Raw genomic sequence first — 126,225 nt, 5'->3', positions numbered from 1 at the left:
TGTTTAGGGTAACGTGGCACTGGTGAAACCCGCCATTACTGCTTCGCAGTTCTAGTTTATATATGATTTCGTTCATCCGTGACCAATACCCTCTATGACGGAGACGATTCCATTGTTGAACCAGTCAGGCAGGGGTGGAGGGTAGTATAACTCAGCTGATCAGAGGACGGGGATCAACAAAACAGATTTCAGAAGCTGAAGATGCTTTGTAGGTATAAAATGGCGCATAATGACACAAGGACATGACAGAACACAAGGACCGCCGACTTATGACGGGGTTCACTACCATTTTTAAGTATTTTTGTTCTCCTTTCCCGCGAGAATATATAGGGCAAAACATAGCCCCCCCCCCCCCGGATCCGCGCCTGCGGGATGGCTTAGAATATACAGTATTTTGCGCTTGTGCTGTCACGGTTTGCAGCCAGAAACACGACTAAAGGATTAAACTGGATATTACCTAGTTTGTGGAGGTTATGTTCGTGTTTTGCGGGTAGAATTTGTTTTTTTAAATGTTTAACAAATAGCTTGTGCCCCCTTTTCAGGATCGACCAATGTGGCCCTGGAGCCCCTGATAGTGATGTATGTGGTGTTATTGTATCACTTATACGCTCCTATGTCCAGAAATATATAGTTTGTCTCTAGATAAAGTTTGGTTCGGTGGAATAATCGCCCCCAACTGCCGCTAACGAGTTGAAGGTCCATCTGGCATGTTTGATTTTACTATCAGCTAATCACCCCACAACATAATGAACGCTTACAGTGTATTCCTTGACCCCCAAAACATACGTTTAAACACCCAAAATTATCATTCTAGACTAAATACTATGGGAGTTATTGGGGATTATTTGAAATGGCGGCCGCCTTAGACTACATCTCGAATTTCTCAAAACATTCAAGGGTGACGGAGGTTAACGTGGCAGATTCTAAAAGAGGACACTCTAGACTTCTAAAATCAGTCATAAAAAAACTTTGTATACAATTTCCATGTTTAGCCATAGTTCTGTTGGACTATACTGTTATGCTCCGACAGCATGGGTTAATGAGGACAGCGGCGCTACGACCTTATACTCTTATATCGAATTCCAACAGCCATTGGATCATTTACGTGCACGTCAATGTGTACAAGGGGACTGGGTTTTTCGTCCTATTCGAACGACTATACATTGTTTCTTACCAGGCCCGCTGTTTCACTGACAAGGCGGAACCACGCCGGGGAATCCCGATGAACTTTCATGACCAACGCAGGTTCGAACACGGGACCTCAAGGTTAGCGCCTTACTCACTGAGCCACCGTGGCACAAAATGTTCCAAACCGTTATAGCTTGATATACTAGCTTATTATTTATATAAACAAGCAGTTTTCATACAAGATACGCCGACATTTTGCAACAGATGGACGGAAAACAAGGAAAATCAATAAGGCTCCTCATCTCATTGCCCCAATATACTTCACATTAAATTAGAAAAAAACAAAAATCGGTTTAAAACCGTAGCTCTCGAGTTCTTATGATTTTCAGAAATAGGAGCAGGCCCGTAACTAGGGAGGAGGGCAAAGCCCTCTGCAAAAAGTTTCTCCCCCCCCCCCCCCGGGAAAAAATTGTCGACCCGACCATCAGGAGGTTTTTGGTAAATGGGGTTATCCCCGAAACGGATGGTTGTGGAACGCTGATTATCGATAGGATTTGTTCTCTCATGAACCCAATGTTTAAAGATCGTTAAAAACTTTAGCCTCTGTCCCATCCACAAAGTTTTCGGCTAAGGGGGCATATCTATAGGGTTCATCAAACAAGATTCGGAAAAAAAATCAGTCAAAATATATAGCCTTTATTGCGTTCACATGTTTTCGGAAATGCTGGCAATTGGCATAACTATGAAAATGAGAGTCCGATGCACACCGAAATCAAACTCATCGGAGATCATTTGATGCTTTACCTACAGTATATATTAAGTTGCATCCTTGATGGAAGTTGACATAAAACTCCAGGAACGAACGAACGAACCAGACAGAAATTATGGGCTCTAGCGGGTCCACAAACTTTGTACATATTTCACATTTCTCATAAAAGGCAGGGGGCATAACTCCAGAACGAAAGGTGAGGTGCGCACCAAACTCATCTAAGGTCTTTTGATTGTAAACACATATTTTAAGTGTTATTTAAATTGTGGACAAAAATTGTGGCCAATAGAGGATCAACAACATTAGTAATACATGCTTTGTCACTATTTGTGTAATGGAAATGGGCCGTTTTTCACGGGAAGTTTCTATCCGATTTTCACGAAATCTGTGTTTATGGTGTCACCAAAAAATGGTGTAGCGGTTTTTAAAATTATGACCTCGTGAGCTCTAGAGAGTCCACAAGCTAACAACGCGATTTCTCGTTGTACATCCAGGGGCAATAATCCAGGGAGTTACGGTCCGATACGTGCCAAACCCGAATTCATCAGAGATTTTTGGGATATAAACATACAATATATATTGAATTAGATGGTCCACAAGCTAAAAACGCGATCAGACATATATTTTTTAAAATATTAAAAGTTTCATCAAAATCGGATAAGAATTGTGACCTGGCAGGACGAACCCTATCGATAATCAGCATTCCGCGACATCCATACCAGAGTTATGTCTCCTTTTTATACGCCCACATTTTCGTCGCCCCTATTTGTCCGTCCGTCCACAATTTGTTTGTGGACACTCTACAGGTCACAATTTTTATCCGATTTCAACGAAACTTGAAATATAGCTTTATCTCCCTAATATCTCGGTTCCTTTCGATATTGGCATGTATCGGACCATAACTTCATGGATTATGGCCCCTGATTGTACGAAAAATTGCGTTTTTAGCTTGTGGACACTCTAGAGGTCACAATTTTGATCCGATTTTGACGAAACTTGAAATGCATGTTTATAACCCAAGGATCTTGGTTACTTTCGATATTCGGGCATATCGGATCGTAACTTCCTGAATTATCGTAACTTGAAATGAATTATGGCCCCTGATTGTACGAAAAATCGCGTTTTTGGCTTGTAGTCCCTCCAGAGGTCATAATGTTTATCCAATTTAAAAAAACGTTTTAGTATATCACCGTTACACCGTAATAAAGGTTGAATTCGAATTTCGTGAAAATCGGACCAAAACTGACGGACAAAATGGCCGCCGCTTGTACGCGAATAGTGTAAAAAAATATGGTATATCAAGGTTGTGGACTCTGTAGAGGTCACAATTTTAATCCGATTTTGATGAAACTTGAAATGAATTATGGCCCTTGATTGTAGGAAAAATCGCGTTTTTAGCTTGTGGACCCGATAGAGGTCATAATTTTTATCCGATTTAAAAAAACGTTTTAGTGTATCACCGTTACACCCTAAGGACGGCTGAGTTCGAATTTTGTGAAAATCGGCCCAAAACTGACTGGCTAAATTGCCGCCCCTCGTTCTCAAATAGCGTAAAAATATGGTATATCAAGGTTGTGGACCCTATAGAGGTCACAATTTTTATCCGATTTTGTTGAAACTTGAAATGTAAGTTTATAACCCAAAGATCTCGGCTCCTTTCGATATTTGCGCATATCAAATTGTAATTTCCTGAATTATGGCCCTTGATTGTAGGAAAAATCACTTTCTTTTTAGCTTGTTCTCTATCCATCTCTCGAAAGTCGCTGGATCGAAAACGTTGTGCACGCGATACAGGCCATAGTTTTTAACGGATTTTTTCAAAGTTTGGGGTCATGACAGGACTTTATCCAGTGTTATGTGATCTTCCATTCTGTAGTTAACCAACTTCTCAATACCTTGCGAACGAATTTTTTCAAGCTTGGGTGCCCCGTATTGTGGCAATTGTATAGTGTTGATTTCTCACCAAAAGGCGATGGGTGGAAATATCTAAAATGTCGAGAAGAGATATGCAAGAAACGAAAGACAGCCGAGCAGAGAGCCAATTAGCTCAGTGATGTGAATTGTATAATATTATGTCTTGGGTCTTAATTAGTATAAAAGACAAGAAGAAGATTAAGTCATATTTTCTAAGAAAGTCAAAACATAATTATTTTTATGTCTTTTGCTCAATAGGTTGTCAACTCACACTTAAAAATCATTCACCCGGAAATAATAACACAATTACCTCCCTTGTTTTTTTTCTACCCCCCCCCCTTCCCCCATGGAATAGCTATCTTCAAACGTTTGAATTTGAAGTTGAAAAAGCTATTTTTGCCAATTTCTCAACTGGCAATAGTGAATTATAGGATTAATAGGATTATTCTTTAACAAGGTAGGACTGTTTATAGATACCATCAATATTTTTTTAATGCCGGAAAAAAATATAAGCTCCGTCCCTTTTTCGTATAATGAGGGCTTGATATAATATAGTCTCGGTCACCCAAAACCTCGTATATATAGTCTTCAACGTACGGATTTTTGTGGATGATAGAGACTAGATATAATAGCATCCCACACACGGCAAACCTCGGCAGATTCCGTTACTCCACATCTAGCTAGGTACTGGAATCGGCTGAGGTTTGCCGAGTGAGCATCCCACCCTGATCAGCAGTAAATGTTCCAGAGGAATGACATCGGTGCGGGTGAATTTTTTCCCTCATCAAATTAAATTCTACAACATTTTTTTTTAAGTATTAGAAAAATAAATAAAGGTGTTTGAAATATATCTGGATAAAAAATATTTCCTATTTAGTGTAAATGGGTATGTAAAATGAGTAAAAGGCACCAGTTCGCATTTGTAAACATTGCAAGCGCTACCGAGCCATTGATCGACACCGTGTGATGTGACGTCATACTAGAATACATTAGAATAATATTATGAACTTTATAAAGGTCAGTCATCTTACCCAGAGTTATACGATTGATAGCACCCACCAAGAAATGCCAGATTCACGTGACACTGTGGCTGTCACTCCAGCGGTGTTGTTCATTTTCAAACGATTATAAAATTTTGATCAATAAAAAATCCAATCCTATAAATATAAATTTACGTTTTAAATTAAATTCTAATTTTGATAGCTTACTAGTCACTAACCAGAATCAATTATTTTTTGTAACGTCAATGTTGCCCTAGAAAAAATTGTGTTTTGTCATTAACAAGGTGTGTCGAAAATAACTGTACATATTTACCGGCATAAAATTATCCTAATTAGACCATTTACACATTGAGCTTTAAAATATGGTTTGAATTTAAGGTATTCGGAAATTATGTCGAATATTCAAGACGTTGCAAGCAGTGGCGTAATAGGAGCGTCCGGGGCTCTTAGCTTTTTTATTTTTGTGATATTTATTTTATATTAAATTATTTTTTTTTGTTTAGTTTTTCATTCACAATATTATTCATTAACATTGCGATGCAGGCCCGCAGCTAGCCCCCCCCCCCCCCGGGTGAAATAGGCGCCCTTTCCATTGGACGCAATACGAAGCCAACGACCAACGTGCCCATATCAGTATCGGCGCCCCATAAAGCCGAGTGACATTGGTTGGGTGCCCATCATGTCGTTATGAATCACACGATTAACACCACAACTTGATTGATGGGGCGCCCATGATGACACGATTGGCGGGGCGCACATAATGCATAATGCCGAGTGAGATTGGTTGGACGACCACAACTTGATTGATGGGGCGCCCAAAACGGCGTGATCTGTGGGGTGCCTTATCCTGGAGGGGCGCCCATGATGACATGATTGTCGGGCCGCACATAATGCATAATGCCGAGTGAGATTGGTTGGGCGGCCACGACTGGATGAATGTGGCGCCCAAAACGGCATGATTGTGGGGTGCCTCATTCCGCGGGGGCGCCCATAATAACGAGATTGGTGGGCCGCCCACGACGAAATCTACCATAAGAAAGCCAATTGGAGATTATAAGAAATTTTCCAGGTCAAATTCACGACGGGGATGGGATTGATTCAAGCCCGCGCCAGGCGTGATAATCTTCAAAATTCAAACAAGTCGCACTCTCATAAATTATTATCTAAAGTCGTATTTTTATAATGCTCATATCAAAATATCATAATACGCCAATATCGCAAATTTAGCCTCAAAATTAAAATTTTCCGTCATTTTCACAGTTCCCTCAGGTGCAAACCCTGTTTTCCAAAATTTTCTGGGGAAGGGCACCTTAGACCACGGTGCTGTCCGACGTGGGCCGTCAAGTGCAGGTAGACTGACGCCCCCAGAAGCCCTTGCCCCCCCCCCCCAACATTTTTGGGCTAGCTACCGTAAACTTTTCAAATGCCTTATTAACTATATTAGTATTAACTGTATTAGAATTTCTCACTATACGAGCTTTAGCTTTGTCAAAGATATCAATAATATTATTTATATCCATCGCTTTGGCGTCTGCATTTTCAATTAGGCACGACAACAAACTTGAAGACAATAAAACATCATTTGCTTGATAAAGACGGAGTAATCTCGTCGAAACGTCGCTTAGTTAAACTCACTAATTGTGTATCCATAAAATTGTACCTTGTGTTAATATGTTCAATTACTAAATGCCAATCAAACAAGATCTAGTACGGTGTTCTTATATTCTCGGCGAAAAGACCGCAATTCGGAAATAAAATCATTGTTAATGCTTAATTCTTCGTCTGGTAGCTTTGGGAGATTCGCTGAATATAAAACCTTAAACACATCAGTTACCACCTTTTGTCCCTCAAATCTTGTTTCAATTATGTTATTGCAGTTTCAACGATTGGATACAAATACAGAACTGGGAACCCCCTTTAACTAGATCCTTAATTCGTTGGTCACTAGTTAGTTCTCCAAAGAATTGTTTTGTTCGTGTTTGTCTTTTTATACTGAAGCCTATCTGTTATCTTCCACTCAGAAACTAAAGCGCTCGATTTTAAAATTGTTTTGGACCATGAGTATCGCAGATATCCATGGATAGATAAGTGGTCGATGACGACAAATCAATCCCTATCGTTTGTAATCGTACAGATGACTTATGAATGGCCATTAAAAGTTGTTCCCAAATGATAATGAAGACCAAAAATTTATAGTTTCCCCATTTGCTTTTGCAGTGCAATCGCATCAGATCTTTCATTTTTAGATTTTTGCTCTCCAATAATATTCCAGTCAATACCTTAAGAATGTCAGCATATCTATTCTTTACTGCAGAACAGCATCCACGCATATTTTTATTTTTATTTTTTTTTTTTAATTCAAGGGTTTTTTTTAAAAGTCCCTTCGATGACAGCCGATTCGTCCCATCGTTTAAGACTACTTCCAAAAAAGCTAACAATTTCGGCCAATGTTCCAAAAAGGGTTACACCTTGGTCGTTTATGTAAGATTACGGGAAGCACAGTGGAGAAAGGGAACTGGGGCAGTTACTCCATGACCAAATAAAGCATCGCTAAAAAGCTTTTGTACGCCACCTTTTGATCCACTCATTACACCACCCATAAGTCACCAACTGTGTATAATAACGTTGCCTTCCGAACTATTGTAAATAATAAACATGGTATGAACAAATGATTACGAGAAAAATATAATTCATACGAATTCATACTTTTTATTCCAATGAAGGTCAAATGCGTTGCCGAATTTGGGGTAAAATACTTTTTTTTATTTCTTATGATAATACATGGAAGAATAATATATCTATTGAAATTATTTTCATCAATTAAACAGCCATTAAAATTATCTCAAAACATACAAGGGGTTTAAAGTAGCTAAGTCTCTAACTCAGTGATCCTCAACCAGGTGTGCCGCTATTTTTTCATGTGTTCCAAGGTGTGCCGATGGCAAAAAAGGGTTGAGAACCACTGCCTAACTCAATATCATCAAAAATCTTCGACATTGAAAACACGAATTATTTGTCAATTCAAACCAACATTGGTCTTGTGATCTTACAGGGAAAAGATGGGCTTCTGATATTCAATATTCAAGACAAAATAAACATTTTACCATTGGTACACGAATCGTGTACCATAATGCGTTTCAACGCCATTTGGAACAAGGGACTCAAAGAACAGGGCTAGACATATTCCACAAGTCACGTCAAATGGTGACGCTATATTCTTATCTGGAGAGCATGCGCAATAAATACCATCGGTGTAGACTGGAAAAACCAGACGCTAAAGATTGCCATTCACATGAGACTTCTGGCGTATTTCGCCGAACACAACTGATTAGAAATTACAGTAAAAACAGAAACGATTGAATGTAAATCAGTTTATATACATTCATATTACATTATTATATGCGTTGCGACCCATTTTTGTCAATTTCTAGGTCCCAAATATTAGCGATTTAGCTCCTTTAAAAGTTTATTTAAATGATTAAATAGAAAATCTTGGTTAAATAATCTTTCGACAATAAATCAAATATAGACACGTATAACAGATTGTGGTGGAAATTTAATGGAAACTAATTTGAACTTGTAATGGCGTTTAGCCCATAATTAGTAAGTTTAACAAATGAAAATTCCTACGTCTGTCGTCATACAAATGTGTAAATAAATGAAGTAAATATTACTACCCTCGGTGACCACATCCAGTAGAAAAAAGCAATGAAATGATCTTATTCGCCAAATTTTCTATTTAAACCAAGGAGTTTTGGTAACCGGGGAGTAAAAGCGTTTTGAAAACCCCTAATTTAAAGTTTTCCCAGCATATACCCTTCAAAAACAACACCCCAAATATCTTACCCATAAAAATGAAAACACAAAACATCGAACAAAACATGAAACAAAACATCAAATTCATTTTTTCAAAAATTTGATTCTGATTTCTGGGTGGAAAGTGAATATATATATAGATTTTTTTTCATAAAATAACATGCATAATTTGGCGTTAAGTAATCCCAGTGGGGTAACCGGACAACTTGGAGCAAAGAACAATCGGACAAAGACCAACAGGAGTCCACTCGGACCAAGATATACACTACTCGGACCAAGATTGAAGACCACTCGGACCAAGGGGTGTGGTATTTATTTCCCTTTTCAGATATTGAAAATTGTATCATAATAAAACTGTACAGAATTATGTATTAATTTAGCGTCTCACATGTATTACAGCCAAAAAAGAAACTACTTTATTCCCGGACTTTATGTTTTATTTACAATTTCGTCTGCTATATTACTGTATCTCATACTAATTGTCTGAGTGGGCGTGGAATTCAGTGTGCTCTATCGCATGTGATGACGTTTGCCTCAACACCGATTAGCTGTTGGGGTCAAGTTAAAAATGGCGGATAAAGGTTTATCATAGAAAAGGTTTGTCTCATTTGTCACCTGCTATCATTTCTTTGTCAAGCTTTTTTAATAATTAATGTTTTTCATATTGAACTGATACGTCCTTGTTAAAATTTCTGCAAATTTCTACGTCATTTATCATTGATGATTATTTTAACGGTGATCATAATTGTCACCAAAAAATGAAATGTTCGACGAACAGACGGGAGCCGTCAATCGCAATCGGAGTGTCAGTTGAATTCAATTCAAGCGATGATTGAGGATGTGGCCACTACTGCTGTCACTGAAATGATCCTAACAATTTTCGGGGATTTAAATGCCATTCTTTCTTGGACTGCATACATGAAATAGATTTGATAAGTTTCAATCAACTAGTACTACAAGATTTTCTGTTTTTAGGCCGAGGCCTATCGGTATATCACTAGTGTGACAGTCATCATTTATTGTAATTTTACCGGCTGGGACAAGGATGAGTGAATAGCCAAATAATTTGTCACTGTCAACCATATTATATTAATCTGACACTGTCCTTGGTTAAGACCAATTTTAGAGTTCTGATCAAGCTATTCAAGGGTGACATAAATGGGTATTGTCCAGACATAACTTAAACTAGCCTACTTCGAGAATAACATAGACTGTATGACTGTAAGTGTAACTTCAGGATGGATTACATCTTATCGTAAATGTTTTGGTAAGCTGGGTGCAAGTTGTTTCATGCTTAGTTCATTCGTACCTCACTTTGATTTGTACCTAACTTGAAATAAGTTGAAAGAAATTGAAATAAAGGTGAAACATAATTAAACGATTTGATAAAATCTGATTGCTACGCGAAATCTATGAAAATGACAGCCAAACCAGAATTAGAACACGTACATGATTTGTACCTCAGATTGATTCGTACTTTTTCCTCTATCTATGTTGTTGAAATAATTTGAATTAAACATAATTTAACGATTCGATAAAATCCAATTGCTATGTGAAATTTATGAAAATGGCTGCCAATTCAGAATTAAAACTATATGTTGTTGAAATAAATTGAAATAATAAACGATTGAAAATAAAATTAAGCACTGCTACATTTACAGTCCTATATAATACTAGACACACCATGTATAACTGCCTTTTGTTGTTTCTAATATGGTGTTGATTATTGAACCCATTCTGCTGAGTGAGTTGTGATTATTTCAAGACAATAATTGATCACCGAATGTTAAAGCGGTTAAAAAAACGTATTTAAAAATATTTATTCTGGTGTTGATTATTGAACCAACTGCTACTTCTGCATGTAAATGTTCTCTTGTTCTCTTGAAATTAACTAAGGTATGAAACGGTTCATGTGAGGTACGAATGAACTAAGTACGAAACAGCCAGGTTACTTATAAGCTCGCATTCAAGCAGGTCATCCTAAATGATAATAACATAAGCTAAATACCAGTTCTCAATTAAAAAGTATTTAATAAGAATATTACCTCATTATAAATAAACCCCCTGCGTTGGGTAGGCCTGTTTGATTATTTATTGAAAGAGGTTACATGTATTCTTTCTAAGTCTAGATAAATGATTTGTGGGATTATCATCATACATGTATGCAATTATGTACATGTATCCCTTACATCATATTATAATGTGTAAGTATACATGTACATGAACATAATAATAAGAACACTGAAAGTAAAATGCATTTTCCATTGTATGGGTTAAATTATATTTATAAGCTTTTTGAATTCATATTTTAAAGATATTTCCTTCTTGACTTTTATAAATTGATAGGCTAAGAAATAGGAATCAAGAATACAATACGTACTGTAATACAAAATTGTGCAAGGTTTTAGTAAGGTATGAAGTAAGGTTAGAATAAACATTTTACATTCCTTGATAATACATGTACCTGTATGATGAAAGTTTAATCTAAAGTTATGTTTTGGGGATAAGCAAACTTAGTTGACAATATGGTAAAACAAAAGCACCAGTGAGTAAGGGGTGCCTACATGAAAGGACATGTATGTTACCAGTATGAAAAAGTGACACTATGACTTTGTTTATTGGCACTAATCAAACACAAAATTGATTTGAAATAAAATGTTCTGTACCCTTTTTATACGCCCACATGGAAATATGGTGGTATATTGCAGACGCGTCCGTCTGTCCGTCGTCCACAATTTCTTGTGAACACTCTACAGACTACATTTATCATCTGATTTTTTTAAAATTGATATATGTTGTTTGCATTAGTGAGATGAAAAAGTCTATTTAAATTCAAGAACTTCCGTTAATTTCTTCTGGAGTTATGGCCCTTGTTTCACCTTTTTGCACCTTGTGAACGCTCCAACAACAAAAGTTGTCAACCGATCTATATGAAATTTATATGCATCATTTAAATTAGTAAAACAAAGAAGCCTATTGAATTTCAGCAATTTCCATTAATTACATCTAGAGTTATGGCCCTTGTTTCATTTTGTTGAATCTTGTGAACGCTCTTATGACAACATTTATCATCCGATCTGTTTGAAATTGATATGCATCTTTTAAATTAGTTCAACGAAGAATCCTATTGAATTTCAGCAATTTCCGTTAATTACGCCATGAGTTATGACCCTTGTTTCACTTTGTTGGACCTTGTGAATGCTCTAACGACAAAAGTTAATATCCGATCTGTATGAAATTTATATGTATCGTTTAAATTAGTAAAATGAACGAGTCTATTGAGTTTCAGCAATTTTCCGTTAATTACATCTAGAGTTATTGCCCTTGTTTCACGGTGGCTAGGTGGGTAAGGCGCTGGCTCGCTAGCCTGGAGGTCGGGTGTTCGATCCCTGCATTGGCCGAGAAAGTTCATCCCGATTTTCCGACGTGGTTTCCCCTTGTCAGTGATGCAGGGCGGAGGGGCTGACAAGGACAGCTGTCTAGTCCTTCGGATGAGACGAAAAACCGAGGTCCCGTGTAAAATTGGAATGCACGTAAAAGATCCCTTGGCAGTTGGAATTCGATATAAGAGTAGGCGATAGTGCCGCTGCCCGGGCAAAATTTCCCTCATAGCACACTGTATGGCGTATGCCCGTCTTCATTAGCCCAGTATAGGAGCAGAACAGTAGGACGTTAAACCCCCATTTCATTTCATTTCCCTTGTTTCACTTTGTTGAATCTTGTGAACGCTTCAACGACAAAAGTTATCACCTTATCTGTATGAAATTCATATGCATCATTTAAATAAGTGAAATAAAGAAGCCTATTGAATGTCAACAATTTCTGTCAATTACTTCTAGAGTTCTGGCCCTTGTTTTACTTTATTGAACCTTGTGAACATTCAAGCGACAAAAGTTATCATCCGATCTGTATGAAATTTATATGCATTATTTATATGAATTTCAACAATTTCTCTAGATTACTTCCAGAGTTACGGCTCGTGTATTAGTTTTTAGAACCTTGTGAACTCTCAAACAACGAAAATTATAATGTCATCTCACTCATCTGTATGAAATTGTCTATTAAATTCCCCTAATTACTTACAAAAGAATAAATATGCGACAACCCTTGTCGACCGCTTGGACGATTTAGCTGCTGTGGGCGTATGTTTTGTTGCCTGGCAACCTATCTTTTATTTCCCTATTGATCAGTTCTTGATTTTTAAAACTTTTTTACTAAGGGAAGGAGTTCTGTACAACTTAAAAATTTGTTGCTCAGAGTTAGTGTGGGTCAGTGCTCAGATTTTTGATAAATCAAAGTATTTAAAGTTTAATTTGAATATCTATTTAAAGCTTAATGTGTAATTTTACCATATTTTGGGTGAAAGTAATGACATTGATTGTTGATATAATATTTTAATAACGTAATGTGAAACTTATTATGAATGATTTAATTGTTTTAAATAATACATGTACAGTAGATCATAATGTGTTAAATACGTACATAAGTGATAGATTATATTATTCAGTGAGATACTGATAATATTCTTTCAGTATTTTAAATATGAAACCCAAGTTGTTTATGTTGATTATAATGTTATAATTAGCTAAAATCTTCTTTTGTTATACTTGATACCAGCTTTATCAGACATTGATTAAATTACCCTTATGACATACATTATTAACTATCATTAGCCCTATCATTGGCTATTTTATTTCCTATATATATACTATTCAAAAAAAGTAGGGGATATTTGATTTTTAAGTGTTATTAAAGTCACCTAATGAAACTGACGAAGAAACAAATGACAAAATGAAATGAAGTTCACATTCATCGATTTATTCCAAATGATCGTTAGACTAAGTAAGGCACAGACTGATCATTATAAGGGTAAAATGATACCCGGGGTCAAACAGCAAAGTTACCACAGCATCACAACCAAGTCAGTAACGGGTAAATCCTCCTCTGTTTGCCAAACAAGCATTGATCCGACGTGGCATACTCCTAATGAGACGTCTAAGGTCATTTTGTTCCAGATTGTCCCATTCCTGTTGCAACGCAGCAGCAAGTTCTTGGACATTGGCAGGACGTTGTTGACGTTGACGTAACCTCTGTCCAAGCATGTCCCAGACATGCTCGATGGGGGAGAGGTCGGGACTCAGTGCTGGCCAAGGTAATGTGGTGATGTTCTGTTGTTGGAGGTAACCTGTAACGATCCTGGCCCTGTGACATCTTGCGTTGTCATCCTGGAAGATGAAACGGCGGCCATGACGTCGTGCGAACGGCACAACATGGACTGCCAAGATGTTGTCCCGGTCGTACTGGCCTGTAACACGCCCTGCAACAACATGTAAAGCCGTTCTTCCAGCAACAGTGATGCCTCCCCACACCATAACAGAACCACCCCCAAATCGATCATGTCTGATGACGTTAACGTCTTGGAAGCGCTCGTTTCGACGACGCCACACCCTCCTACGTCTGTCCAAAAAATCAACAGTGAACCTTGACTCATCTGAAAACATCACATTGCTCCAGCGTCGATTATCCCAGTGTTGACGATCCCTACACCAACGACGTCTTGCCTGAATGTGATGATCTCTCAAACAAGGGATCACGCGAGGACGTCGGGCGCGAAGGTGACCCCTATGTAGTCGATTCCGAATCGTCTGGCCACTCACTCTCACACCAGTGTCTGTTTGAAGACGAGCGCTGATCTGATTTGCTGTGATGACACGATTTCTCAAGGCCAAGGAACGGATAAATCGATCCTGGGCTTGAGTTGTCGCCCTTGGTCGACCTGAGCGTGGTCTGTCCTGTACAGATTGTGTATCACGGTATCTGGACCATAGCCTGCTTATGACAGACTGAGAAACATTCATCGTCCGCGCCACAACCGCCTGTGTTGTGCCGATCTGTAGCATGCCAAGGGCACGTAACCTTTCATTTTGGGTAAGCCGACGCATATCAAAATTTGTTTTCTGGTCACTAAAACAATTAAACTGATGTTTCCACCCTGGAATTCAATGCCACAATGACTGTAACATTCAAAGTCAGAGTCGTGCAAATCTTGGGTTGGACCCCCATGATGATCCCAAGCATCACCTGCATTCCATGCAGTAGCTATTGGTGCGTTTGGGCGTCACATGTAACTGGAAATGTTTCTTCTGTTAGGTTCTATAGTGACTTTTTTCGTAGTCATTTGCATATTTTAGTATTATGCCCCCAAAATCAAATATCCCCTACTTTTTTTGAATAGTATATATTATAAAGTAAAGTGGGGTAACTTTGACACATCTTTGATCTTACTGAAGATAAAAGTTACAAAATTTTGGTACCTAATATTTCTGATTATTAAATGTACATTGTATGGAATAGATACCTGTAAACTACTCCCATGCATTTAATCTATTTATTTCACTGCATTAACGAAAAAAAATGTCATTCATCATTTGATGCTTACATGTCAAAGTTACCCCATGGTCGGGGTAACTTTGACAGTTTTTGTTTTAAATGTCAAAATTCAGGGAGTGATCTGTTCTATGACTGGAACAATTAGGAATTATGAATTTCACCCATTTCTGCATCAATGTACATTGGCATTCTTCATTATTGGCTATGACCTTGATAAAATGATACAACAAACTCATATCATCGACTGATTCAGAATCATCCATTATTACAACAATATGATTATCTCTTTTACACCCATCCATCATGCACTTTATTCATTCCTCAACCTTTTTTATTTTATTATTTAGAGAACTCCATTCTTTGTAAAGCAGAATGTAGAATAAATGCTTTTAATTCATAAAAAAATTTGACGTAGTTGCCTTTGCAATCTCACTAGCACGAGTTTGGGGTAACTTTGACACCATGTCAAAGTTACCCCAATATCAATCTTCTTGATAATTAATCAAATGTGTTTAATTCTCTGGCTAATAAACTGATGGATCAAAGAAAGCTACACTCATTTAGTATCTATTTTTGTATTAGTTGACTTTTGATTTCATAAATAAACTAACAGTCTAGAAAGAATACGTAATTCAGACTACTTCAGCTGTACAGTGGCAGCTTCTACTCTTGCAGCTGCGGAACTAGATAACATCACAGAAGCAGTGATATCGTAGGTGATTGTTAAGCACCAATTAATGGGTGATCATACCTTACCAACATATTACTACTTGGTGCTGACTATTTTTCCAAATGACATTAAAACAAAAACATGTCAAAGTTACCCCATGTGTCAAAGTTACCCCATTTTACCTTATACTCTTCAAAAAAAGTAGGGGATATTCAGAAACAATACAAAACTGCGGAAATGCACTGCTGTTTTTATTAGAGGTAACCAGTGTATGTTAATAACAGGCCAATTGCCTACACATGAACATAAACAGTTCATCTGGGTGGCTTATCTAATGACCCCATTTCACTCGCAAAGAGATGCCCCGTCAAAAGTGAAAATGGACGTTTTTGATTTTTGTCCTAATAATGAGTAATGCTCCACCAATCCTCAGACATTCAGCAATTCGTTGTGGCATGCTCCTAATCAACCGTCCAATCACGATTTGGGGCAATCTGACCCACTCCTCTTTTAGTGTCACGGCCAATTCTTGCAGTGTTGTCGGCTGACGCTGACGAACACATCTCCGGATCAAATTAAATGTAACACACTAAAGCAAAGATACGCTAAACAGTAAATCTTATGCAAGAACCGATAGGAAAGTAAACATAGATAGATAAACCAGCATGCGTCAGTTTTCATCAACCCTTCCTTGAAGTGTCAAATTTGACAATGAACCCCTCCCACGTGTATGGCGCTATTGCGTGTCGCACGTGCAGCTCAGTGTTTCTATTGGGGCGATAAGTTCTTCATCTGTGAACATACTCTCAAAGCATGTCAAGTGTTCATGACTATTTATCATATCACAACCTGCATAGGTATTTGCATTTCAATATCCCCTACTTTTTTGAAGAGTATATACATGTATTAAAAAAAAAAACTACATAGTTTACATGTAATATACACTGAGATTTTTGTGTCAGTTTGTACCAGTATTAGGGAAACGTGCCGATTTAAGCATCTGTGATAGTGAATATGATCTGTCAGTGGTCCAACCTGTTTGGGTTGTTTATTAATGTTATTTGAACATTATTCCCTATCACTGATATTAAGAATATCTAAAACCGTTTTATTTTCCTACTATATTCATGTAGAGGCTTAGTTTTCAATGCCCAATGACTGTACTGTATATTTGTGATTGCCTGTTTGAAGGGTTCTGTCGAAAAGTTATAAACGGTTTTCTGCATAATAACTGTACACATGTATGTGGAACCACAATGAGTTTGCTTATCATCCAGTCACAAGAACTAACAATAATATTTTAAAAATGCAAAGTTACTAGTTAAAAATAGGCAACAAATGTGTGTCTTATTCATGTACATGTATCTTTATGGTAAGCTTAAAATATTTAATTTTGTTTCGATAAACTTATTTGACTCATTGTTTTTTTTTTTATATTCTATTTTTAGATGTTCAGCACAGAAGATTTAAGAAAAAGATGATTGTTCTATCAAGCTGTCTCATTCCAACTTTCTATCATTCCTCAACCTGTCAAAACATCTTTTATAAAATAAACTCTGACATTTTTGTCACCAGTGCATCAAAATGGCTGGAAAGTAATCAACAAAGTTCTTAGTTTTATCCACATTTTTCCTTCAAACATGGATAAACGAGATATTTTACATGGCAGTAGACATCGAAGTGGGGCTACAAACTTGGAAAATATTGAAAACCAGCCCCCCCATACTCAAAATAGACTTAAGGGTATTGATAAGCCTGGGAATGTTGAGGGGGGTCAAAAGTCGCTAAACTTTGGATCAAATGTCAGTAAAATAAAGGAAATGTTTCAAGCCGGACAATCTACAGCAGGTAAACCTAAAATGGCAGAGTTACCTCCCCCTGTTTCTGGTGTTAATGAAGCTGATCGTTGTCCAGCATCAAAGAAACAGAAGATGAATGATTCTCCCGAACACCGGCATACTTTAGAGTCAAAACCAGACGTTGAAGTGCCTGAGCCAATTGACCCTAAGCTTCTGGAAGCGACCAATCATGTACAGAGATTTAATTATACTCGCGCCTTGTTTGCCAGAATGGAAGCTGAAACAATAAAATCTCAGGACAGTCCAGAAAAATCTAAATCAAAACCTGTTTCAACTCGGAAATCTTCTCCTATTCGTGTTATTCCTAGATCACCTGTATTGACCCCTTCTTCAAGTTCACCCACAAGTCCAGATGCACGATCTTTCCATGTAGCAGACACATATGGGGCCTCATCTCAGCGCATGTCGAGAAAAGATTCTAGTTCAAGTAGTCGTAGCCATGGTCCTCCAGTTTACTCACCACGTGAACGCTCAAACAGTGACCAATCGCGTCGTAGAAGTGATAAGGACTATCAGAGACGCACTCGTACAAATAGCGATTCCACAAGTGAAAGCACAGAAACACAAAGTATAGAAAGTCCAAGATATGGTAGTTCAACTAGCTCTGATATGAGTAATCACGGCAGCCCAAGATCAAAACATTTAGACACAAGTAGCACTAATGATAATTCAGCAAATTTACGAAGACGAACATTAGATGTTGAACACGTTGAAGATGGTAGCCGTGATCGAACTGGAAAATTTTATGGAAATTTGGGTGTTAACAATAATGCCTCTTCATCTGAGACTACTACATGCACGTCATCTATCAAATTTGTGCCAAAATTGACAAAACCCGATCCTGCTCCTTTAGGGGCTGAGCGAATCAACAAGCTTAATTTGCGAACAAACCTAAATCAGAATCAAAATGAGGCATCCAATAAAAGTGGTGTACGTACTCGTCAATATCCTGATTCCATTTCTAAACATTCCAAAGACAATGATCAAAAAGAGGGCAATAACTCTGATAGATTACGCAATACAAAAACACAAGATGGTGAAACTAATCGTAGACTGAGTCGTGATGATATAAAAGCAGCCATGGCTAAGGCTGATGCATATTTGGCTCATTTGACAGATTCCCCTAAAAAGAAAGAAACAGGCTCTGAATATAAACGTCGTTCGTGGGATCCACGGGATTCGAGCGAAGATAAATATAATCACAAGAGAAGGTCCTGGGATGCTCGCGATTCTCAAGAAAGAAAGAGTTTGACCGAAGACAATTTAGAAAATGGTTGTAATAATTCATGCACTGAGGATGTGATTGACAAAATGGATGCAACTGTGTCAATGAAGCTTAAGGCAGATCTTGGTTCTCCACGAAAAGAATTTATAGTGGAAAAAATTGACACTAAGACGCTTGTTTCAACTCTCACAAAACCGACTCCACTCCCGAAACGATCTGCTCCTGCTCTTCCTCTTAAACCACCATATCCCGGAAACACAAACTCATCGTCTGTCGTGCGACCCCTTGCACCACCCCCGCCTGCCCCTAAACCTGGATTAAGAGAAGCTAAGAAGTCCGAAGTAAGTTCAGTACCTAGTGAATCACAAAGCTGGCCTCCATTATTAAATGGTAATGAGGACTGGAGGAATACTGATCCCCCTGCCTATGAAAGGAGCAGAGATCCGCCTGCATATGAGGATAGTTTACGAGATACTGCCAGAGAAAATGAAACCGCTTTACTGGCAGAAAATACAGAATTACAAAACTCAACACCAAGGTTAGTCAATTTGACTTATTTAAATTTTTGTTTTACTTCTTTTTTGCAGATTTTCCAAATCTTATTTGGCTACTGGACACACTGGTGGATAGAGCAATTGAAACTACATATACATGTACATTGTACATGTATGAGTACATATATTACATGTACACATACATGTATGTACAAGATTAATACCTTGATTAAACTTGAAATAATAAACATTGATAGCTGACACCTTCATTACATGTACATCTTGAAATGTCCATGATGCAGTCAACTCTTTTATTATTGATTTGCAAGAACCCCTGCATCACAGCTTAATTGAATTTGTTCCATTTAACAATTACTAATGTCCACTCTATTCAACTTTGAAGGTTAAACTTATCTAAAGTTTACATTTTCTCATACAATGTATGTAATTGCATTCGGTGACCACAGCATAAATTCTACATATTGATATTGGGCCTGTTTACATCAAAGCATATGCTAGCATGTGCTATGGTGATGAGATTTCGGGATTGAGGGACAAAAGATCAGTTTGTTTGCCCACTCAACTCATCCAGACGTTACATATGTATCATGTACATGTACATCTACAAGGTATAGAAAATGCTTGTTCAGGGCTACAAGCGTAGACAGACCTTGAAATAATGATTTTAAACCAAATGTCAGCCTCTTTGGAAGTTGTACATGGCATTTATTTTTAAAACAACCTCCAAAGCACAGAAAAATGAGAAATGTGTGCAAACACTAAATTTAAGGAATTGTAATGGTTCATCTACATGTATGTACATGTACCTGACAACCCATTGATTGTGCCTAACATTGACTATGATCTGTGGCTTCCAATTGGTTTAGAATCCACTAATAAATAAATACCTTTTCTTCCGTAAAGCTCCATACTGTACTAACTGTAGGTTTGCTCATCAACAATTCAAAAGACCGAAATGTCTTAAATGTACATTTACGTAAACTTGCATGTACATATTTTACGGTTAGACTACACCCCATAATTTCAAAAAATAAATTAAATGCTAAGAGTAAGATGGTGATGCTCTCTAGTATCTGGACAGCAAGCAAATCGAAATCAGCTTTTATAGTAAACTTTGGTCGAGTTGAGTTGTTGCTGAATTCATCAGATCGTGCCTATTTTTGCACTAGTACTTGCTTCAGGAAAGAATAGTGCAAGAACCCTCAAAACCCTTGGATTTTGGTTTCATTACCAAACGACAAATGGGTCTCCTCCATTGTTTTGTTATTGATTTATTAAAAGGTTAATTCGAAGTTGTACATGTGCATACATGTACTGTATATATGCTTTATTTGTAGGTGAAATATCTGATCATTGATGGGATATTAATGAACTGTATCAAGTTTTTGAATTGAATGGAAAGTATTTTTACTCTCTGCTTCTTTGTTTTAGTTCAGAAATTTTAAATTAAAAACAAAAACTTTGCTCACTCGCTTCTTTTTATTAGATAAAAATCTTGACGAACGTAGATGATCAGATTGGTGTGGACTGATGTACAATGTACATGTGTAGTCTTCTACCATTGAACAGGTACATGTGCATACCGTATGTATATGATTTGCACTACATGTACCTGTACACATGTGATACAATAATCCACCCGGAGTTGCTTATACAGCAGAGTGGCTTAATCCATCCAGAGTGGCTTAACACTTATTGATTGGTTATTATGTCAGCATCTTAAATCTGCAAAAATGGCACTGCAGTAACTTGAGTCTGGGAACAATATACGTTATGATTCAATCAGACCCAGTGATACATGTAGCACTGTATGTGTTCTACTCAAAGTATCTTGTTAACAGTTTTCTATGGAGATTGGTTAATTAGAGTACAATTTGTAGATAATTATCACAATGTTTATTGTTTGTTTATAAAACAATGGCTTGTTATCATCACTCTAAGTGGTGATGGGTATGTTTACTTTCAAAATGGAAGTGCCACTGGATTATATGTATTTGCCTTGAACATAATTTTCACAAAAAAGAGGCAGAATTAAATTATCCAAGAGTCAACAGTTTAAAAAAGGGTCCATTTCAGCATAATCAAAATGTAAAATATTGTTTTAATTAAACATATTGATTAAAAAAGAAAATTGTATTGGGAGAAAAGTAGAAGATCAAATTCATGTTTCATCCAATTTTCTACTGAATTATTGCCCTTTTGTGGGTGGGTGGATATAAACTTTGGTGTAGACCTACAAGTATTTGATTGAACCAGGATTGTATTAGTACACTGATGTACATGTATGTAGTAGAGATAGTTACAGATCAAGTTCACATTAATTTTATAATTAATTACTTACATGTACTTGTATGGCCCTTTTGCCTTTTAGGGTCCATAGGGGACATGTATTACTTCAGCAAAACTCTCAGAATGCTTTGTTCTGTGATGGGTTTTTTGCAGGCACATTGTTATGTTTTTCTGTAAAAAAAGTATTTGTTTTGTAGTGTGTAGCCCATGGATGCTGTACGTTATTTAAACATCAAGTTATAAAGATTTACGTCTGAAATGTTTTGTCTATTACCTGACTTTTTTGTGTGTGTTTTTCCTCCATTAATTATTAGCACATGAGGTAAAAACCAAGCTTGTATTTCTTACACACATTTAGTTATTTAATATTTGTACATTACATGTGCATTTGTTTACCAAGATTGTTGACATGTATTTCAAAAACTTGTATTTTTTGTGGCTAGGCCTAAGGTAAGGTTGGGAATTACATTAAGCAAGAAATTAGTGCATTAGATATGAACTTGAAATTAACATTCTACATTTCTTTACCAACCAGGCTAATTCCAACTGCCAAGAGTTCTTTAATGTGACTGTGAGCATGAACATGTACAAACTAATATACATGTACGCTACTCCTTATCAGGCCCTGTGTCCTGCACAACTTACATACAATTTAAGGGGAAACAGGGGGGATGATTGTAAAGTCTTGCTATGTAAATTCAGGAAGTTTCTGGATGAATAATTAATTAATGGTCATTTTATCAAGGCTGATACAGCAGGTCACATTTATCCTCTTTTCAGATCGTATTAATTTTGCAATGAATTTCTTCTTTTGATGCATTTGGTTTGTTTATTGAAAATCATGTTTGATTCACTTTCTTAGAAAGTTTCTTATCAAGTTTTTCACATTTTCACTTTCTTAGAAATTTTCACATGTTTTAGAAGCCATCTGAAAGATTCATCTTTTCAGCATTTTGAAAGACAGAATGTTCTAGTTGTTGAAAACATTAGGTACTTTTAATAATTTATATTAACTGTCCTAAATTTGGCAGCTTAACTGTAAAAGGCACCCAAAACATGCTTTTATCACTTATTTAAAATATGTCCCAAGATACACTTCTTCACCTGTACTACTAAATGTACCCTTAATTTAATTACTTAAGACAACTGGAAGACAAAGACTTATTAGTCTGGTTTAACCAGCGGGAGAACTAAATTTAGCAGAATAAAGCTTTGTCTATCTTTCTGTTTGATAAAACATCTGTTCAAATCTGTAAAATTTTTATACAGTCTGAGTCTGCAAGCTGAAGTCTGTCTGCTACTGCCAGTGGAAGAAGAGAAGGCAGAGGTATCAAATTACCCAGGAGGTTTAATGGAGGATTGAAGGGATTGATTGAAGGCAGTGCAACCAGTTTTAGTTTACCTACTAACAACAGATGTAGTAAAATTCTGAGTTCTTGTACGTTGTTTGAAATTTTAGTTGTAAAACTGGCTTTTCTTGTAGTAAATTAGCAGAAGTAGAAATGGAGGTCGTTGATATTGTTATTCAGCTGTTTTTGTGAATTTGTTATATTATTTCTTTGCTTCATGGATTTTGTCTTCAAGAAAAAAATTCTTAGTTTCAACCTTATTTTGTGCTTAAAGAAAGATGCTTATATTTGTGTTTGTATGGATTAAATTTGTATCATAAAAAGGTAGGTGCTACCTACTGTTTATTATGTACTTGCATTTCTTTCAATTATTTTATTTTTAAACACTACAGTATGTTATATTTATATTTTGATCAACTTCTTTTACTCTTTTGATAATTCTGTGGTTTTCTTGGATTAGATTTGTGTGAAGAAGTTACTTGTATTACATGTACATAATCATTTAAGAAAAAATGGATTATACATCTATATTGTACCATATCAACTTTTCTTGTATGTTGCATTTTGGTGGCGGGCATAGTGGCCTACTATAAAGCAATTTTTCTGGGTAGAATTTAAAATTGTTTTCTTTTGAAGGAAAAATTACATAATAGTGCTAAATATGTACTTCAATAATGGTAATACAAAAAGTTCAAACAAAGAGTGAGATCAGTTCTTATTTATGCATATAGCAAACCTCACCTGATGTAACTGATGAAATTATAGATTGCGTTCATAACAGTCACTCTGATGATGAAATGAAATGGGAATTTTGTTCATACAGCTGTGTTTCATCATATTCTACTTGTCACAGGTTCCTTTGCATGTATTAAACCCCATTTCATTTCATTTCATTTTCTTTGCATGCACATTAATGAGTACACGACTGAACTTTGTTTTTTTGACCCATCAAAACGACTAGATATTTGTTCCCTTCACAATAATCCTTCCTGTACTATGGACAAGAGGATACCAGAGAAACTTTCTTGGCCAACACTGAGGTGGAACCCTGGGACCTCCTGGTTTTTGAAGCAGCACCACATGCCCTGAAACACTGTGGCTCGGGAACAAGGGTAGAAACAGGACAAACATGATTTCAACCTACAAAGGTACCACTTGAATTTTGGGGTCACCTAATTTTTTTCTATAATTTGTCATCATTATTTATCATTTGTTAGAATAAAGAGGCAGATGAACAATTTCCGTTGATGTCTTATTTGTTATCATTCACTAAATTTTAACAGTTAAAAACTTGGTAAGGTTTTGTAAACCCTTTTTTAAAGTAGCTAAGTCTCTAACTCAATATCATCCAAAGTCTTACATGTTGAAAACACGAATTATTTGTCAATTCAAATCAACATTGATGTTGTAAAGGTAGGCTTCTGAAATCCAATATTTAAGACAAAATAAACATTTTACCATTGGTATATGAATCGTGTACCATAGTGCATTTCAGCATCATTTGTAACAAGTGACCAGAAAGAACAAGGCTAGACATATTCAACAACTCATGTCAAACGGTGACGCCATATCTTATCTGGAGAGCATGCGCAATAGACTGAAATAACCAGACGCTAGAAATTGGCATTTGGTTGAGACTCATGCCGTATTTCACTGGACATAACTACCCATTTATGTCAATTTCTAGGTCCCACATATTAGAGATTTAGCTCCTTTAAGGTGCATGTACTAAGCATATTACACTTGTCAGAGAGATTGTGAAAGTCATCACTTTAACTTTAAAACTGAAAAATACAATTTTTAATTAATTTTCTTAACAGCTGCAGTTTTAAGGAGATATTTACTGAAGTCAGAAACACTTCTGTTGAAGGAAATTCTTGTCCCTTATAAAACACATAAAGATGAGAATAAAAAATTACAATCTTTAAAGGCATTTTTGTCCAAGATGGGTCATACTTCGTCTTCTTGTACATTCACCCCCAGAGTACATGTAGGCTTCAAACTATTAAACTATGTACATGTACATACACCCACATTGTAATACCTTGCATGAATAAATGACAATGCCATCATGTGTTAATATTTCCAACAATGCAGGTTAATTGAATAAATATATACATGTAAATACAGTTAACGGGTACATGTAAAATACTTCCTGAACTTAATTTAGTCTGTTTATTTCGCAATTCAAGAATTTCAACTATTTTTATAAGGTGTTTTGTGACTCAATCAGCTTTGTATCAGTATAGAAGAATGCATAATATGTGTGACATACATTGTAATATAGGCCACTACTCACCAGATGATAATAATAATAATAAAAAAAAAACTTACACATACACCCATTGTTTATTGTTTGTGTAAATATTTAATGATAAATCATTAAGAGTCCCCTTTTATTTGCAATATTGGATTAGCCCTTCAAAACAAAAAGGCTTATGTATGTATGTGACCTCTTTGGTTTGTGTCCAAAATAAATGTATCAGTTTTTATGATGTGTTGATTCTCTTTTTGAGATGAATATATTGGTTCAGACCATATAAATAGTTCAACATTAGATGATCATAATTTCGGCATGGAATCACTTACAAAATACCAAAACAGAAGAAATATTTAAGACCACTTAAAAGTACTTTTGAAATCTCTTTTTTTCCTGAAATAATCTGTTTCAAAGTTAAAATATTAAAATTATAGACAAATCAATACAACATGTACATGTATATCAGAAAAGTAAAATATGTTTTATTTAGATGTAAAAACATCTGTTAGTACCATATTAAAAAGTTTTATGAAAAATGGCAGAGTAAAATCAATAGAAATCAATGTAAACTTCAAATGATTATATCTGTGCGGTATGTACATGTAACTTACATTGCAATTGATATATTTGAATAATTGTTTAACTAGTAAAAGTACTTTTGGTAGTGTATGGTCTTAAACTCTATACATGTATGTAAGTTAGGAGATGAAACTTTTGAAAATAGGCTACAGCAGGAAAATTATACATGTATGCTAGGTAGGAGAAGATAGCCCAGACAACAGCATTTTCCCATACCATTATTCATTTTCCAACTGTCAAGGGTTTTTTTTTTCTTTTTTCGGTTTTTTTTTTCCCATACATATAATTGCTAACACTCTGTACCACACTGTACATGTATATGTACATGGGTGGACCCCCACCCCCCACCCACATCCAACCAACTTTTAAACAACTGGTCTATAATTGAGAATTATGATCCATAACCACTCGACTACAAATGTGCATCCACATTTTAGAAAGAAATTATATTATTAGAACATAAATAATTCTTACACCAGTGGCTTTTTCCTTTGATGTTTAAATTTACAATATTTTTAGGTCAGCCCAAACAGAATTATAAATCTTATAGACATACATGTATACATTGTGTAAGCTTTATTTAAGTATTTTATTATCAGTTTGATAAATATTCTACTGGGGGAACTGATAAACTATTGTTCACCCCCAGACAATAAGATACTCTCTTAATCTTATGGAGAGATTTAGCCTTTAGTAGAATACTATAAATTTGACCATACATGTAATTTAATACAAAGAAATGATTGTACTAAGGTTCGGAATGCAGTGCAGTAAAATGTTGTTAGCTATATGACCTCTTTAAATAAGAAGTGGTATTAATTGTTCTAGAAAGGGTAATCATACCCTGACATGTTTTCATAATTTGTAGTTATACGAGGGCCGGCTGAAAAGTTCTAAGCCTATCTGTGAAAGACCTGTACAAAGTCGATGGTTTCCTTTTATTTTTTCTGAATAGTTCCATAGGCCTGGATGCCAATTAGGCTCTCTCAGCCATGCATAAATTTTGCAGCCAAGGAAGGGGCATCATCCCTAAAGTGGAGATCATGTCAGCATGTATCTGCACTGTGGTTAGTCCTTTAGTTGTAGGTACTTGCTGACTGCCCTATAGACAGTTTTATCCTTTTCTGGTGATTTCAATGGGTAGGTTCACAAAATGGTCTGGTACGAAGACAATGATAACACTACAGTTGCAGTTCTTACATGTATGTCTACGATTTATTGAATGATTGGTGGCAGAAGTTGGTATAAACCTAACTGATAAATCCTTTTCAGGCTTAGAACTTTTCAGTCAGCTCTCATACCATTGACAATATCAGTGTATATTTGTAGACAATCTGTTTTCCTTGTACATGTAAATGATGAACATTATTTTCAGTTGATTAGAAATTAAACTACATGTATGTATACACACACACATGTACTGACCAAAACATTATGTCAACTTTTAAAGAGACATTATACCTACTAACTCAGGATATATATGGATGCCATTACAAAGGTCTAACATCATGAGGATGTACATGTAAGTTGTGTGTCAGGCAAAATCAACAGAAAAATGGACATAAAGAAGAGGGTGGAGGAGATTTTAGAAAGCTTTGCACTTTTTACAAATTCACTGTCTAGGTGATGACCATATGTAATTTTAAAGCCATACCATGAACAGTTGTTTTAGCACAAGGTTAAGCAAATTAAAATTCAGATAATCTATCAATATGGTGGGATACTTTTGTGCAAACATCCATTTTGCTCTCAGTCTATCCTGAACTGATTTAGCTCAAATAAATGTTAATTTCGTTAGAAGTTTTATACATGATTAAATCATAAGAAATTAGCATGGTTATACATGGAGCTCTTGAAATGGTAAAAATAATACTGGTCACATTAAACTAATCGACACTCATTTTGACCAATAATAGAATTTAAGATTTTTTTTTACTGGGTAAAGTTTGATGTGTCTTTAACTTTCAACTTGAATTATAACGGAAGGAAGTATACTATTTTAGAGCAATTAAAACTAAGTAGTTACTAGTACATTTTAGTTCTATTCTTATACATCAATTAAATTTTTCGGTGATTTGGTCACATCCGAACCCCAAACGTTATTTTTCTCTGAATGTATTATGTATTGAACAACCAGGAAAAATACTATGACAGAGCTGAGATGTTTAATTCAGCCTGTAGTAATGAATAAAATAACAATAATATTTCTATTTGTCAAACAGTAAAATGAAAGCCATTTAAAAAATTGCTCCTAAGGAAATACATGTCTCTTTTCATTGGTTTGGTGAATAAGGACCCATTTTGTTTCTTAAACCACACTCTTTATCGTTCTTGGGCAAATATAGTAATAATAATTGAACTACCTTTCATAGAATCGGATCATTGTACATGAAGGTCTTTTTATATGCAGTTGTGTAGCATAACAACAGCCATCTTTACATTGTGTTGTTGTGCCTTTAAAACAGATAGCATCATTATTACAATCTAGACCATCATCAATTTATCTTTAAAAAAAATGTTTTGTGTTTTCGTAATGTACAGGTACTGAGTACATGTACATTATGAAGTAGTACTAAGAATTTTTTTTACAAATTTTAAAAACTTTAATGCCCATATGATGAAATTTTTTTTATCTTTTGTTGTTTGAGAAAAATTGAAAAAAAAAAGAGTTATTTAGTAGTTTTATAGGTAAGGATATGAGTGCATTATTTGATATCTGTTTTTATACGCCCACATTTTCATGTGGACGTATTATGCTGTCGCCCCTGTCCGTCCGTCCGTCCACAATTTGTTTGTGGACACTCTAGAGGTCACAATTCTTATCCGATTTTGACGAAACTTGAAATATAGGTTTATCTCCAAAAGATCTGGGCTGCTTTCGATGTTGGCATGTATCGGATCGAAACTTCATGGATTATGGCCCCTGTTTGTACGAAAAATCATGTTTTTAGCTTATGGACCCTATACAGGTCACAATTTTATCCGATTTTGTTGAAACTTGAAATGTAAGTTTATAACCCAAAGATCTCGATTCCTTTCGATATTCGCGCATATCGGACCATAACTTCCTGTATTATGACCCCTGATTGTAGGAAAAATTGCGTTTTTAGCTTGTGGACCCTATAGAAGTCATAATTTCTATCCGATTTAAAAACCTGTAATATTGTATCAAAATTCACAGACAAAATGGCCGCCGTTCGGTCTCGAATAGCGTAAGAATATGGTATATCAAGGTTGTGGACCCTATAGAGGTCACAATTTTTATCCGATTTTGTTGAAACTTGAAATGTAAGTTTATAACCCAAAGATTTCGGTTCCTTTTGATATTTGCTCATATCGAATTGTAATTTCCTGAATTATGGCCCTTGATTGTAGGAAAAATCACTTTCTTTTTAGCTTGTTCTCTATCCATCTCTCGAAAATGTGGGCGTATCCTGCCTGGCAGCCGCTGGTTAACGTAAAACAATTAGAGGTCACAATTTTTATCCGATTTTGTTGAAACTTGAAATGTAAGTTTATAACCCAAAGATATCGGTTCCTTTTGATATTTGCGCATATCGAATTGTAATTTCCTGAATTATGGCCCTTGATTGTAGAAAAAATCACTTTCTTTTTAGCTTGTTCTCTATCCATCTCTCGAAAATGTGGGCGTATCCTGCCTGGCAGCCGCTGGTTAACGTAAAACAATTAGAGGTCACAATTTTTATCCGATTTTGTTGAAACTTGAAATGTAAGTTTATAACCCAAAGATATCGGTTCCTTTTGATATTTGCGCATATCGAATTGTAATTTCCTGAATTATGGCCCTTGATTGTAGGAAAAATCACTTTCTTTTTAGCTTGTTCTCTATCCATCTCTCAAAAATGTGGGCGTATCCTGCCTGGCAGCCGCTGGTTAACGTAAAACAATTAAAACAAAGAACATACATGTACTCTTCTTAAGTTGTTGTGTAGGTTATTATGTACACGAAAATTACACAGGCTGCTCAGTCTATACATGTATGTATTTTTGTAAACCTGACAAAATAGGAGTAAAACATTTATATTGACGACACTGAAATATAAATAAAATACAGTAAGAGGAATTCTGAAAAGAGATCTCATCAGTGGGAATACATTTGTTGAAATTAATTTAATTTACGCGACAGGTTTCTCAAATTTAGATTTGTTTTATAGAATTGTATATAAAAATTGTATCATTTCAAAGTACATGTATTAACAAGTAACAGGTGTTGTGCAAAAGACAAGGTGTGCATAATGTTTGTTGAACAAACTCATACATGTGCCATTCTTGTTTATTCTGGAATTTCAATTGTTCTATTATTGTATTGAACTAACATGTAAATTCTCAGTCCTCATTATTTAGTCACATTTTGTTAAAAACTACGTTATGAACAGATTAATATTTTGTAGATTAGTAGAGGCAGCTATTGATTGCTGTTAATTTCAATCAATCAATATACATGTATCATGTTCTTTACACAATGAAATTTCCCCAATGAAATCAACAGTCATTCTGCTGGATTTCCATGAGAAGTTATTTAAATTTAAATAAGGTTTTTGTTATGCAAATGATATTGGGATGACAACAGGTGGGGAAATAGAAAGGGACCTGATCACAAACAAGGGACTTGGAACAAAGACATGATATAATAACAGAACATGTTTATTATAATTAACTGTATTACATATGTTTAAGCCAGTTCTTTGTGTTGTCTTGTATGTATTTTGTAATTTTTCATGTTTATATTTTGACTTACATGTACATTGTACAAGGATTATCCAAACGTGTGATTCTTTATTTATAGGAAACCAATGAGTCAGGATTTTTCATTGGATATTTTTTAAATTATGGCATGATTTTGTAATAACAGTCATTACCTGTAGGTCTGAAAGCTTTTGGACATCTAGGAAGAGTATTTTCTGCTAAGCATAGATACATTGTAAATAATATGATTATTTTGATGCCAGGCTTGGAAAATAGTGATTCAGATTTCTAATTGGGTGAAAGAATAAAACAGAGTGTGTAGTTTCATTACATCTATACCTTGACTAAGTTTGATAATGAACATATACTGCTCAGTCAGATTAAGCAGGTTTGTAAGCTATTCAGTGTGGTTGATGCTTTATAAAAAAAAATATAAATTTGCAATTTATTAATGAGTGTAATCTATTTATTTTTCGATTGCGTCGCAGGACATCAGCCTTATAGGTCGCTTGTTTATCATTTAACACCTTTCTCCTTTATGATGAGGGGGAGTGGATCGAATGGTTGAAGTGTGCAGGTTGCATCAAAAGGTCTGTCATTGAATTGAGTGGCGTGGATTTAGTTCCCCACTTGTACATGTATGTAACAAGGAGTAGGTGAATTATTGAAATAAATTTGAACCATGTTTTAGACCCAAAATGACCTTTCTCTCCTTTATATATTATGATAGTATTTATTGGAATATAAATTGAGTTGTTTAGTTTAGTAGCAAATATTGTAGAGTAATATCATGATAGATCAGATCAGAATGTTTAGCACTTATTGCTGTTAATTATATGACCAGATCAATCAAATATGGTCATGATTCATGTCAGTATACATGAAATATACATCATGACAGAGAGTAGAAATAGTTATGATTATATCTTATATTTATATGGTCTATATTTATAAGATGATTGACATATCTCTACATGTTTATATATACTGTAAATAACCATTTATAACAGTTAGTCATTTATACTGTTGTCTCACATGTACTTCCTTATTTTGTAACAATCAAAATCCTTTACAGATTCAGTCGTTTCCCCTTGTCAGTGGTACAGAACAGTGTCTAGTTTAGTCATTCGGATGGGACAGCAACTGAGGTCCTGTGTACACTTTGGCATTCATGTAAAAGAATCCTTGACAGTTGGAATTCAAAATAAGAATGGATCGTAGTTCTGCTGTTTAGGCAAAGTTTTCCCATAGCACACTTGTCAGTGAAGAAAAGTAGGATGTTAAACCCCATTTCATTTCAGTCACAAAAATATCAAAAATTTAAAATATTTGTATATATTTCTTATAGGTAAATTTGGGAATGAATAGAAGTACTAACATTACATTATGACAATATTTGTGAATTATGTATTTCAGATATTGTATCTTACTTAGATAGGTTACATGTTTCAAAATGTTTAGGCTTAAAACAGCGTTATGGAAAATTAGATAAAGAGCTGACCTTTCTCACTATAATAGTAAAAAACTATACTGAAAATTTCAGTCAAATTGCCTCACTCTAAGCCGAGAAAACCTTATTTTAAAATCACTGTAGCCTCGATTGTGATTCTTACCGCTGTCACAATAATTAACAAAGTTTTACAAAGCCTCGATTATCCATTTTTGCATTTAATCATCAACAGGCTTTGAACAGCAGATCAAATTGAAATCCAATGAAAATCAGATGCATAAGATGGCATCGAAAGTTGATTATGGTCTTTTCATGTTAATAAATGTCTAATGAATAGTGTATATAACATTTCAATTCTAAAGAAATAGGCAGATTTAGCTCTTGCATAATGTATGTTTAAATTGGGAATAAATGAATTATAACTTGTAACTTCATTCTGAATTTGTAATCTCTGATATTTTTAATTTGAAAATACTGAGCGTCTTTAAAATTTATACTACATTTAGCGTTTTTTTGTAAGTTTTTTAAGGATAAAATCGTCAGCCTCCACCTCAATGATACATGTACATTGTTTAATGGTTTCGAGTGCTATCTAAAAAAAAAAACCCAAAACCATTGCGGATTCTTAAGCCATATTTTAATTCCAGTAGGGAAAATGGTTATTGGCTGTCTGCAGCATTGAGACTTTTTGATGACCCTTATAAGTTTTTCTGATAAAAAATAGTACTTTTCATGTGTTCTTCTTAAAGTCTGTGAAGGTTGAAGTTTAGTTTTGTTTTGTTTATTTGCTCCAGAAATCTTTCTTTAACTTAAATGTTGTATATCCTCAAGATTCAATCTAACATTCTTTGTACAGATGAAAGAGTTTATAATTTATGATTATATGTTAATTAGGAAGATAATTAGTCTATAAAGATCATAAAAGTAATTAATTTATGATGTAAATGACTGAAGTTTAGTAGGTTAATTTGAGTGGACAAACTGTCTATGCATGTATGTATGATCAGTGAGTCAATCTTTACTAGGCTGTACATTTAGTAAAAAGAATTCCATTTCAAAAATCATTTATGAAGAAAGAAACATTGTTGGATTAATTTGAATAGGAAATTTAATACATTTTGTGAGGAAGTTTATGATGCGCTATTGTTGTATGATATTAATGTGTCTTCAGAAATTCTGAAGAAGGATCAATTGAAATGAAGCTGTGGTAGGAAATTTTCTTTTTATATCAATATTGATTTTTGTTAAGTTCTGGATGTAAAGCAGTTTGTGGAATCTGTGATTTGGGAATAAATTGTGAGGAAGAATTTTTAAGTTCTGTTCAAATTAAAAAATCGTTGGAGATATTTTTGGAATCTAAATTAGTTGCCATGGATTGATTTCAACTTTGTGAAAATTAATGATGTGTTTTCCAAATATGATTATTATAAGTTCTTGATGACCTGATAGAGGAATGGATAAATTTGTACTTGTAACAGCTATGATACACATATGTGTCAAATTAACAGTTTAAATTTGAACTTCAAAGATTTGGTGCAAATGAAAATATTAATTGAATCATGCGTAATCTCTGCAAGAGCAACCGATGAATCAAAACTACTTAAATTCTTAAAGGAAATTTATTGGAAATGTTTTGAATAGGATTTACTTTGAACATTATGCAACAAGCTTGAAGAAATATATGTAAGGAATAAAAGCAAGTTAAGTTAATTTGATTCATGGTTACAACGAACTATCCTTTTATACTTAAACCATGAACTGTAAATGGTGAATTAACTACATATTTTAAAGTTTGTGAATTGCTAAAAGTTTTAAGTGAAATACTTTAGATTATACCTTTGTGTTTTAGTTATACTGTAGATATGTATTAACATCTGTGTTTGCATGGTTAGATATGTTAAAACAGTGATGTAAATTGTGTATATTTTATTTAAAGTGTAAATTAACAAGTTATCAAACACGATGTCTGTCAGTATGTTAGTTATTGATAAACCAACACATAAAACGGTTGCCAGTATAAAAGCTAAACTACTTCTACAGATGCAAATGTAAGTCAATTGATAAACCTGAGTTTTTGTACTTGATATAATGTTACATTTACATTTATTTCAGATAAATTTACAATGTTTACAGTTTTATACCTTCAGGAAATTTATAACTTTCAGAAAAATGTTTGTAATCATTTTGTTTCAAAATAAACATTTACTTTAATTTTAAGTAATTTCAATGTAAATGAAATTGGATTTAACGTCCTACTATTCTGCTTCGACTGGGCTAATGAAGACAGAATTTAAATGTAAACAGAGCATGTAGAATAAACCTGATAATAGAAGACACCGTCCTGTCTACTGTCTAGATGATTTCTAAAACATTATCAACATTTATCTACTTAATAAAATCAAAATAATCATATTAAAGGGGCATCATCACTCTAATGAAAAAAAGAAATATAATTAATTTTGAAATATTAAGAGTAAGAGATCAAAAGTCAGTATTGAGACTACTGCTAATACTGATTTTATTTAATCATTGACAAGATAGTTAGCCAAAAATTAAGTTAAAGTAGTAAACAAATAGACTTCACTTTAATCTTGGAAAAACAAATGTATCAAACTTGCTGAGCGAAAAACACATCAGATGAACTTAATTCAGTAATGTTGTTGGACCTAAATCAAAGAGGTTTAGCACCTTTAAATTTAGCGTTCACTATGATTCTGTACGTTGTTCAAGAAAATATTGAATCTCTCTCAAATATTATTTAAAGGGACTATCCCGATTTGAACAGAGTCTCAAAAATAAAAGTCTGAGAAAATATGAAATTTAAGCGCCCAAATATAGAGGAATGGTGTATTTACCTTGTCTCAAACTTTCAGCTCAAAATATTGAGTCGTTTGGACGTGAATGTCAAAACTGCTTACCCGGACATGTAACCCTTTTAAGATTTCGGGTCAATTGTTTCGTTGGGTGACCTGATAATCGATTCCGGGTCCTTTAGAGGTCTATACAGTGAATGACTTGTGCCATGTACTTGATAACGAAAGGTACATTTCACCTACACATTATTATTATTATAAAATAAAAGTCTGATTTTTCCAGACATCCCATAATACAACTTAGGACACCGGTCTCCATTTCCAGATGACGACTGACGGGTTTAAGTTGTTTGAAAACATATCACATACATTTAGTTAGTTGCTCGGCCCTGAGATATAGGATTTTAAGAGATTTTAATACAAAATTTAGAAGTTTTATTCTCCAAAATATTATCCGGATTGGCCCTTTAAAATGAAATTATCAAGTTTTTTGTCAAAAATACATTATGTATAATCTGGATGTGCATGTAAGTTGTATTCTACACTTTTTATGAATAATGGACCCTTCCTAAGATATTGCTTATCTAGTAATTGCACATATTACATTATATAAGGACTGGCCCATTTATTATCAAAAGAGGAATTTGCACCAGCTGCTGCATCAAATTATTAAAAATAAAGTAGTTTTAGTGATTCAAATTTTTATTGTTTTAAAACTATTGCTTTGTACTATTATTTAGATGACAATTTGTGAAAGTAATGTACCTAGACTTTTTGTTAAAAAAAAAAATTTTTGATTTTATTTTTTAGTGCTCAACCTAATTTATTTGAACGAAGAGAGGAAGGTGAAGCTGATATATTTTCTAAAAGAGAACAAGGAGATGGCCATGAGGATCCTGATTTACCTCTTCCACTTGAAGCAGACAGTAAGTTACATGTAACTTTATGTACTCCATTTGGAAACATGGCAGAAAGGTCAAGTAAGCTAAAAAAAAAAAACAAAAAAAAAACAAAACATGCAAGACCATGCAAGATTGCAAGACAAGATTACCTTTGTGCTACAAAACATATTGTGTTCAAATCTAATCAAATCGATAAATTCTGTAACTTTACGTAGGGTCATTTGAAGTTTATATTACACTGTTGATGCTACCATCTTATAAAATTGTACGCATCTTGGGTAAGATATATTGAATTATAAATGATTAAAGTATCTTTTTCATACAAGCCACCTCATTCTTTATACAGATTTTTTTTGTACGCTGACATGCCCAATTGAAATAATTATCTCCGTGTACAATAAGATAAGACATACTTTTGACATTGATATAATTGGGATATGTTCTGTTGAAATGAGAAGCTGAATAAAGTGTTTTCAGACTTCCTGGTATTGTTGTGGTAGTCCTTAGATGGAACCGTATCAGACTGTTCTAAGTTTTAAAGTCTTAAGCAGAATTATTTTAATTTGTCTCGTTTGTTTTAAGGCGATGTTATACCTTACGTAGCTCAAGATAATTTTCTAGAAATAAAAGGATTATCAAGTACAGATGAGGATAGCAGTGAAGAGGAAATAGAATATAGAAAAGCAACAAAAATACGATTCAGTCGTCATCCAATAAAGGTAGGTTGATGATAGAACAATACAGCCCAAGATAGACAGATTTAAGTTTCATTTATTTGTTTATACTTTCTGTGGCCTCAAATCCATATAGATCTGACAATTTGCGTCAGGGCTCATTGGGGTTCCACTGTCCACACAGTGAGCCAAATATTAAACAAAAATTAGTAAACAAGTAGACACAAATATTTAATTGTACAGAACTTGCCCCATCCGTGTAAAATAAGCTTTTGATATTTTGTCGTAAAAATATGTCAATAAAAATCTTGCACAACTGTCACTGTGTAAGTGTTATATTGAGCATTAATTTTTGTCTGCTTTTGTTACAAATGTGGACTTGAATTACATGTTAGACAAGTTGAGACTCTAGTGTTCTGACAGCTCCAGAACTACAGCACTCTATTATCAATAAGATTACCAGGTTCAGTGTCCTAATTATGCTGTCAGGAATGTATCTTTAAGGTTTTAGTTCAGTTATGGTTAATACTCTGTGAGGTTATAAAATCAGAAAATCGGTTTAGGTGCTGTATTTGTAGTTAAAAGTCTTGAGAGAATCAATTTAAAATGGCAATAAACAAACATACATGTGTAACTTGGTTATAAATCTTTCATTCATTCATCTGTTAAAATTGACAGAGTTATTTTTAGTACTTGTAATTTTGAAGTGCCTGTGGTGACGTATCTTCCTGCTCTACTGGTAGTTTTTAAGTAATTTAACACTTGCTTGGATAAAGAGGAATGCTTCTACAAGCTGTACTTGTTTTACTCATTTTCACCTCATTAATTGGTACTCGGCATCACAATTCATTTCTTTATTTCGTTTTAATTAGACATTAGACTACAAAAATGTCTTTCTTCGAAAATGTATTTCATATACAAATTAGGTATAAGCTTACAAGTTTTCATATACACTGAAGTTTAAAATTATGATGATGTATCTTTTTAATTGTATACAAGGACTAAAGAATTGTTTTAATTGAATGTGATTTTAAATTAAAGGAAATTAGTATGATCACCTAATTTTTAGCTATAAAAGAAAGTAAAAAAAAAAAATCTACAATTTTTTTTGTACCTTTAACAGGTTAGACTCTTTTTGATGTCAATGAATAGCATGTAGTTTTAAAAAACACTTACAATCAAATTTTTTTTAGAATAAAATTGAAAATCTAACAGTCAAATACACAATTTTTGTGATAATAAACGTTTTCTTGAAGTGTCTTAATCATGTAGAGATGTTGATAATATCGGAAACATTTTGCCTAAAGAAAAACAATCACTATCAGAGTATCCTTAATGCTTTGATAATTAAAGCTTTTACTCCCAGTTTATGTAATATTACAAGATACATGTATTTGATAAACTTTAATACATTTCTTCTGATGATGGCAACGGTCCAAGATTTCTTCTATTTTTTATGAAATATCTTGTTTTATCTTCATCAATGATGTTTTCAAGATGTTTTTTTTATATTACCATAGTATGGAAGACCTCAGATTGTAACTAAGAGTGTATCTATACCATGGATTACAAATAGCAATTCAAATCCACAGATTTAGTATAGTTCGAATGTTAATTTGTTAGAACTGAACAAAGTTAATAATACATTCATATTTTAAAAAACTGTAGGAAATAAGTTAAAGAATGGATATTGTTTTATAATGTTTTTTTATTATTATTTGTTGTATCAATTTCAGATGTTTCCCACTTACTCCACTGAAGATTATGACAGACGAAATGAGGATGTGGATCCAGTGGCTGCCTCAGCTGAATATGAACTTGAAAAGCGTGTTGAAAAAATGGACGTCTTCCCTGTAGATTTAATTAAGGGTAACTATTATTTTAAGTAGAGTTACTACCCCTGTCACCAAAACCTTGTACTCAAAATACAGATCAGAATGCTAATCAATTTTATGGGTAGTTTGTGCTCTTGACTGTTAAGATTGAAAACTACTGGAAATTGATTGCATGGTTGGGAAATGCTGACTTAATCATGCTTTGGGGGTTGCCTCCCTTGTGAGTTTCAATTTTTTTCAGACTACCATCTTGTCTTTATTATCTCTCAGGTCTTAGACACATGTAGTAATAATGATACTTATGCTATACATGTATAATCCTTTAGTGGCATTTAGCAATTGGAAACATAACAAAACTATACAGTTATATGGGACAACAATCACTGGTTTATTATACACAAGCACGACGTTTCGATAAGTATTCTCTTATCGTTATTTGTGCTTGATAACGATAAGAGAATACTTATCGAAACGTCGTGCTTGTGTATAATAAACCAGTGATTGTTGTCCCATATAACTGTATAGTTTTGCTATACATGTACTTTTGACTTGTGGTGCCTTCAATAATATTGTTATTTGATTAGAGTCATATCTGTTTCAGAACACTTGTCAGTGGGGGCTTCTTGGCTTCTTGTTCTTTGGTACATTTTCAGTTTAAATAACATTCTTCTTGATTTTATTTGACTTATCCCTAAAAATACACTAGAAAAATGAAAAAAAATAAAATAAGGATGTACTGTATGTTAATCTCGAATTTCCATGTTTGTTTTGAGTTTTGATAATAGTAATAATTTTTCTGATGTTTTGTTTTAGGACCAGAAGGTCTCGGATTAAGTATTATAGGTATGGGTGTAGGAGCAGACGCAGGGTTAGAGAAATTAGGTATATTTATAAAAACATTAACTGAGGGTGGAGCTGCACAAAAAGATGGCAGGTAAGACACAGATGTTGTCTCATGTATTAACTTGAGATAAATTATTTTGTTTCTTTATTGATCATTTTACTGACAAGGAGGGTGTTTAAACCTCCAAACTGTTGTGATGGTTCTTAATTTTATCCACAATTCAATAAAAAGATCAACTGAAAAGTTTATTTAATATCAATAGTTTACTTTGTGACTTTTATAAAAAAGATAAGGGAGTATGTCATGATTTGAATGAATATTATAAATATTAAAGACTACTAATCAGGGGCATAAAAAAAAAGTTTAAATCCACTTATCCAGAGCTAGCACTAGTAGTACACTACTGTCAGACACTAGCTTGGCATTGAGTTCCAATAGTCTGTAATTGGACAAAGTATTAGCCTACATGTAAAATAAAACTTGATAAATGGAATAATTGAAGAAGAGTAAAGATGGGATGCTATAATTTTACCCATTGGACATTTTTGGTTGGAGTTAATAGTGGCCAGAATTAGGTCGCAACAAGTCGTTTGTTAACTTCAGGAAATAACATCATCAAAAAGCTTCCATTCTCACTAATACTAATAGACAAATATTTTTATGTTACATGTATACTAATTAATATAGCATACGGTATATGCACTCTAATCTGAATACAAAAAAAAAATATGTGAACCTCGCTGTTATTCATATTTAATTCCAGTACAGTATTCAAATTGATGTCAATATTTCTATAATATTTGCCCACTTGACTAGTGTTTCCTGCTAAAAAGAACTCTTCTACATGTAGTTAGCGATGTAGAAAGCAATGAGAGGTTGTGTGCAAGTGCCATTTTAGTCGCGCAGCAGTTTGTTAAACAGAAAAATTAAACTAGTGTGTATTAGCATGGATTGGAGAAATAAAAATGGGATATTTTACACTTTATTTATCTATATCCCTAGGTGTCAGCCTAGTGGATTTTTACGACCCTGCTACTAATGATGACCAGTAGCGGATTATCAGTGAGGCTGATGAGGCTGCAGCCTCAGGCCCAAAGATTTTGTCTGACACGATTAAAAACGCATAGACAATGAATGTTAGGGGGGTGGGGTTTAGGCCCAACGGGAATCAACATAGGCCCTGACCCGAAATTAATTAGGCCCACGCCATTTTAAATAGGCCCTATTGTTTGGAGATCTGATCTTATTTTTTAAACGTAGGCCTACAATGTACTAAATGCCACTTAAAGAAGCTACAATGTACATTAAATCCTTGTAAGTTTTCGGTTATGTCTTGCTTAATATATTGTATCCACGTGACGTTATTTATGGGCATATAAAGTTACATTACGTTTATAAACTACCTTGGCTCTAACTTTAAAAACTAAATAGGCCCTCCAGCAACTGCCGCCTCAGGCCTTGGTGGAGCTTAATCCGCCACTGATGATGACATCAGTTGGAGATTACCAATGTTAGTGTATATCAATGTCTGCAACTTGAAGCTACATTATAGAGCAAAGAACTCTGGTTGATTCATAAATTTGAAAGATGACAAACTCATTTCAAGGCCTGGTCTGTACATTGACAATTTAGAATGATTGTTTCAAAGTTATTTTTCATTTTGCAGAATCGCAGTAAATGATCAAATAATAGAAGTAGATGGTAAAAGTCTAGTCGGGGTTACACAGGCCTATGCAGCATCAGTTTTACGCAACACTAACGGAACAGTCAAGTAATATTTTAGTGGTTTCACTTCATACTGCTATTATTTATTTCATTTTAACTTACAGTAGAAATTATGGTTGCAGCGATACCCCGGGAATGCCGCTTAATCGCGATTATTTTTTACATTATAATATTGTATCGGCCCAAAATCAGATAATCGCCATCCCCGGTATATCGGGAGATTTGTTCAGTTATCACGATAAATCTAATAATCGCCAGACTACTGATTATCGGGAGAATAGACGTTATTTTAAATCAATAACATTCATCGATAGTAACTTTGACAAGTTCATTTCCGGTGTGAAGGAAGATGCTAGGCAACTGTTATAACTGATCATCCAGTCTCTTTTCTCATAATATATTATAACTAATCGTACTCGGGTTCAGCTGGAATAATTTTTTATATGTTCAAGTGTTTGTTTTTTTTACAATTTTAGTTGCTTATTTTTGTAATCATACAAACCAATATCAATCAAAAGTATATTTTAGCTGATATTTTCATATTTAGACAATTACGTTTATTGGAAACACGTACAATCACACTGTCCAATAGGCTAACATATTCAAGGCTGGTCAATCTAGTCAGTGCTCAACTCCCCGGATGTTCCAATTTTCTTTCTTGTCATGCCGTCATGGATCATCATAGCTTCAATCTATGAATTAATTTTATTTTTAACCAATAACATTAACATTGTAATAAATATGTCCAACACACAAGATTCTAGGGAAGGGTTAAACATACAGGTCATTCCAATTTTTTTGGAAAATGGAGATGATGAAGTTAGTTTATCAACCAAATGTAGCTAATATTATTTCATTATTGAAATTCACAAATAATAATTTGATTCTGTGTGAATGATCGGAAATCCAAATTATAATTTGATTCTATTCTATGTAAATAATCTGATATTGAAATTCTCTGTGTGTGAATAATCGGATATTCAAATTCCCAAATCGTTTGTGAATAATACGCAATTCTGTATATATGAATAATCAGATATTTTCAAACAGTTGATTAATACATGCATCTTCATAAAGACTAAAGGTTTTAGTTTACAGTAGTGATTACTTCACTTCATTTTGATTTGTTAACACAGCTGCTGAGGTTTTTTTTGCAACAGAAAACTGAATAGATTTATATTAACATTTACCAAACGTACAGTTATATACTCAGAAAGAGTTACTATAACATTTTGTTTATAAAAACTACTACTATAACTACTTATTTGGAATTGTTAAAATAAAAGTTGAAAACAAATTGTGACTTTTATGGTGTATTGTCAGGAACATTCCATTATCATGATTATTATATAAATTAAATTATCGTGATAAAAGAGAATTATCATGATAAAATACATAATCGCAATACTGCTATTTATCGCGATAGTTCCAAAAGCTGTTATCGTGATTAATCGCGATAAAATAATTTGATATCGTTGCAACCTTAGTAGAAATTGAGTTGAATCTCAAGGAAACAGTATCCGGTCATAAGACCATATGCAAGGGACATTAACCTAGTTGATTAAGTCAATATGCAAGGACAGGAGTCTAGTCCATTAAAATGTCGGGGCTGTGGTAGTTGTGCAATCAGGGCTAGGAAGGGCTTTCAGGCTTTTTTAAAACTGTTTGGAAATTGAAGTATGCAGAAATGTTGCTGTACCTGAAAAATTGTCCTACCTCGTATAGCACACATAGGAATAATGGACCAGATGTTATTTGTTCTGCTACTGTTATACTTTTGAGTTATAGCCCAGCTAAATCTCTTACAGATCAATTACAATTTTACATTCATACTGATTCAATAGAATATAGTAAATTAACATATTACAAATTAATAATTTTCAGATTTTTAGTTGGTCGAGAACCAGACCCTAGTAAAAGTGAGGTAGCTAAATTAATACAACAATCTTTAGACCAGGATCGAAGACGTGAAGAAATACGTCGACAAGAACATGAAAGACTTCAGGAATTACGTGACGAATTCCATCCTAAAGATGAAGTATTGGAACATGAGCATCATAATCATATACATCAGTTAGAGCGAGAAGAATCAGATCGGTCTTATATGGAAGAAGAAGAGACTGAGGAGGAGAAGGTTAGTAAGGCTCCATGAAGAGTAAAGTCTCAACATTAGAGCTGTAAAGGAGATGTGACGAAATGTTTATCATTCAAACATATATATTTTATCATTCAATAAAATTAGATTATAATTTCATTAACTATGTTCCATTACCACCCATATCAGTGAGTTAATTTTTATTTTATGACCATATGCATTTTCTGCCAAAAGATCAGAAAATATCAAGAAAAATGCATACAATATTCATAATGATTGTTATCACTAAGCCAATCAGAATCACTTTTATATACACTTCAAGCCAAAATTACCATATTTTCACACAGGGAAAATTTGATTGATCAATCAGTTAAGATGCTCAGAACTCAGTTTCAAACAAAAATTATTTGTTGTGTTACATAATTAGAACCTAAATCGGATTGAAACATAAATCATTCCTTCATGTTTAGGAAAGGGTGAAGGAGTCATAAAAAAACTTGTGCCAACTTCAAAAATAAGAAAAAAAAGGTCCCGTAAAAAAAAACTCTTCTTAATTATATGGCAAGAGTAATTCTAGTATTCCAGTCAAATTATCTGCTATAGGCAACTAAGGTTGATGCAAACTTTGTCAAAATATTTTAGGACATCATATTGTGTGCATGTCACCTCATCAACATTAAATTTCTTTTATTGTGGTGAATGTAAATAATGATGCTAAGACTGGTATGTAAACTGTTTGATTGGTTCATAGAATCAACCTACGTGGCCAATGAAATCCTCATGGGCAGATCATTTGAATTTGTAATAAACCCTGTGAATGGACCAAGGGGTTAGTAGAGTAAAACGGAACAATACCACTCGAACATACCAGGGAGGACTTTAAACATTAGGACTGCGTAAATCCATTCATAAAATACCAGTAAAAACGTTATTTTGTTTGTAGGGTATGGAGGATGCTCAAGAAAAAGAAGAGGAAGAAGAAGAAGAGGAGGAGGAAGAAGAAGAAGAAGAGGTAGAAGAAACCTATATTGATGCAGGTGACGCCACACCCATGTCAGCTCCATCAGGGATGGACTCTGACAGTACACCTGCTAGTTCACCTGAAGAGATGGGTGATAAGCCAAATGTGGAGGTATTTGAATTAGCAGAAAGTAGCAGTGATACAACTTCACCTGATATGGATCCACAGGCTCTCTTTGTTAAATTAAAAGAGGTAAAGACTTGTTATAGTGAATTTCTGAAAATATGCCTATAACATTATTCCACTTTACATCCAGAGATCTAAGTCTGACTACCTTTTATATTGATGTTTACATATAGGGTCATTCCATGTCAAGTGGGTCAAATTTCAGAAATTTGGGAAATCGCCCCCCCCTTGAAAAAATATATGTTATTGTACATGTAAAAACTAGAAACTGTGTAAAATTTGTGATCTGTTGCTTGAAAATAATTGACTGAGATACAGGCATTTGAGTTTCTTAAGTTAGCGAAAAGTTTTCGAAACAAATTATGTATCAATAATTTACATATGTTTTGTATGAAGTACTACCGGCAATCACTGGATAGGCCAAAATTTGGGTCTATATCTATTACTTTGTACATGTAGCTCCTAGAGCACTACAAAATCCAGAAATATACAATTACAGCAAATGTTTTTCGGTTTCATGGCCACTCACCTGTAATTCCAGATTGCAGATTGTAATCTACACAAAAAGTTCTTTAAGACTACCGTATTTGACCTGTATACCTTCACTAGAACAAAAATAAGATATCTGAAACTCAAGTAAATTATTGCTACATATTTTGTTTTGAAAACTTATCGGTAACTCATTAAACTCAAATGCCTGTATCTCAGTCAATTTTCAAGCCACAGACCACAAACTTTGCACAGTTTCTGGGTTTTACATGTTCAATAACATATATTTTTTCCAGATTTGTTCAACGGTGGTCAATTTCCCACCCCTGGCCCACTTGACATGGAATGATCCTATAGTTGTATTTTGAGGTGTCAAATCATTGATGCTATTTCACCGGTATATTCTGGACATGTCCTACGCTATTTGCCTTTTTACAAGTGATTAAACTACCATGGTAGTTTTAGAATACTATTTTATAAAGAAGAAAACAATGTTTTGCTTTCAATTGCTCTTGTATAAACGAAGACGCATATTTTTGGAGGAATATTACTGGCGTGAATTTGAAGCAGGTACTGGGTGGCCCACTTTCATTCTATCGTATTACAAAAACATGTAATTTTGTTGAAATATTACTGACAGTCTGACATAATTTGAATACAAGATTTAAATCTGAAAAATGGCACGGTGCACTTGTATTATTATGTAAAAATTTGAATATTTGTTGTCACATGATTTGCAATTGTGGTGTGATTCTGTCTGCTTAAATAACGATAAGAGTTATTCCCCTTTATTTTTGGTAAACTGTCAGACAAGAAAAATTTTGAAATAGCAACACTGGCCTGGATCTTCTGATAACCATCTTTTCTGAGTTTCCAAGATCAAGAATTTTATTTGTATTTTTCCAGTAAATGGTTCCCTTCTTATAATTACTAGTGATAATCTGCATTGGTCCCCCATTTGCATTTGCCATGACAAAATATGAAACACTTAAGCCAATTTGTTACATGAAAATAATTTAAGTAATTTCCTTTGATAATAGACTCAAAATGGACAAAAATTCTCAGGCATTTTAGGTTGGTTAAAAAAAACTGGCATATATATATGCGAATTAAAATGAAAAATTTGTTTTACATGACAGTATTTTTGTCATCTAATGAAATCTTTTTTTTTTGTTTGATAGGCACATTATAAAAATGCTGTATCAGAAGCAGAACTTGCCAAACTTAAAGCTAAGGTAAATACTGTTTTATTTATTATTATAAAATGATTGGAACCCTGCTTTAGTGCTTATAATTCCATCCTCCTATTACAACAGCTATTTAGAATATAGTTTAGAAATAACATGAGAACATAATAACAAGATACATATTAATTCCAAAGAAGATATAGTTTTGTATTAAAAACTTGATGGGTTTATTTATTAGTATATGCTTGACTGATTTTTAAGCCAGGGGATGCCATATTGAAAGATTTGGTAGCAATTATTTAAAGATACATTATGGGAGATTAGATAACGAGTTGGCAGTTAATTAGATAATGTAAAGGCAATTTGCTGAAAGTTTCAGTCAAATTAATCCACTATGAACCGAGAAATAAGCGATCAAAAGTTCCGCATAGCCTCGGTCATCATTACTAAAGTCGGTGCGACAAAAATCATAGTCTCATTATCCATTTAATCGTTAAATCGAGAAGGAAAGTTATGCAGCAAATCGGATCATAATCCAACAAATATCGCAGGCCAGCGTTGACACCGAGAGTTGATTATGGTCTTGTTTTGTTAATAAATGTCTAATTAATGGTTTATATAACATTTCAAGCCTAAAGAAAGACCTACAATAGGCAGATTTAGCTCTTGCATAATGTATGTTAAATTAACGGTGGCTTTTGAACTGGTGCTGTTTGAATTTTTATAAAAGTTTATCCCAGTAGCTGTTAAATTATTATCCAGCATAAAAAAAAAATTAGATTTGAATATTTAAATAGGCCCCATCCTTCCTCCCATCCCCATTTTTGCAGCCCATACACTGTTTAAGTTTTTTTTATGAAACTTTCTACATACATCAACTTATTATAGTTGTGCTTTTTTATAATAAGAACATTTCTTGACTGGTAAATGTTTTCTGTTTTTGTTCAGAAAAATTTGTCATGGAATGTTAGAGTTTTATTTAATTTTTCAGATGATTTTGTTAGAAAATGTTGAAGTACAGAAAAAACAGACAGACAAAAAAGTTGATGAACAAAGTTTACGGCTTCGAGAATTGGAAAAAGCCCTGGAAAGTAGCCGTAAAGAAATCTGTCAGTACCAGGTTAGCATTTTTATATTTCATGTTTGGAGTAGGCTAGTAGTATAAAGTAAGAACATTTTGTATTAGTCTTGGAATAACCTACTTCTGGTTTTTATGAGGCTTTGAATATAATATTACCCTTGAATCCATTACTTTGTACAATTCTGGTAAGCCCGCGCTGATATGCTTATGAAAAATAACTTACTCTAAGTATTATGATTAAGCTAGTCTATGATTATTTTGAATATGATATTATGAATAGAAAATGTTAAAGAAGCAAAAGACAATATGCACAATCACTATAATTTTTTTTTTTACCTATCGGAAGTAATGACTATAGTTGAATTGTCTCTTATTACATCATCCATTTTGTCTGTATTTAGAACAGTTTTCTTGCTAACATAATCAATGTTATATTTCTGGTGTTTCAGGATTTATTAGAAGATTCTCAGGGTCAATATATTGCCTTAGAAAAACAGATGAAAAATGACTGTATATCTTTAGAAAAAAAATATTACAAAGCTAAAAAACTTATAAAAGATTTTCAACAAAGGTAAGGTCACAGTTTGCTATAATATATTCCATTGGTGTTACTATCACCCTTTGGCCAGTCTCCTGTATAGGAAGGAGATAAATTAAGCATTTTGTAAATACAAGTCTATTTAGTGTAATGGATCAAACCATTTTGAATCAAAAATTGCATACAATATCCATCAATTAGATACCAGGATGGCATTACCAAGGTCTGTGGCCAGTGTTGCACAACTGTTTCTATGTTTTATCAGGAATGTTCAACTTTGACATAGTACAAGGATTATTGTAGACCAATGGATCAGGCTAGTAACACATCGTATGCCAATTCGGGAGGTGGACAACTTGATTACACTTGTCACAAATCATGTCAATATATCTATATTAAAATCTGTGATTTAATTGTTGTATTATTTTGATTTCAGAGAAAAAGATTTTATTCAGGAGCGTGAATCGTTACTTCAACAACAATCCGAAAAAGATCAACAATATAATGCACTAGTTAAATCTTTGAAAGATAGGGTAACGTAGTTATCTATACTAATATCTGTCGTTTGTTTGTCTGTCTGTCTGTTCAGGGATAGTGGCTAGACTAGAGCTGTCCCGAGGCTGCATGTTGGTGTATAGGGGTGACTTGGACTAGGGAGTAACATAGGCCGGGTGGGGTTGGACTACCACTTTTGGTTTCAGAGTTATGCTACTTTAAGTTCATGGCCGTACCTGTGCTACACCAGGTCAACCACCAGTTAATAATAAATTATAAGAGACTTACCGTCTCTCCTCCACCTATATGCTCATTGTCCTTTATCTAAAACTTTCTGTCCTCTTTCCTTGTTGATTGTGAGATCCAGAAGATTATAATAGAGTTAGTCTTGTATTTCTTATCCTGAATCAAACATATTTGAATAAGTACATCTTTGTTAATATCTTTTATGAATTAGAGACAAGAACCTAGTAGTAAATTTCTGTAATGCAGGCCCTAGCAAATAGAACATTTGGGTAAATTAATGAAAGCACATTCACCAAAATGGGAGATCATTCTATATTCTGTGTTCTCAATTTGTGGAAGATAGTCATTAGACTGTCTGTAGGGGTGATGATTTTCCGTTTCAGAAAATAGCAAATTCCGTTTTAAGTATTTTTAATTCCGTTATTTTCCGTTTCCGAGCTGACCATATTCCGTTTTTTCGAGATAAAATGTTATTTTATGAATAAATGAATAAAACATCTTAAAATGCCTTTTATTACAAAACGGATCATTTTAAACCAATGATAACAATGTTGAATTGTGAATGACTTGTAATGTTCAATGACTAGTTATTCTTTAAACCTGTTTCCCGAATTAAATAACAGAAAATTACATCTTGTGAGCTTGTTTCATCTTTTTAGCAGACAAAGCCATTTTTCTCAGCTGCTGGTTGTCGTCACGATTTATCCAGACATCTTCGTAGTTACTACCGTTTCTTCGAGAATAAGGGCTGGATTCACAAGGCTACGGTATATTTGTGATGTCACGTGGTTAATGCGGATAAACACGAGTCACGAGCCCGGCAGTAAAATAAGAAGTAAATGAAACGATTTTTACTTTTATGAAGTGACAGAAGTTTTTTTTAAGACATATATATACATTACAATGTTTAATTCAAGTTCAACTACAGAGTAATTGTATACAGGGATACATAAAAGACGGGTTTTCATTTCGATTAAATTTATGATTCCTAAATGATGAAATGAAAGTAGCTAAATACTAAAATAGACAGTAACAAAACCACGCGATATCATTCAATATTTCCGATTTTTATGAATAAAAATATGAAATACTTGGATAACTGCAAAATTGGTTTGAGTTTGTGTTTAGTATCAGCAAATATCGGCTTTTCCATCTTTTTCCGTGTGAGATTTCAAATTCTGTTTTGAGTGGACAATTCCGCGATTTCCGCGTTTTTTCAGGATCACGGAAAATCATCACCCCTATGCCTGTGATGGTTCATGAAGTAGATATTTTGAGCATTATTTTATATTGTATTATTTATTTTAGATATTTGAATTAGAGAAAGATTTAACGACAGCTCAGACAGCTGCTGGGTTACCTGTTAATCTACAGTCAGGAAATGACAAGATAAATAAATTAGATGTAATACCTGTATCCAAGCCAGTCAAACCTCTTGTTAAAACAACATCTACAGGTAATAGACCAATCAAACATCTAATTACATCTACAAAATCTACAGGTATTAAATCAATCAGCAGTTCCTATAGGTATTAAATCAATCAAATCTATTGTTTAAAGAAATCTGTCAATACAGTGAATCGAACCAATGAAACTTAATGATATATACCTACAGGTACTAAATAGATTGTGGCAAAAGTGCAAATAAAATTTTAATCATGTTATTTTAGAAGATGCAATATCACCTGTTGGAAGTGTATCCGAGGTTTCATCTGGTTCAGAAATATTTGGTTCAGATCCAATCCTTACACCTGGTGGGTATATTATAATTTTTATCGACATATTCTTTTTCAATATTGAATATAATTTGATGTTTGCCATCTCTTTCAGCTTAATTAAAGTACTTAAAAAAATCCAAAGAAAATATTAAAAAAAACAGCAGTTTATTGTGTTGTTTCTTTTTTGAAATTCATGAAATCAATGTCATTTTTTTAGAATACATTTAACATTTTTAATTTTGTAACATGTTTCATGCATAGAAGTTTTCAACTTTTGAAATGAGAGCTGAAATGTATATCTCTGGTTTCTTGAGAGGGATCACGGTGGATAAGTTGGTAAGACGCTGGCTAGCTAGCCTGGAGGTCGGTTGTTCTATCCCTGCATTGGGTGAGAAAGTTCATCCAGATTTTCCGGCGTGGTTTCCCCTTGTCAGTGAAGCAGGACGGATGGCCTGACAAGGACAGCTGTCTAGTCGTTTGGATGGGACGAAAAACCAAGGTCCCGTGTACACATTGGCGTGCATGTAAAATATCTTCATTAGCCCAGTTCGGAGCAGAATAGTAGGACGTTAAACCCCATTTCATTTCTGGTTTCTTAAAGAGAACTTGCAGTTACATGTCCTAACCAAGTTTTATTGACGATAAAGATTTTATTTTCATTTATAGATGTTGAATCACCAAAGACTCCACCATTTGTAAATAATAAATCAAAAGAAGAGTTTGAAGAAGTACCGAGTACACCTTTATTAGATACTACAGCAAGTAAAGCTAAAGCTGCCTTGGCTAATAGTTCCAGACGACCTCCAACTAAACGCTCTAAGGTAAATAAATATTCAGACCAATATCAAATTGTTGTCTCGTTACAAATATATCAGGGTTAAAAGGAATACAGGAAGAGTGTTATTTTTGTGTCAGTTTCTATTAGTCAGTGGTTTTGAAGGTGTCACAGTGTTAATTGTTTGCGGAAGAAATCAGTTGTCAGTGGTGCTGGTTAATATATTCTAGATGTATACACCACATTGTTTCAAAATTTAGTTTTTTTATGTTTATGGGTCTATGTTTTATGATTTTATCTTTCTTTACATTATGGTTATCTTGTTTTGTGATCTTTCATGATTGTTTTTCATGATTCTATATTTTATGGTATATTTCAGTCTACTGATAGTGAGTTAGATGGAGTTAATAATACTGGTGTTATTAAAGAAGACACAGAAAGTCGACAAGAATCTGAGAGTGGCCTTGAAACCTGGATCAAACATGACAGGTAATTATCTGTTTATTTAGATCGATGTATCCATTAGGTACCAGATATTAACATTTCACAAAAAAAAGAAAATAGCAGTATTTGCTGTGGCAAGTAGAAGGGTCCTCACAATGTCATAGTATGAAAACAAAAGCTATATCTACCTTGACTGTGTTAGCTGATGTCAGATTTAAAATGACAGACCACTGTGATTTGAGAACAAAAATAAGTGTTGATTTAATTAACTTTGATATGTTGTTTTTGCATTGCAAAGTTGGTATACATCCACATTTAAATTTTTTTTAGAGCCACAGATTTTGTGTCCAACAGTCAACTTCCACTTAATCTTTGAAAACGAAAATTTTGTCAGATAGAGTTTGTCCTATCACTTATTCTTTTGAAATAAACACAATTCAATAGTTGATTTTGACACAGGTAAAGAGTTGTAGCTTCTTTAATATTATATCATATGGATAACATCAAAGATATTTTGGTCAATATCCTTTGTTGGTCAGATTCATTAATTTGTAACAAAGTCTTTGATTGGTGCATTTAGAGGGAGCACTATGTTACTGTATTCAGGTACAGCAATGTAGGCTAACACAGTCCTAGTTTCTGACTGTTTTAATTTCCTATCTTATGATATACATGTACCTAGAAACAACTAATAGTTTAGAATTTATAGTCTAGGCTAACATCTATTATTAACTCTGGAAATGTTTTAAAATAAACACACAACACAACACAAATCATAAATTCTGTTGTGTTTTGTATTGTATTGTGTGCTCAATCGCTAAATGCCACTTAAGGATTATCTGGAAATGTTATTTTTACTTTTTTTAAAAATTTGAAACTGTGATAACATTGATTAGATCAGCATATAATAAATCTGTTCTTTACGGTTTATTTCTCATTGCTGGCTCTTAGAATACCTTCTTTTATTAATATGTAAGTACAAGTAGAGTAAATTGTATCTCATCATCACCAAATTCTTGTCTTGTCAGCTTAAATCCATCTTTTGCACGAAATCAGATAGGTTGGGTGGGCAAGTGATATCAGACAGGTTTGGTGGGCAAGTGATATCTGACAGTTCTGGTGGTCATTTGAAATCAGATAGGTCGGGTGGACAAGTGATATCAGAATGTTTGGGTGGGCAAGTGATATCAGACAGTTTGGGTGGACATATCAGATAGGGTGGGTGGGCAAGTGATATCAGACAGTATGGGTTGGCAAGTGATGTCTGGATGGTTGGGTGAACAAGTGAAATTATAGAAGTTAGATAGTGTACATGACAAGGATTGTTTGTTTTCCCAGGTTCACCAGTTTTTTCTCACAGCTAATCTGTGAAAATGGAAGTTTATGCATTTTCTTGACAGACAAGATGTCACTTCTTTAATTTACCTCATACCAATCTCTCATATACCATGCTCTGTAACATAGCATTACTACCCTTGATTCAATACATTCCTTATTGAGCCAAGGATAGTAATGATATGAGAATGGGCTACATGATATGTAAAGATGATGATGTACACACACTAATTTATTGATGCCAGCTTATTATTTATTTAATCATTCTTTTGAGCTAAGTTATTCATTACTGAATATTCTGATATTCTTTCCTAGATATATTCACATATCATTCATTTGTTAATTTTACACATCAACCATTACTTCAATTCATTCATATATCCAGTTATTCATTTGTCAATCTATCATTTATTCCTTTCGTCATGATCATCATCCTTGGTATTAATATCAGGACTGAGAGCAAGTTAAAATTTCCTTTAACTGGTTAACATGTTAAAATTTTTAAGTTAACGAGTTAATGATTAAATTATCAAAGCTCCAAAATCATGGCCTGTTTCGTATTCAGCCCATTTCAGAGAGTAAAAATACCTTATTCTTGATCATTATTTTTATTCTGGATTTAGGTTGCTTTTTGACAGGAAAACATTTTTAAAATGATCAAATTTGGTGCCTTCTACCTTGACCCTTGATTCCAAGTGGGAGACGGGAATTTTTTCTATGAATGATTTTTGTCATGAATTAGGCCCTTTCACTGGTCTTCAATACTATTATTTTCCAGCCGAATATGAAGTCACAGAGTGATAACGTGTTAATTCATTTCTATTAACGTGTTAATCTCATTTATACGTTAACCAGTTAATAAGTTAACTACTCTCAGCCCTAATTAATATCTTTATGAATTATTTTTTAAGATATTTTATTTTATCCATAAAATATACGTATTTCTGACTTTGATTTATAACCAATCCACAATCTTTCTATTTATTTAATTTTTTGAGTGAATTATTCAATGTGCTAAGAATTGAGTTTGCTTAAAGAAAAATGTAATTGTTTTTTTAAGAAGAAGAAATTAAATCTTAACAGGAGCAGTTTTTTTGCTAACTTAAAAAAATAAGCAACATCTATATTCTAATCTTAGCTTAGAGTACACAAATGACAAAACTAGTTGTAAAATACAAAATGTCCATTTTAAATGTTAATTTCTGAATAAACAAATTTTATGAATAAAATCATTACCCTGGTTTGATTAGAAAATCAACAAAAAGGCAAAAATAGATAAAACATTATTTTGAACTTTTGAAGAATAATAATGAATGATTAAGAACAGCTCTGAGTCTGATAGATATAACATAATGCTTTGTGATGAATAATGAATGATTAACAACAGCCAGGAGTCTAATAGATATAACATAAGACAATACTATGTGATGAATAATGAATGATTAAAAACAGCTCTAATAGAATAAAATACTGTGTGAAGAATAATAAATGATTACAAACAGCTCTGATAGAATAAAATACTGCATGATGAATAAAATAAAATATTGTGTGATGAATAATGAATGATTAAAAATAGCTTTGATACAATAAAATACTGTGATGAATAGTTCTAGCAAGATGGTGATCTTTTATAATCAGATGATGATATGTTTGCATCAGAAAGCTTTACAAATTTTGGATATCGAAAAACTAAGTAAAATTTGTAATTTTGTTTCTTTCCAATTTAGCGACAGTACTGTTAGAAAAAGTAATAATAAAAAACGAAGAGGTCAACCTTCCTCTAGTAATATGATGCCCTCGTCCCCTCCCCCTCCTCCTCCTCCTACACAACATCCACCACCCCTTAGTGGTGAGGGTGATAATGATAGTGTTTCCACGAATAGTCACTCTAGGTAATGTTATATTTTTAGTCTTTAGCATGCTTTTTAGAATTAATATTTAATTACTAACTTATGGTTTGCTTGCAAGGTTTCTGTTCATGACAGGTTCAGTTCTACTTCATGTTGAAATAGGTTAAGGGGGGGGGGGTTGGATGGCCGAACAGTTAGCACGTGCGCGTTGTATCTCTGGCATTGAGTCAACTGGTCGGGTTTCGATTCCCCGGTTGTACACTACAAGGAGTAGGGTCACCTGTCCAACCTCATGGGTTTTCTCCGGGTCCTCCAGTTTCCTCCCACTGCTAAAGACCCCCCTACCCGCAAGCGAATTATTGAAATAAAATTGAACCATGTGTAGTCCCGAAGTGACCTAGTTTGTGTCAAGTGGACGTTAAACCCCATTTCTCTCTCTTTGAAATACGTAAGCCTACACACCCCAAAGCTGTATAAGCTTCCTGTTTTAGATATAGAATTATTATTACTTGGTTTCATTATATTTTCAATCTGACTTAATCCTACTCCGGTAAGAACTGTACCTTTTGTGCAGTGGTGGGTTTTACCATCCAGATTGGCAGGTGATGCATTTGATATATCATGGACAATTGTGGAAAATTCCACTGAAAATCTGATTTTTATTTCCTTGTTCAAGTTGTATATTGACATTGTGGGTTTTTTTTAACTTAAAAGTTATATTTTGTGAAGCGGGGGGGGGGGGGGTCTAGTTGCATTTTATATTTATTTAGTTATACTGTAGTTTATTTGTTTTGTTTATGTCTTATATATGTGTTATATATTGTGTTTTATAATGTGTTTGTTTAGTTATGTTTTATATTTTGTGTTTAGTTAGGTTTTGAATCATATCATATCTTGTCATTGAATTCATCAATCTATCAACTTTCAATCATTTCATTAGTATCATGAATGCAACATTCTCATCCATTTGAATGGTTGTTGAAACCCTCACTGAGTTTCACTTAACACCAACCCAATATACTATGTGTGAAATATCTGAATGTTTAAATATATTTTCACAACATTAAATCCACTAAGTAATGAATTAATTGAATGATACTACATGTACCTATTCATTGACAAAACTGCTGACATAGGACTGCATGAGGTATTTGCATGTGGAAAGGAAAACTTTATATAAATGATCTGGGCGGGCATTTGCTCAGTGTGATCTAATTTGTTGGCTTCCCATCCCCCACCTCCAAAGAAACATTCCTGGATCCAGGCATAAATGTATTTATATCTCAAAATACTGATAAGCATTTCATGGATTAATGGTATTTTATGAGGGTTGCAGGCTGCAACATGTTTGTTTAGAAAAAGAAATCAGTATTCACTTTAAAAATGTTAATCCTACAGGGTAATTGACATACAGTACTAAGAAATATTTAAAATACTTTGTTGTTATTTAAATCTATTGTTACAAACTAGTAAGATCTGCTTATATGATTGGCACTCTTTATATTGATGAAGGAAAGTAATTCTTATAAATTCTGTGATATTTCTTTATTTAGACAGGAAAGTCAGTCAGATACCTCCTCTTCTGTATCACAGACCTCATATGATCCACATAGACCACAATTTCGTGGTTTGGATTCAGAAATTCCTGCTTCAACAGATGTAAATGAAGATTCAGGGGCCATAACCTTGGTTTCAGCTAAACCTGCCAAAGGTATGTTTTTATACTCTGCTTATATTGTTCTTTTACAAAATGTTTGTTGCATCTAGATTTGATTAATTTTAAAGATTTTTAATATTTTGATTTATTTGCCTCTTAGTTTTAATATCTTTTTTTCATATTTTAACCAGTTCTGTATATGCATGAATTCTTTGTTTATCTATCTATTACATGTATGTGTACCATCTTAAAGTCATCCATTTTAAACACAATGTTAAAATATCTTGTAATTCTGAAAATGTAAAGTAATATGTAGCTTCACATCTAATGACCTTGAAAGAATTAATTACCAAAATTGTTATTTTAATATTACCTTTTATTAATGATACATATTTTTTTCTACAAAGAAAAAGAAAAAATGATGCATGAAAAAGATACATACCATTCCTGAACTCTTTGTTTATGGAAATATATAATTTATTGTTGGACGCTATGTTTATATTTGTATTATTCCTTATTCCTACTAATTAATTAATTTAAAAAATTTATTCTTTACTTTGACTCCTATAAATATTAATTATCATCCATATTGCCTATTGAGTTACAAATTTCATTAATTCATTTGTCAAAAGGCTTGTGTTACTTAATTTAAAATATCACATCAACTAGCTTGCAATCATAACATTTCAATATAAAAAATTGAGAAGTTTTCAATGAATAATACATCTGATATCTTGGGCAAAGGTTTCATTATATAGTCTACATATTAATCATTCTTGTTTAATTACTGTATATAACATTATTATATAATATATTCATCCCTAATATTCATCAATAAGATAGTAAAATACTAATTAGAATCAAATTCTAAATGAAGACCTTGATGTACATGTAGATCTCTGGTTTTTATATAATAGTCCTCCCAAATAAAATAGTAAAATACTAATTAGAATTATATTCTAAAAAAAACAAATGAGGTAGATTTATTATTATTATGAAATTCAGTTTTCACTTGCTCTGAATAATTCATCCATAAGATTTATATTCATTTTGGAATACTATTTTTAAATGGAAAAAAAAAAATAGGTTGGACTTTGATGTAGATCTATATAGAAATATAGAGCATGATTGATATTGATAGAGGACATTAAAGTATTAAGTGTAATTTGATAAAGCTGGAAACATATCTGACTCTTGAGTTGTTCATATCGATTTACATGACAATATGAAATCATTTTATATTTGATTTATATAGTACAAAATTCAACTTCTAAATATAACAATAAATGTATGGGATATGATTTATGTTTATTATTACATAACACTTATATTTAGGGGATTTGTATAAATAAGGATCAACAAGCCAGATTGTTCAGATTTATTGTCAAAATTAAACAATAATTAGGCTGACCTTAAAAATATCTTTGTTTCGCCTAACGCGACCGACTAACTAAAACCACCCCCGACTTAAATTATTTTATTGCACTTTTCCGCGATCTTTTTATTTTATTTTGTGTGTCAACCTGAAATATATCACGAGAGTTATTTCCCTTTATTATGGCTATGGTTTGATTCATTATTGAAACTGGTTGATCAAGACGAAAGCGTCATAGGTGTCGCTTCTCAACAAAATGGTTGCAGACGAAAGCACGTCCATTCCCACGAAATGATTCTGCCTCTATGTCTGTGGGGCGTCGTTTTAAACATGACGACGATATTTTCAATATCCGTTTTCGAGAAAAATAAAGGCACAACCCGCACGATCGTTAAAAACGTGTTGAGGGAGTTTCAAACGTGAGTTTGTCGCAATTTGTGTGCGAGTCGTGCATCAAGAAAAATCCCGATGCCGATGTCATTGATTTGTTTGCCAATAAAAGAAGACGAATGTTTGCACCCGGAAAATTATCAAGCTGTCAAATTAGCTCTTAAAAAAAAAATCTGAAAAAACCCCGACCTACCGACCCTTCTCCTCGATTGTGGGTCGGGTTTGGTGAAACAAAGATATTTTTAAGGTCAGCCTTACACATTCCAGTAGTAAATAAACAATATAGATCAGAGAATTGGTGCCTAGGGACCAGTTTCACAAAATGTATGTGTAACACATTAATTAAAAATTTTATTAGACAGCTTTACTGAACCTCAAAAATTAATTGAAATTGATTAAATTTATAGAAATTTAAATTTGCTGCAATTGAAATGATAAAGTACCCATTTGAATAATTTGAGATTGCGTGTATGTTATAAACATACCTTTAAAATAGCTAAACCTCTCAAATGTAGGTGAAAATAAAGTGTTTTATTGATTACTGATGACAGGACAATATCTATAAGCTTACCTGTTTCAAAATATTAAGCTGTAACATAACTGAATATTTACTTGATCAATGACATAAAAAATTTAATGTGGACGGATACACACTTCACAAAGGAAATCAACTAAACTTAATTTAATTTTAATTGACACTTTTATTTTTTGGTCAAATCAAAAAGGTCTTGAACAGCTGTGTAATTGAGTTTTATCCTGGCTTGTTGTCTCTTTAATCTATAGAATAATTGTTATTCACAACCCCGTCTCTATCCCCTACTTCAGATTTGCATGACAATATTTTTATCAGTTTTATTACCTATATTATGTAAACAGGTTTCGGAATACCCAAATTTAATATGAAACCAAAACAACCCGGTTCAACAAACAGCAGTACAAGTAGTATCGTACTTTTATCCAATCGACGCTTAGATTCTAATGATTCTTTAACTGACTCAGGGGGAATAACTCTTATATCACGGACACCAATTGATACAGGTTATGATGGTAAGTTTCACAACACAGCACATAAACTATGTAACAACATGTTATGTCAAGACACATTTTATTTGATTGTAACCGTATTACCCTTCTACTCAACATTCTTGTTCACATTCTCTGAATTCATAATTCAGAATTTCCTATTTAAACCTTTGATGGTCCCTTTACAAAATAAAGAAAATGTTACGAACCCGACCTTGTTGGCTTTTTCCAGATGCTAGAGTTTACCAGTTTCCACAAACTCCATATTTTAGTCCCAAATGAACTATTAAATCCCCCAGAAAAAAATGAACTCCATTTCGTCAAATCAAAGGAAATATGCTTGGGAGTTCTGTTCTATGAATAATTGTTATGGAAGTTCCACTCAATTTAATCTAGAAAATGCAACTGGCAATTTCACTTAACAAGTGAATATAATCAGCAATCACTTCCTCCTAAAGATGCATTATGTAAGATTTAGATAAAGAGCTGGTCTTTCTTGCTATAATAGTTCAAAAATAGATACCCGGTAATTCAAAATTAATATATCGAAAATTTCATTCAAATTACTTTATTCTGAGTGATGTTATCATTGTTTGAAGTATTGACATAGATAGTTTATTATCGTAGCAATGTTACTTGTTAATGAAGACTCAGCCTTGCTTCTCCATTTTTATACACCCTCATTGAAATTGCTTGTGGGCGCTCTAGAGGCTAAAGTTAATATCCTATTGACTTTAAATTTATATACAGTGTTTAAGGTCATGAGAAGCCTATTGATTTTCAACGATATCCAATAATTACTGCTAGAGTTATGGCCCTTGATCACTTTAAAAATTCTTGTGGACACTCTAGAGGCTAAAGTTAATATTCGATTGACTGTAAATTTATACACAGTGTTCAAGGTTGTGAGACAAGAAATCCTTTTGATTTTCAACGATTTCCGATAATTACTGCCAATGTTACGGCCCAGGATATTAAATTTATGTTTTGTATGATAAACTTAGGTATAGGGCAGAACTAGAAGCCAAACAAATTCTAATAATTTCGGATAATTACTGAATGGGTTGTTACTTGTAATCAGATTTTGGTGTGTTGTAAATGTTTTCGTTACTGACAAAAGAAAAAATATGCGGCAACCCTTGTTGACTGCCCAGGCGACTTAGCTGCTATTTTGAATTAAATCATTAAAAATGGCCATTGTATTTCAATCTGTTTACATCTGAGCCATCCGATGATGTAAATAGATGATTATAGGCTTGTCATGTGAATAAATCCCTAAATGATAATTTATATAACTCCTAAAGTCCAGACAAAACCTGCAAAAGGCAAATTTTGCTCTTACATAATGCATCTTTAACTAACAGATATAATTGGTAATTCAATTACACAATAACCCAGTGAATATGATTGGTAATTCAGTTGCACAATAACCCACTGAATATAATTGGTAATTACACAATAACCTCAGGAATAAATTGGGCCTACCAGTTTGCTTAACTTACGGATTTTGACGGTTCCATTTTGCTCAGCCTTCAGAATATAATTACTGGTATCAATTCCATTTCGCTTAACCCATAGAATATGATTGACAACATGGCAAAGACTTTGGTGGATTTTAAAGGGATATTTAGCTTTATTTCACCGATTGCAAAATATTCACATTCAAGTGTTCAGTAGTATTTTTGTGTTGTCCCTATTTTGCATGATTTGCTATTGTTTGTTTATGAATGATGCTATATTAATAGAATGATTACTAACTTTGCATGCTTTTGAATATAGTTTTTTATTTTGTGTTTTACATCATTGATTGCTTTTATGAAATGATTGTTTTGCTTCAATAGCTTTGAAACTTTTGCATAGATTTGAACTTGGTTGTCTGTTTTTGCACTATTGGTTGCTATGCTATATTCTATATACATACAGGACTTGAAGTATGAGTTGTTAATCCACCCAAATTTAAATCATAGATAATAAAACTTGACGAATTGATGTATCAGACTGAGTGAAGTCCTGAATTAGATTTATAGATTTATACAGGGCATATAAGATCATATAGTAAATTATTTTTTGTACACACACACATTCAGTGTCTTAAAATTTGTTACGTGTACATACTCTTCTGTTTCTCATTATTTGTTCTATTAATAATATTGTTTTCATTATCTATTAGTAACAAGTTCTACAAGTGACATCTCATCTTCTATGATGGTGTCAGAATTTGATGAAGATGGTGCCAAATCTACTTTCACTTTAAATATATCAGGAACACCTGCAGCAGAGGTAGGATTTTATTTATTTCATGGCAATGACATTGGGCATTTCTTGGAAGAAAAGGAGGGGTGAGGCATTGTACTCTCGAAAAGAATATCGTAGGTTCAAAGACTGGCGTGGGAAGAGAAAAAGCTTCAAGATCTTTAAGCTCATTCTTTGCTGTCAGGGACAGATCAGAAAAGTGTATCTTGTCATGTTCAACAGAGAGTACAAAAAAAAGGATGAGGTTGACCTTTGTACTGATTGGTGTGCATAGTTGGAAATCGAAAAAAAAAAAAGAGTAGGCTACAGCACCATTGTCACTGTCCAAACAACAATCTTCTCCCTGTCAGTGCACAAGTATCCAAAAACTCAAATTAACATTGATCTCAAAATGAGGAAAGTATTGTGTTAATGAGATATTAAATTCCATTCCATCATATTTTGTTACATCATAAAGTTACTGGTGCAATTACATAGATCAGTATAATAGAAATCAAATAATAGTGATAGTTTCATGGTGATATAGATATAAATGATATTTTTCAGGAGAATTTATCACCGAACAAAAGAAATTTGAATCAATTTCAGTCTTGTCCTATACCAGACTGGACAACAGAACATGTGTGTCACTGGTTAATTGCACTAGAATTAGAGAAATATACAACAGTTTTTCGTGATAAAAATATAACCGGCTTACAGCTACTTGCTATTGATGGTTCTAAATTAAAGGTTAGTAAATTACTGTTTATTAAAACTACAGATGATATAAAAAAGAACTGTCTAATCTGTCTTCAAATATGGTCAACATTAAATTAGACAAATATAAGTTATTCTATAATGACAACATTTATTATCTTACCCCTGCATTGGCCGAGAAAGTTCATTGGGATTTTCCGGCTTTGTTCCCCCTTGTCAATGGTGCAGGACAGAGGGCCTGGCAAGGGACAACGTATAGTCGTTTAGATGGGACGAAAAACCAAGGTCCCTGTCTACACATTGGTGTGCACGAAAAGATCCCTTGGCAGTTGAAATTCAATATAAGTAGGCCATAGTACCGCTGTCTGGGCAAAAATTTCCCTCATACATGTAGTAGACTGTATGGTGCCTGTCTTCATTAGCCCAATCAGTGCAGAACAGTAGGATTTTATAAACCCCATTACATTTCTTTAACAGTATATTGTTTAGGTTAGTGGAACGAAAAATCCTATTGAATTTCATTGATTTATGATAATAACTTCCAGAGTTAATACCCGTTAGTTATTGGTTATCATTCAATCTGTTCTGAAATTCATATGCATTGTTCAATCTTGTGAATCACAGAATCCTATTGAATTTCAATTACTTCTAAGGTTATGGCCCTTGTGCTATGAACACTCTATAGTGACAAAAGTAATTATCTATCTTGAAATTTATACACATATATTTAAAAGTAGTGACACAAAGAGCCAATTAAATTTTTTTTGTAATTACTTCTATAGTACTGAACAACTTCTCGGCTATGGGCATACCTTTTTAATGACTTTGCAGATAACATTCATCATTGATTGAAACATATATTTACAATATAATATAACATTTATCCCACAGTTACTTCAAGTGCCTTTCTGTAGATATTTTTGATAAAATTCAAAATGATATACAATTTTCATGTACCATAATATTTTGAGATATTACAATACAGCGAAAATATATTGTAATGTATCATATGATGGCGTTCTGCTGAAATCCTTATATTTTTTTTTCTTCCAGGCCTTAGGTATTATTAATGGTAAAGATAGAGAAGTATTAAAGAAGAAAGTGAAAGAAATGAAAACAGCATTAGAAAAAGAAAAGAAGCAGCAAGAAAAAGAACGAAAGGCTAGAGAGAAGGAACAAAAGAAGCAGTTAAAGAAGAAATGAAATTAAGAAAACATATTTTATACTCAATTCATCTATTTTCAAATCTTCATCAATGTTTTTCAGAAACAGAATATTCTGACTTAATTTTACAAAAATTCAAGAGTTCTATAATCAGATCAAACAAATGTTAAAAGTTTTAGATACAAAGATATTGGAAATCCATAAAAGCCAAAAGAATATTTTCAATCATCAATTTTTTAAATCATGTTATTATAGAAAGAGTTATGTTTGACTCTCTAAGGCCTTTATATATTAGGTAGCTTTCTCCGGAATAATGACAAAATAATGATCGATAGTTTATTAAAGGATCATCAAAAAAACACTGATGACATGTATATCTTAATTCATAAGATCTGCAAGATCAGATCACAAAATGTGGTAACAATAGATTTAATTTATTTTAAAAAATCAGCATATGTAGGAAGGTCTTCAGAATTGATTGTGCCTTAATGGAGCCATAAAATAAATTGGAGATTATTGGCCAGTGTGAGCAATGAATGTCTCATATTAATACTGCATTTTAGATAAACATAGATTCTTTGTTTTGGTTAAACTTGACTAGTATAGAGAAATTGATGATAATGAATGAAATGGTTCTTCTGCCTTTTTCTAGTGGCCTTGCCCTTTTCAAGCAGTGCTTAGCTTGGAAATAAAATTAAGTAAGGAAAGTGTGTAATAGATTTATGGTAGTTTGCCATTGAGAAATTATGAATAGACAGTATGGGTAGATGATTAGAATTTCTATTAAAGAAATCAAATAGAAAATTATTATATGAATATTACATGATGAACATTATCACAATACACAGGAATGTGCCTGGTTTTAGTTATAAAAATATTTTTATGGTAAATATTGAATTCATTTTGTTAAAATTCATGAGAAATTAGACTTAATTGTACAAAGAATATGAATTTAAATTGTTCATTTGTCTTGTACAAAATACAAATTCTGATCCTTTGTTCCTACAATTTATTTCTTTCAACCATTTTTGGCTTTGTAAAATTAGCATAATGGTTTATTTAATTTTGCTCTGACAGTGTCAGTTGATCATAGAAAGGTATTTTGTTAATGGTTTAATCAAATTTCTGTTTTACTGTAATTCTTTTTGTTTTTTGATTTTCTTTAGTTTTTAAACAATTGTTAGATATGCAATGATAGAAAATAACATACCATGGCACATCCCTAATTATATACATACAGGCATCACATCATTTCAAGTATTAAAATATAAGTTTATAACGTCATTAACAAGGTGTAATTTATTCTTACATTATAAATTATGTGTATGTTAAATATATATAGATAATGTTTGTTAGTTGTATGTTTGTTTAGAAATTGTATATTTTGTATATTTTTTAGATTTATGTATATTTGTTTACTAATGTGCATGCTCTTCGATATTTGTATACAGTTAAATGGTAGTACTGTAGAGACTTAGGGCTTCATTCTTTACACATATTTTTTTAATCCCGATTGCAAATAAACGTTTTAATAATAAATATTAACATTTATTCAATCATGAAGGTTTATATTTGAGACATTCAAAATTTCTGTAAAGGATGACATATTTTAACTAAAGTGTAAGCTGTATATTAGTAAATAAAATTTACTATTATCCTAGGCCATAGTTATATGGCTGGTCATCATCTCACTAGTCTCAGTATGACATTAGTAAAACAATACTGGGGTGTGCACATCAGGTAAATAGTTAGTGCTTGCCGTTACTGCGTATTATGTTGTTTCTCTATTTTGTATATTTTTATATAGTTTCACAAAATATGATTGGAGATCAAATCAATGTATCATGGTGAAGATAGTAGGACCCTGTTGAACAGAGGATACTTACATACACATAACTTTTATAGGCATGTTAAGTTAAATGTAAAGGTTTATGTGTATGTAAGTATACAAGTGCTTTGTTCAAGTGTTTTAATATTCTTACATATCGGATATTTACTAAAGCAAACATATCCTGATTTGCTTCTAGCAGCTCATAAATGCAGGGATTACAGGAATTTACACTTTCATAATCACATTGTTTTACCATAAGGCAAATTACGCTTGTATCGTATCCCCAATGGCTAATTTTAGTAAAAGATTTCTCTTGACTAAAACAGTGTTTAAGTGTGAAGGCGTATGGAACATTCGACTCAAATTTGCATTGGGGAATACAGGTTCATTATATGGTCTTTAATTGCAATCCATAATATTATATGGATTATTGTTATTGAAAGACCTACCTTATATGAGTATATATCAATATATCTTTTATAAGACTGTTCTTATTGTACATTTCATTTTACTTAAAAAAAAATCTTTACTTTTCATAAAAGTAACTGTCTCTTTGTGATTTAACTTTCAATCAGTCAAATGTGTTTCTGTGTTCTCAGATTTTTTGCAAATGTCTCAATATGAAATCTATACAATGTTTTTCCTTCTCAACAGATTTTTATTTTCTAAATTGTCATTTGTTGGATATCTTATGAAGATATTAATTAATTTGTATATATAGAATAATAAGTGCTGAATATAAATGTATGTAAACATAGTGTTCAACCTTTTCATTTTCACAAAACTTGTGGTGTATCCCTCTAAGAACATAGTATATTACAGTCATAGTTAAAAAAATAAAATGAATTGTTTCTTGTACTATGATAATGGCAAAGAATTTACAAGCATGTATAGTTGTCATAAAAATGGTCAGAATATTTATAAGGTGGGTCTTCTTTGTTTTTGGTCAAATTAAAGCATTGAACTGGGTTAATCTGGTATGTTATTTTCATTAGTGATGAGCCAAGTTCTGTATGATTCAGAGCTATAGGAAGTCAGTAGGTTTACGGAATTTTTTTTTAAACTTTGGGTTAAAGAGAGGCACTGCTCGGCAATATGCAATTTAAAATATCCCATTTCTTATAGTGCTATATTAACATCAAATGTTCAGGAATTATTGCAATAGCCAAAATAATTCTAATCAGCAGTTTTGGGGGAATTTGCTTAATATGACTGTAAAAGTATTTTAGATGTAGATCTAATGAAACAAATGATTATTTCAAATATAATACCTGTCCCTTTAGTCTACAATTGTACAAACTTTGAAATAGAAGTCTTGAGTCAATATTCTAATAGGCATTAAAGAAGCTAAACCACTTTAAATTAGATATAATTTATGATTGGGTTGATCAGCTCTAGATTAAATTTTAGTTTCAAACTATTAAGCAAAATTGGCTTGTTTTACTGAAATTATCTTTATTTTCACTGACTTTGAACATGTAGATAAACTTCCATCCCATAAACAGATGATCATATAAAATCCAGTGAAGTCAACAATTTAAGCTTTGACCCATATCAAAAACCTTTAGCCATTTTAAGTTTTCATTACTTTTTACAATGTGCATATTCATGGTTTAATATTTGTCCAGGGATTTTTTTTATTCATTTCTTTGATATATGTGTTATAAAATAGTCCATTATATTGTTTAGAGCTCAACATTGTTTTAATACTGCCTTAAATAACTCAACAATCTGCATGACATTTTTTTTTTTTTTTTAAAGTGTGCATATATGTTGTATTTTTGAATGAAATTTTTTGTACTCTTTAGTACTAAATTGAAATTTGATGTTTAACAGACGTCAAATTTTATATACAATTTTCTAAAAATTTGAATTTAGCTGTTGACTAGTGCTCAATTTTCTGATAATCATTAGTATATTTCAATAATTATTGTTACAATAAAAAAGAAGATATTTTTGAATAAATATTTTTATGCGTTACAGTTAGGGGTTCTATTTTATAATTTCTTGTTTATTAGCCTTGAAAAGTGTACAGTTACTTCTGCCAAGAAATATTAATAAGTATCATTTAAGTTATTCCATATTAGTGCCACAAAAGAAGTTGATTTTTTTTTTCTCTCACTCAAATTTTTTGAATTTGAAAATAAATTATCACCCTTTATTTTTTTAATGTCTATTTTATATTCTTAATAATTTATCACAATTTATTCATTTTGCCTCTTTTTATTTTCATTTTAATTTCTCCTGAATATTATTTGCATATTTCGATTACTATACTTCAATACACATACAAAATAGGTACTTTTTGTTTTCATTAAAATATGGATAAATGTCTTCGAAATCATGCCCAATATTCAACAGTTGATTGAAACTAACTATACTCTTGAAAGAAACCTCAGGAACTATTTTGTATGCTGTATTCATTTGTTATGATTTTTGTTGATTTGTGAAGTTTTAGTTTATTTCATTTCATTGCAAATAATTTCAGATATGGAGAACTTCCTTGTTTTATTTCCTTAAACAATGCAAACCAGTTTTTCAATGTATTACTCCTGGGTTTGTTTTGATTTTTTTTTTTTTTTTTCACTTCTAAAATAAAAATGGTGATAATTTATTTTGACATATATAATATAGGTAATTTAATGACTTAATTTCCTTTTTCTATATATCACAATTTTTAGGTCTATATATATATCACAATCTTAAGGGTTTTTTTTATACTGTTCATATTATCCTGATACGATGGACTATTCAATGAAATTTGACTTATTAAATTACCAATTATTCGAACCTGTGGTTTTGGTTGGGGTTTGTTTTGTTGTTTTTTGTTTAGATTAAATTAAGACTTGAAAATGCACTATATGTTCATAACTTTTCTTACTGATTTTAAGTGCTAGCTAACCATGATATTTATATTAACTTCAGCATTAATGTTCATATAAATTTAGTGTGATTCAAGACAATTTGTAAAATTGAAAGAAAATCATCGAATTTGTCTACTTACATACTGATTAATACTTAAACTAGTTATTTTCTTACAATATTAGAATGTGACTAAAGCATGTCGTTCCTATATTAGTATGAATTTATGGGCAATTTATGTTTTCACATTAAAATATTTTATGTTTGGAATTGTTAAAGTAATATAGAAGATGGCAAACAAGAATTAGATGGACTAGAATAACCAGGAAAGCAGAAAGATTTTAGAAATTGTTTATTAGGTAAGGTTTAGGGAGCCAAGAATTCATTTTAGTTCGAAAATGCATCTTGTCTGAATATTATCAGCAAGACTTTGTGCTAAAATTTATATTGGATACATTATTTTAAGTTTATCATTCAATAGATGTAAAAATGTTTATACTCATCAGATCATAAATTTCAACATAAAACATTTTTATTGTATATTCAAAAATTCATTTTCTTTCATATTTTTCTACGATTTTGTGAAACGATGTTGTGAGCTTCTTGTTCTGGCTAATACATACAAGTCATGTGATTACGTGTTTTATTAGTGGATGATTGATATGCTAGAACCTTAATTAAAAAAAAATTGTAATTTAAGAAAAATTGTAATTTAAGAAAAATGGTAATATTATTATTATTATTATATATAATTAATTATATTCATTATAATATAATCTGTAAAATGGAATTGGGATTTATAGTAAAAAATCATATCATACTAAAACTACATAGCAGTTTGTTTTTCTTAAAAGAGCTAAACCTTCTTTGATTTCACTTAGAAAAAGAAGTGTTTATTTGGGCATTACTGATGTGTTATTTCATATTAGTAATTGTTATATCACAAATCAACACCTAATATGTAACAAAGATGACAATTCTAGCAGATTGACAGTTCTAGCCAAATTTAAGAGATGAGTGATCAGATGGTGTAAGATCTGTTTTCACTTCAAGCTTAAGAGTAATATTTATTAGTCCCAATATGACCAAGGTGCAAACCAACGCCAAAATTAGACAGGCACATACTTTTAAATATTTGTCCCCCACCTTTTTGGAAGAAAACAGGGAACTATTTAAATGGGTCTGTCTGTCCGTACTTGAGTGATGATGTATAGTTTAATTACATCAATACCTTAACAAAGTTCGATGCTGAGTATTTTCTGCTTAGGCAAAGTAGAGACTTCAATCTGATTGGTCAAGATTTTGGAAAACAATAACTCTTCTAAATGAGGTAGAATTTTCAAAATTGGTGTAGTTGTCTATTAGGTGAATGCCTTGACAGAGTTGAATCATGCACATTTTCTACTAAGTCTAAGCAGAGATAAGCAATTTGATTGGTTGAGACTTTGGAAGAGATAACTTTCGTTCTAATCGGTGAAACTCTGAATATAGATTTAGTATATCAATACCTTAACTAAGTTCGATGATGAGAATTTTCTTCTTAGACTAAGTAGCGATAAGCAATTTGATTGGTCAAGACTTTGGAACATAACAACGCTGCTTTTAATTGAGGTAGAATGTTTAAACTTAATGTTGATGTTCATTAGGTGATTGTCTTGATAGAGTTCTATGATTAACATTTCCTACTAAAGCTAAGCAGAGCTAAGCAATTTCATTGGTCTATGATGGAGAGTGATGAAACTTAGTGTATAGTTTCACTGCAAGGTACTTCAAAACCTGACTGAGTTTGATCGTGAACATTTTATGTTTAGACTTAAGCAGAGATAAATCAGTTTGATTGATCAATACTTTTGAAAAAGATAAATGTGCAATCAATTAAAATGTGTCATCTATTTATTTTGGGATTTTGGCGGGAAAATCAGCCTTACTGTTGGCTTATTTAAACTGCCAGCTCTTCGTTATTTTCCACCTTCTGAATCAACCCAGGGCACCAGTCCAATCTGTATATTTCCTTTACTCTTGAACTTAATTTTTTCGGACGTGTCTATCTCAACTAGAAAGACAACTTACATACACTAATTTGACTTGCGAGACATAATACAGACAGGGCCTATTTGAGCGTGCCTACAGGAGACATGCCTTAGGTTGAAAAATATGTGCTTCAAAAATGTGAAATCTGTGTGAATGAGAGAATGAAGATTGTAGGCGAGTTAAAGAAGCTAAATGATATTCTTTGACAACTAGAACTGGACACAAATTGGTAGCAACGCATATAATAATGTAACACAAATGTATATAAACTGATTTACATTCAATCGACTCTGTTTTTACTGTAATTTCTTATCAGTTATGTTTGGAGAAATAAGCAAAGGGTCTGAAATGAAATTAAATGAAGTAAAATGGGGTTTAACGTCCTATTTCGAACTGGGCTACACGGGCATACGCCATACACTGTTCTATGAGGGTAATATCGCACGGACAGCGGCGCTACGGCCTACTCTTATATCGAATTCCAACTGTCAAGGGATCTTTATGTGCATGCCAATGTGTACACAGGACCTCGTTTTTTTCGTCTCATCCGAACGACTAGACAGCTGTCCTTGTCAGGCCCTCCGTCCTGCATCACTGACAAGGGGGAAACCACACCGGAAAATCTGGCCGAACTTTCTCGGCCAATGCAGGGATCGAACACCCGACCTCCAGGCTAGTGAGCCACCGTCTAACCCACTTAGCCACCGTGACCCCCCCCCCCCAATCCGTGGAGTCTCAGTCTACACCCGTAGTATTCTCCTACATGAGATAGGTTTAGCCTCGTTCATTTTAAAATTTTCATATTGGATATCAGAAGTCCAATTTTCATGGTAAGATAACAACATTAATGTTGATTTAAATTGACCAATAAATTTTCTCTAGTTTCCTCCCACATCTAAACACCTCAAGTGAATTATTGAAATATAGTTGAACAATATGTTAGCCCAGAAAGGACCTAGTCTGTGTTAGTGAACGTTGATCCCCATTCTCGCTCACTCTGAGAAGATTTACTGGAAACTGTTGGAGCGCCATCATTTATCATTATGATCAGTGATTGCGTTGGGCTTGGTACCCATTCTCATGATTTCTTTCCACCTTTGCTCACTGTTTCAAATGCTTGTATTTTGCATGCAAATGTCAGAAACCCTAGCGATGCATTGCTACCCGCCAGTCATGTTCCTGAAGCAACGACTGCGAGTTTTACAACATCTGGATAAGATGTACGGAGTGAAAGCGAGATCAAGCCTTCTATTGAAGATGCCCGTCAGTGTGCAAAAGAGAACGCCTTTGGGTTCATATCATTGTGTAGGTTCGTCGGCTTTTGGGTCGATTTTGGACGTTTCTTTGGGACTACCAATGATGCTGACACACGATTATGGTCATGACCAATTGGTCCCTATTTCAGAAGGTTCCTACTAATTTCATAGTGCTGATAAAGGGTCATGGTGGGAGCAGATGTGAAGTTCTGTCAAGAGTTGGGAAATCATTTTGTTTTTGTGTCTTTTTGAACAGTCAAATTTTGGCGAGACTGTCAGTTCCTTTTGGTCACGCTCAATTGGTCACTATTTAAGAAGGTGCTTCGTCAATAAAACCTTAAATAGGCCCTGTATGCAGTACAGATGTGATGATTAGTATGCCGGTACACTTAGACATTCGCCACATAAGACAATCAAGAACGCACAGAGGCCAAAATGATTTTACTTTATGGTGTATAGTAGGCCTGCAGCCAAAATTTTTAACTTGCTTAAAAACACAATTCCGCTATAGTCCTCCCTACAAAACAAACTACATTTTTGGAAATCTTATAACACCAGGAACACAAATCCAGATGAAAATTGTGATAATTCACCCTCGGAAGGCATCGGGTGTTTTCACCAATATTTAATGCTATGTCTACTTCACAAACGTTAGCATAAATATAGCGATTACTTGACAATTATTACAATTTTCATCTGGCCCTAAATCGAGTTAGTGCAAACATTTTGCTTGGAACTTTCTGGATTTGGGTTCCTGGTGTTATAAGCTTTTCAAAGTTTGTTTTGTAGGGAGGACCTTGTAGCGGAACTTCAGCGATAACAAACTTATATCGTAAATGTATTTATCACAAATTTAGGAACTCAACAACGATAGGAAATTTACTTTCCCTGACTCAACTACTGTAGAACAATTATTTTCCCTAGCTCAACTACTGTAGCAGAATTATTGTCCTTAAATCAACAACTGTTTATTTTCCTTAACTCAGCCAGGATACGAATATTGCTTTACGTAAATCAACAAAATCGCTTTTCTTAAAACAGCGTGATTCCTTTCAATACTTTGATGGGCGAATCTGGAAAACAATATTTTTCCGACCATGTTCTCCGCTACATACGCTATTAATTTTGAGATAAATTATATATATTACACGTCTTATCTGGAACTTAACATGTAAGTATTAACAAGCTTCATCACTATCTTTATCATACCCATCATCTTAAGTAGCATCTTTCCATCACATGGGACATTAGCCACGTGTTATATGTATATGATCACATGACTAGGTAAGTATTGGGGTATATATTACTTACATCGTGTGATATACTCCCCTACTTTGTCACCACATCCACATCAGTACCCACGCATCAAGATGAAGTTAGCTGTTGTATTGCTGAGTCTCTTGTCCCTGGCTTTTGCCCAGCTTCCATCGCCATGTATAACGCCAACAGAATTGACCGTAAGTATAAAACAAAATATTTGTTTCATTTGAACTTATTTAAAATTATCAGTTTAATATTTGATATTAATTGAATTGAAGACAAGAATTCCCAAGCTCCTTGCGCCATTTCAGAATTTCTGCTTATTGGGGACAAGTTTTATGTTTGGTAACGAGAATCTGATTGAAAAGCTGTAAATGACAAATTTTAATCTTTAATCTTATTTATTTTCCCCTTTGCGGAAAGCGCCTAAGTATTATTTATATGCGAGGAATGACGGGTACCCACGGAGTAAGATAAACATGTTTTGGATTTTTTCTTTTTTTTTAAAGATTTGTAACATTCTTCTCTAATGCAGACTTAATGAAACAAGAAAAACATAATCATAGGCCTGATGAAGAATAATCCATTTGGATTTGAGCGTATAGATAATTTTTTTCTCCATTATTGCTTAAGCCACGCTTTTGAAATCAATGAACAATGATAATGATTAAAAGATCGTTAACCTTATTGAACTAAATAACTTTTCCAGATAAAAAAAAACGAATTAAAAATTGCTGATGTATCCGTCAAAAGAGTTTTATCAATAAAGTCTATAAATAAGCTATATATATAGTCCTTGTCCGAGTAGTTTCAACTCGAGATCGTTTCAATATCACTGTCACGTCCCTTGATAACCCATTTCGTACAAGGTTTCAAATTTCCAATCAAAGTTCAATAAGACATTAATATAATGATAACATTATATCTGATAAGAGTTTGTTATATAGATATTGTCGGAAGATATATTGATCGACATTGCTAATTTAACATTATCACTTATAGAAAATGGGCACATTCCAAGACTAAATATATATCTTAAATATGTGCTCTCGAGGTCAATTATGTCATACATTGTGAAAATGTGACCATGAAAAATAAAATGCTTATAAAGCCAGTAATGTTTGAATGAGCTCATCACTAAATATGGGAGAAGCAAGAGGATGTCGAACATAAATGGTCTCATATTGTGCAAATGTTGCTGAGGGTACAGGATCACCATAGTACATGTATCATTACTTTTATGTAATGAATGCATAAACTGATGTTTAGTCCTTGATTGTGTACCGTGTCCAGCTCTTTGATATACGACTCCTGTCGATTGCACTAATCAGCAACTCTCCTTCAATGTGATCATGTCCCTAATGTATAATTACAGATGAGAGCTTCTCAATACAACCATGCTGATGATATTATCAACCGATACTACATCACCTATGATGCTGTAAATAAGAGAAAGGTTATATTTGAAGAAGAAAATGTCGTTTTCCCAGGGCGACAGTAAGTACAATGAACATGGGTTATGATAAAACAAGACCCCGTTCTACTTCTCACCCTTTTCGTTGTAGAATATTTTAAAAGAATCTGTGGCACTGGGGTCGGGCGCGAGGAAATTATGAATTTCAGCATACCTAATATGGGTTTAGAAAGTGAACCAAAAGCACGTGATTTTGACTTGACCTCATCGGTATTGCCTCACTGCTTTATAAGAAAGTGAAGAAACAGTGGAGCATTTACCCCACTACTTACTGTACTAAAAAATACCCTGTTCCGGTTTCCCCATGATAAAACATGGATCGTCAAATATTTTACCCCCGGCGATACCGTGAAATATAGTATTACCAATTTTGTCCATAAATACTAAATGGCAATTTTATGGACTAATTTAATGCGTGGACGTTGCGTTTCTAATGCAAAGATGCCTGTCACTCCTGAATTTGTCTGTAGTATACGGTTTCTGAGAAGTACATATTAATGTCATTAAAAAGGGAAACCATGCATAAGGTCTCAGTAACGTCACTTCTGTCATCAATATCAAACAGCGTATCAAGTTCAGTACATTGGAATGGCAAAAGAGCGGTAAGGAATGGTTCACCTACCAAGAGTATATCAAATGCTTTATCTAATAAATTGGTCTTGCTATCTCTGAGATCACGCGCCTGAGTAAAGTAATCTATGCAGTGCCGGATGATGACAGACGTTTAAGACTACAGCACGTGTATGAAAGGCTTATGACACTGTCAAAAAGATCATACACGTTGGCCGGAGACCTCCTAAATCTCGAGGCCTGTCAAACTTATAGCCATATCCAGCACCTAATCTATGTTTGTTGGGGTTTTTTCCAGGTTCCACGAATTTTTGATCTTGAACAACGAAAATGTTCAATACGATTACAACTTGAAAACTAAACAGTGTACTAAATCCATCCCTAGACCATGGAGAAATTATGGTATTCCACCAAATGCCACCTTTGAGAATGAGTTTTACATCGGCGGTCCTTCAGAACAAGTTTACGCCCAGGAATGGTCTGACAGAATCCCACTTAGACAACGTAAGTACTAGACCCAATTTCAACAATCCCTGGCCGTTCAACATTTTAGATTACATCCTTTGATCTTATTAGAATGCTTAGCTTCATAGCTTATACCCAGAAATTCGAGTGCAGCTTCACATTCGACAAACTATAAACTTAGCCGTGAGGCCAAAACATGAATGGTGCTTTGCTGTGTGACCAAATTAACGCCATGCTTTTGTTTTGCTTTTTCGGAAATGAAACCTGTTTAGCTTTATAACTTTATAGCTAATCAGAAGTTTTGGTTCAGCTATCCCTAGCTATGAAGCTCCAGAAGAGACATGCTAAGCTTTGATAACTCCGCTATATAACTTTGTTTATTTTAGCAATGGTGCACTGGCATGTGCGAAGCTTCGATACCTGTACCTTTGGTGCATAATATGCTTTACCTTTTTGAGACTGATCCCTGCAAAGTAAACAGAAATAAACAAATGCTATACCGTCCCGCCCCTGCAGCCCTTCCGCTAATGCTTCCGCTTTCTATATACTTACAGGTGAAATGTGGATAGGCGTTTTAAGTTTAAAAGACTGTTATCCCATCTCAGAAGTAATCGTTGGCGACTTTAATGTTACCGACTCCATTACGACCAACTTCTACGACATCGTTCAGGGAATTACCAACCCCGACGATTTTCTCCCACCTTCAGAATGTCTTAATAATGCCATATGGGCTAAATCATCACTTAAATATAATGTTTAACAAATGATTAAAATTACATATGTATGTATTTAGTGTTTGCTCTTAGTGTGGTTATTTAACAATCATTTTAAAGGGGTGTGTACAAGGACGAGCTTAATGCTAAATTCAAAGTCTATAAAGATCACGCATGTAGAACCGAATTAATTATGAATACAGGAACCGTCAGTGAAATATTAAATTGTAGGTCGATGCTCCGAAAGTCCTTATTTTCACTGCCCCACCCACACCCCTTCAAAGGAAGCCAATCAAAGGCCATAATTAAGATAATTAATCTTTCAGCTCATAATAATATATTATGGAAATTATCGCCAAAACAGATTACGTTAACTCTTTTTGAGTGCTTGCTTCCAATCTCTTTATTGTAGGCCCTAATAAACACAACTATTCGATACAGTCTATTCCTAGCTGAAAACAATATAAAACCGAAGGTATACGTTCCGGTAGTTGCTTGGGAGTAGACCCTTCGACTCAGTCTTGCTCAGTTTTATTAACTGAAATATATCTGGGATTTATCTTATGAACCACTATTCATCGGCAAGGTAAAGCGGCTACAAATCGAGTGCATGGGGGTATTTTAAAATTGCTACTGATGCTTTGCTTTTCTTCAAAGACCATACTGCCGATTTTATTGCTGCCACTTTTCACTTTATCAGGTTTTTGACCACCCTCACCCTCTTATACATATCATTCTACATACACCACTACAGAGTATAGATAACAATAATAATCTATATAGAAGGTCAACGTCCACCGCTAAAGATATGTTCCTATGAGAAACATTAGGTCACATTTTCGACCCACAAAAAAGGTATAGATGGCGAATATAAATTACAGAAATTGCATTATAACCCCCTTGTAGATTAAATGATTGAATTAAAAATACTGACTCATATAGTCATTAATTATTGAGCTAGTGAATACCTACAAGGCACCGTCAACCACATAGTAGCCAAAAGAAAGACCAAGGTATGAGCCAGACACTTCAGGCTAAGTGTTCTGATACCGGTATGTGTTCCGTTTCGATTTATACAATTATTATGGCAGCGGCTTAGAAACGGTACCCAGTGCCCGTGTCAACGACACTATTGGCACCTCAACATCTAACTAGTTTTATACGCCCACATTTTCATGTGGACGTATAATGTCGCCGCTAATGTCCGTCCGTCTACAATTTGTTTGTGGACACCCTAAAGGTTACAATTTTTATCCAATTCTGACGAAACTTGAAATGTAGGTTTATATCCCAAAGATCTCGATTCCTATCGAAATTGACATATGTATCGGACCTTGACATCATGGATTATGGCCCCTGATTGCACGAAAATCATGTTTAGCTTGTGGGCAATCTAGAGGTCTCAATTTTTATCCGATTTTGATGAAACTTAAAATATTATTATTGTTCGATTTATATAGCGCTTCATTACACGTGAAGTGTTTCTAAGCGCATATGTTTATTACCCAAAGATCGTGGTCCCTTTCGATATTTCGCGCAAATCAGACCGTAACATCCAAAATTATGGCCCCTGGTTGTATGAAAAAATCCAGTTTTGGAACCTCTGGTGGTCACAATTTTTATCCGACTTTAAAAACCATTCAAATATATCACCGTTCACTATAATGACGGTAGAGTTCGAATTTCGAGAAAATTATGGCCCCTGATTGTACGAGAAAATGCTTGTTTAGCTTGTGGACCCTGCTAGAGTCACAAATATTATACGATTTAAAAATATATTACCGTTACACCATAATGACGGTAGAGTTCGAATTTCGTAAAAATCGGACCGAAATTGTCCGACAAAATGTCCGCTCCACGTACGCAAATAGTGTAACCGTATGAGTATGTAATATCAAGGTTGTGAACCCTCTAGAGGTCACAATTTTTAACTGATTTTGATGAAACTTAAAATATATATTTATATCCCATATATCTGGGGTCCTTTATATACTTTCGTGTATCGGACCGTAACTTCCTGAATTATGGCCCCTGATTGTACGAAAAATCATTTTGTTTTTAGCTTGTTCTCTGCCCATCTCTTGCAAAATGCGGGCGTATCTTGCATAGCAACCGCTTGTTCTTGTATTGCATAACATAGGAAGAAAAAAATAAAAATTATTTGAGCAGACATATAATTCTGACAGAGTAATTAAAGGAGCATAATGTAAGATTTAGATAAAGAGCTGACCGTTTTCGTTATAATATTTCAATAATGCAAAATGAATATATATTATTGAAAATTTCATTTAAATTACTTTATTTTTAGCGAAGTTATTAATGGTTGTAGTTTCGACAAAACGTGTGCATTGATCGTAACCACCGTATTTGTCATTCGAGTCTTAGCCTTTTTTTAAAAAATAACTGTTCTAATCTACATAATATCGGGGGCATCCGATGGCATCGAGAGTTGATTATGGTCTTTTCATGTTACTAAATATCTAATTAATAATTTATATAACATTTGAGGAACAAAGAAAGACCTGTAATAGACAGATTTGGCTCTTAATGCCTGTTTAGTTATCGGATATTGTAGGCCAAGGCCAAGAAGAAAATTTTCGCCTCTTCGCACTTGCACCTGGGTGCAGTTGATCAATCCTCCACTCCATGTAATAACTAATGTTACTGCCATTTCTTTTTCAGGAGAGATGTGGATCGGAGTTTTCAGCTTGAAGGATTGCTACCCAGTAAGAGAGGTCATCGTTGGTGATTTCAACGCCACCGACTCGATAACAACTAACTTCTACGACATCGTTCAGGGAATTAGCAACCCCGATGATTTTATCCCACCTACTGAATGTCTTAATGCCGTAGAGGCTAAATCATCACTAAAATATAATGTTTAGCTAATGTATTAACTACTAAAAGTGTTCAGCAGGACTACAATTTCGAATTCGTAATCGATTACCGTTAGCGAAGGGAGATTACCTATTTTCACATAGTTTGTGTCTTTTTGGGAAAAATATCCATTATTTTTGTTATATAATCGCTTGATTTTAAATAGCACGCAGCATATGAAAGAAATGTACGTTTTTAAAAACCATTGTAATTTTCATACCGACGAAATTACATCGAAGCTGACTGGAGAAGCTCATCAATATACATGGCAGGACGTTTGGTTTTCCACATCTCACACTTGTAGTCTTTCATTTCACCATACACCCTTTTGACATCATACAATACTTTTCTTTTATTCAAATAACGTTTTGAATGCTCCTCTAGCATTAACTGTGATACTTTTGTCTGTATAAACACATTTCTTCATTTGTGTCGAAAGTTACAAGTTAAGTTTCTATGTTTCATATAAATTGGGTGGATAACGTCATGCCTTAATGGCGTCTTCGTAGGTACCTGTACAATACTCATGTAAATAAAAGGCAATAAATACGATACTTAAACAAAATATGTTTCAAATTTTTGCTTCTGATCAAAATTCTAGACATTGTATAACAATGTTTTAAGCCAAGAAGTATCTCTTCAAATTGCGTCAGTGGAAGTGAACGATATATTGGTCATTTCCATGGTTATTTCTATTAAAGATGCAGGGACAGATGCCTTTAAGTTCGACAGCCAACAATGTAAGCAAAGAAAGATCTAAAATATGAGAACAGACCGACTTCCGGATTATCTGCAGAATGGAAATGTAATCGAATTGCGTATACTCGATTATTAATCGCGACTTAACATATGACTTCAACCCCATTGCACATTTTATTTTGACCTAAAACAAAGATATTGACCCCCCCCCCCCCTTAATGTATTTTATTTTTACACAAAATCAAACCTGTAATTTCATTTGATCTAGAGGTTATAGTGTTGGTATAATAACCTAATACTGCAGAAAGGTAGTACGCTAAAACCCATTTCATTTATCCATAACCCCATACGTGGTTTGCGAGGTCTTGATTCTAAATAATAACCCTCCGACCTCTTGGGTTTTCTCTGGATCCCCCGGTTTTCTACTGCTCCTGCTAAAGACCCATTCGTGCATAGGAATTATTGAAAAAAAAATGAACCATATATTAGTCCCGAAATGACCTATTTTGTTTCAAGTGGACATTAAACCCCATTTTAAGGAAATACACAGCATCAAGTTTATCATACAGTCAATCACTATCTGATTCCGTTGCAGATGATTTAGAGAGACCGGGTGGATAGCATCTGATCAAGCTGATTGATTAGGTACTAGCTGTTTACCCGGCGACCCTTCGCTTTAGTAGTTTCGTAAAACTGGAAGTAATATAACTCCAATACTGATCGGGGTGTCCTTATACGTTCAGATCTAAATATTAAGGCCACCTGCAGATTTCGCCAAGGTTACGAGATGTAAACAGGGTTAGGCCACGTGATTGTTGATTTGGAGTTGATTTTCCTAGAGATGTCATGTTTAACTGTGTGTATAGAAACAGAAATATTATGTGAGGTGATGTTAATAGCAAGAGATAAAATACTTGGTTACCAGTTACCTAAGATAAATACGGTTACTTTTGTAAAGGGTCTGATAAAACAAGTAGCGGGTTTTAAGAAAGTGAATTTTTTTTATCAATAATACACAATTATTCAACAACAAGAACCACAAAACAAATACACAATATTCTGTCAATATATAAACTCTGCTGATCCCTCCAAAGTGTTTTTGAACCAAGAACTGGGTCCCAAGCGCTACTCATCATCTTGTTGTTCTTCTTCTTGGCATAGATGCTCTTCAAAAAAGGCTTAAAGCCTCGCCAATTCAATTACGATTGACATGGCATGCTTGTTCCTTGGGCAATTGCGCATCGATGAACAAGATGACTGCGATGACGTCATGCTGGATTCCAGTGTCATAGCACGCTCGTAATTGTCATATCCGAGAAGAGCATATTTACATTGTCCACAAACAAAAATCAAGTTAATTATTGCAAAATATCAACCCCCGACATTTTAGCGTGTCCCTTACTCGCACACTACCCGATAACACCCGCGCACGTCTTGCGTGGCACTTATCGTAAGACGCAAGGGGCATAAACTCTCAGTACGCCATTGTGTGGCATTACATATCTACACAGAAGGTGACCCCCATTTTTTCAGTGATGACTAACCTCCTGACATAAAGCAAACCGGAGGACAAACAGACAGACAAGAGAAACACACACGGTCATCATTAGATCTATTCAATTTGTAGAAATGAGACAATCAATAAATGCTAAATATAACAAAGCATTATGGTGTCTAATCTGCTTTAACATTTTGGCAGATATTTCTATCCATCCAACAATCTGAAACAAAGTTGTTTGATAACAACTATCTATCTAAAATCTGTGATTTTTTTATTTTATCGTTTTCACAGTTAACATTAACATGGGTGAGGGCAAACTATATGACAAATTTTGGAGATAAATATAGATCGACTAGTACAGGAAACAGGTGAGTGGGCTAATTCAGAATAAATGAGCCCGACTTGCACTGCAAACAGGTAAGTGGGCTAAAATTGAAGTCGGAGACAAAAATCGATCCGAAGATTAACTTATTATTTTCTTCTTTTTTTATAATTATGGTCGGCTGCCGATGAATTCAGAAGCAAATCAGATTTGCCAATGCATTAGACATTAGACACGTATATTACTATTGCTGTTTTTGTCACAAAAAGGGGCGGTGTTAGAGGAATGCGATGTTTCCTATGGAAGCATATAGCTACCATTCGTAATTTCTACTTTTCAACCCTTCAGAACGCGAAATTCAAAACGTAGAAGTTATGGCAAAATGTAAGGCGTCGACGTGTCGACTTTTCTTTGGAATTCCAACTTGATAATAAGACTATTATTACCATAGATATATCGAAGCAAAGGTCGCTGTTTACAACTACAGCATCGTGATTTAATTAAAATTTTATTACATATCGTCTTTTATTCTAGAATGAGTTCGGGTAAGTTCGGGGGTCTTGAAAAGTGTTCGAATGGTTTTGATAATCCGCTATACAACGGAACTCTATCAATCAACACCATCTACGTGCCCGAGGAGAAACCGTCAATTACAGATCAAAATATCCAGGTCGGTAGACATTATTAAAAATAGTAAACAACAAAACCTTATAATAGATATACAAGGATAACCAGCATTGCACGTCTGGCACCATTGCTATAAGAACATAACATGGAATCTGGAGACACGTCGTAAAAGTCCACATTGCTATTTTGGTTAATTAGTAACAAAACTAAAGTTGACAAATTATAATTTTAAAAGATTGTTTAACTTTCTCTAAAACGTGGGTTAAAAACTTTAATGAAGTCATAATATATATTGGTATCAAAATACCCCGAATCCATCACAGATTTTTTATAGTCTACTGACCAAACTGCATAATGATTGTATGAATTATCTTTGCAGCTTTACGCCAGACGTTGGTACATTGTATTCTTATTTTCCTTGCTGGCTGGGATCCAAGCTCTGGTCTGGATTTTTTGGGGACCCATAGCAGCTACTAGTGAACATGCCTATGGTTGGACAGACTCCGATATAGCTTTCTTTAATAATTGGGGACCAATTACTTTTATTCCTATGGCTTTACCAATAGCTTGGTTGACAGATAGAAAAGGTAAACTTGAAAATTTATAATAACCTATAGCACCTATCTATACTAATATTTGTGACTGTCGTTTGTCTGTCTGTCTGTCTGTCTGTTCGGGGTTGGCGGCTACACTAGGTCTGCCCCGAGTCTGAAATTTGGGGTATAGGGGTAGCTCGGACCGGGGAGTAACATAGGCCAGGTGGCGTTAGTCTTCTACCACTTCCGGTTTCGGAGTTATGGCCCCCGAGCGAAGCCGGTCTGTTCGGGGTTGGCGGCTACACTAGGTCTGCCCGGAGTCTGAAATTTGGGGTATAGTGGTAGCTTGGACCGGTTATCGTGCTAGTATTATTATATTTCCAATATTCTATTGCGAATTAATATCTAGATGAACTCAGTGGACTGGGTGAACGGGAACCAAATGGGGTTTAACGTCCTGCTGGGGAGCAGTTAGATGCGGCTAACTGAACTATACATAATCGTGGTCCCATAATGAAGTAAATGATATTTTATTACAGGCTTAAGATATACTGTTCTAGCTGGTATGCTATTAGTGACAGCTGGTACTGGTATAAAGTGTATTGACAAAAATACGCCAAACATTACGTGGTAACTTTCTTTCTTTAGTTTCTTTATATTTAATACAACAAAAACATAGGCATAGAACCCCCCCCCCCCCCCACCACCTCCCCGGCTGCCACGAGTTTCGGCGAATTTTTCGGGCAATGTATTTCCGTTTTTCGGGCACACACATCAGAGAATGAGACCATATATCATAGAAATATAATTGTAAAATGAAATCGCTCGCGGTTTATGGTTTGAATACTAAGACCTCACGCAATAACATTTATGAAAAACTCCTTTAGTTAATGATAGATTCATTCTGAAAATTCGGGTGACAAACAAAATTTTCGGGCAAATAGCCTCACCTTGTTCTAGTTAAGGTGTAATATCTGGCAGGAATCCTTTTTTGTGACAAGGATCAATTTTCCACTGTTTGCAAAAACCTCTAGTTCTGTTTGTCTATCATCTTAGGTTAACTCATGCTGGCCAAGGTTTGAATGGAATGGCGGGACCTATAGCTATGGGGGCTGTAACCACAATATCATCTACGTGGTTTCCGCCTAACCAGAGAGCCACTGCAACATCCATCATGTACAGTGCTCAGACTTTGTTCATAGCCTTGTCATTCATCCTTGGTAAGTACACGACAAAGCCAAGTTCTATCCAGCTTTCCACCCGTCCACCTTTACTTCCCCTTGATATTCATTATGTCGATGGGCGTATATGAAGATGGGCGTAATTGGCTTTAGACATAATACTAAGTATCAACTTAATTTTAGTTTTGAAAGATTTTCGAAGTTAAAAACGGTTGTGCTGCTATCTGCAAACCAAAGTGGTGATGAGTTTAAGGTTTCCATTGAGTTATGAAAGTAGTTTTTGGTTGTTTTTTTTATTAAAATCAAAGTTAAATAATATTGTCAAAATTCGTCTATGTGACCTTCCGACATGACCTTTCTAGCAAACCGGCCATATGTTGGGGACAAAATTTAGATCTATATTTTAATCAGATTGACTCGATTTCCAACTGTTAATTGTACAAAGAGGTTGATCTCCTTTCGGTTAAAATCCATTCAGTTCGATGTCTTGTTTGCTTTTTTTTCAAGGTCCTTTTTTGGTTCCTGAAACTTTTAAAAGATTGAATGAAACAGATCAAAATAGAAGGTAAGTATGTCAATATGTCAAGCTTTTGTAACGATGGACAGATGTTGTGAAGGCAGGGTAGGATAAGACATATAGAGGTCCCAAGCCCCAGATATATGTAATTAAAAATATAAACAGTAATCAACCATAAAATATATTTATTATTTACGTATGCACACGGTTCGAGTTAAAGTGTTTATGATATTTTATACACGTCATCATTAATTTAGATAAAGCAGGTTTATAGCAACAACAGGCAAAGACAATAAAAAACTAATTAAATGTTCTATCTTAATTGGCGCAACTGTAAAAAGAAAAAGAAAATAAAATTCTTCTAATCCTTTGAAATAGTATTTGCAAACCATATCACGTTCGATGTTATTTTCAATTTTGACACTCCGCCACACCATTCAACCTGACGAAGGTACGATACTAGATCTTTGTACAATTGGAAAATATCTTTCTGTGTTTACTCCCCGATTTCTAACCCTAATCCTTCATAATAGTTTTACCAACAATCCACCGTTTTTACAGCTTCAATTTGTACGTTTGACACGTAATTTGTAAACCTAAACGAACCCTAACCCTAGAGAAAGATATCTTCCAGATCGTACAAAGATCTAGTATTGTGCCGATTTGGAGCGAGTCGTTTGTATCAACGTACTGGTCCCGATCAGGTGCTCAATCGCCAAATTAAGCACAGGCTGGCGACACCAAACGACGTCATAATGATGGTTGCTAGGTAGAAGTATCAAAATTCTAAATTTGTTTGATGTTATAAGCTTATAAACATGTAAAGCGAAATTAAGTAGACATTTTTCGTCTTAATAATAGAAAAATAATTAAAATTTAAACTGAACAAATAAAGAAATAGGTTATTCAATGGCCATTGAATACAACTATAGGTTATTCAATGGCTGTATCCAATGGCCGTATTCAATGATATTTGCTTGTATTTGCATGTAGTTAGAATAAAAGTTAGAAATTAGACGATAGCATGTTAGAATTTAGAATCTAATATACCGCCATATATTTTAACAGATACCCGCATGTGGACAGCCAGTTAGCATTGTTGTACCTAACATAAATACTATGTTTCATTTTACAGTATTTTTGTAAACACAACGGCAGAAATAGGTAATGTATAATATATATTTTGACAATAACAGAATAGTCCTATCAATGTCGTATGTACGAATCCCTGAAGTTAGGTTTGTGAGGTACTGTGCAGGTTTGTTTATACCTCACTTTCTGGATACATTAAACTAATCTTAAATGAGAGAACAACATCAGTTGAATGGTGTTAATGTAATGGGGTTTTTTTTCGTCTATTATCATATAAAAAAAATAAATAACTTTCATAACAAAATATGATATAATATACAATTACATAATTGTAAACATCAAATATAATATTCAATTACAATTACCTAGTTTTAAAACATCGAATATTAGAATATAAAAAGGTTGGGGTGGGGGGAATTATTTATGAGTTAGACTCGTGAAGACTGTCTTGAATAACAAGTCACTCTTCAAGAACCTGGCAGTGAGAGGCACTATTTGTAGTCTCAGGAGGTAACACCATAGCCTTTAATATATAAGGCACCTTAAAACATGCGCTGTATCACTAATCGTGATTTCGCGCGTAATGGATTCAAACCGTATAGATCATAGTATATACATAATTCATCTGTAGGATCGGTTCATATAAAAGCTAAATGCATGCAATACTGCTAATAATTAGGGTACATGAATATATACTTTACGTGGCATAACGAGACGAAGTCTTAATGCATATTGTGGTCTAGTAATATTATTTAATATAAATTGTCTCCGGGTGGGCAAGGCCCGCATATCCCGCGATGATTGATTGGTTGTTTGGGATTCAGGTCAAACAACAATCAATCTCGCGGGGTATGGGGGCCTGGCTATAATGATGGACCACATTTTAAGTTACTGTATTCACGGGCTGGAATAGCAGAAAACGCGTTTGCGGCAGTTAAATTTTCTTGCGGGTTCCCTACACGGTAAGCTCCGCTCCTCCGTTTTCACAGAAGACCGGCGCCGCTGTCTGTAACCCGAAGTGTGTCTGTCAGTCCATAGATTATCATGGAATCCAGTATTTTGAGTCATATTTATAAATTTAGATTGTAAATACCGGCATTTTTGGAATTCGATTTTTGAATGTATGCAACACGGAACCCTTTACAATTAATAAAAATAAATATATCATTTACAATTTACAATTAATGGAAATAAATATATCATAGATGTGTTTATTATATACCCTTACTCTTAACATAAATGTGTTTATTATCTACTAGATGAAGTAGTGAGAATTGAAAGAGACAATATCATCTACTATTCTTACGGTGGTAAGTTGTCAGTTTTTACATTTAATATTTATGCTGTTTCATCGTTATAACTGGTTGGAAGGGAAGAAAACAAAGAATTGATTGCTTGAAACAAATTATTTTAAATAGTTTAAATTCGTTAAACGCCATATCATTCTTATTGTTATTTGTTGTGGAAGCCATACCATTGTTACTGTTAGTTGATGATGAACATATTTAATTTATTTGCTTTCAGTATTTGCATTCTGTGTTTTATTGTTGATAGCCATGTTGATTTATTTTCCTAATAAACCACCTTCTCCGCCCAGTCCCTCGGCTTCTACAGAACGATTAGATTATAAATCCGGATTAAAACAGCTGATAAGGTAAATACACTTCCTTTAGTTTTGATGTGACAATTAGAAAAATGAATAAAATTGAAATCTGATTTGAACGAATATTTGAAAGATGAATATACTTTGTAACAAAAGGTTGACAGCATGGCTCACTGCAGCATATTCATGAAATAATGGTAACATACATTATAAGCTCATACGTCATTGTAAGCTGCTCATACGTCAATGATTTACTTGGAGACTTACCAAATTAGTGGATTCAACCTATATTTAGCAGTGGTTAATTTTCAGATAACGTTCGTTTAGGGGTATGTACCGGCATCGATTAACTGAATATATATATATATTATATATGAAAAAGTTCAAACAATCATACAGAAGTTGCTAACAGTTACATAACTAATAGTTTTAGAAAATAAGTTCTAATATTAGAGCAATTTTAAAAACGGAGAATTTCTGTGGTGTTTTGGATATATTGGTCTTTCAGGCACTTTCCTATTCGTCCTCAAAATTGGGATTATGGTCATCTGGTGTGAAAGAAAGAAATATTTTGATTATGGTTATGTCTCTGGCACTCCATTAGACGTTGAAATGTGCACCAACTGAAAGTCGATTTCTGACAGTTTGACGAAACTCGTCCTCTGTATCCCCAGTGGTCTCATTCTGTTCCACTCCACTAACCTCTGGGTTAATCCATGGGGGAGATACGTATTCAGATTATCTACCCTAGACTTCATTGCGATGACATTTATCACCCATTGATTTAGTGCTTGTGGATTTTATTTTGTTTTGTTTCTTTTTCAAGGAACGGTCAGTTTTGGTTTATAGCTATTATATATGGTTTATCTACAGGAACCCGTGATTCGTGGAGCTCAATGATAGATGTTAATTTTAAAGAACATAATGTCTCACAGGTATAACCTTTTACCATTTTCGGACACAAAAGTGGCATCTCTCACATTCGTTTGTTAGTCTCAAAATGACCTAGTCTAATTAAATAGAACGAGATGTCGGTATAATTTTACTTATAACGTTTTTGATGATCTATATTTCTCGTTTTGAAATTTTATTATGTGAGAGGCTTGCTAATTCGGACACCCAAGTAAACGACTGTCGAATCCTAAGGTCAAAATCTTAAATGTTTGTAATAATTTATATACTAGATAATGAATAAAATGTATTTTAAAATTTTCGCAACGTCTTTTCTCAATGATTGATAATATTTAGGACAGGATTGTATCGTACATTACTGTTTATTCGCTTTTATTTGAGGTATCTCGCATATCGCTGTACTCGTGTTTATTATCAACGTTTAGGACAAGGTTGCTCCCCGGCGTTACGCAAGTATAACTATAGTGTACCTGTGCTTCCTAAGGTACTGATAACACCCAAGGTGTTGGTTGAAACAGTCAGTTTCATTTGGAAAATAATGTCCCCTTGGGAATAACTGGCATAACTAACTAACTATTATATATTTTGTAGGTTGAAGTTGGCTGGATTGCGTTTACATCTGCTATAGCTGCTGTAGTTGCCACCATCATTGTTGCCAGGTTAGATATAGATTCATATATATATATATATAGGACATACTCCCCAGTCTACACTCCTATGTTAAGCCATTACCCTTGTAATTGTAGTTATCTCTGAGTGAATCCGAGGCTTGCATGCAGGTAGTGTTGACGGATTCTTTCAATATGCCATCGCAGGTTTCTCCAAAAATAGATTCTGTTTACATTACAATCAAATTCCAGGGAAGGCATCTTAATGATTTTGGGTCCATTTGAATCATGATTTGTCTTTTGAAATTAATGTTGTTGTGTTGTTGTTTTTTTTTTTAGATTTGCAGATAAGTTTACAAGACGGTTGAAAATATTTTTGATATTTCTTTTCTTCTCGACGACTGTAATGTATCTTTGGTTGATCTTAACTCTACTAAATGTTATACCTTTCCATAAAGGTACACGTACGCACATTTCTTTGAAATTTAATACATAATTCAATGTATAGAATGGGAATTTGAGTATGATCTGTGTTAGTTAAATGACCTGAGGGCTATGAAACCAGCGACGGAGCAAGATTTGATGTCACCCTACGGTTCATATCTGCCATGCGCAGTCCTAGAATAACCGAAAGTATAAGCTTAAATTTGTGGATTGGCTATTCCCACGCACAATTAACAGTTGGAAATAGAATCAATTTGATTAAAATATAGATCTAAATTTTGGCAACAAAATATGGCCGTTTTGCGAAAAAGGTCATTTCCACTTGGCCGCGATACGCGTGCCTTTCTCGGCACGGTAACAGGCCGCGATCAATTTCAACAAATTGACCCGTTTACATTACTCTAAAATAACCGGTCTTGGAACCGTGCCAGGCACGCCAAATGTGGAACTCTTCACAGAAAAGTTAATTTCAGTCCCTATGCAAATTACCTAGATGAAAACAATTATGGCGATTGATTTATTTTGAGCAGTCATTTTGACAGAACCGTCAAAGTTCGCTGGAAAAAAGGTCAAGGTTCATTTGGAACATGCGCAGTAGTCCTTATTGGAACCGTTCTCAGACCGGAGAGCGTTTACAATACGAAAATTTAACCGTGTCGTGCCTGGCACCGTACCGAGACCACCTCAATTCAGTTGGCGAAATTGGCAAGGTATCCAGTACGGCACGCTTATGTTTGACCCGTTTACACGACACAAACATTAACCGTGCCCTGCCTGGTACCGTGCCTGCCACGTTTTAAATTTGTAATGTAAACGGGGTTACCGTGACGGCGAGAAGAAGTAGGTGTACTTATCAGCTTCCATATTTTTAAATCTCCCGTTTCAGATTATCTATTTATATCTGATGTTTTAGCCAGTTTATTAAATGGAGCAACATCGCCATTATTTTATGAATTATCTTGTGAGATAACTTATCCTGTAGCCGAAGGTGTAACGAATGTCGTCATTACAACACAGAATAATGTTGCAGCTCTGATTTTCCTAGGAATATTCTTTATACCTGGAATAGGTCAGTTTTTGTTTTACATTCGGGAATTCCCAGTGTCTCCGTAAACTTCTTAGTCAGTGGGTTCTTCCATCAATACAGTGCTGAACAACACTCTTTGAATATGACGATATCATATTTGTTATCTGTAACAATATTCGCAATTAACGAGAAACAGTTCACTGGGAAATTGGAATCGAGAGTAAAGTAATCCGTATCAGATGAAAAAAACCCGGATGCAATAGCATGGATACAATATAATCTTAAAGTGGCATTTAGCGATTGGGAAACCCATAACAGAACACAAATTTTTACGCCCACATTTTTATGTGGACGAATATTGTCGTCGCCCCTCTCCGCCTGGACGTCCGTCCACAATTTGTTATAAGTGAATACTCTACAGGTCACAGTTTCTAGCTTGTGGACACTCTAGAGGTCACGATTTTCATTCGATTTTGATGACACTTGACATGTTTGTTTATAACCCAAAGATCTTGGTCCCTTCCGATATTCGAGCATATCGTATCGTAACTACCTGAATTATGGCCGTTTTTAGCTTGTGGTCCCTCTAGAGGTCACAATTTTATATTACGCCCACATTTTCATGGTGACATATTATGCTGTATGCTGTCGTCCCTGTCCGTCCGTCCGTCCGGACGTCTGTCCACAGTTTTTGTTTGTGAACACTCTACAGGACACAATTTTTATCCGATTTTGACGAAACTTAGGTATATCTTCCAAAAATCTCGGTTCCTTTCGATATTGGCATGCATCGGACCATAGCTTCATGAATAATTGGCCCTGATTGTACGAAAAATCACGTTTTTAGCTTGTGAACACGCTAGAGGTCATAATTTTCATCTGATCTTGATGAAACTTGAAATGCATTTTTATAACCCGATGATCCTGGTTTCTGTCGATAGTCGCACATATCGGATCGTAACTTCCTGAAATATAGCCCCTGATTGTATCAAAAATCGCGTTTTTAGCTTGCGGTACCTCGAGAAGTCACACATTTTATCCAATTTAAAATAACGTTTGAATATAACACCCTAATGGTGGTTGAGTTCAAATTTCGTGCCAGACTAAATGACCGCCCCTCGTACGCAAATAGTGAAAATATATGGTACATCAAGGTTGTCATGTACGGAAGCGTAATAGGGCCACATATTTTTTTATTATTCTATTTTCAATTTTTCAAGTTACTAACTTCAATTTTCAAGATACTAACTTCAATTTTCAAGATACTAACTTCAATTTTCAAGTTACTAACTTGAATTTTCAAGTTACTAACTTGAATTTTCAAGTTACTAACTTCAATTTACAAGATACTAACTTTAATTTTCAAGATACTAACTTGAATTTTCAAGATACTAACTTGAATTTTCAAGATACTAAATTGGACAATTACACTCTCGCTGGTTCAAAAAAGGCCTTATTCTAAGTTCTAAATGTGTTAGTGTTCTGCCTTTAGTTTAAATCATCTCATTAAATTCTATTTTACTAGTTTAACAGTTTTGAGGGTGGTCGGGTGGTTGGTCTGTCATCAATGGGGTCGAGGTACGAATCCCGTTCTCGCCGACCTCAATGACAAGGTGCGGGAGTATCCTATTCGATCACGCAGGTTTCCTCCGGGTACTCCGGTTTCCACCTGCAGCGAATTTACTCCCCGCGCATTAGGCAAATCATCTCCGATAGCACATAGATTGGCGCAAATTGACCAGATTATTACGGTGTCGACGTGCCATAAAACACCATTCATTCATTCATTCATTCATCCATTTTAACAGTTTTGAGCCCTATAGAAAACCTTTTTGAAGTACAAAAAAAAATTAAATGTGGTGCGTAATGACGAATCAAACGTCCCAGTTCCCAGTTCTAAAAATAGTCTTTATTGACGTAATACACGACATTCCCCCCCACCCCACCTGGATATCTGCCCCGCCGGACATCTGCCCCCGGATACCCCCCCCCCCCCTTTTAGGACTTCTACCCCGAGGACTTTTCCTCCTGAAGACATCTTTCCTCCTAGGACATCTCACGTTCCTGAAGCAACGACTGCGAGTTTCACAACAGCTGGCCGTTGCTTGTTTACTTCACAATTCTCGAACTTATAGCTATGTTTTCTATCGACACGTGAGCAGTAGTGTCCAATCAGAGGTTGTGACATCGCGTCTTCACGGAAACCTTGACATTGAATGAACCTTGAACTTTGCAACTCGATTATCACAGGTAGATATTTTAGCTTGAAAGCACGAGCCTGGGTATTCGCGACGATCGAGGAATCTGATAGGCTCACAAGTTGGGCTTGTACCCAATCGAAATTAGTGCTGAATTATGTAGGGTATTACGTGAAGGCCTTGATAAGATGTACGTAGTTAAAGCGAGATCAAGCCTTCTATTGAAGATGAGGACATCTACCCCCGGGCTTTTACTCACCGGACATTTGCCCCCCAGGACATCTGCCCCCCTGGGACATCTACCCCCCCCCCAAGGACATCTACAGCCTGTAAGTCAATAACTTGAAAATTCCGGGTAGTAAAAGGCCATACAAGAAAGATAATACGCCCACACAGCAGCCTTGACACACATATAGGCTACCAAAGTAAAAAGTAACTTCAAGTTAGTATCTTGAAAATTCAAGTTAGTATCAAGTTAGTAACTTGAAAAATTGAAAATAGAATAATAAAAAAAAATATGTGGCCCTATGACGCTTCCGTAGTCATGGGCCCTCTAGATGCCACAATTTTGATCTTGGTTCTGTTAGATAATCGCATATACCCGAACGTAAAACCCCTCCTGGATTATGGGCCCTGGTTGTTCGAAAAATCGCATTTTTAGCTTGTGGTCCCGCTAGAGGTCACAATTTGTATTCAATTTTTAAAAACGTTTAAATATATCACCGTTACATATCAGGTTGGGTTTAAATTTCGTAAAAATCTGACCCAAGCAACGGCCGCTCCTTGTACGCAAATAGTGTAAAAGTATGAAATACCAATGTTGTGGACATTTCAGAAGTCACAATGTTTATCTGATTTTGACGAAACTTGAAATGTATCTTTATAATAAAAAGGTCTTGGTTCCTGTCGATATTCGTTCATATCGGACGGTAACTTCTTAGATTATTGCCCCTGGTTGTAGAAAAATCGCTTTTTTATACGCCCACATTTTCATGTGGACGTACATGTAGATTGTTGTCGCCCCTTTCCGCCCGGACGTCCGCCCGTCCACAATTTGTTTGTGGGCACTCTACAGGTCACAATTTTTATCCGATTTTGACGAAACTTGCAATTTAGGTCAATCTCCCAAAGATCTCGGTTCCTTTCGAAATTGGCATGTATCGGACCATAACTTCATGGATTATGTCCCCTGATTGTACGAAAAATCACGTTTTGATCCGATTTTGATGAAACTTGAAATGCGTATTTATAACCCAAAGATCTTGGTTACTTTCGATATTCGCGAAAATCGAATCGTAACTTCCTGAATTATTGCCCTTGATTGTATTAAAAATCGTTTTTAGCTTGTGGTTCCTCCAGAGGTGACAAATTTTATCCGATTTAAAAAACCGTTTGAATATATTACAGTTATACCCAAATGATGGTTGAGTTCGAATTTCGTGAAAATTGGACCCAAACTGCCGGACAGAATGGCCGGCCCTCGTACGCAAATAGTGTAAATATATGGTATATTATGGTTGTGGACCCTCTAGAAGTCACACACTCGGCAAACCTCGACAGATTCTACGCATCTAATCTCGGCCATATTGGAACTATTTTAAAGGTCCCGGATGAAAAATGGCTGCGCCAATGGAGATTTCTGTGGAGAGTGTATTATATCAACAAACGTCAAGTTTGGCATTGGGTTTGGGGAATTACCAGGGAATTATATCAAACCAGCAGCCTTGAGACAATATCTCTGCTCGTTTAGTTATATACACTCGACAAAAGACGCCATTTTGGGACCTTTTTGTAAAAGCGGCACGTTTTCCTGTTAAAGTAGCCGCATCGCAAATGTGTGGGCGTAGGTACATATCAATTACTATCATACAGCCGAGGTTAGATGTAGGGTACCGGAATCTGCCGAGGTTTGCGGAGTGGAAGTCACAATGATGAAACTCGAAATATATCTTTATAACCCAAAGATCTTGGTTCCTGTCGGTATTCGTGCATATCGGATCGTAACTTACTGAATTATGGCCCATGATTTTTCGAAAAATCTTTTTTTGTTTAGCTTGTTTTCTATCCATCTCTTGCAAAATGTAATTCTTAAATGCAAGGAACAGATATGTACGCGTGTACTTATGGGCCCATCGTGGTACTCATGAGCTTTCGGGACATATTTCTCAAATATAGAAATATATGTGGTCGAGTAGAGTGAAGCTGTACAGTTAGTTAAATTCATGTAGAAATCCAAGATATTGTCTCACCGATCTGTTTAAAACAACGGAAATGGCCGCTCTCCTTTAGCTTCTCAATATGTTAACTATGATGTATTTTTTAAGAAAAGCAAGACCATAAATATAATTTAAATTTGTAATATTTATCTACATTCATTGTTTTATTTATTATCTTGTTTAAGGCACTATGTGGATGAATTGGGCTTTACTAGCAGCATATGGCTTGGGTACTGTAGCGTTATTCTTCCTAACAGAAACTCACCATAGATTGGATGTAGATGAACATAAGACTGAATAACAACAACAAAACAACCACAGCATCAACAACTTAAAAAAACAATAACGGTAACAATAACCTAATTCACCACAAAATAACCTAAACAATCACAACCACAAGAAGAACCACTGAACCACAGCGACAACCTAAACAAAAGATTTTGCTGCTATAAGACATTGACATTTTTAATATTGAGGAAACATGTATTTTAATTCTATATCATTTGATTAAAAACTTTTTAAAGATAATGCATAATGCTCAAAATTTGTCTGATTAGAAAATAAGTAAGATGTTTCGAAAATATTCAGCCGTTACCACTGTCGAGGGCCTTTTCTCGTGGTTCAAAATCATTTCTAATATATTAATTGAATAACTCCGGGTGCATGGTTTTCAAAAGTTATGTCCAATCCCACTATTCCACTCCTCACTATTGATCATTTAAACGGCGTCTTAACAGGAACTTTTCCTTGTTTTAAAAGGGCATTCCATTTAAAATTCCGCCCCCAGACCCCCAGTCAAGAAAAATACCCCCACCCCCCCAACCACGCCTTTTCGCCCAGATGTCCATTTAGACACATCCACAAGGCATGAGCGTAACCTGGAGCTTTCACAAAAAACATTCAATGTTAAAGTGACTATAATCTGGCATCGTAATTTTAGAATTGTTTTGAGACAGTTTAGTTTAAACAATATTTTATTCACTTATAAAATAGGAATATTTTTCATATGGATACAGCAAATATAACACATATATTGAAAATATACATTAGATGTCATTCTTTATAAAAGCAACGATATTCACAAATACAAGCTATATATCACTTTAGTATTACTATTTGATACAACAATATGTACTACGAATTACTTTATAAATTTCTGGACTGCTTCAATAATTGAGATACTGTCGATTCCTATAAATCTTTGCATTTTGGAATTCGATGATATGGTGATAAAAAATTCTCCAAGAACTGGAATTTTTTTTAATAAATTCAAAGGTTTTATATCCTGAGTAATTATTTAAAGATACTACATTAGGGGAGATTAGATAAATAGCTGGCAGTACTCATTATAATATTTAAAAACTAGATAATGTAAAGGGAATTTGCTAAAAATTTCAGTCACATTGATCCACGCTGAACCGAGATTTTAGCGATTGAATTTTCGGCCTAGCCTCGATCATCATTACTTAAGTCGGTACGATAAAAAAACATAGTCTCGATTATCCAATTCATGATTAAATCAAGAATGAAAGTGGAGCAGCAAATGGGATCCTAATCCAGTAAACATCGCAGGCTAGAGTTGATATCGAGAGTTGATTATGGTCTGGATAAGTTAATTAATGTCTAATTAATAATTTAGATAACATTTCAGGCCTAAAGAAAAACCTGCAATAGGCAGATTTAGCTCTTCCATAATGTATGTTTAAGCATAAAAATATATTACTTTACAAGAATGGTAAAATATGACATTATTCCGATAATAATAATACACAGAGAATAATATTGCCTAAATAAAGTGTTGAGTTGGGGTTCTTCTATGATGTGTTTAGTTCGTTTTTATTTTAAGCTATCGGTCGTTCATCACAAAATCCCTATTGACTCTATAAAATTTTGAAAGTATATAGAAATCCACTTACAAAACAAGTAACCACAATCTGATGAAAACAATCAGTCATTTTCTTACCGTGTATTCGATTGACCACCCCATAAATAAATAAACACATTGGAGTGTTGCTGACCTGTGAGTACGCCATATAATAATATTTTGATCTATTGACGGTCAATGAAATGTGTCCATGATATCGCGAATTTTTCTGTATCGGAAGTTTTGATTGGTGGGTTGATCTTGCCACATTACTGAATTTTTGGGCATTTCAACTTTAAAATAGGTGCTGAAAAGTATGGATGATGGGTTAAGGTAATTTTGTTCTAGCTAAGCAGACAACAGGGCCGAAGTATGTTAATTTATAAAACACGCATAAGCACTGAAAATTATTTCATAGACCGTTCAAATTTGAAAGACTAAAAAATCATCAAAGATCTTCCTTTCTGTGGGGCAAAATTACAGCCAGCCTGAGAAGGCCGTACATACCATCGGGCGTGATCAGAATTAAACTTGTGATCTCTAGTCATCCGCTTGCAGGCGTCCACTTACAGGCGGCGGGTTTTTTGAGTTGATTAGTACTATGAACAGTATACGAACTGGATTTATATGGCGTATCTGTCCGTAAAAACATATTATAACTTCTCATCAAATGTTTTGTAACTGTCTCTACTATCGTGATCATTTGCACTTTGCGACGAAGAAACGTTAAACCTTTCTCCGGATATTTTTAGATCTGGTCTATATCTAGGGAACACCTGTTTTAAAAGCATCATGGAAATACAAACACCAGTTTTAAAAATACCTACAAAAATAATCATCAACACTATTAATCCCAGCTGAATGTCATAATATTGAGTTAACGCACTTATTAACACAAAAAATGCATAAATCAACACGGAAAGTGTAACGTAAGCACACTTTTTGATGACGCCGTCTTCATTATTACCGACTTCATCGTTAGACATCTTAGATTCTATTTTTAGGAAGACAAACAAGAGGAACCAAACGTAGAACAAGAATAGGTAGTAAACCAGGGGAATCCTGATAATTTCCTGCATTCTAACCCATGTCTGTCCATTTTTATCAGGTATCCAACTGTACATGTAGACAACAACTCCAATGTAAATAAAAAAGGGCAGAAAACGGAACACAAAATGTATTCTTCTCCAAAATGATAGTAGAAAAATCTGAAAAGGAAGAAACAGACTATTTAAGGCTTATTGATGGGATGACAAATACGTTTGGCGTCAACGTAAACGGTCTGGACAGTTGGTTTTTAGATGATAATTAGAATTTTAATTCTATAATAGTCCTTATTAATCCAACTGATAGGGAAACTCAATCTGGTTTTAGAACTGCTCTTGATTGACAATGTGTCCTGTCCGTTTGTTCGGCCGAGTCGAGACCACTGACATGCATCGGAATCCCCACACCCAACCCAGCATGTTTTCCTAAAAGATAATATTATAATCTGACAGAATGGTGTCCGTGACCATGAGATTCGTTTTGTATTGAATTTGTTATAAATTAAATCTATTATTTACTCTGCATGACTTACCTGAGTCAAAACCAGAACCATGGAAAAACCAAAAGTAAACATCGGCCATATACTGGTGCCTAGCATGGCTGGCCCCCCTGTCTGAACAGCTACAACTGTACCATGTATTACTACGAACGCCTCGACAAATAATCTCCAATATTTATTCTGATGAAACACGGTATACATCAAGCTGCCTACAAAATACATTAATTGTTCATATGAAAACTTTGATCTGAAAACAAATGTTGTCTTGGACTTCTGTCATCAGATGGCTGGATTTTAAATATTTAGATTGTGTCATGTTACACCGAACCCTGAGATATTTTGAATTACAGTTTCTGTGACAATCATCTTAATTTACGTGCAATAGGTCTTTGATCTATAATTAAATTTAACAACGTTTTATTGGGCTTCTGATTTCTCTCGGGGCCATCGTCAAAATACATTTGCCTCGCTCTCTGCCAAAAAATGTATCCTTTCTGAATTTTAACTTCCGCATGTATATCCAGACAAAGACGCAGCGCGGGTTGTTAGTCTTGAAACACATATGAACGACGACAGTACACGACTGGGAACTAAAATATCTAAGTCCAAAAACACACAGAATAAATAGTATTGTATATTTATCATTTTAAAACAAATCACATTAAAGAAATAATACAGGTTTAAAAACAAGAAAAAAAATACAGAATTAAAATTGCATCAAAACAATGTATGATATTATGCATGTGGTATCAATATTTTCTTTTAAGATATTATCTATGGCTCTGGTGGATCTTGGATTTTAAACTTTATAAGTTCCTTACCTTGAAGCATAATCATCCAAGTGAGGGCAAAACCCATGACATGCCCCCAAGTATTTTCCATCGGGTGATACCAAAATGTATAAATGGCGGCCCAGGAGAATGCGTAACCGTGGTAACGTCGTATTAGATTAGTGGGACCGTAGTCAGGCTTTAGTTTTCTACTGCAAGCATCCGTATTGTAAACTACCGGCCAACCAAATAAAATTCCCCTCTCTTTTAGCTCCATTAGTAGAATAAATATTACTAACATGATTACTGAAGCTGGAACAAAATAATATCATTTTAATGAAAATATATTTAATGAGATTCACTGGGAATCTGGGATTTCTGAACTATGGGTGCAAGGCGGTTGTTTTCATTTTTGCATGTTATTTCAGACTGCATTTTGACTAATCAAGTGTAGTTGAGGCTATGAACCTGATCACAGCGTAAATTAAATACATGTTGTGCCAGTTCACATCTGAGCTGATATATGGCGCAACACTTACCTTGAGACGTCGCTATTGATGTATCTTGAGCCGTTCCATCGTAAGTGATCTGAGTTTGAAGAAGATGTAGAAGATGAAAGCCGACATTTAATGCAAGTGCTATATAGTTAAACTTGTCAATAGTAGTAGTATATTTATCATTGGATCCGTGTAAAACCTGTAAATAGATCATAAAAAAACTAAAACATTAAAGGAGAACAACAGCCTTTGCCATTGTCGACTTCTGTAATTTATATATTATCTGGTATGATAATAATTTCAAGCACTCACAACCTGCAGTACAAATCGGTTCGTGTTTAATTATTAGGGACTGCGCATTGTAAGAACAATTGTAACACTAGATACTGAAGAAAATGATATAAATATTTTTCTCACGTAGGCCCATGGATATTTAGCAGGTGATCATTTCATTCATTACATGCCACATACATTCATGGGATTAAACACATCGCTTACATGCATAGAGGACAAACGTGATCACCAGGGATAATAACTATCATCAAACGTTTGAATCTGGAAGTGAGTAATAATTGCTAAGTACTAGTGTGATGCGTATTCTTGGCATATCAGTATGAAGTTAAGCAAATGCGCATCGAAGTACGTTTGCACGATTATTCAGTATATTTTCATATTGCCGTTTCTGCAACACATCTGGATAAAAACATCTATGTTATTAAATCTCCATATTTCTCATGTTTTACTTGATGGATTGACCGAATATATTTCACAGAAGTTACAAATGAAGGATAATTCTACAAAGGCACGTTAGTTTCAAAGTAGGAAAAAAAAGGAAATGAAACGAGGTTTAACGGCTAACTTATTTTCATCAATCGGCCTACTGCATAGACGTATACCATGCATTTATTATGGATTGATGGGAATTCTGTCCGGATAGCGGCGCTACGGTTTACTCTTATACCGATTTTAACTGTTAGTGGATCTTTATGGTCTCATCCGAAAGACCAGACGCTTCTTCTCGTTAGGACATCCGGGTTAGTGAGCAAACAAGTCTGACCCCCCCCCCCCCCACACACACACACCATCTATGGCTATGTTTAGTCAACCACCATTAAAAAGGTCAGTGAACCAAGATAAGATGAACATGAAAACAGAAAATATGTTTACTTGTCTATATTGGGCCAAGAACGTAATAATCCAAATTAACACTTGATGTAAGACATAACATATCCACACAAATAGTCTAGTGTATACTGTCACTTCATTAGGTGGCAACTTCCAATAATACCATCTCGCTGTTGCTTCAGGACCATATCTGTAAAAAAAAAGTACAAGAAACATTTTAAACTTGCTAAATACATTCAAACGTGGATTTCCGTAAAGTACAATGACGACCGCTTAAAGATGCCTTATGTAAGATTTAGAGCTGTCAGTTTTCGCTATAATAGCTTAAAATTAGATAATGAAAAGTGAATATTTCAAAAATTTCAGTCAGATAACTCCATTCTGAGGAAGCCGCAGTCACTAGTGAGCAGGACGTTGGCTAGCTTACCTGGAGGTCCCGGTGTTGAACGAAAAAGTTTGTATGGATTTCCCGGCGAGCCCCCCCCCCCCCGCCCTCCCCAATGTCAGTGGTGCAAGGCAACGGGCCTAGCTGGGGACAATGTATAGTCATTCGGATGAGGCAAAAATACGACGTCTCGTGTACACATTGGTGTGCACGTAAAAGAACTCGTGGCAGTAGGAATTTGATATAAGGGAGGACGTAGCGCCAAAATGTCCCCCATAACACACTGTATGACGTAAGCCCGCCGAAGCAGGACAATAGGAAGTTAACCCCCATTTCATTTCTTTATTCTGGACGAAGTCATAAATGACGGATGGTTTGGTAAGAATAGCGTAGTTTCAATTTTCATTGCTGCCATTGTTACGATAATAAACAAAGTCTTGATCACTTGATCATCCAGTTTTAAATTGAATTATTAAATGGCGATCCTGTTTGAATCTATCAAAAATCGCTGCAATCCGACGATCTAAAGAGTTGATCTAAAGTTTAAATAATAATTATATACCACTTGAGGCCAAAGAGAAAGGCCTACAATAAGCAGTTTTAGATCTTACGTAATGCATCTTTAAATGCATAGCAGAATATCATGGATATAACATTGATGCCATTACTGGGATATTTGCTTATACTGAAACCTTATACTGAAAACATAGTTACCTCCCCTTAACGCCTGGCTCTGGTATAAACGGTTCTGGTAGAAATCGTTCTCTAGATGTCTCGCTGGTATTATGAGTGTAACCCGAATTAGCATCCCAACCTCGCATTGAACCTTATCGTGAAAAGAAAAACAAAATTATAGATCAAAAAGACAATATGAAACAAAAAATGTACATAGTGATTATTCGTTATCTGCTTTATGATATTCAGTCACGCAAAGCGTGAAAACATGATCACACAACAACCATGTTTCGACACTCGACAGTGCCTTCGGATTTCCGAAAAAAAAAATTGATATTAAACAAATTTGATAAGGAAAGGCTCTTTCGAGGTATCTGACCACCGTCGCCGACGTTCAGAAGTCTTTGTCACGTTTACAATGTTTTCCAAAATGGAGACATAACTCATAACCCAGGTCGCAGAACGCTGAATATCGATAGTGTTCGTCCTCGTATTACTGAGATGCTTCACACCAAAAAATAATTTCTTCCATCACGTCCACAATGTGTTCGGAATTCAGTACTTTGAATATCGATATGGTTCATCTGAGCCTCATTTTACTATATCCAAATATCTGATACCAACCATTATTTATTTTTTCTTACCTAATCCAAATATAAGACCAGAAAGAATCAGAATAAAGGCCATTCCGGCTGCCCATAGAAATACATCGTGGCGTTGACGTATTGTGACGACCTCACTTCCGCTCTAAAATGTAAGCAAATATGTACAGTATACGTTATTAAAATTAAAACGTGTTGTTTATTACAAAAGCAAGGTATAATACATAATATGACGTTTCCTACTCCGCTTTAGTGGTATAATCTGACATATATTGTTGCTTCAAATTCTTTAATTAATTTCCAAAACACTCTCAAAATTTTATCGACAGCGAATACAACGTTACATTAACGCCTCATTATATTAAAGGAAACATCCCGATAATATTTTGGAGTTTGAAACTGCTTACTTTTGTGTTAAAATCCCTTAAAATCCTCTACCTTTGGTCCGAGCAACTAACTCAATATACGTGATACGATTTCAAACAACTTCAACCCGTCAATCTTCATCTGGAAACGGAGACCGGTTTCCGAAGCTGTATTATAAAAATAATGTGTAGGGGAAATTTGCCTTTCGTTATCAAGTACCGCACATGAGTCATTCATTGTATAGATCTCTAAGGGAACGGGAATCCATTATCAGGTCACCCATCGAAAAAATTGACCCGAAATCTTAAAAGGGTTACGTGTCTGGACGTTCAAGTCCAAACGACTCAATATTGTGAGCTGAAATTTTGAGACAAGGTAAATACACCATTCCTCTATATTCTGGCGCTTAAATTTCATACGTACTCAGACTCTTATTTTAGAGACTCTGTTCAAATCGGGATAGCCCCTTTAAATCGATCCACTCCTCTGCTGATCAGTTTGATTTGGGGCCTTGTGCTGACAAAGAAAATATACGCGAATCGTTTTCGATTTCACATTTAAAACATTATTAGACTATAATCCCTTATTCAAACGTGTGTCTGTGACGGTGGGATGTGTATTGGTTTAACGCGTGCATGTGAAATCACAAGGTTTGTCATTGAGATAAATAGGGTGGTGTTGATTCGCCTGTCCAACCTTGTAGGTTTTCTCCGGCTACTCCGGTTTCCTCCCACTGCTAAAGACCCCTACTCGCAAGCAGATTATTAAAATAGAAATGAACCACCAAGGCCCATGAAAGGGGGGAGACGGCAGCTGGGACACTTGTCCAGGGGCTCGGAGTCTAGAGGGGCCCGGTGTAGCCTATGTCGAGTAATGTTTTTAAAAGAAATTGTTGGTATAAATTAGTTAAAGTAGCAGGGGCGGATCTAGGAATTTTGAAAAGGGGGGGGGGGGGCCGCCGCTAAATTAGGGCACTGACCGCGGAGACGCGGCACGCCGCTGAGAGGGGGGGGGGGCAAGAAAATTATCCGTCCTTTCCTGCATATGTAGCCATTCCAAGAGCTATTTGGCTGAAATTTTCGTCTAAAGAAACGTTCTAAGAAAAAGAGCCTTCAAATCGAGCAAAAAAGCCAGTTGAACACGCGACTCGAATATTGTCAAGGCGAGCGAGGCATTATGATGGGAAAAAAGACGAATCTATTCCCTAGCCACTTCACTATTTAAGCCTTGTAATTTGTACTGTCCACACATGAAACAATGCTACATCAAGTTGCACGAATGCGCGTCGGTGATGGGCATGAGTATATAGTAGTATACGCCGCCGATTCCACAAGATGCAATCATTGATGTCTGTCTATAGTTACTCTATAGGATTAGGGCACCGTCAGCTAAACAACAAGAATTCGTTTGAAAGTGGAAGCATTAATTAGACCAGACTGGTGTGTTTGAGTCGATGGTTTGAGTCATTTGGGATCCCCGCAACGGGTTGGGAATGGACATATTTGGGTCTGAGAAAAGGCACTTTCAGCAGTAAAAAAGGGCACTGTCGAAAATTAGGGGGTGAATTAAAAACTATAAGCTAACTGCCCGGGCCTTCGCGTCGTGGACCTCGGTCCGTCGCCGTCAAGGTATTTTGGCGTCTGATGGTCACGGTTTTTGTTTTTCCATTAGTTTTTTTGCTTAAAATTTCCTGATTACATCTGATTATTATTACTAAAATGCAGTAGCCCACATGGATTTGGTATGTCTTCAGTTTCTGTGTTTTAGCAAAGTGACCTCCCGTTACCCCAGATATACGCCAAAATGACCATGTATCTTTCAAAAAAATTTCGAGCCACCCTCTCGCCGAGTTGCTGCTCCAATGACCCAGAGGAACCTGTAGCGGGCCCCGTGATCCATATGTTAGGCCCCAAATGACCCAGTTTGTGTCGAGTGGACGTTAAATCTCTCCCTCTTTCTCTCTCTCTCTCTCTCTTTACACCGGGTCATCTGTGTCATAAATAAATTATTTATAATCTTATTGTCTTAAACAACACACCCGTCAAGCGGTTATTCGACACAGAAAGGCAAATAAAGATGAAGTAAATACTTTTTGACTTATACTATCATGATTATCGATAAATCAGGTGTTAAATCGTAACATTATAAACTATTGACCTTCATTTGCAATAACTGTCACACCTTTTAATATTAACATTATTCATATGGAGCGTACTATAAATCTAATTAAGCTATCATGGCCGCCGTTGTCAAGTGTTGGTAAATGTTAATAAAAAGACTTGTTTCTAAAATTTTGGATAAATTATTATTCATTTATGTTACAATAGTAACCATTTTGAGGGTTTGGTATAGAATTTGTTACCTAAATATAATTTTTGTATGACAAATACTTTTCAATGGAGTACCATTATCATATTTTGTGTTCTAATCAAACATTCAGCTGGACATTTCCACATTTAGTTATGGACGACTATAAGTGTACAATTTAACAAAGATTAAACACTGTGATAAGTGTAAATAAAAAAAAGAATAAAATTCCAGGCACTTAATTATACATTATGGTAGATAAGATAAAGAGATGGCAGTTCTCGCTATAATAGTTAAAAACTAGATAGTGTAAAGGTAATTTGCTGAAAATTTCAGTCAAATTGATCCACTATGAGCCGAGAAAGAAGCGGGTGAAATTTTTGCATAGTCTCGGTCATCATTACTAAAATCATTAATATAAACAGCATAGTCTCGATTATCCACTTTTATTGATTTAATTATCAATAGCCGTTAGCGGCATATAGGAATCTAATCCAGCCAACATCGAAGGCTAGCCTTGACATCGAGAGTTTATTATGGTCTGGATAAGTTAATTAATGTCTAATTGATAATTTAGATAACATTTCAGGCCTAAAGAAAGACTTGTAATAAGCAGATTTTGCTCTTGCATAATGCATGTTTAATGTCGAACGGTGAATTAAGAAGTCATAAAAATATTAACAATGTGTATTCATTAGACCTATAAAAATAGCTGAATTGTATATTTGCTTTATATTTTCCAAAGTTACAAATTCAAGTCATTATTTTCCATTTTCATCCATTTTGTATTGTTCAGTATCATCTCAAGCACATTTAGATACCAAAATACAGACACTAAGACTGTTGTGAATGATATTTTGAGACCACACATTTAAGGTACTGTGACAATTTTTGTCACTTTACTTTCCCTTAATTAAGAGTACTATTACGCCAACATAATTATAATTCGCGCACATTTAAAACACGAATATAACGAGGAATTCCATCACCACTTTCATTCCGAAAGGCTTGAAAAGTATAAACAAGTATGGACATTATGTATACTGTACATCCCTACTTATTATACCTTCACTGACCACATTTACATAACGTTACAGGTGGAATCGCACTATGTATCATCATGCATAATGTCTTAATTTACTTACCATAACTACGGTTTAAGATACATCAAATTATACTCAAAAACTAGATTACAATAATTTAGCGTAGACCTAATACAAGCGATATTATCTTTGCTCTTATCCAGGTCAAACACACTATCGGTACTGTCTTATTACTGCCTGTATAGCTTTACCCATACGTGGTATAATGTTAAAACATTATACCACTTAGGAGTACCATCTCATAAATATACATCATGTAAAATATTATTTTCAATCACGTTGCTATATGTATGATTTGCTAGGCTGGCTGGCGTAATATATTTTCCGATAATATACAACCATAAATCTTAATGAGCATGGACCTCTGCTCCTTTTGGTTACATTGAGCCCACGTGATATCCAGGTATAAATACAAGAACATCAGGGGCGGATCCAGGGATTTTTGCAGAAGGGGCAAGGCCAGGCTTCTGTTACGGAAATTTGACAGTTTACAATGCATGATGCCATCTTCGTCTCTAAGTTATGTAGGCATACATATACATTGAGCTTTTTAAAAAGAGAACTCCAACGCCCCTTTTGACGTCAATTTTTATAATGGATTAAAGGGGCATTGTGGGTACTATAATAGGTACAAATTAGATGATGTAAAGGGAATATGCTGAAAATTCCAGTTAAATTGCTCCTCTCCGAACAGAAATATTAGCGATTGAATTTTAGGCCTAGCTTCGACCATCATTACTAAAGACGGTACAATAAAAAAAAGCATAGTCTCGATTATCGATATGGCAGGCTAGCGATGACATCGAGAGTTGATTGTGGTCAGGATAAGTTAATTCATGTTTAATTAATATTTTAGATAACATTTCAGGCCTAAAGAAAGACCTATATTAGGCAGATTTAGCTCTTGCATGATGTATGTTTAATAGGATCACATTGTTATTCAATTTCATTGATGCAAAAAAGCATTAATTGAGGTATCACACAAGTCTATATCTCATCCCATCATCTGATGATAAAGGATAAAGCAAACGAACGTTACATTTTTCTTATAAAATGTTGTTTTACAAAAACATTTATGTAGCTGAGCAGGGTTGGGTTTGGATCGACCCCCCTCCCTCTGGGGCCGCCCCTGAACAACAGGATTGTCGATTATCAATTTATGCTAGAACAATTAGGTCGAACCTACTATTATTATACATGATAAGGAGTAGGGTCTGCTGTCTAACATCAAAATTTGTCTTCGGGATAACTAGCTCCTTATCGATATCCAAGCTAAAGAAAACATCGAACATTGTAATTGTAATAATATTTATTATCTGGTTTGTAGAGCAATGTCTGTCGAATATAACTTAATTAAAATTATGTTTTTATTTTTCATCTTGTAATTTTTGTGTTGCGGAGTCCATGTCAGAGTCACACAGAAAAGGCTCGGTCCCCGGTCCCCGCCCTCATTCAAAATAGCACAAAAAAAAAAATGTCAACATTTTTCGCGGGGAGCAAACCCAATTTATCTCGAACACTTTAGTTTTTGCGATTGCTGCAAATAAAGCAAAAATTTCAAACCCCCAAACATATCGATTTATTGCTTCAAACTGGACAGAAAGTGTTTTATTTTTAATCAATTTCATCCTAATATATATGCAATATCAAGATAATCAAATGCAATATCAAGATAATCAATTAGAAAAACTAAAACTATAGACCCACCCAACCATTCAGTCTATATTTGGTATCAATTCAATATGATTGCACAAAATGGAGCCATAATATCCCCAACCCCCAACCACTACCACGACCAACACACACCATAAAATTCGAGGCTCGCTTTTTGAACCCGTTAATTTTAACTCTCTTAGCCAATGTTTAGCTATGTCACTGGTCATGTCGCCTGTGATGGCGAGGTATCCATTTTGTGGAGGCTGGAGGCTGAGGTCGGGGGGATGAAGAAAATGGGTTTATGTCTTTGACTCCCCCACGGCCTTCAACCAACACCAATGGCTTAAAAAGGTCAGGCAAAGAGCCAGGCACCTCGAATTTTATCCCGACATCCCGCCCCAGGAAAATTCAAGAAAAGAGAAAATGAATGCGTCATAAGGCTGATAAACAATCCTTATTTAAATTTACCAATAGGGGGATGAAACATATTCTCTAGACAGGAATTAACATGATGAAAATAAACAGGATTCTGTCGTGATCCTGAGTTAACTGATTGTTCTAAGACAATAAAGAACACTATAAAAACTACTTTATTATTGTACAATATCTGAAGGTTTACATTTGTGTTTTACTACTGTATAGTCTGGCCTTAAGTCGGCTTTATATTCAATAACAATTTCAGGTCAACCTATATGTTAAAATGCCTAGTCATGAATTGATAATGGGATATGAACAGATATCAATAAGTTCATATATTAAAACGGATACCAAAAATAAAATGACAAGTTAAAGGGCGGGTGCTATATAATTAAAATTTTAATTCTTTTTTTTCTTAGAATTAAGTGATTTTGTTACATATTCCTTAAAATTATAAATTGAAACATAGAAAACCGAAGGAAAATGCTCTTCTGTGCTATTATGTTTTTATAAAGCTGTGGATGTGTATGAAACCCACGGTCCGATGGAGAAACCAAAAATCCAAAATGACGTGGTGTTCTGCATGAGCATGTCTGTAGTGTTAGACACTATGTTCTGGTGACCACAATAATTGTTCTCTTTCATGCTCAGATGAAATTAATTAAGTAAATTTTTTACATTACCTTTAACAAGGCTGTGGTATCCGTACCATGATTTAGCTGTCTTTTAGCTAAGAAAGATATAAAAAAAATACTATTATAATGTAAGACCACCTCTTCAAGATTTATTTAGTGTCAAGCGATTCAAACGCAATGCGCTGTAGTGGCTGCTCCCTTTTCACTGTCCACTATCTTTATAAACTAAGTTGTTTCAGCCAGCTATTACCATGTAAAAAATAGACCAATGCGTACATAAAGATATAGAGAACATTGTTATATTGTGTTTTAGTAGTTATTATATAGTGTCTTGGGGTAAATTGAATTTTTGAAAATCATGTTGTAAAATACAGGGTCAAAGAGTACCAGTAATCAATAAAGCATGAAATTTGCCATTTTGCTGTAGTTTGGCGCTTGCATTGTATATTATTTCCACCTAAAATCACCCCGATTTAAGACAAAAACTTAGTTCTAAAGATAATTCTAACATTTTATCAGATGACGAGGTCACATTTGTACCCACATCATTTTAAAACTCCCCAATTAAAAGCATGTTGTGGATGTTCTTTTGGTGTCAAAAAAAGCGCTAAGAAATTAAAATATCAAAACCCCATCCCAATCGCTAAAAGTTGGGACTTCTGAATGCCCAGTCATCCCGCAACAAGTGGTTAGAAATCTTTGATCTGGTTACTGATTACGACTAAGATACTTTAGTCCTAACTGAGTCTTGGTTAAAACCTTCTGGTGATGAGACTATTATAACAGAGCTTACACCTCCGTCATACAGTTTCCTTCATCGACCAGACTCTTCCATAGGAGGAGTTTATTGCAGTACTTCACAAAACATCCATTGCAGTTAAACATAACCATACTTCAGCGAATCTGTTTTCTCGAAGAACTATATATTAGAACTCCAAATATTCGACATTTGTCCTTGGTGTGCATATATAGACAGCCCGCATTTTAAAAAAAAAGCATGCCCCGCTTTGTCATTGTATTAACAAGGAACATGCACTGATACCATATTTCTTGGTGATTTAAATGTTCATTGGCACAACCATGACAAGACTGGTGTATTTAAATCTTGTTGAGTGTCATTCGTTAAAACCACATACGCAACAGGCCTCTAACAGATCCGGAAATATTCTGGATCTAATTATCACCGGGGAGTTGGATGGCTGAATGGTTAGCGTCATTGAGTCGACTGGCGTGGTTTCGAATCCCGGGTTGTACGTGACAAGGAGTAGGGTCGCCTGTCCAACCTCGTGGGTTGTCTCCGGGTCCTCCGGTTTCCTCCCACTGCTAAAGACCCCTACGCGCAAGCGAATTATGTAAATAAAATTAAACCATATGTTAGTCCCGAAATGACCTCGTTTGTGTCGAGTGGACGTTAAACCACATTTCTCTCTCTCTCTCTGATTATTACCCACGAGGATTCAAATACAATTAAAGATATGTTTGTTGTATTTAATTGTAATCTTCAAAAGTCAGACATGGAAAGTCAGACTATCAATTGCCAACATCAAATCCATTAATAGTCATCAATTCAGGGAAGATCTGTTCAACTCTAAACTCAGCCTTGATCCTCCACAATTGACTATCCAGCAATTATTTTCTGGTTAAACATGAACCGTCTAAACGAAAATGGTTACCCTTAGACCATACACACCTTGGTACAAGTCCAGTGCTTGAGGTTAGACATCCAAACGTTAGTGACGCAAATGTAGTTTGGAAATTAACAAGCAACTCTACAGAGCGGAGAAACCCAAAATTATTCGCAGTGCAAAGAGGGATAACTCCGGAAACAGCCAGAGGTGGAAATGATCCCGGAAAAGCTATGGTTTCGTGAATTCTGTGTTAGAAAGAAAAATGGCCGAAAGTAGTCTACTATAAACGCTGACCCCCAGGGGCTGACAAGGGGCTGAAAGGACAGCTGTCTAGTCCTTCGAATGAGACGAAAAACCGAGGTCCTGTGTATATATTGGAATGCAGGTAAAAGATCCCCTGGCAGTTGGAATTCGATATAAGAGTAGGCGATGGTGCCGCTGCCCGGGCAAAATTTCCTTCATAGCACACTGTATGGTGTATCCCGTCTTCATTAGCCCAGTATAGGAGCAGAACAGTAGGACGTTAAACCCCATTTCATTTCATTTTATTTATTTTAAACATATTCTGGTATATTTAATTGAAATCGATTTTATTATCAAAAACTAAATATAGGTAAATGATTAATTATCCTTGCTTTTCCGCAAATGCGACGCAATCTTTATTTTCCGCGAACCAAATTGATGGACCTGTTTCAAATCCGACGGAATTCAAGACGGGAGATGGTCTATCGTTGACATTTTGATTTGAATTCTGAATTAAATGTTAAATAACAAATCTGAGTACATTAACGTGGATTAACCGTGAGAAATTTGATATTTTGCGAAATTGCAAATCAAAGCATCGTTACTTTAAGTAGAAATTTAACTTTTGACAAATATAAAACCGTAATTGTTTTTTTTAAAGAGTCGCACCATCATCCCCTTACACCCACAATATAATCTCTCCTCCACCCCCACCCGCCACCAGCGCACTCCCAGCAACATAAATAATAAGCAACTTGAAACTAAAGGTGTGACGTCTTTTTTTTGACTTACAAATTATATATTATACAAAATAAGATAGCAGTGATATAATATTATTTGATATGACAAATAGTCCTACATATTTATTTTTACAGTTACATAAAAGTTTAAGAACTTATATAATAATGACTATGTTGAAAAAGATATACTTATCAGTACTGCGAAGCAAAAGTGTTTAATTTGTTAGATAAGGCCTCGTAGTTGGTTTTATAACGGCCCAATAACGCAGAGGCTTAAAAATTTTAATATAAACAGGGTTAAAACGACTTTTTTCGATAAATTTTCAGAAATATAAATTATATGAAAGTGAATATAATTATCAACGTTTTCTGTGTTTCCGTTCTGGGGTGTGTGGGGGGTGACAAAGAAAAGCATAGCAATATTGTTTGAATCTGTGGAAGTACTTGTTTTTATTTATAATACTCCGATAAATATCCCGAATCAAATCAATTTATTTACACCTATTTATTGATCCTGAGAATAAACGGCTATAAAACATAATGTTAAAAGTGACTACGTTTACAATGTCATGAACAAAGTCGAGCATGTATTAAAAGGGGCATAAAACGGGTATTAATATAGTCCTAATGGCTATATGAACTGATAACTGGGTCATCGAACCTTTGTGAAATAGATTTTAAGACATTAGAGTTAATCAGGATTACATCCAGACTCCCAATCGTAACAATCTTTTACGTTGAGAATATACACAATATATTATTTTCTTACCTGTGTGTTCATGGCACAAACAACATTTAATATCATAATAACCTGCAATAATATATTAACAATATTAAAACATCATAATACAAGAAATGACGACAAATATTTCAGATCCTGACGCTGAAATGAAGTCTGAAGTGGAAATATAAAATCATCTTTATACGCCCAAGCTCTTCGGCACGCCCTTCAGGCTTGTAAACGAGATAGAAGCTATGACGTTTTTTTTACGGATCTTTTTCTAATTTGGTGTGTAGCGGCGTTGTTCGGAGAAAACGAACCCTATCGATATACATGTATTCATCGTTCCAAGATTTCCCGTTCCAGACTCATGCCCCCTTTGCCGCAAACCTTGTCAACGCGAAAGACAGGGTCGGATTTACCAATAGGCATAATAGGTGCACTGCACAGGTATCTTTGGGCCCACTGAAACTATTTGGGGCCCCTGTAGGCCAGCAATGTAGCCCACAGAAGCATGCCAACACTTAAAACTATGGGTGCCCATTTAGTGGGAAGCATTGGGGTCATAAAAGAACGAACCCTATCAATATTCAGCTATCTGCCAAGTTCAGTTCAAGAGTCAACCCCCTTTGTCGAAAACATTGTGTGAGAAGAATTGTGGTCATAAGAGAATGAACCCTATCGCTTTTCGGCTTTCCGTGTCAGATTTATCCCCCCACTCCCCTTTGTCGAAAACGTTGCAAATGTGATAGACGCTACAGTTTGTAACGGATTTTGTTGATAATGTGGCTGGAAGCATCGTCATGAGAGGACAAATCCTATTCATATTCAGCGTAATGCGACTTTCCGTTCTAGAGTTATCCTCCCTCTGCCGAAAACCGTATGATGACGAAATAGATTACATTTTTTTTTTATTAGAATGTTTTAAATTTTGATGGAAATAATCGGGGCTATGTCATATGCATTGTTATTAAGTTAATATGATGCTATTAGTTTTAAAAGTACTACTATCAAACAGAAATACTTTTGTTATCAATCGGGCCGCTGTCAGGGTAAAATGACCAAAGTAATTATAAATTTATTAGTACACTGTATCATATATAAATGTATTAGTTTCATGCAGTTATACATGCATTAGTATCATATAGTAATAAATGTATTATCACCCTATAGTAATACATGTATTAGTATCATATAGTTATAAATTTATTAGTTTCATATAGTAATAAATGTAGTGGCATTATATGGTAATAAATGTACTGATATGAAATAATAATACATATATTGATATCAGATATTAAATAGTAAGAAATGTATTGGTATCATCTAGTAATAAGTGTATTAGTATCAAATAGTTAGACATGTTTTGGTAGCGAATAATAAATGTTTTCGAATAGTATAACTGTTATCGAATAGTAATTCGATATTTACATTTATTGTAGTATCAACTATTAAAAACCATGATAATGAATGTACTCTTATCGAATGATATTAATTGTTCTGGAATCTGATTGTAAGAACTATATTTAGATAGAACTGCAGGGTTTTTTTATAAAGTAATAATTGTGGAAATATAAATAGTAATAACCGTCAAACTATTTAACGAATTCCTCTTTAAATCCTTTACGATCACACTAAAAAATATGTCTAATCCAGACAAATCAATTAAACAAACTGCCTACCTCGATATCGAAACATTATAAGACCACGACCGAGATCCGAAGTACTATTTTATCCTGACCAGAGTTAACCGAATCGTCTCCAAATAAAGGGTATATGTACATACAAACCAGTCTTAAATGTGACAAAAAAAAAGACATCCGTTTTATTTGTATTTATATTTTTATGTAAATGGAAGTATTTTGACACTTTCGGTGGTTTTTTTATAGACTTGTATGTTAAAGTGAGAAGACGGGTTATTACCATATGTATCCAACTTTAAGGGAATAATACTTAAAATAATCGTTTTAACTATAACGATTTTAAATCTGTCGACTGAAACTGAGACTCTAGTAGTTCAAAAAGCTAGCCTAAGGGGTTTGAATTTGTATTCCCTTACATCGACGTCAGGAGATTATTTAACCAACATCTGTACTTCCTATGCCTTTATTTGTATATACGTTAAATAATGATTGTGATATGTTAAAGCCATTCTGAGGCATAGATCTGGGTTTTATTATGAGAAGAACAAAGACTGAAAGGAAAACATAAGTAAGGAAATTTCAGATGAGTTTTGGTTGTTCCTATTAATTAATTAATCCGAAAATAGTCATGGAAAATAAATTTCAATGAAAATAGCAGAAAGGGGGTTAACAATTTCTCACTTCTCTAATCTTGTATTTTATGCACGAGGTGACCTATTAATTAGCCTAGGCCTTATGGGTTTTTGTGGGCCGAAATAAAACTAATTTCAGTATATTAGATACTGAAACATGCCAACATTTCTATAAATTTTGGCGCCCACTGATTGGTTTGGTCCTGCTTATGGTGCCTTCTTTAATAACAGTCTTAACATGAGAGAATTTTAGTGAGGGCCCTGTGAAATGAAATGGGGTTTAACGTCCTACTGTTCTGCTCCTAACCTGGGCTAATGAAGACGGGCATACGCCATACAGTGTGCCATGAGGGAAATTTTGCCCGGGCAGCGGCGCTACGGCCGACTCTTATATCGAATTCCAACTGCCAAGGGATCTTTTACGTGCACGCCAATGTGTACACGGGACCTCGGTTTTTCGTCCCATCCGAACGACTAGACAGCTGTCCTTGTCAGGCCCTCCATCCTGCATCACTGACAACGGGAAACCACGCCAGGAAATTACAGAACCGATTTAGTTCATTTAAATTTTAAAATTGCTTTAGAAATCGATATAAACAAATCGAAATAAACAAATCGAAAAAAAATAATTTGAATGTATTGTTGTTCCCTTTAAATAATGTTCATTGCTGTGGGTTAAAGTTGAAGTAGGCCATCCATTACATTAATAACTGTCACGTGATGCAATTAAGTCACGAGACATGACATGATATAATTAATTCATTTTCTCGATTTCAGCTTTCATAACCTGTCATTTTTATTCCAATGTCAGTCAGATAATTGCGTATGCTTCTTTTAATTGGATAAAATAGCATTCATTGGTAAACATTGAAATCAAGTTAAAATCTTAATAATTTCATTAATTCCTAAAGTATCATTACTATGCACTGAAATCAAGTTAAGACCTTAATAATTTCAAAAATTCATTCACTACTATGCATAAATTAAAATGATGAATTACCCAGGAAAAGACCTTTAAAATAAGTGCGTTTTCAAGTTATTTCTTAGAGGGCGTATGGCTCTATGTTTTAGAACCATAATTGGGTCTAAAAGCACATATTAATGTAATATGAGTGTATATAAAGTGATTTATATTCATTTTTTTAAAATGTAATTTCTAATCAATGTTCGGTGAAATACGTGAACAGTCCAAACTGACCGACAGTTGTTAACGCCTGCTTCATCCGTTCTAAACGGTTTTTTTTATTATTACTAGTATTTTATCATTTGTGATTCAGCCATTAATTCACTGTCGCATTGTAATTTAGGATACGGTTTTCTTTGTTAATTTTGCGCAAGAAACGATATGGGTACACGACCCGTGTGCCATATTTTAAAACGTTCATTGTGTCTTTAATATTGGATATTAGAATCCTACATTTTTACGGCAACATAACAACACCAATAAGGATTGAAATCAACTTATATTGAATTCTAATTTGTGTTTTTAATTTCGAATATTTATGTAATATATTGAGTCAGAGACTTAGCTCTTTTAAATATAGCCAACGATGAACAGGTTCTAATATTTTGACGTAGTTTGTTCCAGAGAAGTGAAGCTTGGACAAAAATGAACGATTACCAGATGCAAATAAAGTTGCCGTATGTTCTACTACAAGCATGAGGTTTTTGAAGGTCTGAAATGTTTTTTGGGAACATAAACAAATAGGAGGGACAGGGGTTATAAGTAAGGAGGTGTATTTTTAACTTAACTCTAAAGGAGATAGATAACCAATGTAGATTATATAATATGGAAGTAATATGAGATGAAATTTTGATTTGAGTTATTAACCTAGCTGCAAGATTTTGCGCTTTTGGAAGTTTATGAAATGAAATGCGTTAGGAACACCAGATAGCAATACTTCATATTATCTAGTCTTGACGTGACATACGAATTAACGTTTTTGCTTGATCGTTTGTGATATATTTCTAATATAATAGTAACACACTTTACAGATATTGTTTATCTGCGTTTCTGTACTCATATGTTCATCGAATACAGAACCCATGTTCCTGGTTGATGAAGACGGAGTAATTTGATTGTCACTGAAGGAAATCAACTTATTGTGGGTCACTTTGTGTAGCTGTTGTTACTCTTTTTCTCAGAAATCAATTTTAAAGATTTGATGACATCCATGATTTAATTTCCGGTATATACCTTCCGATTTTGCATTTTGAAGGATTAAAGTGATTATTTTCAGGTTTAAAGGGAGCAATGCATTTTCCAAAACCAAGGTTTGATAGTCAGGGGCGTACATATCGATTTGGTTTCGGGGATGTTTAGCAAAAATGAGACAGGCTGATGCACAGGCCACAATACGAGTGACACAGTCACAAGCTGGGCGCCGCAGGTGCGAATTTTCTACGGGAGTCCCTGGGCATTCCCTCGAAAAATCATTTTAATCAATTACTATGTCAATTCACTATCTATTGTTTACGATCGCGTGTCTTGTCAATTCAATCGATTGTTGTAACATTTTTATATATGTTTTAAATAGGGTTCATAATCGACAGATGGGTTCAACTCAGTCAACTCTACTGCACTCCTAGACTGGGAGTACGATCGTATCGATCGTGTTCAATCGATACGATCGTAATCAGGATCGACACATAGGTTCAACTCAGTCAACTCTACTTCTTTCCTATACAGGGAGTACGATCGTATCGATCGTGTTCAATCGATACGATCGTACTCAGGATCGACCGATGGGTTCAACTCAGTCAACTGTACTTCTCTCCTAGACTGGGAGTACGATCGTATCGATACGACTATTGTGGAGAGTGGTTGAGTGACCGATAGGTTATCTATCGGTTGTCAATAATGAGGTCGAGGGTTCGAGTCCTGTTCTCTGCGATGTCCGTGACAAGGTTTTTGGAGTATAGCCTAGACGATAACGCAGGGTTATGTACCTACTACTCCCAGTGCATAAGTGTCGTGTCGATCGTATCGATCGTGCGTTTCAATTGAAAATCCACTGAGTTGATTGATTCGACAGATGACGTTCGATCGTTGTCGATCGTATCGATCGTGCGTTTCAATTGAGAATCCACTGAGTTGATTGATTCGACAGATGACGTTACTATCAAGTCGTCCGTTTTTAAAATCTATTGAGTTGATTGAATCGACATGTGTTTTTAAAATCTATTGAGTTGATTGAATCGACATGTGTTGTTGAATCAATCGATTGTCGGATCCTGTACCTTAATGGAATTCTGATGGTCAGAAAACACTTATAACATGAATAAAATTGAGTAGTACGCATGGGAATTCATTTACATTATTAAGAATTTTGCAAGAACGTACAAAGTACTGTGAATCTGTGATAACATATGAAAGTGATAATAATTACATCATTTACATGGACCTATATCTTCCATATATTGTTGTGGTGAATAAACATAGACTAAGACTATGTCCTTATATTTTCATCAAGCGTCCGCGCTTAGGCACGTTTGACCACCAATCGGCTATTTTGTCAAGGTCAATCGTGCCCGCCATACGTCACGCTCACACGCAAGAGTCAATATTGTTGTTAGTTGTATTTTACGTCCGCTTCCACCGAGGTGATATCGCAGACAAGTTTCATTACTGAACGCATAACAGTTTTACTAATTTGAGCTTTGAGCAACGGGCTCGTATTGTGATATCCAATCAACGCCTTCATACGTATACACAGATATATCCATACACATTAAACATACATTATGCAAGAGCTAAATCTTCCTATTGCAGGTCTTTCTTTAGGCCTGAAATGTTTTCGAAAATATTAATCTGACATTTATTAACTGATCCAGGCCATAATCAACTATCGATGGCATCGGATTTCTGCGATATTAAATAGATTAGAACGGTTCAGACATTTTTTGATTTAATCTAAAAATGAAGGAGCGAGACTTCGCTTCGAACACCCAGTACGGTAGTTGAAATTATTGCACACGTCTTATCAAATCTTCAAAGGCTAATATCTTCGCTCGCAATAGAATAATTTGAATGAAATTTTCAAATTATTCATTTTACATGATCTATTTTCGAACTATTATAGCAAGAATGGCTAGCTCTTTATCTAAATCTTACATAATGTATCTTTAAGTATTTGGGATTTTTCCTTTCTATTTTGGCATTTTTTGTTTACCTCATTAATTCATTTAGTCGCCGATGCATAATTTTGAGACCGACTGGACTTATTTAGGGACCGACTAGTTTTTTCTCTGAGGGGACAAGCGAACATTAGCTGATACTTGTTACGGTAACACATTAGTAGCACTCAGAACTAGTGGTAGACTATAACAGATAATTGTAATTTTGTTTATCAAGTCCGAAAAATCATTTGCTAATTTACTTTAACATTCATTAGAAGGAGGTATAGCCTGCCGAAAATTGTTTCAGTTGAATGAATTAACTACCGTAAAAAGTATAACCTGTTTATGACTGGTTATTTCAATTCTGTTTGAATAATGGTTTTCTGTGCTGTAGTTGTTATCTAATTAACAGGATTCTTTTCGTTTCTATAAATTTGCTTGAGTATCTCTAATTTAGTAATTCGCCATATAATTTTCTACATACACAATTCATTTTTTACATTGTCTTTTTTCTCTTAACCAATCGTAAGACATATAACACGTAAATCTCCGTATGGTCTTGACACTGTTTATGTAGTGAACGCTGACAATGTTTTCGATTTCTCTGAAGAATCCAGATTCATGTCAATGCAATAGAGGGGGTTAATGGGGGTTATGATTTTGTGAAACTCTTCGCAAGGTGCCATTTGTCCATATCAGATATTACGACTAACCAAAACAACGCCCTAACACCCCAACACCCCCCCCCCCCCACCCAAGCCCAGTTTGTTCAGCACATTTTCCTGATAATTAAAGAAACACCTTCTAAGCAGGTTCTGCTGAAATTAAAGACGGATTCCTGGCATTTTCTGCTGCTGATAGCCCCTATAATGTTAAAAGGGTAGGACCTTTCGACCTTGTCAAAATTAGCTTCTCTTGAGAAATGAAGGTAATTTTGATCGACATAAGAGACTTTTGGCAAGGGGAATTTTTCCAATACGTTTCTTCAATGCAGTTTTAGTGATTTGGCAGATTTTCGCGATGCGTACGTATGAGTGGCTGAGCTGAGCGGATATTACTTTATTAGTTCTTTTACAGCATGATGGCAGTTATTTACCATCAGTACTAGGTGCCTAGCCTACAAATTACTGGAGGGCGTGAAGTGGCCCGACAGTCGCTGAGCTATTAAAAAATATTTTATGTCGAATCTTATTTAAAAAATCTTCGACTTCGACCCGACAGCAATGTTTGGTTTCGCTAATGTATCATTTCAGAAAGTTTATACCCCTTTACCATAGAATCACATCATTTACAGATTTGCAAGGTCCCACCTCCCTAAATTTAGCGCGTAGATCAACCAGCATGCAGACAGACAGACATGAAAAATAGGAAAATTCCAAGAAAAAAGAAAAACTCATCAAAAATATTGATTAAATTCCAGTCTTTATCATGGTTAACACACCTTCGTGTTCTAGGATACACATAGATCCATAAAAGCGCTATGGCACAACATTTCAGGGTCTAAAAGTAGCAAAAAAGACGGTAAAAAGACGACGATGTTATACGGACCTATTCCGTATGAAAGCTGTTCGATACGTGCTGTCGTGTCCGTGTGTCGTATCCCGTATGAGAAATACACATACATTGATTACCTCACACGCAAAGTCGATACGGATACGCGATAAGGACCAGGAATTTACGCTTGCCAAAAGTCTCTATTATGTTTGCAGCATTTTAATTTTCAGAGTCAGGGCTTGGCGGGTCTCAATTTTGACGGCTCCGAGATTCACAAACAGACAAGGTATGTTTTAGTGAAATCGAGTTAGTTTTACTAGGCGCGGCTGATAGTATATTATTCTAGCCCGTGACCCCTGGATGTGTGTGTGGGGGGAGTTGGAGGGGTTGGTGGGTTGGTGGGTGGAGATTTGTCCTACTGGTGCAAAGCCGACCAGTGTGTGTGTCTGTGTTTCGGGGGGGGGGGGGTATCTGGGGATCCGGATAAATAGTTGCCGGTGTATCGAAGCCATTGGATCATCGAATTAAAGCATATAACATGTTTTGACGCCTATTCGACCAAGTGAGGATAGAATACACAAAAACTTACCAACAGCATGCTCATGTAGTTTAGAAAATCTGAATCTGAGAGTGTGCATAATGGATTATAGCGTTCATATCCCTGCTATAAATTTACTTACAGTGACACTATGAGATCTGGATCTATTACAAGTCAATCTTATCTACCATACAAGTACAAAGTCAAGATGTCTTTCTAAAATAAATATACATTGTTAATACTCCGGGTACAAAAACTTTTACAAATGTGGGTCATTTGCCACTCAAAACGTTCACGTATTGCAAATAAAATACTATTTCATTTTTACTAAAAAAAAAAACCGGTACAACAGGGAATGACGCAATATTTTTTTTTTAAAATAGAAAACAGGGGGAAATGACATCATCTGAATTCAACCAAACTTAAGTCCCGTAAAACTGTAAATTGTGGACAAAATGCCCAATTCCTTGTTTTCTTTCTTAAAAAAAAACAAAACAAATATGTCACGTGTTTATTTTGCTTATTTTCCGCCATGGTTTCCACTTGTCAGTGATGCAGGACGGAGGGCCTGACAAGGACAGTTGTCTAGTCGTTCGGATAGGACGAAAAACCGAGGTCCCGTGTACACATTGGCGTGCACGTAAAAGATCCCTTGGCAGTTGGAATTCGATATAAGAGTAGGCCGTAGCGCCACTGCCCGGTCAAAATTTCCCTCATAGCACACTGTATGGCGTATGCCCGTCTTCATTAGTCCAGGTTAGAAGCAGAACAGTAGGACGTTAAACCCCATTTCATTTCATTTCATTTTTCATTTTTCATTTTGCTTTACATATATATTTCTTTGAAATTGGAGATCGTACATCTTTAACGATTAACTGGAAACCTTATACGAGCAATCGGGAGAAATCTCTTTGTTACGAAGAAAATTGTATCTTTCAAGATACTTAAAAAGGAACATTTTTTGACATTCTGCAAATTTTAACATAGCCTTTATTATTTTGGACGGATGCAAGATGACGAATGCTGAAGTTATCCGACAATTTGCGAGTAATGCACGTGCTATAGTCCGGTAGCTAGGTGGATTTGGGATGCTAGTGGTGTATGGCGAGGTTAGGAGACCCCATAAACCCAATTCTTAAGTTGCGTCAGTGGTGGGTGTGGTAGGAGGATCCACCCATAGTACGCCCCCCCCCCCCAAAAAAAAAAAAAATTATTTATTCAACATGGAAGGTGCAAGTTCCACCTCAGTGGCATTTGATAGAGGAACGTGTACTGAATTAGGAAATTTAACTTGAGAATGGAATTTTTGGTGGAAAGGCCACTTAAGAAGAGGTCAAAGGTCACTAATTAGCAATTTTTCAATTTTACTCAAAACTATTTTTCCATTGTCTCGTGATCTATTCCAGGTATGTTACACAAAACTATATGGACATGTTTTATACTGCTAGGAGCAAAAATATGGAACATAAAATTAATGAAGTTTTAGCTAAAAGTATGACATAATCTCAAAAATAACGAAAATATCACTTGACCCCCATCGGTAATTAAAATGTTAATAAACATGAAAGGAGTGAGTGAGAAACCAAGCCTAAATTGTACGGAGTGATATCAGAAATCATTATCATCAACTTAAGAATGAAATTGCTGGTGGTCAGTGTACTTACGAATATGTCACGTGTTCTCCATGATTTTCATGCACGTGCTGTTCACCGGGACCAGCTCTATAAATTGCACCCCCATACCTGGTTGAATCATTCACACTACAACGTCGCCGCAACTCACGAAAGCTCAGAGGCACCAGGAGCTTGTTCGGACCATCTACAGGCTTCATCAACGCTTTCGGGCCACCAACACCACGGATGATCGCCCCCGATCTGGTAGACCAAGGGTTACTACAAGGCGACAAGACTGCCATGTTGTGCGACAGCACGTGCAGAATCCCTTCACACAGGCGTTTGAGACAGCATGTCAGACAATGGGAACACAAGGAAGACCTATCAGTACCGATACAGCGCGCCGACGTCTCACCAGAGAGAACATCCATTGCCGTAGACCTTACCGTAGACCGATCCTCACCCCTCGCCATCGATGTGAACGACCGCAGTTTGCCCAACAACACCAGAACTGGCGACACAGGAAATGGAAAACTGTTCTGTTCACAGATGAGAGTCGGTATTGCGTATCAACTGCAGATGGCAGGACCAGAATATGGCGTCGACGTGGCCAGCGTTATTCTGACCAATGTGTCATGGAACGAGACTCATGATGAGGTCCAAGCATAATGGTTTGGAGTGGAATCGGCCTGAACCAGAGAGTGGGTCCTGTGGAGTTCCAAATTCTTGCTTCAGGGAGAGGAGGCGGCATCACAGCAGTGCGCTATATCGATCAAGCTCTCAGGTCCCACGTCATACCACATTTCGCACGTCATCGAAACAACGTTTTCCAGCATGACAACGCCCCTGCCCACACCGCCAGAGTTACTCGGGACTTTCTACAGCAGAGCGGTTGTCAACGTTATGCACTGACCAGCCCTTAGTCCGGACTTTAACCCGATTGAACATCTTTGAGATAAAATTCAGAGGAGACTTAATGATGTCGTACCGAGACCAAACACAGCCGATGGATTGCGCCAGGCTTTTCTGATAGTGTGGTTCCAGCTGCAAATGGCGTTCATCAATCGTCTGGTCGACTCCATGTACAGAGACTGTGCTGCTGTTATTTACACTCGCGGTGGTCACACCCGATACTGATGTATAGACTGTGTACAGACTCTAAACCTTCTCGTATTGTCTTGGAATTGTGATGAATTAATCATTAATGTGTCAACATACTGTTCACAAAAAATTGCTTTGATCCATATAGTAAGTCGTTTTCTAGAATGATTTGATTAAAGTGCCTCTCTGATTTTGAAATCGTACTGACGTTTCTTTTGCTTTTTAGTATAGTATAATAAATATTTACGTAAAATATAACTGTGGTCTGGTACCAGACAATTGCCGATATCAAGGAAGTAGTCTCCCTTTATCCATAATTCAAACGCTTCTTCTCCCTTTTTTAGAAAAAAAAGAAATCTATTGCTAAAACTTACAATAATTAGCACTCTGCGATTTAATGACATACCAAACGCTCGTGCAGCTAGATTCAAAATTCTAAATTTGTTAATGTTGTGCTGATTACTCCTGTTCATGTAATTGTAATTTCTAAATTAAGACAATGTATAATCTAACGTCTTTATTTGTATTGCGAAAATGGACCTTCTAAACTAGTTCTTTAGGACTACTTCTAATCCTGCTATTTTCATTTTTATTAGTTTTAAAGTGACCATAAACCTTTGTTCAGTCAATTCCGCTGCTTAAAAACAAAATAGTCACTTTGGGCTACAGTATTACTTTATTCAACCTTATATATATACCTGAGGCTCAATGTGTGGACGCGTCCATCAAATGGGCACAAACCCAGATCCAACTTTTTTACGTAGAAAACGAATCCGAGAAGTCATCTGTCCCTAGGGGCCACCTTGGCTAAGTGGGCAAGATGCTGGCTCGCTAGCCTGGAGGTCGCATGTTCGATCCCTGCTGCATTGGCCGAGAAAGTTCATCGTGAGTTTTTTCGGCGCGGCTTCCCTTGTCAGTGGTGCAGGGCCTGACAAGGACAGCTGTCTAGTTGTTCGGATGGGACGAAAAACCGAGGTTCCATGTATACATTGGTGTGCACGTAAAAGAGCCGTTGGCGGCTAGAATATTCGATATAAGAGTAGGCCATAGTGCCGCTGCCCGGGCAAAATTTCCCTCATAGCACACTGTATGGTGTATGCCCGTCTTCATTAGCACAGTCGGAGCAAAACAATAGCACGTTAAACCCCATTCACTTCATTTCATTCCAGTAATTTGTCGGGCCGTTTTCGATATATTTTGGGTCTTGGGTTAAATGAGGCCATCCATATCCATTGCAGAGCTATAACTTTTCCTTGGTTCATTTTTATATCATGAAAACATGCTGAAAATGGTACTGGTGCGTTGACGATTTGACCATGTATGACCTTTGGCCTTTCAGTCTGATTGGCTACAGACAATTGTTCGCGCGAACTGTTACAAAAATTCGCTATCAAAGTATTCTCCTCACGAACAAAAATTCAGTAGGTGGAAACGATGCTATCCGGACACAGTTTCCCACATAGTACACTACATGGCGTCTTTATAAACCAAGTGGGTGCAGAAAAGAAGGACGTTAGAACCCGATTCATTTCCCGGGTCAAACACATTAAATCAATAAAATATGGAATTAATGTTATTGATAAATATTTCAATAACAATAATTAGATTAATGAATCATCATCATAACTAAAAAAGCGACTAACTGTCGAGTTATTTCAATTAATCGATCGTGACTCAGTAGACGTACGCTATGCGTGAAGATAAAAAAAAACACTATTATTTCACTATTATCATCATGTAACACGGAATTGCACGAAATTGGCATCACATCAATCGTTTTTCATAATGTTTTGTAAAAGTTTTTTGTTTCGTATGCTATTCTAGAAATATATGTAGCTAAGTTGTCTGGGACCTTAGAACTTAACGCGGCTGGAGAATAATGTATAAGGCTATATTGCATGGACCGTGGAGGAAATCGAACGATATGATCCACTGCCACAGTGATAAATGGGACTGGGTTTAACGTCCTACTTTTCTGCACCAACCGGGATAATGAAGGCGGACCATTCCTTAAGAGAGGCCGCACACGTTTGTAAATGCTTCAGGGGTCTATGTCGTAACATGGACCTTATAATACATTATAAGATACATTTATTATAAGGCCTATGGTCGTAGCTAATTTCGAAACAGTGTTTTCCTGGGATTACTACAGTACGCAACTAATGATAAAAACTTGTCAACGTAAACACCAAATTAGATTGGTTTTGTTTATTATTTGGATTATTAAACATACATTATGCAAGAGCTAAATCTGCCTATTGGTCTTTCTTTAGGCCTGAAATGTTATATAAATTAATAATTAGACATATTTTTTTAAAACAAAACAGACCATAATCAACTCTCGATGGCATCGGATAACCGAGATTTTAACTAGATTAGAACGGTTCGCCATTTAAAAAAAATTAAATTATGGGAAAGCGAGTCTAAGTCTAGAATATACCAGTGCCCTGGTTACCACAATGCACACATCTTGTCAAAACTACAAACAATGATAACTTGGCTCAGAATGAAGTAATTTGAATGAAATTTTCATTTTACATTATCTATTTTTGAGCTATTACAGCAAGAATGGCCAGCTCTTTATCTAAATCTTACATAATGTATCTTTAAACAATAGCATAGTTTTAATTTTTTATTGGGTGAATCATAGATACCAAACTTCATCTCTCAACCCTCCGTGTTTCGAGATAAGAGATGGTCCTTTATAGTTCCACGTAGCAAAGCCCAATGCGAATCAGATCGGGCCTCAGAAAGCAAAATTGACAATATATTTTATCAAAACAACGATTGATTATTGTTATTTAAAATATTTCTACCACATCCAACTACAATTAAGCATATATTCCTACCTAATATGGAAACGCCATTTTTAAACGGGAGACGTATGACGCTATGAGATGTATGAAGGCGGAGCTAAATATAAGGCTTTTATAACAGCCAATCAAAAAAGGCAATGGAGAAAATGTAAACAAACAAAATGACATCCTCCTGTTCTAATCTATCCGCGAATCATTTCAGAAAATAAAATCAAATTACGGCGTTAACTTTGAATTAAAACGAATGAAATGGTGTTTAACGTCCTACTGTTCTGCTCCTGAACTGGGCAAATGAAGACGGGCATACGCCATACAGTGTGCTATGAGGGAAATTTTGCCCGACCAGCGGTGCTACGGCCTACTCTTATATAGAATTCCAACTGCCAAGGGATCTTTTACGTGCACCCCAATATGTAAACGGGACCTCGGTTTTTCGTCTCATCCGAACGACTAGACACGCCGGAAAATCTGGATGAACTTTCTCGGCCAATGCAGGGATCGAACACCCGACCTCCAGGCTAGCGAGCCATTGTCTTACCCACTTAGCCACGTGATCGCCTTGAATTAAAACCCTAACAAGAAATTATTTTGGACCTGATAATAAATGGCAAGAAGGATGTTTTTGCTTTATGGGAAAAGGGACGTGTAGGGTTTGCGCATGTCTAAAGCACTGTAACTATGAATGGACTTCGATGGCGGTGTTTGTCGGATAAAAACAACGCTTCATTAATTTAAACGCGAATATTTGGAGTTAGGCGACGCGTCTGTAAGTTTAATTAGTCACAATCGTATAAAATTATCTTATTCTTAAAATGTTACATGTATTAATAAAGAAATTGAGTTTGCCACTTGGAACTAAAGGCACGTCAGTGTTTCTCACCGTTTTTAGCTACGTTCTCGTAGCTAGGTGAGTCATACAATTATTTCTTGAACAGGTCAATTTCAATACTGCCCCCACTACGTGCACGGTGTCGTTCATAGATCGAAAAATATTTTCGGAGAATTTATTAGATGGATTTTGTATCTAGTCCCAACGATCAGCTACATATTCAAAATAATTATTTGCCGATTTTTTCCTATAAAGATTAGGCACATCCGAAACATCTTGTACAGGTCAACACAGCTATCACAATGGTTAACAGAGAGTAGCGGCTGTTCCATTGTCCCCCCTCGTATAAGAAGTAAATGTCAGACGGCATATAGGTATGGATATGTTGGTAAACATATAAGAGGTTTATACAGAAGTCCAGCACGGTTTAAAGACCATCAAATGTAAGTTCAGTTATACTTATCTTCTTGAAACCCATTTTTAATCTTTTCATAATCATCGCAATATATTGAATTCTCTAGTTTATGAATCGGATGCTGACGTATATTCAACACTCTGTAATCGTATTCTGTTGGAAAATTTATTTATTCATATTTTCATTGATATTATTCAAACTGCTGTTATTATCGGAATATTTGTATTTTATGTATTCTATACTATGAGTGT

The 126,225-nt window shown here is 34.9% G+C and overlaps 4 protein-coding genes across 6 annotated transcripts; 3 read left to right on the top strand and 1 right to left on the bottom strand.

Annotated features, from left to right (window-relative positions):
• The first annotated feature begins 9,178 nt into the window (after positions 1 to 9,178).
• Positions 9,179 to 68,184, top strand: LOC126832716 (neurabin-1). Of its 3 annotated transcripts, XM_050563583.2 has the most exons (23): positions 9,179 to 9,225; positions 17,137 to 19,310; positions 35,545 to 35,660; positions 36,219 to 36,355; positions 38,047 to 38,179; positions 38,959 to 39,079; positions 40,656 to 40,760; positions 42,599 to 42,848; positions 43,753 to 44,022; positions 45,627 to 45,680; positions 46,624 to 46,752; positions 47,163 to 47,284; positions 47,688 to 47,784; positions 49,301 to 49,448; positions 49,663 to 49,746; positions 50,377 to 50,531; positions 50,865 to 50,974; positions 53,992 to 54,156; positions 55,668 to 55,825; positions 58,413 to 58,583; positions 60,730 to 60,839; positions 61,359 to 61,541; positions 62,562 to 68,184. In XM_050563583.2, the coding sequence occupies exons 2-23, from the start codon at positions 17,329 to 17,331 to the stop codon at positions 62,709 to 62,711; spliced, it is 4,950 nt and encodes a 1,649-aa protein (XP_050419540.1). In that variant the 5' UTR covers positions 9,179 to 9,225; positions 17,137 to 17,328; the 3' UTR covers positions 62,712 to 68,184. The 3 variants fall into 3 exon arrangements, with proteins under 3 accessions (XP_050419540.1, XP_050419541.1, XP_050419542.1); XM_050563584.2 differs by lacking the exon at positions 53,992 to 54,156; XM_050563585.2 differs by lacking the exons at positions 9,179 to 9,225; positions 17,137 to 19,310 and adding an exon at positions 33,841 to 33,969.
• A 3,723-nt stretch (positions 68,185 to 71,907) lies between these two features.
• LOC126807636 (mammalian ependymin-related protein 1) lies at positions 71,908 to 78,560 on the top strand. Its single transcript, XM_050532378.2, has 4 exons — positions 71,908 to 72,109; positions 73,288 to 73,409; positions 74,255 to 74,460; positions 77,817 to 78,560. Exons 1-4 carry the CDS (start codon positions 72,023 to 72,025, stop codon positions 78,017 to 78,019), a joined length of 618 nt encoding a protein of 205 aa, XP_050388335.1. The 5' UTR covers positions 71,908 to 72,022; the 3' UTR covers positions 78,020 to 78,560.
• A 4,799-nt stretch (positions 78,561 to 83,359) lies between these two features.
• Positions 83,360 to 93,964, top strand: LOC126807709 (solute carrier family 49 member 4). The gene is made up of 9 exons (XM_050532460.2): positions 83,360 to 83,442; positions 84,530 to 84,558; positions 85,746 to 85,796; positions 86,011 to 86,140; positions 86,916 to 87,024; positions 87,593 to 87,660; positions 87,949 to 88,067; positions 88,940 to 89,122; positions 93,680 to 93,964. The coding sequence occupies exons 1-9, from the start codon at positions 83,360 to 83,362 to the stop codon at positions 93,793 to 93,795; spliced, it is 888 nt and encodes a 295-aa protein (XP_050388417.1). The 3' UTR covers positions 93,796 to 93,964.
• A 692-nt stretch (positions 93,965 to 94,656) lies between these two features.
• On the bottom strand, positions 94,657 to 101,080 carry LOC126807635 (uncharacterized). Its single transcript, XM_050532377.2, has 7 exons — positions 101,001 to 101,080; positions 100,396 to 100,507; positions 99,339 to 99,486; positions 98,214 to 98,370; positions 97,726 to 97,986; positions 96,938 to 97,113; positions 94,657 to 96,566 (listed from the first exon to the last, which is right to left on the bottom strand). Exons 1-7 carry the CDS (start codon positions 101,041 to 101,043, stop codon positions 96,012 to 96,014), a joined length of 1,452 nt encoding a protein of 483 aa, XP_050388334.1. The 5' UTR covers positions 101,044 to 101,080; the 3' UTR covers positions 94,657 to 96,011.
• Positions 101,081 to 126,225: the final 25,145 nt, after the last annotated feature.

Source organism: Patella vulgata, chromosome 9 (assembly GCF_932274485.2).
Source record: "Patella vulgata chromosome 9, xgPatVulg1.2, whole genome shotgun sequence".
Classification (NCBI taxonomy): Eukaryota; Metazoa; Mollusca; class Gastropoda; family Patellidae; genus Patella; species Patella vulgata.
The sequence above is the reverse complement of the archived record's forward strand: the minus strand, read 5'-3'. Positions and strand labels throughout refer to the sequence as shown.

Excerpts from the sequence above, each read along its gene's own strand:
- LOC126832716 (XM_050563583.2), top strand. The coding sequence starts at position 17,329 with ATGGATAAACGAGATATTTTACATGGCAGTAGACATCGAAGTGGGGCT. Across the intron at positions 39,080-40,655 it reads GCTGCACAAAAAGATGGCAG|AATCGCAGTAAATGATCAAA; the intron begins GTAAGACACAGA and ends TTCATTTTGCAG. Across the intron at positions 49,747-50,376 it reads AGATCCAATCCTTACACCTG|ATGTTGAATCACCAAAGACT; the intron begins GTGGGTATATTA and ends TTTCATTTATAG.
- LOC126807636 (XM_050532378.2), top strand. The coding sequence starts at position 72,023 with ATGAAGTTAGCTGTTGTATTGCTGAGTCTCTTGTCCCTGGCTTTTGCC. Across the intron at positions 72,110-73,287 it reads TAACGCCAACAGAATTGACC|ATGAGAGCTTCTCAATACAA; the intron begins GTAAGTATAAAA and ends GTATAATTACAG. Across the intron at positions 73,410-74,254 it reads GTCGTTTTCCCAGGGCGACA|GTTCCACGAATTTTTGATCT; the intron begins GTAAGTACAATG and ends GGTTTTTTCCAG.
- LOC126807709 (XM_050532460.2), top strand. The coding sequence starts at position 83,360 with ATGTCTTGTTTGCTTTTTTTTCAAGGTCCTTTTTTGGTTCCTGAAACT. Across the intron at positions 83,443-84,529 it reads GAAACAGATCAAAATAGAAG|TATTTTTGTAAACACAACGG; the intron begins GTAAGTATGTCA and ends TTCATTTTACAG. Across the intron at positions 84,559-85,745 it reads AAACACAACGGCAGAAATAG|ATGAAGTAGTGAGAATTGAA; the intron begins GTAATGTATAAT and ends ATTATCTACTAG.
- LOC126807635 (XM_050532377.2), bottom strand. The coding sequence starts at position 101,043 with ATGGCCTTTATTCTGATTCTTTCTGGTCTTATATTTGGATTAG. Across the intron at positions 99,487-100,395 it reads GAGCCAGGCGTTAAGGGGAG|ATATGGTCCTGAAGCAACAG; the intron begins GTAACTATGTTT and ends TTTTTTTTACAG. Across the intron at positions 97,987-98,213 it reads ATCAATAGCGACGTCTCAAG|CTTCAGTAATCATGTTAGTA; the intron begins GTAAGTGTTGCG and ends ATTTTGTTCCAG.